The sequence below is a fragment of the Phoca vitulina genome, unplaced genomic scaffold (genome assembly GCF_004348235.1).
Source record: "Phoca vitulina isolate PV1807 unplaced genomic scaffold, GSC_HSeal_1.0 scaffold9, whole genome shotgun sequence".
Classification (NCBI taxonomy): domain Eukaryota; kingdom Metazoa; phylum Chordata; class Mammalia; order Carnivora; family Phocidae; genus Phoca; species Phoca vitulina.
Window position 1 is genome coordinate 44,621,089 of NW_022589712.1, and position 121,896 is coordinate 44,742,984.

Here is a 121,896-nt window from a genome sequence, read left to right on the forward strand (position 1 = left end):
TGCCTCAGAGCTCAAATCCCTCTGAGCTTCCTATACCAGTAAAAGTAGTCTTTGTTGAGTGGCTGATCTTGCCTTGCTTAGGGACTCTATTATGACTTCATCCGAGGTAGCTAGTTTGGAGAGGCTGCTAAGTTTCCACATGATCTATCTTTATTACCCTTCAGTGTCATCAGATAGTGAGAGCTAGAGAGCAGCATATTCCAAGGGGCCAATTATAAACCAACCCAGAAAGAAAAGTCTTACATTCCAAGAGAACTGCAACATTTTTCTAATTTATTTTGGGTAGGACTTGGGAAGTATGGTTTCCAGTATGGAAGTATGAAAGTAATGGCTCCTAAGAATTCTAGACCAGATAGGATAAAACACAATTTTAGAGTTTATTGATATAGTTATAATTAACAGAGATTTTGGGTTTTGTGTTCTAGCTTGAGGAGTTTGGAATTATCTTAATTGTTTGCTTAGTTGGTAAGCCAGAAGTAGACTAAACAGTGGTTTGAATTGAATAAACTTGAGATACCAAACTGTGCCCTAATGCAGAAGATGAAATACAAATGATTAGGGATATAAAGATGAATATAAGGTGGATTTATCATGTATAACCAGTTCACCTTCCAACCCCATCCCCTGAGAGGGCTTAGAAGACATATCCATCATCAAGACATGGAAAAATACATTAAAATACATTAGATAACAGGGACCAATTCCCTAGAAAAGTGCTGCACTGGTTCCCTTTGAGGCTAGAAGGAAGGGTGATACTACCTTTGAAATATGTTTTCAGATTTCAGTTGGAATAATGGGATCCTGGGGTAGTAGAAGCTGGGAATCAACACATAACCTCAAGTATCAAAATGGGTATGAGTACCATAATAGGCATCAGGCCTGGGATTTTTATAGCAGCTAACTGATCACTAAGACTGAATTTCATAGATAGCCCTCCAAAGTGTAAATTAGTCCTCAAAACCAAAAGAACTCTAGATATAATGAACCAAGGCCTGACTTGAGTCATTACCTGAGTCAACTGACAGACAGAGATTTCAGTAAATCCTCCTAGTCTTCCCGAAAGGGATCTGAAACCACTTCCAGAATCAGAAAATACTGATGGTTAGATTAGGATCAGAGGAAATATCCAGAATTTTGGAGGATTACAGACTCCTAGTTTGGAGTTATTTCCTGGGAACCCAGAATGCTACCTGTGCTGGGCTATCTCATTTAGAGTGGAGGCTTATGGAATTCAGGTGATAGATAGAGAATAAATCTCATAGTGAGCTAAGAGAGTCCATGAAGCTATTTGGTGTTTGTTTCATCAGTTCCTAAATGTGTAGTTGGAATATACCTTCTCAGCATCTTTCAGAATCCCCAATTCCTGTCGTTGTCTCTCTAACATGTGGAGTAACACAATAGTACTGATAGAAAGCATGAAGTGGAAGTCCCTGGAGTTCCCATTAATTAACAAAATAGTAGACCAAAGCAGTATTTATCCCTGAGGAAATCAGGTGATATTACCTTGTGAAGTAATTGAGTGATGGATCTTAGAGAATAAGAACAATTATTAACAAGTTTAATCAAGTGTGACTTCAATTCTAGATGCTGTTGCATTGGAGACTCTGGCACATTGATAATCCTCAATAATCTTAGAAGTGGATTGTTTTATGTGGCAAGGGTAGCTATATACTTTTACCAAGTTATTGCAGGGCTATATCAACACTGTGATTCTAGGCATTAGTCTAGACTGAGGGACTTGATAATTTTGCCCTCCCATAAGGCATCATGATGATAGAACCTGATAAACAATAAGAAGGTATCTTTGACCCTCCCTGCTTGAAATGTGGTTCTCAGACCACCAGCAGCAGCAAACACCTGGAACCTCTTTAAAAATGCAGAATTGCAGGATTTCAGACCTCATCCTAGGCCTGCTGAAACTAGAATTTTCATTTTAGCAAGATCCTCAAGTGATTTGTATGTACATCAACATTTTAGAAGCACTGCACTAAATTCTTTAGAAGATGGCTGTATATCTGGGTATCCACTTTTCTTGAAGGGCAGTTGGTCTGAGGTACAAATTTGTATCAATTCATGAACAATAGCTAATAATTTAGGCACATTATGAGGGTGTCAGAAAGGGCAAGATTGGAGGATTGGTGACAAGGAGATCTAGTGAAAAGGTTTGTGGATGGATCTATTTGGATAGATCTAGAACATGGCAGTGTTCACCTTGCATGTGGACCCCCATTACAGAAGAGTCTCTCAGTAATCAGGTGAAAGGTTAATTTACTTGCCCAAGCTCCCACAGTTCCTACATGAGGAAAATGAAATTCGAACCTAAGCATTTTGGCTCCAAAGTCAACATTAGACATGCTGATGCCAAGCACCCTCAAAACCTACCTATAAGAAATTTAGTAGAGCAGTCTACTGTTTGTGATGCAGATTCCTCAGGGAAGGGCATGGTGAAAAGAGATGCCTCAGAAAGGTAGAGGCAGAAAAAAAAAAAAAGAAAGTGGGTAGGGAGACACTCCCTTTTGCTATGTATGCTTTGAGCACTTGGAAAATGTGATTAAAGAGTGTTTAGATATATGAGCTGGAGAATGTTTGGTCATATCACAATCCACATGTTGTTGCCTTTGCACCAAATTCACTTTTTGGACTCTACATCACATGATGCCTAAAAGCCAGAATCAGGTAAGGGTTTGACCAGAGAAGTGGAGCCCATATCTGTACAAGTCACTATTGGGAAGAAAGAAACTAAAGTTCAAGGTTCACTTCCTGTTCTTCTCCTGGTGCTGGATTCAACTCCACGGTTCCTGGAGTTCAGCTAAGTAATTCCTTGCTGGTTTATCATTTGGGAGTCCAGCCCCAGAGTGAATTAAAGATTTAAACACAAAACATGACACTTCCACCACTCACAAAACTACAAAAATATATCAGAAAATATCTAACTACTCTCAGAACTGACAAGGAATTTAAAATCATAAAAGCAATGCAAGAAATAATAAGATGTATGGGATGGTATACATGTCTCATATTTCTAAACATCAAAAACAAACTTCAAAAGAAAATGGAAAACATATAAAATGTATTCATGGCAAATAAGACAGCCAAAATGTCCTTAATAATAATAATAATAATAATAATAATAATAATATTTAATGGCTAAGAAAAACCATGATTCTCCAGAGGGGGAAAAAAAAAGGGAACTAAATCAACAGTTAAATGCTTCACCACAAGAAGACACTTACATGACCAAAAAATGTACTTTAAAGTAATCTCATTCATAAGAAAAGAAATGTGATTAAAACACTGAAACTCTATTTTTAATTCATTAATCTAAGACATAAAATAATTCTCAATGCTGGCCAGGTTTTGGTGAAATAGGCATTCTTATTTCTAGTTGGCACAAGTATAAATTCGTTCTGTTTTTCTGGAAAGCAGCACACCCATGTGCTTCAAGAGACTTACACCTAATTATTTGACCTAGTTATTTCATTTCTAGGATTCCATCCCAAGGACATTATCGTAAATATGGACAAATATTTGAGTACAAGATTATGCGCTGTAGAATTTTTACTGGGAAAATTATAGACAACTCAAATAGTAAACCAGAGGGAAATTGTTTAATAAATTATGGTCTGGCCATGTAATACAAAAATATATGAGACCATTAAAACTTATATTTTTAAATAGCATCAATAACATAGTTTGAATATGCTCATGATAAATTGTTAATTAAAAAACAGTAAATAATCTAAACAGATACAATTTAAGTAAGTCATATAGATAGATAAAAAGGTTGACATGGAACTGCATTTAAAGTTAGCACTGTTTATATCAGATGATGGTGGTATGCTGTGGACAATCTAATTTTTTTATAACTCTCATATTTTTAATACCATAAACATATGCTACTATTATTACCAGGAAACAATATGAATTTTAAAATTACCAGACCTGTTTTATTCGTTGTTGTGATGTTCTTTATTCTTACCTTTTTTCCCCCTTATTCTTACCTTTTCCAGTATTTTAGAGTACTTTAGGGAATACCTATGAGATGAATGAATATGCAGAAGTGCTTTGAAATATCTTTGGAGAGGTCACTGGTGAATTACCTGTTTTTGAAATTTTTAAAAAATAGTTATACTATTTTGACCTGTGCAATCTTTCCATTATTTGATATTTATTTTAAAAAATATGTAGCAACTTCTTTCCTAAAATATTTTAAGGCAATTTATAATAAAGAGTATATGCAATAAGTTATTTTGTAAGTAGATGGAAATGTTATAAGCAAATGGAAACTTAGGGCTAGGAGAAAAAGGAAGAAGCAAATAAGCTATTGATAGGCATTGCCATAAATTTCTGTGATTGAGCATTAGACATGACTCTGTGTGTGTGTGGCTAGGATAAAAGGAAAACCATTGAAAATGTCATAAGTCTTATTATCAGGAAGGAAACGGCATGCTTGGGGAATGGGCTAGGAGTGGGTAGGGAAAGGGTCATTAGAATGTTTGAGGAGTGGAGCATGTGTAGTTTGAAGTCCTCCTTCAAAGGTGATCATGGTTAATTCTTCTCTGCCAGACATTCTCTCCTAATTAATGTCTGGCAGAAATGGGTGTTAGGAGAAGACTCTCCATGGGCCTCTCATGTTTCTGCAAGTCCTCCAACTAGAGGGGCTGATTGCCTTTATCTTTACAAGGATTTTTGTGCAGAAGACAACCTTTAAATAGAGAGATGATGTCTCCCTCGAGAGTAGAAGCCAGGTTTGCTTCCTGTCCAATACGTTAAAGACAGCTTCTTCCTCGAGCAAAAGTCACGTGGATTTGCTTGGTGCCCATTGTAGAAGATTAGGGTTCTCTAAATATGGGGCTTTTCAGCTGTGATTCAAAGTCATTGTGTGTGCAGCATCCACCTGCCGTGGGACTTGGGAGGCGAAGAGGAGTGTGGCGGACAAGGGGCTAACGGTGGCTGCTCTGTGTGGCGCAGTGAGGTTCTTGCATGTTGTCCTAGGGAGCATGTCTTTTGCCAGCATCTGTGAAACCAGAAGACTAACTAACTTATTAGCCTGAAAACAGGGCAAAATTGCAGACTCTCCACAGTTTTTGACAATGATTTGAAGGAAGAGGCTTTTCTTGAAGCCCCAAGGCTCACAGGCCTGGGCAAGTCTGAGAATGGATCCTTCCTGAAGTGAAAAGAAGAGAATGGAGGAAATCCCTGATAGCTCGTGAGGGCCCCCAATAGCTTTACTTAAAGGAAGCTAATTACCGTGACATTATATGAGTTAATCAAACAGGTTAACAAGGTAGGTAATAAACAAACCCTAGCAATTCCCAAAGATCATTTACTACTAGATACTAGTTAATTGTTGAAGCAATGGCTCAAAAACTTAATTATTTTTAAATAACTTCTTATTCATGCTGAAGAAATCAAGCTAAAAAGATGTCTTCTTTTGGTGTAACATTTGTACATAATGACACCAATGCGCGGCATGCTTAAGTCTTCACACTTCAAAGAAATGACCTTTAAGCCACACTTAGGGAAAGTAAGCTAAAATCAGTGGGTATTCCAGTTGCCAAGGACACTTGTAATCATTTCCTTAATTGTCTTTGACAATCTTATCATTAAAGATGTGGGACATTAATTAATGATGGAACATCTATTCCTGGAAAAATAGGCCTTGGAGGCACAATAGAGAGCTTATTCTCCGTACATTCTTTGTGAACGCTGTTTCTACAGTGTGGGTCATCCATGTTGCAAGCGTTGCCCGGATGGCATGTAAACATTTGGAGCACTCGATTGTATGAGAATTGGATTGAATAAAATCAATGCTGATAATGCTGAAAATATGTTCAAAACCAATGTTCCCTAAAGAAGCTTTTATGCTTAGATTAGTATCAGTGTTTAATTGACAGCCTCTTCACTTGGTTAATTACTTGGTCTATTGTGGCAGGGAGAGGGAGAAAAGGACAAAAAGCGTTTGTGTTATGAATAGTTGCCAATAAGGGAATCAAATGAGAGAAAGCTGAACACCCTGCTACAGAATACTGTATTACATAAAGTCTTCCTTGTATACTGTACGAATTTTTTTGAATGACTGTCCTTAGAAAAATGGGAATTGTTGAAATAGGCCCTGTCTTTCAAAACACAAATTAGTGCCTTTGTGTTTTTAAGATACCATGGAGGACAAACTCTGGGGCGAACTTTTTGCCTTCAGGTATCTTCTGCCGTAAATAAAGGGATACAGAAACTGAGATATAAAAACGTACTGAGGATTAATTCTTTGTACCTCTGAACTTCTTTATAAATTAAATGGTTTTTTTTCCACAAAAGGAAACAAAAGAAGTTGAGATACTGTAAAAACATATGCACACACTTATTCTTTATACCTTTAATTTCTAATACTAGAGTTTATAATAGCTGTTTCTTTTCTAGATTTTTTTGAAAGAATTTATGGCAATCCCTATTTATTCTGCAATAGTACAATGATGTTCAAAGGCATTGAAAATATTAATAGATTCAGAAAAGGAGCCAGTTTTAGTTGTCTCCTTTCATGGTACATCCTCATCAGTCTGACCTCCAAATGAAGTTGCTCCCAAGACTGAGTCTAGGGCTTAGCCTATGGTGCTCTGCTCTTCTCTTTTTCCAAGTATTTCTTTGGTGACCTCATTTAGTCTCATGGCTTCAACCATCATCCATATACTGATGATGTCCTTCATTGTATTTCCAGCCTGTGCCTCTTCTCTGAGCTCCACTTGAATGTCTGTTGAGCTGTTGAGTATCTTAAACTTACTGTGTTCAAATCTAAAACCTCCACGGTCCCCTTCTGTTCTGCATCTCCCACTGCCCTCTTGTTTATTGCTCCATTTTCTCTCTACCACCCTATCATCCCTATAACTGGAATAGATCCCAGAAAATTGTGGGTTATTAAAAAAATCTCTCACCACTTTTTAATTTCTTACCTATATATTACTATAGTCCTCTAGCTGAGACCCCTCTCCTATTCTCTTCTCTTTCATACTATTTTCAGTTGCCTTTCTTTAAAACCTAAGCACTTTACATATGCTACCTCATTTTAATGCTCATAAAACATTCTGGCATGAACACAGTTATACCAATTTTATAGATAACCTGAAAATCAGAGAGGTTAAGGCATTTGTAAGGAGCAGAACCTGACTTTAAGCCCAGCCTTCCTGATTCCTATGTTTATGTTCTTTCTATTAAACCACATCGTGTATGATATTCAGGATATTAAACACCTGTTAACTTAATGAAAACATTAGTCAGACCAGTTGTTTCCTGTCATCAGATACTGATGGAATGAATATTTCATTTTCAGGCATTGGTTTTGTTAGGAACAAACCTGTATCTAGACTTTAATAAGCCTCTTGCTTCGTGTGGGCTGGAAGCTGAGCAAGTCACTGTTCTCTGTGGAAAAAGCAATGGGAACATTGGACAGGGAGCCAAGAAAAAGCAGAGGGAAAGAGCATGACTTGGCTCTACCAGTCAAAACTTGATCTGTGCCACGCATACTCATTCAAATGAATTTATGGGCTTTTTAAAAAGATCATCATTAGTGCCAACAGTCGAAGCCAAAGAGTCATGCCATGCTGACGGATGGGAGGGACACTACAGAACTAAGTGGTCAGGCAAGTCCTACAGTTTTATCCCAAGAGGCATCATACTTGGATTAATATTTAGGCAAGATGTTGTTCTTTTTGTTTCAGTTGAAAAAAGAAATAGACCTCACAAGTCATCTAATTTGTCCTCTTTAATTTAGGCCTAGATTGGTCTGTGTCCAAATGAATATCTTCTGTGTGCTTAAAGATTTCTAGACCAGAATTACCCTCCATTGCCTTATTCCACCAGAATGGCAGGGATCATTACACTGATTGTATGCTGATCTATGTACATAAATGTGATATCAGCCCAACAAAAGTCAAGATTAGAAAACATTTGCTGAGTGCTTATTATATGCAAAGTAGGTATTATTATTCCCAGTTTGCAGATGAGAAAATTAAGACTCAGATGGGTTAAATAACTGGCTAAAGTCGCAAACATTCTCTCCAGGCTCTCCACCTGCAGCCTGGTGTTCTTGATATTAAAATGAAAATCTAGAACAACAACAACAACCACAACAACAAAAGTAAACACCCTGCATTTTGATAATGACATTTTATTTATATAGAAATCCAATCATTCTACCTATGTGAACACAGGACCTCATACACAGTTGACATTATATCATAATGCCACTTCTGTGGACTCATGGCTGTGATTTTATCTATAGAGAATATATTATTCAGACAAAATAATAGTTGAATATGCTTAATTTGTTTATTTTCTGTGTATCCCCACTCAGAACATTCTTTTTAATCCATAAAAATGAGTTTATTATTACTGAAAGTGTAGTTTCATATCCATTATGCTTAAAGTCCAGTTTAAGAATTGGAACCACCAGCCACTTTAATAATAGAGACATAGCAGAATGTTATAGGACCAGCCAATTCTCTAAAGAATACATCGATACCATAAGATATCTTCTTAAAACTGGTAGGTGCAAACAAAACTGCCTATCTAATTTGTTTATAATCCCTGCGTAATACATCCAATTTGACTCTAGGATGTACTAGGATTTAAGATTTATTGTGCCAAGATTACAGTGAGATTTCCTAGATATTTATCACCAATGAAAGAAACGCCTGTAATGTTTATCCCAGAAATTCACGCACAGAATTACAGTAACCTGCTGCTCATTACAGGTTAAGAGGCACGTACATGGGAAATTCAACGCCTCAGTGATAGTCAGGGTTTGGACAGGCAGTTTGACAGACATGGCTGTGTTCCTGCCAGAGGCACAGGTCTCTATTTCAAAGCAGGCAAAATGAGAAGACAAAAGTAGAGAAAGAAAAGAGCTAGGTAAGAAGTCAAATGAAAAAATGATTAATGATGTTTTGTGGATAGCAAAACCAATCACATACCAGTTCTATGATTATTCCAAGATATAATATAAATATACTAGTGGGTATCTGACTAATGTGACTATAATTGTCTACATTATTCATTATATAAATCCTTAAGTCTAGAATTTTATTCCATTCCTACACATACATATGTACATAAACACACACGTATTAACAATTAAATAAAATTCTAGATTTTAAATATAGAATTCTCACCTCCTGGTCACTCTTTAAACCTTACAAATGAGCTGATGTTTTCCATCTGAGGAACTGAAACTGTTCATGTCAAGGTCACCAATGTTCTCCATGCTGCCAATCCCAATGGACACCCCATCCTCATCTTAATTTGATTTATTAACAGTGTTCAACACAATTGACTAGTCCCTCTTACCTGAAACATTTTCTTCTCTTAACTTCTGTGAAACATATGCTTCTGATTATGGAGATGTCCTATGACAAGGCAATTGAGACTGTGATGCCAGACTGCCTGGGTTTGAATCTTAGCTCATACACTCACTGACTCCTGTGCAAATTAGCTTTCGCTGCCTATAACAATCCTCATATGCAAAATGGAATGATACTAACGTTTACCTGGTAGGGTTGTTATAAGGATTCAATGAGCTAATATTTATAAAGCATTTAGAAAATTGCCTGGCACATAGTAAGCCCTGTAAGAATGTTAGCTATTATTATTATTAGCTGTTCCTGACTACTTTCTCTTGGTCTTCTTTGCTGATTCAACTTAACCTATAAACATTGGCATTCCCTGATGCAGGATCTCTATCTATGTCCTCTTCTAGTCCCGGAGCTTCACATTTCGTTTATTTGTTGATGACTCTCAAATATAATCTCTCCTCTGGACTCCAGACTCCCATATATAACTGCCTAACTCAAAGTAGCCTAAACTGTAGACAAATATAACAAGAAGTCCTAAGGCAAAGTTGTTATAAGTAACAAGTTGGATTTAGCAGCTGAAAGATACCAGTACAACCTCAGAGTCTTTACATTTTTTTCACTTTTTCATCTTTAGCACATTAGCTAATTTCCTGGTCACAAGATAGCCATCACATTTATATCCAACAATGTCTGATGCAGGGTTTCTCAACCTTGGTGATATTGACATTTGGGTCTGGATAATTCTTTGCTGTGGGTACTGTCATATGCATTGTAGGATGCTTAGCAGTATTCCTGACCTGTAATCACTAGGTATCAGTAGCATCCAGAAGTTGCCCAATGTCCCCTAGGGTACAAAATTGCTCCCAGTTGGGAATCTAGACTAGTTTAATGAAAGAAGAAACTAATTCCTTTGTGAGTCTCTTTTTATAAGTAAGGGAACCCTTCCCAGAAAACTACCCCGTAGGTCTCATTGTGTGGGTCTCTGTCACTGGCCAGATAGATTGGATTGCTATAATTGGTTTATAGAGATTAGCATTTACTCTGGGGGTAAGAGTAGACACTTGAACAGAATTGGCTGGGCCTTCCAGAGAGAAGAGGGTGTTGGTAGGAATGAACAGTGGCCAGTGTTTGTACTGAGATTAAAAGTCAGTCTATGCCTTTCTTATCTTGGCTCCCACACCTGTCCTCATCGCTCTCTATTCCAGCCACACAGTCTTCTTTCTGTTCCTCAGATACACGTTTCCAGTTCCCATTTCAATCCCTATGCTAGTTGCTCTTCTTGGAATTCTCCTTCTCCAGTGCTTTTTATTGGTGGTACTTTCTTGTCATTTAGATCTCAGATCAAGTGTCACCTCCTCAGTGATTCCTAAACCTAAATTAGCATCCTTCTGTCCAGTTACTCTCTATTTATTTTCTACATGGTACTTGTTACTTTTTAAAATGTACTTGTTCATTGTTGGCTTCCCACCAACAAAAGGTAAACTGCTACAAGCAGGAAAATCATTCTTTTTGTCTTTCATCATATCCCAGCACTGACTACAGGACCTAGAATATTATAAGCACTCAATAAATATCTATTGTGTGAATAAGTGAATCAATGAATGAGGAACCTGAGAAATGTGTTCTGGAGCATATGGGAGGAATCACCTGAGAAACTCTCAGAAATAGTTGAGGGACAATTTAGTGTGATAATTTTCAGTACTCAGTTTGCAATGGGCCCATTCTATAGACTTTGGAATATAAAAAATATATATATAAACTGACCTCCACTTTGTGCCAAGAAGGAGTAATAAGGACAAGATTTACTATCCTACCTTAAACAACTAGAAACCAGGCAAAACATAGGAAACAATTGTTTTCAGACATTGGACACCAGGCAGCACAGGACAGCAACTCTTAATAGATGGGAAACAAACCAGAGGAGCCCTACCATGCCCAGCTTAATGCCTGGGGAGTCCCCAGGCCACCTTGCAGAGGAAGGGAGCCCAGGCAGACCCCAGTAGTTTCCCACAGTTTTAGAGACGGAGTTGGGAGTTCAGGGATACCAAGGTCAGTAGAGTTCGCAAAACAAAATACTGGAGAGGAGAATGCTGCATAGAGACAGAATTTGGGAAATCTGCAGAGTGCCTCTGCCCACCATCTATACCTGAGGACTGATCAGCACATGCATGTAAGGAGCCTGAAGCCTGGCGGGGGGCGGGGGGTGGGGAAACACCCTAAAAGAGGCAGGTAGAGCAATCCTAGGAGCTGTCATTCGGAATAGTGTATGTTCCAACAACCACAGTGTAAAACCTTGTAGTATATACGGCATCAGATAGACTACTCTGAAGGGTATTGCTGCAGTAGTGCAGAAAACCTGCTTGAGTCTGAAGGCTGCTCTAACTTGGGATGACAAAGCTCAGTGGCAAGCCTTGAAAGGACAAAATGATTTCCAAGTAACTTAAGTGCCTATCAGAATGGAAACTGAGAATGCTTAATGGAATACAAGAATATCTAACATTCAATAAGGTGAAATTCACATCTAGCATCTAATAAAAAATACTAGGCATGCAAAGAAGTAAAAATGTGACTCATAAGAAAAGCCATCAAAAAGAATGAAATCTTGCCATTTGCAATGCCGTGGATGGAAGTAGACAGTATGCTAAATGAAAAAAGTCAGAGAAAGACAAATACCATATGATTTCACTCATGGGTATAATTTAGGAAACAAAACAGATGAACACAGGGGAAGGGAAGGAAAAATAAGATAAAAACAGAGAGGGAGGCAAGCCATAAGAGACTCTTAACTATAGGGGACAAACTGAGGGTTGCTGGAGGGGAGGTGGGTGGGGTATGGGGTAAATGGGATGGGCATCAAGGAGGGCACTTGTGATGAGTACAGGGTGTTATATGTAAGTGATGAATAACTAAATTCTACTCCTGAAACCATTACTACACTATGTGTTAGTTAACTTGAATTTAAATAAAAACTTGGAGAAAAGAAAAAAGAAAGAAAAGCCAGTGAATACAAATAGATTTAGAAATGTCACAGATGGTAGGATTAATAAGTAAGAGCACTACATTTGTTATTACTATAGTCCACATGTCCCAAAAGGAAGAGGAAAGCTAAGGATGTTAAGAGAGACCTAGAAGATATTTTTTAAAGGCAAAATTGGAATTTTTTAATGAACACTATAATGTCTAAGATGAAAAATACAATGAATGGGACTATTAACAGATTAGAAACTGCATAAGATTAGTAAATTTGAAGAGATAATAAAAAAATAATTATTAAGAAGGGAAAAATTCCTGAAAAAACTCTACAGCTTTAGTGATCTTTGGAGCAACTTTCAACAGCCTTACATACATATAATTAGCATGCCCAAAATGGAGGGGGCGGGGTAACAGGAGAAAAAGTTGTGAGCAAATAATGCATGAAAATTTAAAAATTTGATGATGAAAGTAATAAACCCACATATCCCAGAATTACAATGAAATGTAAACACAGGAAACATGAAAAACTGTACCAAAGTACAATACAATCAGATTGCTTCATACCAACCAAAAAAAAGACAGTCAGCGTTTTCTTAAAAAAAGACACATTTGCATTCAGAAAATAAAAATAAGACAGTGCACTTGTGATGAGCACTGGGTGATGTATGGTACTGTTGAATCACTATATTGTACACCTGAAATAATTAATATAAACTGTATGTTAACTATACTGGAATTAAAATAAAAAATAAAAAAGACAGTGGAACAATATTTTTAAAGAAACTTTAAAAAAATTATGATATAATTCACATACCATAAAATTCATCCTTTTAAATTGTGAAATTCAGCGATTTTTAGTATAGTCACAATTCCTTGCAACCATCACTACTATCTAATTCCAGAACACTATTATCACCCCAAAAACAGTCAGTCTCCGTTCCTCATTAGCAGTCAGTCCCCCATTCTCCACCCCCAGCCATAGCAACTACTAATCAACTTCCTGTCTGTGGATTTGCCTGTTCTGGGCGCTTCATAGGAATGGGAACATACAATATGTGACTTCTTTCACTTAGCATAATGTTTTCACAGTTCACCCATGTTGTAACATTTATTAGTACTTCATTTCTTTTTATGGCTGAATAATATTATTGTATTGATATACCATATTCCGTTTCTCCATTCGTCAGTTGATAGACATTTGGATTGTTTCCACTCTTTGGCCACTATGAATAATTATTCACACTTGGTACTACTTTTTGTGTGGATATATATTTTCATTTCTTTTAGGTAAATACCTAAGAGTGGAATTGTTAGATCATTATGGTAGTTCTGTTTAATTTTTTAAGGAAGTTCCAAATTGTTTTCCACAACGGCTACATCATTTTATGTTCCCACAAACAAGTATGACGGTTCCTATTTCTCCACATCTTTACCAACATGTGTTACTGTTTATCTTACTGATTATAGCCATCCTTATGCTGTGCAATGGTACTTGTGGTTTTGAGTTTCATTTCCCTAATGGTCAGTGATGTATGTGCATATTTGCCATTGCTAGAAATTCTTGGGAAAATTACCTATTCAAATGCTTTGCACAATTTTTAAATTGTGTTGTCTTTTTATTGTTAAGTTGTAAGAGTTCCTTCTATATTCTGGATACAAGTCCCTTATCAGATATATGATTTTCTCTGAATATTTTCTCCCATTCTGTGCTTTATATACAAAATTTTTGATGTTGTCCTTTGAAGCACTAAAGTTTTAAGTTCAATTTATCTATTATTTTTCTTTTGACACTTCTGCTTTAGGTCATATTTAAAAACCATTACCAGGGTGCCTGGGTGGCTCAGTCAGTGTCCGACTCTTGATTTCAGCTCAGGTCATGATCTCCAGGTTGTGGAATTAGGTCCCACATGGGGCTCTGCACTGGGCGTGGAGCCTGCTTAAGATTCTCTTTCTGTCCCTCCCCACCAGCCTGCCACTAAAAAAAAAAAAAAAGGAGAGAGAGAGAGAGAAAACAAAAAACGACAACATCACCTAATCCAAGGTAATGATCATTTACACCTATGTTTTCTTCTAAGAGTTTTAAAATTTTAACCACTATGTTTAAGTCTGATCCATTTTTAAATTGTGGTAAAATACACATAACATAAAATCTACTACCTTAACCACTTTAACTCTACAGTTTAGTGGCATTAAGTACAACATTGTTGTGTAGCTATCACCATCATCCATCTCCAGAATTATTTTCATCTTGCACAATCAAAACTCAGTACCCATTAAACCATAACTCCTCATTTTCCACTCTCCTAGGCCTTGACAATCACTGTTCTACTTTCTGTCTCTATGGATTTGCTTACTCTAGATACCTCATATAAATGGAATCACATAATATTTGTACTTCTTATGACTGGTTTATTTCACTTAGCATAATGTCCTCAAGGTTCCTCCATGTTGTAGCATGTGCCAGAATTTCCTTCCTTTTTAAGGCAGAATGGTAGTGTGTGTGTGTGTGTGTGTGTGTGTGTGTGTGTGTGTGTACCACATTGCATTTGTCCATTCATCTGCTGATGGACACTTGAATTGCTTTCATCTTTTGGCTATTATAAATATTGATGCTATGAACGTGGGTGTACAAATACATACTTTAGTGTCTGGTTTCAATTCTTTTGCTTGCTCATATGGTAATTCAATTAATTTTTTTGAAGAACACCGTACTGTTTTCCATAGCAGCTGTATCATTCTACATTCCCAACAACAGTGCACAAGAGTTCTAATTTCTCCACAACCCTGTCCACGCTTGTTATTTTATTGTTGTTGTTTTTTGTAATACTCTGCACTACATTACCAAGCACGTTCTCCAGGGGAATATCTTCTTTTTTGATTAGGTACTAATGAAAATTGAAAACATGGCTTATAATTTTACACATCAGATAAGAGGAAAAGTTTTCTAAAAACCTAGCTTCTACCTCAATATGGTTAAGACTCCATTTCTCCTCTACTGCACATTCTTTGGGTATTGGGGTTATAGGACACTATCAGAGAATTTTCTCTGCCAGCAGGTTATTTTGTTTAATATTTCCTCTGTTCCTGGTCTTTTGTGTCACAATACTGTGTGAGTTGCCCCAACAGGCAGAAGGAGTATTCCCAGGACTTCGCTACACTCAAAAATGACTTCAAATCCCATAACTGTATCTCAGTAGACCACAGCTAATTGCATCTTCAATTCAACTTTCTGTTAGCCAGGTTCCAAAAAGGATCACATCTACGCTATAATGCCACCCCCAACATGAAGGTCAGAGTGACCGAGGGAAAGTCAGAGTGGAAAAGGATAGTAGTCTTATCTATTGTTGTTAAATTACCTTTCTTTTGATGATTTTACAAAAAGAGATGACACATATACACATTGCTAGGGCCTTCCAGGATCTTGGAAGGAGACCTGCACAAAAGTGAGGGACCTGAAATTTAAGCTTATGTAGCTTGTTGTAAATCCACCTCTGGTCCCAATTCAAGAAGCTTTGTAATAAAAACTGTCATTCACACATAAAAGCCATTCCACTGCTGAATGTTAGTGCTCTTCTTCAAACTACCACCCGAAATTCTTTTCTCTTACACCCTATTTTGTTAACCATATTTACTGAGCACCTACTATACACTATTGTTCTGTACTCAGCCCTGGACATGCAATGATGTGTAAGATATACATGCTGTTTCCACTCAAAGAGCTTAGAATCAAAGGCAATACCTATCCCTCCCTAGCTAGAACACTTCAGGTTTGCAATCAGCCGTCTGCCTTCTTAGGCCTTGTCCCGCTGTGACTAATTCTTTAGGCTACATTCAGGCTAAGCCTGGCCTGGATCACCACACCACAGTCCAGTTCACAGAACCAACGTGGCTTCCCATCACACTGCACTTTAGGGTCAGATTCCTTATCCTCAGTTACAAGGCTCCTATTGCACTCCCCTGAACAATTCAGTGAGCTCATTTCACTGTGTTCCCTATCCCATTACCCCCCTTCAGCTCATGAGAGCTTCCTTCTGCCATTTGCCCTTTCCATCCAGATATTCCTCTTTTGGATCTTCATTGCCTCACTTGCAGAATTACCTCACTCTGTGCAGAATGCTCCTCACACCGGGTGACTATCTCACTCAAAGCTGCCCATCGCATGACCTAAATCCTACTTGGATCAAGTGAGATAGTTTATCTTCATCACTTACCATACACTTTTGGGGAAAAATTATAAATTCACTTTCTACATAAAATCAAATTACTAATTATCATTTAGTCCTGAACAGGAGCATGATACAATGCAATTAGTAATCATTTTTTAAATATGTGGTTTTAGGTAATACTTTCAATGCTCACTTTCAGCAAGAAATCATTCTTTTCTAAGTGGAATTTTGGAGGAAAAAGACTTAGAATGATGAAAACTGGTCGCATTCATACACAACAGCAATCTTTATTCTATGATTCAGAGCTAGAGTTCATTGAGGTGGTGTTTGGCTGGCTTAGTTAGGCTGTCTCCCCAAATTAGCTTTGCTTTCCAATCCAGATGTAGAAGTGTGAAATGGTCACCAGCCCAATGCAGAAGGACACACAATCTGGCTGCAAAACATGGAGACCTATCTAGCAGAAACATGAAACTCAACACAGACCTGGAGATGGGCTCACACTCCACGCCAGGTGCTTAAGAATCTGGTAAGAAGCACCTTTAAACCTTGAGGGGAAATGGTGAACTTGAAAATGTACTAGCTGAAAGGTGCAAAAGGCTCAGCCCAACCTTCTTTGGGAAGGCAGTGTCTGTCCTTGAGGATTTCATAGAGTAGATCTATTATCACTACCATGGCCTTGCTAATGATAATCGGGGCTCATGCAGACTGAGCCAAAATCAATTACACGCAAATCAAATATTCCAAGTGCATAAACAGTCTCTGTGAATCGATGGAGGCATGTGTGGCCCGGAGGATGAGGGGATAACAGGTGTATGGTCGTTGTTTTCTCAGGGCTGGTCACATGAAAGGAGAAAGCAATGATGCGTGCAGCTGTATTTATATCCTGTATTCAATCATGGAAAATGCAGCATTCAATTTCATTGTCCACCCATTGAAAGTAAGTCTGGAATAATTCTTTTAGGAATCTCACAAGTTATCTGGACACAGAATTTAGCCCTTAATTATTCAGCTCTGTTGGCTTTTAAAATGTAATCCTGGTCAGTAAATAAATACTCTGAAATCTGTGAAGTGGAGGAAGTTAAGACACATATATTTTGTGAGAGTCTCTTAGAAATAGTGGCACCATCCCATCTGAGCAGGCACAATGCCTCTCTTAACAGATGGCTGGGAGAGAAGGCAGCCAAAAGACCATGTATGAACAACAAATGTGCTTGCTAAGGGCGGGAGTCCAAGTGGCGAGTGTCGAAATTGTTTTCCATCCTAAGCTTGCAGTCTGTGGCAAAGGGAGTGGGGAGTCAGTTGACTCTTGTACGTTAAAGTAAAATGACCAAACAGCTCCCATGAGTATAGGGAAGGAGACCAGCAGACTTGGGAGTGGCAGAGTGTTTTGAACATGGCATTATAAATGCTTATCGTCTTTGTACCCTTATGTGGAAGTTCCTCTTGCTCTCTGTTAGCATAATATTTTATCTGGTTTTCATTTATATAAGCTAAAATATAAGTGTCACATGTACACAGAAAGGCAATTTGGCATCTCTAGAGATGAAAAGTATTTCCACTAGAGGGATTGGGTACAAAGTTACGTTGCTCAAAAGAGAGAGATTATTCATAGGAGGGGAGTTGTCTTTGAGGGTTTCTACCTTTCTTAATGCGCTCTAAGCAAACTTCCCACCAAATAAATGTGGGTATGACTAGTTTATTATCTTCTGTCTTCTTCGGGTGCTATAAGGATGTAGTGAAACGTCTTAAGTTTTGCTTGCATATGTCAAGACCTCTGGATTAAAAAAGGTGCAATTTATGTGAATTTTAAGGTTATGTTGTTGAATGATAAGTTTTACATGAATGAGAGTTTTTCAATATAGTCTATGGTTGGAACCAAAATTGTAATAGAAACACCACTTTATTGAAGTCCAGTGTCAATGGGTGAAGGGTGTGTAAGATGTACATGTGTATGTATGAGGATGGGCACTATATGCAAATGACTATCTATGTACATATATGAATAGGAGAAAGTGTTAATTTTGCTGAATTTAGTTATGTTAATTCTTCAAACAACTAGATTGATTGATTGATTTTCAGTATTCACCCGAAATGGTACCAAAACGTGACAAAATACAGAGCAATGAGATAGATAACAGGTCCCATTATAAAATGACACCCTTTATTTTTAGGCTTCTGTTGTGAGACTTTTTAGTTCTTAGAAGTGGTCCTGCTTTTTTACATTATTATATATTCACAATGAGTGAAGGTAAAAGGGAAGGAAGATCCATTTGGTGCCATCTGTGTAAGTCTGGTATAAATAAGCCTAGTACTGCTTCTCTTAGAGTAACCCTCCCAGCTGATGCCTACACCCCATCCTCCTCAAGAGCATTTAGGGAATAATCAGTTTCAACCTATTCTTTATCAGATTAAGTACACTCTCTATTATATTGTTATCCATTCATGTTACATACAGTGTAGAGATAAAGGCATTTATAAAATATCGTGAACTTTCCTGTGTTTTAAATAAATGAGAATCTTTACATAATACAGGACTGTTATCAGCTCAAGAATTCTCCCATCTGCTGACTCTAAATAATGCAGCAGACACTTCTTGATTATCCTAAGATACTGGGGCAGTTTTGTGAAATACTTTCACAGGAATTCTTTCCTGATCTTATTGCCGCATTTCGTACTTCTAGGATTGAAAATCAATCATACTGACAACTCATGTTATTTAAAAATATTTGATATAATTTACCCAATCCAGATATTTTCTCTAACTTCTATCAAAACCTAAATGTTATTTATTATGGTAACATTATTGAGCTGCTCGTCTCTGGTTTAAAATAATGTGGCTTTAAACAATGCAGTTTAAAATGACCTCTCAGTCATTGTTGAAATTGCTAACTTCTGTTCAGAATCTAGATTAGAAGTTTACATTTTTAGTTACTTTAAATTTTATAGAACTATAAAATAGAGTTAAAGCTTACGTAGTTCTGGAATAAGAATAGTAGTTTAATAAAAGTAGAATATGTAATTTAAAATGCTGAAAAAATCTGTTTAATACAATGAGACATCAACGACCATAGTTTGAATTATTTAATTATTGAGGCAGTGCTGCCCCCTACTGATAGTATTAGAAAACTTGATTTATTTGTTAGATTATTACGGTCATTACCTAGCACAAAGCCAGTTATATAGGCTCAAGTTCTCAATCCTGCTTGCACATTAGAATCACCTGGGAAGCGTTTTAAACAATCCCCATTCCCAAACCCTAAAAAAATACTCTTATTTATTCACGTATGGCCTGGCATCAGTCACTTTTGGGAGCTCCCCTGAGATTCGAATATGCATCATATTAAGAAATGTTAGTTACGGCACTGAGATCAAGTATTCACAGTTGTACCCCTGCCCCTAGAGCGTTTAACACAGCCATGAGTGCTAGACTCTGTCACCTGTTCTGCACTGTCATTTTCAGAGACATAATTTCTGGTCCCCAAATCTCCTGATGAACCATCGGCCAGGTCAGCACACACGCACAGCAGTATCTGCAAACACACAAGCAGAAACACATCTACATTCACAGTGGCTTATCCTTCAGCTTCTTCTGCACCTCCTCTCACTGCCAACTTCCAACCAGAACACGGCTTTATTACTGCAACTCAGAGGGCTCCAAAACGGATGCCGGTCCTGCTGGGAAGAAGAGGGAACACAAATAGGAGGATGGTATTGAAATTGAAAACAGGAGGAGGTGTTTTTTATCTTGAGGTGTGTGTGTGTGTGTGTGTGTGTGTGTGCATGCCCGCACGCACACATCTGTGTGTGTCCACTTCTGTGTGTGCATTTCTGTGTCTGTGTTTCCTGTTTTCTTCACTGGAAGGTAATTCCAAGAAAAAAGGGATTTTTATCTGTTTTAGGACAAAGCTTGGCTTGCAGTTGTCACTTAACAGGCATTGTTTTATAGTCAAAAAAATAAATGAATGCATGACTGAATAGGCTTATGAGTGAGATGGGGTGAGACACAGTCGGATTATAAATAAATGTCCAAGGTTGTGCAAGAAGGAAGAGGGAAACCCAAGCTGAAGGAAAGAAAACACCTATCCAACTGAAAGATTGAAAATACATATTGCTGTTTGAAGAAAATGATAGAATGAAAAGAACAAATCTATAATTAATTTGTGGAACTCTGTGAATTATGTCAAAACCCAACCATTCCAAGACTGGCCTTAGAGGTTATTTAAGAAAGCATGGCATGGGGCGCCTGGGTGGCTCAGTCGGTTAAGCGTCTGCCTTCGGCTCAGGTCATGATCCCGGGGTCCTGGGATCGAGTCCCACATCAGGCTCCTTGCTCAGCAGGGAGCCTGCTTCTCCCTCTCCCTCTGCCTGCCGCTCCCCCTGTTCATTCTCTCTCTTTCTCTCTGTCAAATAAGTAAATAAATAAATCTTAAAAAAAACCTGCATGAATAGGAAGAAAACTAATGGGTCACCCCTGGAGGATTCTAGAGAACCAACACGTTATTTTGATAACTGGTATTAAGAGAGAAATAATCAGTCATTTATCTTGCCTTTCTTATCCAAACTCTATCACTGGGTAACCAAACACTAGCATACTTCTACAGAACTATCCCAATTAATAAATGAATAAGAAGTTATAGAATTAAAATATCATTATTTTTCTACCCACAATGAATGAATGGTTTAAGCACTAAGCTTCGACAGCTGGTAACAGGACAAAAGCGTGATAATCAGATATTAGATGCCTCTAGATGGAAGAACACACCATTACTTATGAAGCAGTCTTGCTAAAAAGAATTGAGCCTAAGTCTGCCAACCTCTGCATTTTTTTTCCAAAAATGCAGTATTTTATTTTTACCACAGTCACACAATATACAGAAGTACAGAGGAACAAAAGCCCCCCTAAACCTATTAAACTATACCACCAAGATGCAATCAACAAAATCCTATCCTAATTGAAGGAAACTCTGTAGGGCAAAAACCTGGTTTCATAAAAAATAAATTACAAAAGAAAAGGAGAGTCAGTGGAGAAATCTATACATTAAAATCTCTTTAAAAACATATCAGCCAAGCACAAGTGTGTGCACCTTATTTGGAACTTAACTCAAACAAACTGTAAAAAAGTAAGGACATTTATAGGCAATTGGGATTTAAACACTTACTGGATACTTATAGTAAGGAGTTATTAATTTTTAGGTTTAATAATGGTATAGTTATGTTAAAAAATCCTCACCTTTTAAAATAAATACTGAAATATTTATGGCTGAAATAATATGTATGAAAGTTATTTGAAAATAGTACAACTGAGGGAAGCTAGTGGGGGTGTAGACACTTTGGATTGGCCCCAACTGTTGAAGTTGGATGGTGAGTATATGGAAGGGAGTACTATCTTTTAATTTTTGTGCAGGTCTGAAATTATCCATAATAATATTTTAAAAAATTATCTCATGAAAAAAGTGCTTCCTCACGATGATAGGAGAGACTGGGGAGGGATGTTCATCCCAAAACTATTTTAGAAATGGAGAAGAAAGAAAGAAAGAAGGTAGAAAGAAGGAAATATTTTTAATAGATTATACTGTGTCCATGGTGGGCTATTTATTCTTATTGTTTTTCTCTGAAAGTCCATTTAAATAATGTAATATTGCCATTGACGTCAGCATGCCAAGAGCATTTTCATTTGCACTGAGGGAGGAAGAAGCACTATCCTTGCTGGGGGGTCTGGGAAAGAAAAAGAGGAGTGGAAGTTGCAGAAGTGTTGCTTCACTAGCACGTGGAGAATATTTATTCATTCTTTCCGGGAATATTTTGATACGGTTGCTATTTAGAAGGTGTTCCTACTTGAGACCCTTATATTTTTCTTTCCGGGAAAATGACTCAGGCTGTTGTGCTTTTTCGTCCTATCCTGTGACATGAACTGTCAGCAAGATGCAAGAAGGCTCCGCCCTCCACATCGCATCAAAATGCCGATTTGTACTTCAGAGCAGGTGCCTGGTTCATAGAGGACCACATAAAATGGCTGAGCTGCAAATTAGCAAGCCGGTCATCTACTCGGGTGGATCCAGCAGAGGGAGCAGTGAGCATGGATTTGCAGCCTCCGGAGAGGATGCGGCTGCTTCCGTCGGGTGGATTGTAGTTAGACGCACTGTTCCTGCCGGTTTCCTGCCTCATCTCTATTCTGCAGACCCCGGAGCTCGGGCTTGGTAAGTGAGTTATCCACAAGCAGATTCTGTTCCGTCTTTACCCCACAGTCGTGTAAGATTCTTGTGCTAGGGGGAGCCAGGGGTCATAAATCCAAGATTCTCTCTTTGTGTGTGATTTTAATTCTTCTTCAGAGCTAGAAACTTCAATTCTCTCCCTTTATTTAATTCTCCCATACCCTTTTCCTCTTTTCTATTTCCGTTTCCTCACAGCCTGGCCGACAGTGAGGCAGGTACTTATTTTTGTACTGCCCACTTTAGGTTAAGGACAAAGGCTCTGATGGGAAATAGGCTCTGTTGTGTCCAAGCAGGTGTCCCTTTACAGGCCCCCATGATAAAGATTGGGGGTATAAACCTTTCCCAGAGAAGCCCGAGGACAAGTGGGGCAGCTGCTTCTCCATTTACATTCAGTCAGCAAAGGTAAAGCCATAATGGGTGCTTTCTGTGCAAAGCTGTCGGGTGATTAGCTCCGGTGGACAGGCTGAGACACTTGGCACCTTTTCCACTCCCTGCCTTTGAAAATGAACCAAGCCACAGAAAGAAAGGCTTAAAGGGACCATGCTAGCAGCTGATCCACTTTGGCCTCGCTGTAACACTCTAAGAACACACCAGTCCAGCTCTGTCAAATCCTCATTCTATAAAAAGCAAGGGAGACCGGCACCAGCTTAGCTGCTTCGGTGACAATGCATGTGGTTTAACTCCCGGGCATCAGCTGCCTCCTCCATTGACCATTCTTCCCACAGAACCCAGGGAGAAGAAGACTCGAGACAATGTGCCCCATTAAAATCATTTTGTTGTTGTTTAGGGCAATGTAAATTAGTCCTCATAATGTCTCTAAAGAAAGAGTTTTCCCTCTTGCACCAGAAAATCTGTATTCTAGGTTAGTGCTGCTCAGACTTCAGTCAGTGTACACCGGAATCACTTGGCTATCTGGAGGAGGACCCAAGATTCGGAAAGGGTCCTACCTGGCTTCTCACTGTGTGGTCCAGAGACCAGTCCCACTGGCATCATCTAGGAGCTTGTTGGAAATGCAAAAGTGAAGACGTGCAACCATTTTCTCCTCTGTATGTTCAAAGATCTCTGACGCTGAGATGCTGCTGCTGATGATAATGATAAATAATAATAATAATTTAAAAGTAGCTCTCATTGGGTGCATATTGCATGCTAGCAACTATATACATATTTACTCTAATGCAAATAACATTGTCTTTATTTTACATACGAAAAACTAGAGAAACTAGAGTTGGGGTGTCTGGGTGGCTCAGTCTGTTGAGCCTTCGACTCTCGGTTTCCCCTCAGGTCACGATCTCAGGGTCGAGGGATGGAGCCCTGAGTTGGGCGCCATGCTCAGCGCAGAGTCTGCTTGAGAGTTTCTCTCCCTCTGCCCTTCCCCCCACTTGCACACACGTGCACACTCTCTCACAAATAAATAAACCTTAAAAACAACAACAACAACAACTAGAGCTCAAGGAGGATAAATAATTTCTCCAAAGTCACATGGCTGATAAGTGCCCCCATCCAAGTCTATCAGTGCCAAAGCTAGAGCTGTCTTTACCACTCCATTCTGCAATAACTGAGATCCTTTACCTACCCCCACCACTGACCCCCGTAAGATTCCCTGACTGCTTGCCTCCCCAGCCTCACCCATTGCTTGATCTTCCCACTAATGTTTTCTGTTACACTTGCTTTGTCTGCAGCATCTGCCCATGACCTTGTGCACCACAGCTGGTGAAGAGCAGTCATTCATTCTTGGGGCGGTCTTTGTACTTGGTTCAGTTGGGAGAGATCACTGTGTCCCCGTGAGCAGCTGACCAATAGTCTAAGCTTAATTTTAGAGGGAACAAGTTTCTTTCCCTAGAGTTTTACTTTTTTTATTTTATAATTTTATTTCCTTCACATTCTGAGTAATTCCCTCTATATGTATTCTCCCTTATATATGCAAATTCTCATGTTGCAATGTCTGATTCAAGACAATTTTCCTATAATCTATTTGCTGAGGAGGTGTTTTGATTTTCTTGTAAAAATAGAAAATCATTTGCCTGAAGACTTACAGATTCTTATGGGCTAGCTGCAACACTTCTCCCTAGTCTCTCCCCAAATGCCTACATGCATTCATCCAATAAATATTTTTTGAGCGCCCAGTCTATGCCAGACTTTGTGCTAGGCCTGAGGATATAGTTTTTTGTGTGTGTTTTTTTTAAGATTTTATTTATCTATTTGAGAAAGAGAGAGTGAGAGAGCACAAGAGGGGGGAGGGAGAAGCAGTGAGAGAGAGAGCACAAGAGGGTCAGAGGGAGAAGCAGACTCTCCGCTGAGCAGGGAGCCCGACATGGGGCTTAATGTGGGGCTCGATCCTGGGACTCCAGGATCATGACCCCAGCCGAAGGCAGACGCTTAACTGACTGAGCCACCCAGGCGCCCCCGAGGATATAGTTTTAGTAAAATATACATGGTCTTTGCCTCCATGGAGTTTTGTTCAGTTATGATTTCCTGGTAAGTTGGCTTCTATTCTGGTGGGTCTTTCTGTATGACAGTGAAATTAAAATCTCAAGTGTAAAACCTGAAAAAAATGGGACATTTTAAGTTTTGGATGGAGTATAGTATAGTAACAAGAATAGAATCATGGAACACTACATCAAAAACTAATGAGGTAATGTATGGTGACTAACATAACAATAAAAAAATTTTAAAAAAAAGAATAGATTGGGAGTTTACCCACCTGACCTCTCTCTCTTTTCTTCTCTTCCTTTCCTCCTTCTCTCCTCCCTCCTTCCTTTCTCCTTCCTTCTTTCTATTCATCTCATTCTTCTGCCCTTCCCTTACGCCTCCTCTCTTTATCATTAAATATGTGCCCAGCACTGTGGATACAGCAGGAATCAGGTATAAGGGATTCCGGTCTTCACAAAGCTCTGAGCCCAGTGGGGAAGGCAGACATGGCCCTGGGCTGGATAAAGGAGAAGCATAAGATGCTATAGGCACAGGTCGTAAGCAGAGCTGACTTAGTTTGGGTCTCATATGTAGGAAAGGTAGGTCCTGATTAAGCTACCAGAAAGTTGTGACAAGTCATTCAATTTCTCTAAGGCCTTGTTTGTCTGTCTGTTTTTAATTGTAAACAGTGTGTGTGTGTGATGGAGTTGAATTTAACAGTCCTTTTAACCCTTAAAGTTCTAATATTCTATACAAAAGCTTTACCACAAAATAGATATATTGTTCATTATAGAGAAAAATTGTGTTTTTCATTCATATATAAAAATTCAATTAATGTATAACATTATAAATAGGAATGCTTGTAGTTTAGAACTCTTCAGAGTTGAGAGAAGACACAATGACCCAAGATAATCTCCCCTTCAAATTCAGAAATTTTATTTTTTTTTTATTTGAGAGAGAGATTGAGAGCAGGGGGAAGGGCAGAGGAGGAGGAAGAGAGAATCTCAAACAGACTCCTTGCTGAGCACAGAGCCCAATTCAGAACTCGATCTCACAACCCTGAGATCATGACCTGAGCTGAGACCAAGAGTCAGAGACTCAACAGACTGAGCAGCCCAGGCGCCCCCAGCAATGTTTTGATACCACAATTTTCTAAGTAGTCCCACTTTCCCTTCCTTCTCACTTACATGACTAGAATGTAATCACCTGTGTGATGAGGATAGCAGTCAAATAAAACAGTAGAGTTGCCCTTCTGAAACTTGAATTATAAATAAAAGTTATTCTTAGGGACTCCCTCCCCAGTGCTAACTTAAATCGATTTTTTATATCATAACATGAGTTATGCGTGTCAAGCCACAATACTAGATAGAAATCTTAATAAACAAAATGAAATTTCAAATCATATATAAATAAAATTACAAAACCAACATGATTCACAGTAACATTTAATTTAATGCGACAGATGGTTTTGTTTTGCTGAAACCTAGTGTCTACTTGACAAATGAAATGACGCTGGCGGCTGGGCCGTGGGTTCTTGCCCTGGGCTTGCTGCCACTGCTGAGCGCAATGGGAAGACTCGGTTCCCCACGGCTTTTGGATTTTGATCAACTGTGATACTGTCATTCATACAGCAGGCACATCGTTTGGCCTTCACTTGGCATGAATGAATCATTTAGGCCTCCTTTTATTCTTTTCTCATTAAGACATAAACCATGGAATCATATGCATAAACTCAGCCATAGGCACCAAAATCCAATGACTATTAGATTAGACAATCTTGGTTAGAAAGTGAGTATCCAGATGACTCAATAATTTTCTATTATATTTGAAAGATATTTATAAAATCATATAATTTTATTATATATTATGTATTTAAAATTTCATATAGTATAGTTACATATATGTATACATATACATATAATTAATATGTATGATTTATAATTTATATAATTATGTTTGTAGATGTATTATTTTTATATATAACATGGTATGATTTTATATACGTGAACATAAATAGTATGTATTATAGTATATATGTATAGATTACATGTGTTTAACTTATATGTGTATATAATTATGTCTATATGTGTATACTGTATGTGTTTATAATTATATTATGATTTTAAATATGTAAATATGAATATAGAAGTATATATAAATTTTATATTTATGCATTTATATAAAACAGAGAGCTTATTGATACTTGAACCCATGTCTGAAATTGTCAGTGTAAAAATAAGCAGCAATAGAAAGCACTGGAAGATGTTAGTCAGTGAGTGGTTCATAAAAGCCAACCTGAAGAGTGAGATCAAATTTACAAATTTTATCTTTGGAAAAATTAGAAAAATGAGGACCATGAAGATAGATTTCTGTTGAAATGATTTGCTATACTTTCTGGGCAGGGAAGGCCTTTTATTCTGAAATCATTTGCTTCCTAACTTTTTTGGCAATGACACATCCTTTCAGTTGTAAGATGGGAGCACAGAGTAGTTTCTTTAAAGAAGCATCATCACTGCTTTAAAGAGTTTGAAGCCCACTCTGAATTGTTCCAGTTCAGCCTGACAGCTCGGTCTCACTTCAGTGAAGTTAAAGAACCTGGACAACTGTAGGATTTTCACCAAATCTAACATTGATTCCTAGCGCGCTGCTGCCAATCCTAAATTACTTCCTCTCCCTAGGTCTGGGGTTCCTTACCGGTAAAGTGGAACCCCTTGAGCAACCTCGTGGGATTGCGGTAGGATTCAGTGAGAGGGCATGTGGTATTAACGTCTCTACATGGAGCAGCAACTCAAAGAGTTTGGGCGGTCCTCCTCTCCATGTTTTTAAATAAGCACAAAAAAAAAATCTGGTTAAAAATTGGTCACTGAACTTCACCTTGACAAATCCCGGATCTAGAAGATTGTATCTGTGACTGTACTGGAACTCTCACCTTCTGGTCCAAGTTCAAGTACGCTCAGGTTCCCCATCTGAACACCTCAATGCTTCTGCCACCCTCCCCCTTTCTTCCACCTACATTCCAGATGCTTTCTGAAATGTGATTACTCTTTTCAGTTCTGGTGATTTTCTTAGCTGATCTAAGTCAAGAATTGTGTTAAGAAGGTCAGTTGGTAGTACTAATTTACAGGTGTGAATGGTTACTCCACAGTACTTAGTGCTTGATAGAGTAGATTTTCAACATTATTTTTGTTAAATGAATTACCAATTTAATGAATTGAGCCATTATGAGAGGGAGAGCTGTTTAAAAAAAAAAAGAAGAAGGAAGAATTTTAATCAATGTTGATCTCTATCTTGGGACATTTTGGACATTAAAATTAAATACAGATCTTCAGACATAGGTGAGTGAAATAATTTGAAGTCGAGGATTCTCTCACGGTCCCTACCAAGAAGTAGGGAATCAGAGAACCTGAGTCTCCCCCGGGTACCTGGGACATTTTTCACACATTTCTGCACAGCCACTTCCTCTTCCTCACTTGTTGGATCACAGAAGTGTTCATACATGGGTTTCTGTACAAGTTCCTCTGTTCTTGCAACAAACCTAGCCCTTGTCTTGATTGCTCTTCTCCACAAATCCCATCATGACCTCCAGGCTCAGAATCCCTTGGTGGCTCTTGATTGTTCTTGTGATGAAGTCTGAGCCCCTCCGTGTGGTACATAAGACCCTTCAACATCTAGTTTTCTGCCCATCTCTCTATCCCCTGTCTTGTTCCACACCCTTCCCACACATAAGGACGTCCCAGTATTCCAGCTATCTGGAATGAATGGCAAGAATTTTGTAATTCTCTGACTGGTTTTCTTTTCCCCCTTGCCAGCAATGTCCTTCACACTTTGTCTAATGAACTCCCAATTAATCTGAAAGACTTAGCTTAGGCACCTCCTCCACCATAGGCAGAGGAAGTGCCTAAACTCTTCCCTCAAAGATGTCCATGCCCTAAACCCTGGTACCTGTGAATATGTTACCTGCCAAGAGGGACTTTGCAGATATAATTTACATTACAGACTGTAAAATAGGGGTATTGACCAGCATTATCCGGGGGGGGGGGCCCACTGTAATCACAAGGACTCTTAAAAGCAGATAACTTTCTCTGACTGGAGGCAGAAGAGAGATGCAGCAGAGGGGAGTTGCGGAGACTCCAAGCATGAGAGAGACTTGAGCTCCCAATCCTGCTGGCAGGCTACAGGAAATCTTGAGAAGAAATGGAGTACTGTCTGGAAACAAAGACCAGATCCTGGTTGCCAGCCAGCAAAAGAGGGCCATCTTCAGTCTGATAACCACAAAAAACTGAATTTGGCCAACAATTGGATTGAATTTAAAAGCGATTCATCCCCAAAACTTCCAGAAAAGAACACTGCCCTGCTGACACCTTGATTTTGGCCTCTGAGACTCTAAGATGAGAACCAGCTGAGCCCAGGGGGACTTTCAAGCTACAGAACTGGAAGATAATAAATGGATGTTGTTTTAAGATGATAAATTTGAGGTAATCTGTGATGACAGCAATAAAAACATAATAAATCTTCTTCCAGAAAGTCTTTCCCCAAATCTCCTATAGCTACCCCAAGTCTATGTTACATGTCTCACCTAGGTTTCTGTGGTTTCCATGTGTTCCTCTTCAAGAACCTGGCCCACCCTGCTGCATTTTTCTGTTTACTTGGTTGTCTCTTCCACTACATTTTTGAGTGGCCTGAAAGCAGGGGCCATATTTTTCAGATTTACATCATTAGCACATACACAATGGCTGCTCAATGATTGTTTGCCAAGTGAATAAATAAAGTAGATGTTCAATTCGTTCAACAGATATTTGTTGAGCACCTACTATGGGCCAGGAATTATTTAAATGCCAGAGTTACAAAAACAAACAAGAAAAGAAAAATCAAAGAGTGATTAGAGGAGGCAAACAATAAATGTGAAAATGAAGAAATGAATAATTCCTGACAGTGATCATTTCTAATAAGAATATAAAATAAAATAATGGGATAGAGTTATAGGGTGGGAGACAGGCTACCTTAGCTAGAATGATCAGGGAAGGTCTCTATGAAGGGACCTTGTGCTGAGGTATGAGTGACAAGGAAGCAGCATGTGATGGTCTGAAGGAAGGAGTGTCCCAGGCAGCTAATACTGAGAACACCCTGTGGGAGCAAAGTCTTTCAGGAAGAAAGCACAGAAGATGAGCCAAGAGACTTAGATGGAGTCCAGAGCTTTGCAAACCATAAGGGAAAGGTTTTAGACCATATTCTAATCCAATGGGAAGCCTTTGGAGGAGTTTAATTTACATGATCAAACTTATGATTTTAATATGAAGAGTGTGGGGAAAGGCGGGAGCTAGAAGACCCCTCCATCCAAGTAAGAGCTTGAGGAGGCTTGGGCTAGCATTGTAGCCATGGGGATGGAGAGAAGGGGTCAGACAGGAAGTATGTTTGCTGATGGATTAAATGAGGATATGAAGATTGAGAAGTACGAAAGATGACCTCTAGATTTTTGGCCTAATCAACCAGGGGCGGGGGGTAGGGACGGGGAGACTAACCAGATTTGGGAAGGAATGGAAGAGAATCAAGAATTTTTCACCGGACATGGTTGAGAATGACAATTGGTCATCCTAGGGGAAATCTCAAAGACGAATGGATATATTAGTCCAGAATTCATTGGTCAGAATTCACTTTGAGCTGGAGATATAAACATGGGATTAATAGCATATCCATGGTGTTTAATGCCATCAGATAGGAGGATATCATCTAGGCAGTGTTAGTAGAGGGGGTAGGAGTTAAGGACTGAGGTCTGGGATGTTATAGCATCTAGAAGAGAAGAAGGGGAGAAATGTAGACATAAGATGGAGAAATAATAAAGTGAAAGGAAAGGGAGAGCGTGATGTCCCCAAAACCTACAGAAAAAAAGTGCTTCACAAAATAAAGTGATCAGTTGTATTATATACTGTACCATCAAGAAGTCCTAAATATGAAAAATTAAAGAGAATCGGCCACAGAACTTGGGAAGAGATAAAAAAGTATCTTTTGATTTTAATGTAATAATGTTCTGATCCAGGTCTCTTCACTAGCCCCATTCAATTAATTCAGTTCAATTCAAGAAACTTTAGTTTTTTAAAATACTGTGCTAGGCAGTGTGGGGGATGAAAAGGTGACCAAAACAGAACTTTTTTCCTCAAAGAACTTACAGATCAATTGAAGTACAGACTTATCAGAAGCTAACAGTGTGATATAAAACATGGTAATTAAGCAATTAATTCTGAAAGAGAGGAAGAGAGAGAATAGGGAAGTCTTTAGGGAGAAAAAACATTTCAGCTGAGTCTTAATTAGTAGTATTTCAGCCAGCTGAAAGAAAGGAGAGGGTTTTTGTTGGGGTTTTTTGGTTTTTTTGCTTGTTTGTTTGTTTTGTGTTTTCTAATCGACAAAATAGAGATAATGTAGATAAGGCATAAAAGTTTCTAAGCTAGAGTGATGACATTGGGAACAGGAAGGAGGAAGAACGTGAGAGATGATGCCATCGATGGCCGTTGTTTATATCCACACTTCGATGGGGCATCATCTTCCCCATTTTACAGAGAAGGAAACTAAAGCACAAATTATCCAAGAAAAACAGTCTGAAAATGAACACAGTAACTAGATTGAATTGTCAAAGAATGTCAAAGACTTCAACATCACCACAATACACACCATCAGTGCACACTAAGAATGGAAAGTAGATGCCTCTGATATGATTGCAACTGGGAAACTCTTCCAACTACCTCAAACTGAGGTCCAAGACACTTCTTTGAGTCATAATATTGAAGCTGTTGTTCAACCAGAGCTCTACAGTATCTAATGGATAATATTGAGGACCTCCATAAGGAACAGGTGGAAGACTTTTTTTTTTTTTTTGGAGTTGAGGAGAACAATTTCAAGGCACATCGCGTATCTATGGCATGTGGTATTACAGAAGTAGTTGCACAAAACAATTTAGCCTGAGTGAGGATGGCCCAGGGTGATCTCTTTTAAAACTCAAGTGCATCACTGACCATCCATTCCATAAACATGGATAGACTGAGGCCTTGAATTTCAAATGGCCATGCTGGGAGATGAGGCATTTAATAGAGGAGCTAGAAAATGAAAGTCTGGTCTCTTATGTCCCTGGAGGCACCTCTGCAAACGGTAAATCTCTTTGTTAGAGAACAACATGGTAATATTTGGAAGGAGTTGAGATAGCAGCAAACAGGAAGCCTGGTTCAGCCTCACAGGGGCCTTATAGACCTTATTTTATAGAAGATTAGGGATGAGTGGTTTTAAATCAGGCAAGTCAATGGTCCTTTTAGCAGAGAATTTTTATGCCATTTTTGGACTTCATAAATGATGAGACTTCAAAACAAGCATTTGTTCACATGCCTTTTCCAAATAAGAACAATCAGTTTAGGCTTAACATCTGGGGAAGATGGAGACTTCTTTGTGTGTGTGTGTGAGATCCTATTTAATTTAACTCTCTGTCCGTGATAAATCTGACGTTGTGCTTGAAAATAACCCATAGAAGTGATAGAGGAAGGAGCTGAAATTCTCCTACCTGAATAACATGATTATACAACGCTATCTCCATCACCTCCATGTGCTGTTTTAAAGACTTCCTCTTGTACAGACAGCAACACAGCCAGCTTGAGATGCTAAGTGATATTTAACCCTTGGCATTTTCTTATTGGTATTTGATTTTTGTGATAAGTAGGTCTTTTTTCTCTCAACGAGAACTGATTGACACTTATGTTCCCCCTAATGCAGTAGTAAAAGATTTAATAGAAGTGGAACATGGTTGCTACAGTATATTTTCAGGCACTAAAGTTCAAGCAAAATGGAATAAGGGCCAGGTGGTGGTGTCTACAAACTGTGCCGATATCTCCATCAACAGATGTTTAATGTACTTAGAGTTATTCTCCACATCCTACTGTTGCTAATACATTTCCTCCCATACCTCCTCTCAACACAAAAATTTTGAGAGGAAAGGAAACATTAATAACCCCAAAGTGTTTAATTTTAAGGGATATTTAAATCTTAATACTGGTCATAAGGTGACCTATTTGACCACCGGATGGCTTATTGCAGGCTCCAATAATTTTGTTGCCATCATTAGTAGAAGTTGTTAACCAAGGGAAAGCTTAAAAATGTATAGGTCTTCTCCTTTATTTACCCTTGGGTTGCACACTGCTTTGAAGTTATTTTTTGATGGATCAGAAATGTAGAGGTGATACAGAGTGATGTTTTAGCCTCGGATGCAGGTGAGGCCAGCCACCTGCTTCACCATGTGTGAGGAGGGTGCTGGCCTGCCAGGGAGAACCCCTGCTTTTTGTCCGGAGTTTTCAGTTCTATGATCAGTCCATCAAGTCAGGTAACCAAGATGGAGTAGACAATTTTAGAGAGTCCCAAGTCAATTATCAGGGCATGCATTTATTCTTTTACTACAGTGGGAAAAAAAGAATGAAGAGGTGACTCCCAGCTGGTGCAGCACCATCCGTGAATACCTTGGGAGGTTTATTTATGTGATTATCCAGGCTCCAGGTTGCTAGACACAGAGAACAGGGGCCTGCAGGGACGGGAGAGGAGGGGGCTGATGAGCTAAAGGACAGAAGAGATGCTGTGAGAGAGGAAGGTAAGCAGGCAGGATAGTTTGGGAGCATGTGGGGGTGGCCTTATAAAAGCTTCCTAGAGCAATTTGAAGGGAATGTGGCAAGGGAGGGAGTGGACAAATGTGAGCCAGCCCACAGAGGAGTCCTCTACCCAGGCAGATCTGCGTGGACAGATCCTCGTTGTCATGTACCCCATCCTTGTTTCTCCATTTCATCTCCTTTATTTCTTTTCCTCACCTGATCAGATTGTCAAGATTTTCCATTTTTAGTATTTTTATATGGAGGAAGAGGCCTAAACATAATACCTCAGGCTCATGAAAGTCATGGTGCAGCCGTGCTTGAGCATTCCCATTTGACAAATTTTAATCTGTTCTATAATTTAAAGTCTTCTCAAGGTAGGTTAGATATAATTTGGTTCATTGGTAAGTGAGCACAAGAAGAGAAAAGGCATCTTAAAACAAAATGATAGCATCTGGGTTTTCTATAACATTTGTTTTAAGTTAGATGTCAACAACAATAGAAAGAATAACTTCCTCTCTAAAATTAGACTGAAAAGGAAGCACCATAGTGTGGTTGAAAGAGCTTTGGAAAGGAAGCCAAGATGCCATCTCTGGTTTGTTACTGATGAGGCCTTAAACAGTTATGAAAGATTGGGAAGGTCACCCCAACCTATGTGGTCATCGGTGCAATTCAATGACCACTGCTGTCCTTTCTAAAGTGGAAAATGTCTCCCGATCCTAATCATTAGGTTTTGTTTCTGCTTGAAGGAATGCCCACTGACATTTCTGCTTATAACCAAGAACAAAGGACAGGTTAAAGTAGAAGCAAAATTGAGTAACATGAATTCTTGTTCTAATGCAGATTAAAATTGTAGAAGGGCTCTGTTTTATGTGAGATCCTATTTCTATTTAGTAACAACATTAGCAATTATAATTTAAAATATTTTCAATGTAGTGTAGACATGATTTGTCTAATTAAGGCATGAACTTGAGAAAAGACATCTTAAAATGAAGCAACAGGATTTGGTCTTTCCATAATAATTTAATTCCACAATATGAAAAATATCAACAATTGGCTTGGCAGGAGAGGCTGTTCCCTTGAGAAGCGAGGGATGTGCTGACTCCGAATAATGAATTTTTCTAATGACGAAAGGCGCAGAGCAGAAGTAGAAGACCAAACAGAGTGGAAGACAAAGATATTAAAACAAAATAGTATTTGAAGAGATTACAATATGATTTAGCTCAAACCATATATAATAGTTCTAAAACCAGTGATGTGGCAATAGCCAAAGTGTGGAAGGAGCCAAGATGTCCATCGATAGATGAATGGATAAAGAAGATGTGATATATATATACAATGGAATATTATGCAGCCATCAAAAGGAATGAGATCTTGCCATTTGCAATGACGTGGTTGGAACTGGAGGGTGTTATGCTGAGCGAAATAAGTCAATCAGAGAAAGACATGTATCATATGACCTCACTGATATGAGGAATTCTTAATCTCAGGAAACAAACTGAGGGTTGCTGGAGTGGGGTGTGGGGTGGGAGGGAGGGGGTGGCTGGGTGATAGACACTGGGGAGGGTATGTGCTATGGTGAGCGCTGTGAATTGTGCAAGACTGTTGAATCACAGATCTGTACCTCTGAAACAAATAATGCAATGTATGTTAAGAAAAAAAAAAAAGAAGAAGAAGAAGATAGCAGGAGGGGAAGAATGAAGGGGGGGAAACCAGAGGGGGAGACGAACCATGAGAGACGATGGACTCTGAAAAACCAACTGAAGGTTCTAGAGGTGAGGGGGGTGGGGGGATGGGTTAGCCTGGTGATGTGTATTAAAGAGGGCACGTTCTGCATGGAGCACTGGGTGTTATGCACAAACAATGAATCATGGAACATTCCTACATCAAAAACTAATGGTGTAATGTATGGTGATTAACATAACAATAAAAAAATAAAAAAAATAAAAACAGTGATGTGAAATATAATGGGAAAACACGATTGAAATATAAAAAAAGAATCTTTTCTAACACTTTTAACTCATGTCAATGAGACAGAATTCATAGGTTACCTATTCTCTTTTTTCACTTACCTTTTTCTGATTGTAATATCCTTGAAAAATACAGAAAATATAAAGAAAAAACACCCTAAACCCAAATCATAGTAACAGTATTTACATCTGGTGTATTTCTTTTCAGATATAACATTTAAAAATAAAATTTGGGTCATGCTTTATAAATGGTTTTATATACTTCTTTTCCTTATTGGTTTTCATGACTATTTCCCCACAAGATCAAATAGTATTTAAAAACCTGGTTTTAAGTGGGCCTACAGCATTTGTTGTCTGGATGAAATCATTCCCCTATTGTTGTAAAAATGTCACTATTTGGGGCACCTGGCTGGCTCGGTCACGGTCACGGTCTCCGGGTTGTGAGATCGAGCCCCGTATCAGGCTCCATGCTCAGCATGAAGTCTGCTTGAGACTGTCTCTCCCTCTCTCTCTGCCCCCCTCCCCAGCTCGTGTGCTCCCTCTCTCTCTAAAATAAATTAATAAATCTTTAAAAAATAAAAGTCACTACTCATCACCACATGGTATTGGGCAGTTAGAAGCAACAGACTCAATATTCACATAGCAGCATGAACAGATCTTAATCCTAAGTGGGAAAAAAGTAGGAAACACAATAAGGTATACAACATAAAACCATTCATATAAGTAAAAACATGTGCATTCAAAACAACAGTTCACGGTGTACAAGATCAGGGCTCAGCACACACACTCATTCTGTAATACAGCCTCAGCCGCATTGACTAACGGTGAACATATTGTACCCACTGTGACTTACGGTTCCACTCCTGGGCAAAGACCTGACAGAGCTGCGGACATATGTTCACCAAAAGATGAACCAGAAGGTTCTCAGCAACACTATCAGCAAGTGCAAAACCAGAACCTACACAAATCCCAACAACAGAATGGAAATGACCAGTGAATAGTCACAAACTGGGATGTTATACAGCAGTAAAAATAAACAACCTTCACTTGCACACAAAAACATGAATGAATCTTAAAAACACAATGTTGAGCTAAAGAAGCCAGATATGCAGGAGTGCAAATGGTATGGTCCTGTTTATAGAATGTACAAAACAAGCAAAAGTAATCTCTCCTGCTATGTCGGGAGAGAGGCTCCCCTTAGCCGACAGTGACTAGGAGGTGCCCAAGAAATGCTTGTGGGGTGCTGGCCACATCTGCCCCTTGATCCCGGGGCCGATGGCACAGCTGTGTTCAGACTGTGAAAAATCGACAAGCTACACACTGAGGATAAGTGGAACTGTCTATACTTTCATGATATTGCAGTACAGAAGTTTTTTTTTTAAGTTCTACATTAAATACATTAGAGTGGTTGCCTATCGAGGAGGAAACGAAAGAATGAATGAATCAACTTTTTTTTTAATCAACTTTAAATGTATGGTTTTCAAGAACTTATTGCTGAGGAATAACAAAGAATTTCTTAGTTTTATTATGGGTTTTAGAAGAGTAGGTTGTTCACTTTTTGCTTCAGGGCTTTTTAGAAAACAAAGTCTTGTTACTAATAATTTGGGTAATTAAATCTTAACACTTCTCCAAAAGTGAAATTAAAAGTGGTAATTATGATTCAGAAAGCAACTTCCTTTGCCTTAATGTAGTGTTTTAAAAATTGCACCTTTTTAGTCATTTTCATTTTTAGAACATAGTATTTATTTCCCTTTACCTTTTCTTTTCTCCACATTTTAACCTCAACACCAACCTTTCCAAATGTTATTGAACATCATCACAGGCACTTCCTGCTGGAATGGGGCATTTTTCCTTCCCGAACAACCTAAACAGATTGGAAATCACAAAATGCTTCTGATTTTAATTCCCTGAAGAGAGTTGCTAGAAGAGTTGTTTCAGGTTATCCTGGTGACATTTATTAAAATCAGAAGGTGCAGAGATAAGACCATCAGAAATGTTTATCTTATTTAACTATTTAGATCCTCCCACACCTGCTTAGCTCAGTGACCCTAACTATCCTATAACTGCCTATATTAAATGTTTAGTGGGTATGAGGCAAGAACATATCAGCTGAAGCAAAATGCATGTGGTTTTCTTTTACATCAGTTTTTTGTGGATGGTTCTAATTCCGTTTCATGGATAAAATGAAAAGAATTTCACTAATTGAGTCACTTATTATATGAGTGTATTGCTAGGCATGTAGGAAAGCTTTCGCCAGGCACTCTAATTTTTTTTTTCAGTAGTATAACTGTAATTGGAATCAAAATTTAATCCACAAGTAATTTTTTGTCTCCTCCAACTCTTTCAGTTTTGGAAAAAAGATGATAACTTTTATAAAGAAGGTCAACTTAAATTTTGCCCTCTCATGTGACTTTTTTAAAAAGCAACTTTATAAAATTTATCTAGCAATTGAATCATTTCTTAGCATGTGATTGCTTTTTCTTTTAGTTTTAAGCAAAACTGACCATTTAATGTTGGACATGTGACTTACGAACATATAATTTCAGAATGACGTCCTTTTTTAATGAACTGCAAACTCATCCCTGCTACAAACTCCTTCGCTGCATCCTTATTTTTTTCTAATTGCTCATTTTTGCTAAAATTGCACACTGTGTCATGACACTGGGTTGCAGTAGACCTCCTCAGGCTTGTGTATGTGCATCTATCGCATAGGGAAATAGACACACATGTATATAACTCTTCGTTCTTGAGGACATGCAAGGAGTAGGAACACAGAATCATGTGCTGTGTGGTTTACTGAAGCCCCATGGAAAACCCTACTGCAGTAGCTATGCAAAGTTCTGGTTAAACATTGTCCTAGCGTTTGCACTGCTCCGTCTGTTGTTTTTACGCCAGACTCAGCCCAGGTCGGAGGCAGTATTGACTTTGTAATTAAACCATTTTACCTTCAGAATTTTGTAATCACTGCATTTAAAGCCATCTGTTGTGGTAAGAGGGTAAACTCTTTTTCCTTTCTACCTTGAAAGAAAAAAATCTACAGTCGCCTTTTTTTTTTAACTTTCAGAGTCCTGATTTTAGGGCCTTAATCTGGTAACATATCCTTAGAAAAAAATGGAAGAAATCCTCTCTGAGTGATAGAAAAGGAAGCCTGTCCTAGAATTCACAGTAAATACAGACAAAATACCTGCTCATTTTTTCCAGGGGTCTATTGTTTCCTCCTGTATAGGCAGAGCTATTGTAAATTTATTAGAGGGGCCATGGGGTGATATTAAAGACAGGTTTTGACATATTTCATGGTGTTGGAACTTTTCTTCGCTAACTTGCCATGATATTGTCAGGACGGTAAGAGTGTGCCTTTGCTGTGGGTAGCGTGGTTCTTATTACAGTGAGGAAGGAGGGCTCATGACACAAGCAGAATGTTCAGGGAAGGGGAAAATACTTTTTAAGTAAGTGGCTTATGAAATGTATTGTCTTTGTAGCAATGTAGAAGCTCCAGGCCTGGCCTTTCTCTTCCCCCAAAGAAGAGGCAGAAGCGTGGCCTAGTATGCGCCTCTGTTAAACCTCTTTTTAAAGGGCCTGAAATGAATCCCATCCCTCACACCCACACGTGCGTAGTGTCTGAACTACCATAAATCGCACCTTTTGCATTGAGGAAATGTAGCAAAAAGGGTTTGAAAGTACGACCTTTAGAGTTGGAACAGGGCCCAAGTCATGGCCGTATCACTTTTTAGCTTGTGGTCGTGGGGAAGTCACTCAACCTCCCTAACCTGAGGTCCCGTCATCTATAAAATAGTGAAAATAGAAGTATTTCTGTCACGGGGTTGCTGTGGGGTTTTTATAAGACAATGTGGTAAAATGCCTCGCACAGTGCCGGCCGTGGGGAAAGCACAGAGAAAATCTGTCTGTCTCAATCAATTTCACCTCTAAGTTGCAGTGTAGCTCATCAGTCAAAATACCTGGATTTGTGGTTTAATAGTGGACCGTAAAAGCAATTTCATAGTTCTCTTTGGCTGACATCTATTATGTATGTCCACCTGGGGAGAGAAACAAAACAGGGAAATAACTGCCAACTATCATAATTCATTATTAATTGAATAGTTCTTCCCCGCCCCCAAATAATTTGGAGACTGAGCAAAAAGTCCAATTCAGAGATTCCCCTTAACTGGCCCACGGCAAGCCAGCAATTGTTGACTATCACTTGGGACTGGGGTGCGATGGGGGAAGGAACAGGGCACAGTGTCAATCCCAGGCAGAACGGTATTGTCTCAGATAAGCTTTAACCTCATGATGCCTGGCTTTAACTCAACCCTGTTGCGTACTAGATACGTGACTTTGGGGAACCCACCTAATGTCTCCAGTGTCTAGTTTCCTCATTTGTAAAGTGGAGAGAACAGAAGTACCTATCTCAAAGAGCTAATGCGCAGATTTACTAAGGTAATGCCTATAACCGGTTTAGCACCATGCGTGCCACACGGCAGACACTCAGTAGATTTATTTTGTATTTATTTTTATTACAAGAGCACCATAATAAATATGTGATGACTGCCTACTGAACATCAGTTCCTACTGACGTCATGAAGGTTTAGAAATAGTTAAGAGTATCCAATTTCTCTTATAAATTTACTCATCCTCTGCCAAACTCAAGGATTATTTTTTTCCTTTATAGAGTTATCGTGACCATATTAATAAGAGCTATTATTAAAACCATGCTGGGGCTCCTGGGTGGCTCAGTTGTTAAGTGTCTGCCTTCGGTTCAGGTCATGATCCAGGGTCCTGGGATCGAGCCCCGCATCGGGCTCCCTGCTCAGCGGGAAGCCTGCTTCTCCCTCTCCCACTCCCCCTGCTTGTGTTCCCTCTCTCGCTGTGCCTCTCTCTGTCAAATAAATAAATAAAATCTTAAAAAAAAAAAAATGCTTATGTCAGACAACCAATAGGTCAATGATCCTTTTTACCCTGGAATGGAAGATGAGTAATTTACCTTTAGCAACACATAAAAATTACTAGGCACATAAAAAGTACTTAAGGAGTGTGCATTCAGTTGAGTGTATCAATAACATAGTTGACCCTTGAAACCATGGATGTGAGAAAATGTTTATAGGATGGTTCTGATTACAAATGATATAAAAAGACAAGCAAAAACTTCATAAAAATGTATCCTATTGATGTTTAGGAAAACAAGATATGCATAATTTTATGATGCTCATAATACAAAACAATTCTGGTACCTATAAAAAGTACTATATAAACTGATAATCCAGTGGTACATTAGGATATGTAACTGTTCTAATTGGTAGAAAACTTTAGAAAATTTATGAAAAAAAATAAAAGTATGTACACTTCAAAAGAAACTAAAGCTAAGATGAGGAAAAGTATTTCTAAGAAATGGGAATTATTTTGGCAACTGCCGGGATTTCTAGCTGTTTGAACATTCCGTGGATTAAAAAAAAACCCTGACATTCCACAATCAGTTCATAAAGCAATAACTTCTAGAACTCTGAACATCAAAGAATTTCTATCTTCCTTAAAACTCAATCTGGTTTACAATCCCCACGAAGTAGGAAATTTCTCCTGGTTGAGAAATAGGTGCTTTCACGAACCAGTCACAGCTTAGCAACAGATCAGTGGTGCCCCCTTGAGCTGCGGACAAACTCCTTCTCTCTGAGCACAGGAGGTAGGGAGAGGTGGGATGGAAAACCTTGAAGTCTTTTGGAGGGAAAACTGTGTGTCCAACACAAATCACAGCTAAAGGATCGATTTGGCACTGCTTGGGGGAGTTACAAGTATTCCTTCAGGCGTGTATGTGAATATATTAATAACATGCTATCATTAGCCTTTGTCCAGTTCAAATACTTTTCTTATTCTTATCAGCACAGATAAAATGAGGTAAACCAGATGTGAGAGAAAGCTCGGGAACCCATCAGCTGTGCATCAGCCACCCAATTGTTCTTCCGTGGCTGTGCTCTTCCTGCCAGTCAACCAGTCCCAAAGTCCACTGCTTTGATCTCAATCGGACTCTATTTGACAAAGCCAGTTGCAGATGCTCTTCATGGAGACAGCAGATTACAGACAATACCATGTGAAAGAAAAGCTATCTTCTAGCAGTGGATACACTGACAGCTATCTCTTTAATCAGGGATATGCTTGTTTCAAGGAGTCAGAGTAACGAAGCGGCCGTGGAATGGAAGGCATCTATTTAACCCAATTACAAAATCTCTCTGAGAAAGACCAAAGTCAGCAGCAACAACTAAGTAAAAATTGTATATGCCATAAAATCGTGGAGATTCATTTTCAAAAAGTGTCTAGAAAGACTGATGATCCCCCCAGACAGCTAAATATGCCCTACTTTGCCCCAAAACACATCCATTTTCAGCTGTTGCAAGTGAGCAACAGTAATAGAAGCAGATGATGGGGAGTTAACTTGCAGGCATGAGATATAAATCTTAAAAATCCATTTTGACCTTTACTATCCCCATGACTTAAGAGAGAGATCTTGATTTCACTTTGGCCAACAACTACGGAAGGAAGAGTGTCACTTTAACAATTTAGTTCAAAGTAATCCTTACTACAGAATATAAGGCTTCAAGTTGTCAGAAAGTGCAAAGCCCTTTTCTTTGTAATTTGAAATTATACTATCAGAATTGAGCAAATGACTTTGTGGATGTCAAAAGAATGACCTTTGAGTTTAATCCTCCTGTTGAGGTGGGCACGTTGCACACTGCTCAAGTCCCTCCCCACCTCAGCAACGCTAGAATGTCAGATAAAATGGCATTGTGTTCATGCTAGACTTCAAAATCTTTGTCATTTTTAAGATTTTATTTATTTATTTGGCAGAGAGAGAGAGACAGCAAGAGAGGGAACACAAGCAGGGGGAGTGGGAGAAGGAAAAGCAGGCTTCCCACTGAGCAAGGTGCCCGATGTGGGGCTCCATCCCAGGACCCGGGGATCATGACCTTAGCCAAAGGCAGACGCTTAACCCACCGAGCCACCCAGGCGCCCCCAAAATCTTACTCTTTAATCTTTTAAAGTTAATGAATAAAACTGAAGCCCTTTCTCGGTTTCACTTCCCTTTAAAAACTGAAAGAAGATACACTTATCTTCAAGACACGAAATCTCATGCTCTGAGTGACGTCACTCTAGAGCTGACTTGATGCTTCTCCCCCACTCTTATCATTCCACTGAACACATTCTCCAAAAACTTTTACTTGTCCAAATTAAGCAGTTACTGTTTTAATTCTGGTTTCAGCTGGAAAGGTACAAATAGTATGCTATATTTTCGTTTTCGTCTTGCCTTGGGCAATTGCAACAATATCTCTAAAATTTATTTTGTGCATATCTGTCATCAACCAATTATTCCTCTTGACTTGGGACCAATACAATGGGATAATGCAAAGAGTTTCTTTAAGAACAAGGCAAGTATTCAGGGTTTTTCTGTCTACCTATCTGGTTCATCAGGTTCAAACAGGGCTGCTCAGAGGCAGAATTGTCCAGAAAACATACTTTAGCCCCAGGCCACTAGCAAAATATTCAACATTTTTTATGAAAGCCACTGTAACTACACTTTAATTACCAACTCCTACATCTTGATAGTGTATACATTACAATACAAGATGTTTTATATTTTTTCTAATTACAAAGTAATCAACAAAATTTAATAAATATAAGAAATCATGAAACAGAAAGTCTCATATAATTTCCCCCACTCTGGAAAATCACTATCAACGAATTGAGGCCTAATTCCCTCCCCAACGTTTTCTACTTATGGTTATACCCCCTGCCAAATGTATGCTTTCAAGAAAAGTGTGATATCGTGTATCCTAATTTGCAATCTGCTTCCCCACCCCCTACCACATGGAAAGGTTTTCATGAAGAGCACTAGGTTTTAAAACTCATTTTGGAGGGGAGGGAAAAACATCTCATTTTGTAGAGTCTTTGCTTTCAGAAATATCTAATGTCTCCAAATATCTACCAAAGGTGTTAAGCTCAAATGGACAGCAAGAAGATATTGCTCAGTGAATAGATTATCCTCCTTAAATGATAGCATTTCCAAAGGCTCAAAGAATATGGAGAATTCTAAGCATGACTTCTCATCCTTATTGCAGATGGGCAGACCGCAGCGGTGGTTGCGTGGATCCCCAGGAGAATCCGTACCCTACCAGGGATCCCTGTGAAGTCATGAGGAGTAACTGTTCTCTGGCTCTTTCCCTATTCTTTCTTTTCACCCTTCACCCTTTTCTTCTTTTTTCTATGTACATATAAGATGACATTTCTAATTTGAATTTGTTGCAGGATATTATCATTTCCATGACAGCAAGAGTAAAGGATTTATTGGGAGCCACTCTCATCCCATTTTCATGCTCTTTTTAAAAAGTGAAGAATTTGAATGCATGGAACGTGTCCTCAGAGACGATATGCAAATTCATATAAGAATATCTATCTTGTCTTACGTCTTCTTTCTGTTTCCCTTTTTTTCTTTCCTTTCTTTCTCTCACTGTGGTAACCAGGGCCTAAGGGCAACTGGAACATGTGGCCTTTTATTTGATCAAGGGTAATGATCAACCAGGCCCAGAGGAAGGTAGCCCCGCTTTCCTAGCTCACCTGTGAAATAGAATCTTCTTACGTGATCTCCAATTGTGAGTCCATCTGTGCCACCATTAAGAAGGAAAAATGTACAGAAATAAAGGGGCCCGAACACAACAGGAATGAATATTTAGAGTTTATTTGAATATGCATATGTAGGGGCTGCCACTTGATGAATGGAAACGTGTCCTTTATCCCTTTCTGTGAATTAAAAGAGCCACAGATGGGTTGCTTTTGTTGTTTTCTTGCTTATTTTCATTTTCTTCTCTTGTATCATCATTTTTGTCTTGAATTTCATTTGTCTTTTTTTTTCTTTTTTAGATTTTAAGCTGAGGGCACAATTCTCAGGATTATTCCAAGAAACATTGAACCATGCAGTTATATGTTTGCTAATCATAGTTTCCAGAACAAATGGTCTTCATTTGTGAAGAAAGACAAAGTAGGGGAATTCATTCCTGGGCTTTCACAATATATGCTACCCTAATATGTTTCTTCCAGCACTTGAGGGAAATTTATACAGTATCTTGGAGTTCCTATGAATCCTATTTTTCAAATACAAGTCATTCAAAATTATGTTAATACATCAGGTTTCCCAAGTTTCTGATGGAACAGCTTATTAAAATCATTAAAATGATTTCTTATATTTCCCAAGTTTCTGATGGAACAGCTTATTAAACACCACTGGGCTTCTAGGCCATTCTGATGCTACAAGCACCTTTCTTGCCCGTGTCTGATTCTAGATGCTATTTCTGGGGTGTAAGATTCAGATTTTAATTATTAGTACTGCTCTCTGTGCAGACAAGAACCAGAAAATAAAACGAAGCATACCTGCCAACGGGTGTTGGCTCTGGAAACCTCAGGTTACCACACCTCAGGGCAATAGTGCTTGGTGCTTAACAAGACTTGTTGATTGACATACCAATGACTTCAGAAAAGGCTTCTAGAGCTGCTAGTGGAAGGAAGTGATAGTTGGCTGTGGGATGAGGGCAGTGAATAAAGAACTGTCTTATCAGCTATGAGCTTCAGAAGGGAAAGATAGGGAAACAGAAACAAGAGAGGGTCATCGATAGAAAGTGAGATGATTAGGAATGAGAAGAAGACAAAACAAAGACATCGAGAAAAGTCATATGTCATCCTAACAAGACTGTTTTGATGGCACTATTTTCACATTATGACTATTCTAAATTTTATGTGCATTCATGAAATTAAAAAAACAAACCATTAAATTTCCAGGTTAAAAGAACAACCACATTACAAGCATAGCAGGACACCTTCACCACACTTCTAACCCTCACTCTGTCCTCCAGGTCGCGCGTGGAGATGGAGGAGTGAGTCCGGAAGCTGGGCTGGGGGTCAGGAATGGTGTAAGGATATCTACTGTGTACTTTATAAAAAGCTGAAAGTTTAATATCCACCTCTAGATGAGCTTAAGTATGTCGATGGCATGTTATTCCTATATCAGAATTTCCTACTCCACCTAGGTACCAGGAGAACAATATATCTCTGCGTGGTCTCTATACCTGTGTGTGTAATGCATTAGCTTAAAACCTACCCTAATTTAATTCAGGAAGTCAGAGAATCCTATGAGATGTGCCCATTAACTTGGATTTTGCAGAAATCTCCACCTCATCATAAAGCTTTGTGTCTGTGTTGCTTTGATAACTGAGCTTGTCTTTTAGATGAGGAAAACCAGATCATGTGGTCATTTTATTACTGATGTAGCAATTAAGAAAGAAAACAGAATCCAGTAGAGAAATCTTTCTGGCTAGATCCTGCTTTTCCTCACCAATCACTAGGTCCAACCCATTTTTCTTCTGCCAGGATTTTGCAGGAGAGCTTGGAAGAACAAGACTCACAAATGGCTGGGTCCTGTTGCCGGTACTGCCGATGCATGGGAATAGATAAGGAACAGCATGTGAATAGAGAATGTTATGGCACGGTAGTGAGAAGACAAACGATAACCATCAGTGCATCCTAGTGATGCAGCTAAGCCCGGATGAGAACATCTCTTCCAGTACGTCACTCCTTTGGACGTATCCACCTCTCCTATACCTTCAATGCCTTCCACTCTGCCAGTGGCTTCTCTATAATCCACTCAAAAAGAAGAAAACCAAACAGCCCTCTTTTAACTCTATAGGAAAAGTTTTTAAAGAATGTTCCATACTCACAATCTTCCGTTGCTCACTTCCCATTTACAGCTCAGTCCAAACCCATACAAGCTGACTTTTGCTCAGAACCCTCCACTCGAACTGCCCTCAAACAGTCCACCGACTTCCATCTTCCCAAACCCAACAGATATTTTCCAAACCTTTTCTTATGGGGCATCTACACTACATTTGTCCCTGCTGACCATCACGTATTCTTGAAACTCTCCCACTTTCTTGACCTCAGGTCACAGCTTTCCCCTTTCTCTGCTTCCAGCTCTGACCATCAGTCTCCTTCATGAACGTTCTCTGTATCTTCTCTTTAAACACAGGACTTTTTTCAGTCTCATAAACACAGGACTTTTCTCAGGGATCTTCTTTTAGCCCACTATTCTGCCTACCTATGATTCTCCTTGGGCAATAACTTTGTCACTTATAGTTTTAACTAACACGTTATCTTAATGACCAACAAGTGCAAATTTCCAGCCTTTGTCGTTCCCCCCGAGTTTTAGAGCAGAAACAGGCCCATCCAGGCATACCTCAAAAGCACCTCAGAATTAATCTGCATAAAATGATTATGTTTCTTGTGACCCTTCACCCATATATCCCTCACGGAAACACCACACTTGCTCATATTTCCTAATTCCTTGTTGGCGTCACCACAAACCAAGTCTCAGATCAGCTCTTCTCTTTCTCATCATCCTGCCCTTCAAATCCATCCCCCACAACCAATTAGTCAAGTCTGTTTTCTCTTGTTTTGAAACCTGTTGAATTCATCACAAGAGTTGAGGCCCAAACCACCTTTTACCTGGAATATTGTAGTATCTTCCTCACTGATTATACAGGTTGTAGAAGCCCAAAGAATTCCACGTACAGCTTTTATATGACACACAGGGCTTTGTCCCATGGATTATTTGTACTCCAACAGAAGCACAGGCCCATAGACCTGCCTCAGGAAGTCCAGCTCAAGCATGAGTTGGTTTCCTCAATATAACTTAGAAAAGTCCTTAATTGTTGCATGCTATTGTTTGCACTGACCTTGGGTGGAAAATTAGATTTTATTCCTTCATGGGGATGTGTGGAAGATTTGTCCGAATCATTCCTTTTATCCAAGGGAATGTGTGATACATCTAGCCTTGAGAGCAGAAGGCAGATGAGTTGCTAGGCTAGTGAGAGGTGTGTTTGCATGGATAAATACTTTCAAGGGAGGGAGCCATGTGTTTATAACCTCATCAATGTTAACCGAACTTGAAAGAATGAATTGTGACATTGACATCGATAGGGGATCAAATCATGACTGCCTGAATTTCACTCAGCATTGTTGCTTGATTTACCCTGCTTCACTCTACTTGCTTGTGTTCTCCTTTGGGAATTGTGTTCATCATCTCTTGCCTAGACCACTAGCATATCCTCAGGGATATGTGAACATGGATATTCACGTGTTAGAAGGTCTTTTTTGACAATGAGACCAACAAGACTATTTTGTGATTGTCTATTCTAAAGGAATCATAAAGCAGTTTCTCTTTACCTTCAGCATGAATGTTAACAAAATTTGTTTAAAAAATGATTAGAGAAGACAATTTCGGTAGTACAAACAAGCTTTATTTAACACTTCATGAAACGAGAGTTTCCATTCAGAGAACTGCAAAATGGGACACAAGGCAGGAAGCTTTTATAGGATAAAGAAAAAAGAACAAAGAAGGAAGCAATAAAAGCCAGAGCTGGCCTGGCGTTTAAGGATTGGCTGACTGGTTATACTACGTTATTGGTCAAGCGTAGCATTTACAGAAACACTTAGTAATCCAAGTTTCTGTTTGCTGATGTGGCACCCTGGGCAGGAGCAGCTCCATCTTGGACCCAGAAATTTATTTCAACAAATACTTTACATAAGGTTGTTGTGAGGCTAAAAGTTCATCTCCACTATCAGGATGGAAATAATTCCCATTTAAGAATATTTAAATAATGTAGTCATCCCCTAAGAATTTTATTTTAAACACTTCCAGTGTGTCATCCCTTTTCCCCACTCCCAAAGTAGGCAGGTAAAAATCATTATGAGGATATAGTCATAGCCTAGGCATGCCAACTCCCAGACTTGCTAATAGCTGACCGAGATGTCACAGGGTCTCTTGGACATCAGACATGCCAAAACCATGGGAAATTTAGTTCATCATCTGGATGATTTCGTGTGTTTAAAACAAAAATCGAGTATATGTGTTTTCATGGTGGGATTCAGTGAAAACAATGCTGAGTTAGAAAATATTCTAAACCATATTATTCCCAGTGAATCAGAAAATTACTGTTTCTTCTCTTAAGTCTAGATGTCTTTTTTCAGTCTAAATATTCATCTGTAGGAAATTGGTTAAGTAAATTATAATATATCCATCTGAAGAAATTCTAACAGCTACTAAGAATCTTCTGGCAAGGGAAACTAAAGAACAGAAAAAATGTTCATCATCTAATACTAAGTGTAAACCAAGTATGCACAGAGAGATGCTCTTAGGTTGTATATGCATAGAGGCATGGGCATGTGTGTAAAAATTACGTTTATAGATTTTATTTGTAAGAATAAGATTATATGTGGATTTTCCCTGTTATTTTGCATTTCTGAGCATCTTTTGCTTTTCGAATTAGGAAAAATATTTAAATTTCTGTAAGGAAAAACATTCTCCCCATCTTATCTAACAAACCCATTTATTACTACCTAACTGCCTCCCCCGAGATAGGAACATTTGCTAATGAGGCTTAAACTGCCAATAAGATATGGTTTATTCCACTCGCTGCTGCATTGCTGAACTAACATCTCTGGGTAAAATGGTAGTTTTTTAAACCAAATAGGCTCTCCCCATTTAAAGCTCACTTTTCTCCATTGTAATTTAAGAAATAATTATGAAATATTTAAATCGATTAAAAAGTACACAGAATAACATAACACCAATGTATCCATCACCACACTTTAACAAATATATGGCATTTTGCCACATTTGCTTCACATCTTTTTTAAGAAATAAAGTGTATAAGGTAAAATTGAACCTTTACTCAGTCTTCTTATCTTGCCTCCCTCCCCAAGGTAATCCTTATACTGAAGATAACATACAGTGGACCTTTTGAACAACACAGGGGTTAGGGGCACCAGCACCTACCCCCATGCAGTAAAAAATCCACATGTAAAAAAAAAAAATCCACAAGTAAGTTTTGACTCCCCTCAAACTTAACTAGCCTACTATTGAATAGCCTACTGTTGACCAGAAGCCTTACTGAGAACATAAATAGTCATTTAATACTATTTTGTATCTTATATGTATTATATACTATATTCTTACAATAAAGTAAGCTAGAAAAAAGAAAATATTAAGAAAATCATAAGGAAGAAAAAATACATATATAATGCCATGCTGTATTTATAGAAAAAAATCTGCACGTAAGTGACCGGGGCAGTTCAAACCTGTATTGTTCAAGGGTTAACCATACACACCTCCCAACCATATATTTATACTTCTACCACATATGTATATCCATAAACAAGAAATACTTTGTTTTATGGTTTTTTAATTTACATAAATCTTAGATTTTTACCTATTCTCTCAAACTTGCTTTTTCTACTCAACATGATTATGTAATGATTTAGTCTTGTTAATATGTGTAGATTTAATTCATTAATTTTGCCTAAAGTATAGTATTACATTGCATGAATTTTTTTTTCTTATCCATCTATTGATGGTCATTTAAGTTCATTCTAATTTTTTTTTCTGTTACAAATAATGTTGTTAACACCCTACCATCTGTCTTGTTAAACAAAAGTGCAAGCATTTATTTAGGATGTTTAAGTGGATCTCATGACTTACAAAGGCATTTTCCAGTCAACCAATCAACCAATCAGTGAGTTAATCAATATTTACTGAGGGCCTAGACTACTAAAATAAGTAAATAGATCTTAGTTTTTAGAACCGAATTGCATTTCACCTCTATGATTCAAAATCAAATCTAAAGACAAAAAAAGTAGCACAACTTTCTTCTCCGAGGAATGTTTCAGATTGGTGACTATAGCAGGGCAAGCCCAGTCTCGATCAATGTTCCTACTTTGTGCAGTTCTGGGCCCCTGTTAGATGACAGTGATTGTTGGTTCACCCTGCCTCTGGCTTCATTGTGTTGTTTGGTACACAGCATCATGAGCAATGAACCCAAAGGTGATTATTCATTCCATGTTCAAAAGTGTTCCTTAACAAGCAATTTTAATAAAACATGTGTTTATTGTAGAAATGCGTCAGTAAACCTAACAATCACCTCAGCCATCCCAGAATTTATAGTCACGTTCAAAAGACAGAAAAATAATATGTTAAGTGTCACATTGGAGTATACTAGTCTAGGATCTAAAGGGAGCTTATAGGAGGGACACTAACCTGGACTTCGGGGTTTCCAAGGAAACTTCTCAGACAATGCAACATCTATACTGGGAGGCTGAGTAAGAATCATCCAAATACAGGAGAGGCAGACGAAGAGGAATAGAGTTTATTGTGTTTATTGAATTCCTGTGTATTAACTTGTTTTAAATCTCAACCTTGGCCTCAATTAAGCTTCTATCTGCCATACTTCATTGAGGTCTATCAAGGTCTATTTCCTCAGCCTTTCAATATCACTTTGTCACACATTAGAAAGATGGAGGATTGAGCCAAAATTTTCCATTAAATAAGGTTGCCTTCAATGTTGTTTGTGTCAAGTGCTAATGTCCTGAAGTATTTTAAAGCCATTAAAGCTATTGATTTTTATAAGCATTTTCTCTCTAGTGACCATTTATCATTCATATTCCTACACTTTCTACTCTGACCATAAAACATAAAGGAAATCCCAGGACCTACACAGTGATTACTTTTGACATCTAAAAATCCTATGAACCTTCCATCTGCAGACAAAGTCCCAAAGAGCATATGCATTATATTGATTAATATGGGTTCAAGCAGGAAGAGTGAAAAAGCTAGGCCCATGCTAATGAGTTTGGGCCTTGTTCTGAGACCTAAGAAGAGCCAGAGAATGGTCTTGAGCAGCAGTATTTAAGGAATATCTTTCTGGAAGTGATGGAGGAATGGACTGAGTTGGGGCTAATACCATCATCCTGATAAGAGATGAGAGTTTGCATTGGGATGTTGTCTATGAGTACGAGGAGGATGAGAGCTCAGAAAGATAATTAGAAGGAACAAAACGACCAGAAAAGGGGGAAAGGAGGGAGAAGTGAGGATAACTTTCTGGTTTCTGGCTTCCGGAGCACTGTAATGACAAGAGGGAAAACACTGGAAGAACACAATCTGAGAATGAAGCAAATAGCTACTACTCTGTGCATGCTGAGCCCTAGGTGCCCACACAATATCTTGGAGAAGATGCTCAATAACCAACTGTTGATATTCAGCTTAGTGGCTTGGGAGAGTGTTTTTGGCTAAGCTAAAGTTTTTCCTGATAATAATAATAAAGAGAACAGAAAGTACCTTGTCCCCAACCTTGCGGTTATGAAGGCATTAGAAATGTCCAACACTTGATAATTTTTTATTATGAATGCAAACATTTATATTTTTTTGAAATACTAATTTAATTGATTTTTAAGGGGGAATAAAATTAATCAATGAAAAATATTTTCTTCCTAATAGAAATTTCCACAGAAAAATCACAAATTTTCTTAAAGATTTTAATTTATTTATTTGAGAGAGAGAGTGGGAGAGAGCGAGAGCACAAGTGGGAGGAGGGACAGAGGGACAAGCAGACTCCCTGCTGAGCAGCAGCCTGAGTATGGAGCCCAACAGGGGGCTCAATTAAGGGTCGATTCCAGGACCCTGCGATCATGACCTGAGCCAAAGTCAGATGCTCAACTGACTGAGCCACCCAGGTGCCCCAAAATATCACATATTTTTATAGCTGTTTATTACAGGTCTGTGAAAGCAAAGACAATCAGACTGAAATAAACATTGACAACTCACTCCTAGAATTATTGATTAATCGAGAAAGAATTTACATCATTGAATGAAACCAGTAAAATACATATAAACACAAATTATTTTTCAATATTGCTTGTAATAATGTTTTCATATCTAACAATCAGACCATATTGTATCCTGTGAGTGTCACTTCTATGTAACCATATTGGAATAGTTAATGATTTACTACATTTTGCTTTTTTCCTTTACTTTTACATAATAAATTCTTATTTAATTACACCAGCTTAGGTTATCTTGCTAGACAACTCTAGCAATATAGTAGTCTACATTACACATAAAGGCACACAAGAACAGTTTGCATTGCATTCAATAACATTACTGATTCCATTGGGATTTGAAGAATAATGATAATAACAGTTACCGTTTGTTTAGCCTGTGCAATATGACAGAAACTATCTTGCTAAATATATTTTAAGCAGTAGCTCAGTTAACCCTCATAAAAACCTTTTGTGGTAGATAGTATTATTAAGCCCATTTTACAGATGAGAAAAATGAGTCTCAGGGAAGTTAATTGTCACACAACTAGTGTGGTTTCAAACACAGATTTGTCTGACTTTGTAGTAAGCATTTTCAATTGCTTCATATTTTGTCTCTACTTTGAACTCATACTTTATGTTAATCCTATCTTCATATTTTAACAGAAACTTGAAAAACCACTTCAAATAAAGGCAAATCCGTGGTTCTTGGGATGGTGCCTTTCTTAGAACTCAAGATTAGGATACTTCTTAGTCCTTACTGCACCCTATATGAATCTTTAATGCTCTTATCTTTTCAAATGCAGGGAGCCCAGGAAAAACCATACAGGAGTTTCACTAGGGCAAACCACTTAGTATTGAAGCCTGTGACAAAGACAAACTATTCTTTTTGGTTTCCCTAATTCCCTTGTCCATTCTTGGCCATTCTTCCCTTATATTCCCTGGGGAGCATTAGGATGCGAGAGAACTGCTAATATGCCAAGGGGTTATCTTTCATCAAAGGATCAATGAACTCTTGGAGGGTTTTCTTTGCTAGTTTGTTGTCGAAATGCCCCAACCCTCCAGGCAACAGAAAACTCAGCTTCCTGTGAGAATACATCCGGTTCCATCTTCAGGCACATGTTCTAGGTGAAGTTTCTTTGAGGAGCAGAGCATTGAAATGAATATTATAAATTGTAGAAGTACCCAGACAATGAGTGATAAGTGAAAAACAGCATATGTGTGGGAAAAGGGAATGGCAAATAGTACAAAAATATTACCCCCAAAATTCAAAGGCAAGGAATCTTGCCTTTTTGCAATATAAAATATAGAAACAGTTTTATTTTCCACAGGGATCATGTGTAAAGCATTAATAAGCTAAAGCACACAAAGCTAAATGACAAATCTTGATTAACAAACTGCCCACGAAGCTCCTATTTGCCTCGCTGTGTTTAAAGATGCTTGAAGGCTGTAAATCTCTGACCCTCATTCTGACTATTGATTGGTAAGAACACCACCCTTGTTTTTAACTAATAAAAACAATGGTTTCTCTTTACTTTAGAACAAGTATCATATTGAGTAGTTAATTTTTCACTTTTGTAAACATGTTCCTCACCCAATTCTCACTTAAAGACACTATGACATCTATTTTAAGAGGTAAAGTCACCACATCACACTGAGAAATCTTGGTTTTGACCTTCTCTTCACCTTTAGTTCCCTTCAACTTTAGGGTCAAAATTAATCACATAGGCAATACAGAAAAATGCCATTTAAAAGCAATAAAATATTTTTTTCTTACCTGATATTTAAATACATTTTTCAAGGGAGGAAGTCTGGGATGGAATTTGTGGAAAAGGAATAGAGAATTCCATTAAACCTAGTTTTATTGGCTGAAATCATCATTTTTGAAAAGAGAACCAAATTAAGACCTTCATGAAGAAAAGCAACACCTAACACTAATACAATGTTAAATGTCAATTATATCTTAATAAAAAAAGAAAACCATGAGATTAATTTCCTTAATTATGTGTTGTCACAGAACACATAAAAGAGGCTTAAAGGCTATTTTTAGTAGTAGATTATAGGAAAGCAATGGTGTTCGTTGAAAATATTTTAGCATTTCAGAGTTTATAAAAATCTCAGCTTGACATTCTTACCAGCCTCATCTAATACTTTATATATCTTCACAATCATGTTTCTTATGTTTCATCACTAAATCACTATGATCATCATTAAAGTCTGAAAGCCTCAGGATTATCTCTCTAGATTCATTTGGGCCGCTCTTCCAAACTCTCCAGCGTCTGCCACATCTTTTTTTTTTTTTTTTTTAAGATTTTATTTATTTTTTTGAGATAGAGTGAGTGAGTGAGAGAGCAGGAACAGGGGAGGAGAGGGAGAGGAAGAAGCAGGCTCCCCGCTGAGCAGGGAGCCCCATGCAGGGCTTGATCCCAGCACTCCAGGATCATGACCTGAGCCAAAGGCAGACACTTAACTGATTGAGCCACCCAGGTGCCCTCTGCTACAAATTTTTATCTTTTACTTCCAGTCATAGGTTCCTTATAGGCTGCATTCCTGTCCTGCTCAACCCTTCCCCGTCCAGCACCTCGTTTCCCAACCTCACCTGCTTCCCACTTATTCTTCCATTCTCAGTATGTCACTTCTTGCAAGCTCTCCCCACCCCATCCCTGCCCTGAACACATCTCCATGGGCTCAACTCTCATTGTTTCTCTGAGCAGCTTTTACTTCTTTTCACAATGTCAATAAATTATTTCTTGGTTGTAACCAGTTGTGTAAATGCTTAGCTTAATGTCTGCCTTATCTCATAAAATGTAAGATCTATGAAGGGAGGGGCCTTGTTCTTGTTATCAATGGGAGCAGACATCATTTGTTAAAATGTGGGGTGAAACTGAGTATCTCTTGGAACCTTCAGCATACTAACTTCTTAACAAAATTTAACTGAGCCTAAGAACATGATCAAGACATTTCATTAAAATATTCAAGCTACAAATAAATTTTAAGTCTTGACATTAAATGAAATATTTATAAATAATGAGATAAATTTTTTAATAGGAACAGGAATCTAGAAGTATTCTATATTTATATATATGTCCGAAGCTTCCCGTGCTGTTGAATGGATAGAGAGAATTAGAACCTTCTAGTTATGATAGAACTTTTGGATATGACAAGTAAAATGGTCAAACTAATGAGTGGTCACTTTTATCCCCATAAACACCTGCAAGAATATGATTGAAATTATAGATAATAGAAGACAATTTTGAGGAAAAAAATCAGAGATCTCTCCAACTGGATTAGATTCTACAAAAAAACCCACAAAAACCTAAATAAATTACTTTGCTTATTCTGGACTATTCTTATAATGAGAAACATTTCTACCATAATACTATATGCCCAAGATCAATAAAAATTAGCACTATTTATAAGATTTTGATACCAGAAAACTGAAAACTTTTTTACCAGTCAGAACAGAGATAGGACCTTATTTTGTAATGAAATATCTCAAAATTAATGAATAGATTACTCATTGCAACTACCAATCTTTTCCAGCGATTGCTAACACCTATAATCAAAGAGTAACTGAAATTTATTTTCTTTTCATTTAATCGGTGTGCTTTTGGAACAGACAAGTTGTGTTCTCTGCCATTTACAAACTTGAGGATTTAATTTAGAATTCAATAATTGAATGAGATAGAACAATAACCTTTTATATAAACTCATCATTTCTTATCTTTCTCAAAGCACAAAATGTTCTGTATGCCATAATCATTACTGTTTACTTTTCTGGAAGGTTTTTGTTTAAATTTCTATAACTCACCTGGGATTATAAATCTGCCTTCAAAATATAGTACAACCAGTTTGCTACTCCAGGTCTTAGAAGAGCTCATAGCTGTTAACGTGAGACTTGTATGACAATTAATTTTGCTCCCTGTTATATAGAAATCTTAGTGCCTGTAATATCCCTTTCCAGGGAGTTCAGATATCACTCTCATTTGTCTCCTGCTTTTTTGAAAAGTTGGAACTCTGGGTTTGGGTTTCAGAAATCATTTATCTCAAAGGGTTTTTCTTTCTTTCTTTTTTTCTTCTTTCTTTCTTTCTCTCTTTTTCTTTTCTTTCTTTATTTTGGGGGGAGGGGGGAGGGTGGATGGGTGGGTGGGGGAGATGCACTACCTGGGCTCACTTTCAAGAATTGGCAGTCTTCTTTGTCCCATTTTTGTGGACTGCATTTGTATGAGCATAAATTCAGTAGTTGAAAAACATCACCAGTGAGCCTCTAATTTACTGTTTATCAGGTTTTTCTGAAGAAGCGGAAGCACATGCTGCTGTGGACTGGTGGTGTAGGCAGAGCAGGTGCACCTTGAATGGCTACATGGAGACCCTGCCAATAAGGGCTCTGAGGGTAAATTTGAGAGGACAGAGGAGTACTGGGCATTATGCCTCTCTGCTCAGGACGGCACAGTGTCAGCTCTGGTGTTCTAGAGATCGAGCTCTGGGCACCTGTTGTCTTGGTGTCCTGTTAGAGGGACCTACCCATTGCTGCCTGCTGGAACCCTCTCACAACTCGGCTTCTCTCTAGCTCTCCTTCTCTCTCTTTCCCCCTGCTTTTAGTCGTACTCTACTGCCTGTTTGCTTCTCTAGGCTGTGTGTACGAGTTCCATAGTCACAGTTCCTGAAGAAATCATCCAATTAGGTTAGATAGATACCATTTAATATAGAGCACCACTACTGGACAAAGTTTGGGGACATTCGCCCCACAGCCCACTGGCCTACCGCCATTTCTCCCTAGAAGTGTTATTGGCTTTTGAAGTGGGACAGTTCTTCATTGTGCAAACCTGTTCCACACATTACAGGATACTCACAACCCTAGTCGTGACACTAAATGCCAGTGCATCTGCTCTCTTTAGGCAATATGGCAATAAAAAATATTCCCCTTCCCATTTCCAAAATGGGCTCTTGACCTGGGCGACCTTGAGGGTCTCATGGACTTTTCTCTTTCAAAGTGGAAACAAAGAGAAAGATTTTACATCACAACTGTAATTGGAATTTAGCTTAAATAATTAAAAAAATCCTTTCTAAGCTGAAAGTATACTTGGGAACATATAACTAAGGAGAGCTCTAACTTTTCTGAGTGTAGCGCTACCTGGAGAGAGGAAACCAGATCTCTCCTGACCTGTAATTCTATATTAATGATATACCTGGGTTTTCGTTTTTTTTCAAGCTATTATAAAACAGGCTCTTGGTGCCTGAATTATATTAAGAATCCACTGAATTATTTGAAACATTCATTTTTCATTATACCATTTATCTATAGTAACCACTATAACACAAGACTTGAAAGGTAGTATCCCAAGAACTGAATTTATAAACCTCTAGCTTTTTTATTTCTAACCTTAATTTTGGACTTCCCATAAGCATTAGCTTGAACAGGTCACTTCTTTATAACTGATACTCCACAACTTCTAAAAATTACTTGAAGAATCATTTATTTACTTTTAAAAACAGAAACACTAAAAAGTTAGGCAAGATTCTTTAACTATATTAAAATTAACCTGAAGAATAGCAGAAAGTGCCTTGAGCCTCCAAGCTTTAGATTCATGAAAGAAACAATTCTCAAATGATCAATGTAGCTGAAGGGCAGAAAGGTATTAAATGTCTCAAGCTGCTTCTAGGTAAAATTAAAGATGCTGTCACTTTTAATTCATGCAGGACTTGTACCGCCTCTCCAGTGGCATTTGGAAATATGGAAGATGTTTTTAGTTGTCACAAGGCTGGGTGAGGGGAGTGCTTTTGTATTTAGTGTTTGAGGGCTGGAGATACTCAATCTTATGCAATATGCAGAATAGTCCTGCAAAACAGAGAACTGTCCTGCTTGAAAGCCAATAGTGGCCACACTGAGAAAATTATTATATGTCCAATAAAGATAAACTCAAGTACCACTGCTGGGGGAAAAGAGAAAATTAGTCTTCTTGATGTCAAAATTTAGCACCTTGTCATCAGCCAGATGCACATGAAGCCCAGAGACAATGTTCACTTGTCTTCTGCACTTCTCCCTGCTCCAGATCGTTTTCCCTCATCTACAAAGGGGCTATCAATCTACGGTCAGCTATTTACACTGAAATGCTCTGCAAATAGGGTTAAGGAAAACTTTAGAGCCACTACTAACATATTCTTTTCAATCCCTTATATCTAGTCAGTCGCCAATCCTTCGTACTAAATGATGCTCATGCCTCTTTGAAATGATGCTTGACCTTCTTTCTCTTGTTCCTTTCACTAGGCTTCCATGTAGTCTCTGAGCTTATCTGCTGGACATCTGGATGAGAGAAACAGCTTCCAAAATAGCTATTCTTGGGCTAGTTCCTCTTCTGTCTGGTCTACCTCCCTTTCCAGCTGCTGCTGGCTGTTCCCTAAACATCACTTCTCCCATATTGCTTTTTACTCAAAAATCTTCAGTGAGCTTCTATTTCCTATCATCTCACCCCTTCATCATTACATCAGAATTTAGTAAAGGTATTGGCAGAGCTTTTTTACAGTCTTTGTATTTTCATTTTCGTCTTTTTCAACTTGTATTTTCCAATGTGTCTCCACAAAACAGATGCTGAATATATATATTTAATTACTATACAGTGGAAATTTGGTTCTTAATTTTCAAGACTTCTGTCCAAACATTTTTTAAAGCTGTTTTGTTTTTTACTTCAGTCCAAGCCCTTATTAATTTCACTCCCCTTTGTACTCTTACAATATTACTACAGCAAATAATAGAACATTTATTGCTATTTCTCATGATTTGTTACTGTTGCAAAATTTTTCTGCTCAATTAATTAGCTCATAAACTACATGCTACTAAGCATGCTACTGAGCAAATGGTAGCAACACTCTGACAAGTCCACAATTCATTGTTTATTACTTGCTGAAAACAAGTCCACAGTTTGTCTTCACCAAATTACATCATGATGTATAATGGGTATTTGGGGCTTACAAATCCTTTAAAAATGTACCTGGAGGTCACAGTATAACCCAATCTGTAATACAAATAATCTAAGGTCTGTGGTGAGACTATAGGAAAAGCCTGTGAAGTTAATGGAGGTTTGCCATTACAGGCCATGAGTCTTACAACAGACCTCTCAGCTAAGACATATGATAAAGAAAAAGAAACAGAGCTAGATAGATGGTGTATCAAATTCTATTAACTCATATGGAATGAATTCCTCACTTCTGAATTCAGATGATCCCTGAACACTCATTCATTCTCAGTTTCTAAGCCAAGTACTTGATGAAAGACTGCTTCCAAATCTGTAGAAGTTCCAACAGTCTATCAGCCACAATTTCCTTATATTTAAATGCAGGGATATGATATGCAAATATTCTTGAATTATGATGTTTTGACCAACCAGCTTTAGTCTTTAATTCAATATCCAAAGGAGCTTTGCCTGCAAATCCCAAGCATTCTTCAGAAATATTAACAGCTCTGAGAGCAATCAAGCCTTTAAAAATATTCATACTTTATTTCTTTCATTTCTTCTTATCTTTCTTAAATAAAGAGGGAAAGCATTTATAATCTCCGTTCAGTTACATAGAATTGGAATACTGCTATGTAACAGAAATCATCACACTAATGCACAGGATTGAAAGTCAAGCAACTTTGGTCTAGGCTGAACTGAATTAAGTCTTAACCCTGTAAACATTTCCATAGGAGGTAGAACATACACATTTGACTTTTGGTCAAACAAGGGATAGTAAACAATGATTCTGAGACCCTAATAAATTAAATTAAAGTTATTTTAAGGCATTAAATATTTTTTCCTTTTATAGACCAAAGATGAAACAGCACACAGATCTTCAATAAATTAGGAAGCAAAATATTAAATCTTCATAGTTGAAATGTTTGCATCTCCAAAGCTCCACTGGTTCCACTTGATAATGTTTGAAACTATAATTGATAATGAGATCACATTTCAAACAATTTGTGTGCAAGGCAAAGTCTGCAAGTATCTCCATTCATTATGGAGTTGTCCATGGTTTTGTATCAGTGACTTGAAAACACAATGTCCTGTCACTGTGTATTCCATTTTCTTTACCCTGATGGCAATCTGAGTGAATAATATTTGAGCAGTAGAGATTGTTGGTTTCATTCCCCACCCAACACTGTTGGTTTAAGTGCCTCCGGCTGCTGTTCCCATGAACACAGTGTTAATGGGTGGTAAAGAGGACACCATTTCTCTACCATTCGCTCCGTGGGAATCCAGGGTCTCTTGAGCTGGATACTGATTGGAAGTTCCATACATACACTGAGATGCGGAGGAAGGAATTGGTGTTTGCAAGCTGGATGCTGTAAGGGAAAATATAATCAGCAATTGAATATTGACTGAAATGTTTTTTTTCTTTACAAGTGCCACTCACATTAAGCCTCTGTATTTATTTTTTGCATTTATCACACATATCTGTGCTATTTTCCTAGACATTGTTTTTTCTTCTACACATTTCACAAAGAAAACTCAATTTCAAACTTAAATTAAGAGACAACCTTATCACCCAAATATATCCCAAATCTACCTCCTCGTTCCATCTACACTTCTTCCATTGTTCAAACCACCATCTTCATCACTTTCTTACACCACACACAAAAACAAACTCAAAATTAACGAAAGACCTAAATGTGAGACAGGAGTCCATCAAAATCCCAGAGGAGAACACAGACAGCAACCTCTGTGACCTCGGCCACAGCAACTTGTTGCTAGACATGTCTCCAAAGGCGAGGGAAACAAAAGCAAAAATGAACTATTAAGATTTTATCAAGACGAAAAACTTTTCAACAGCAAAGGAAACAGTCCACAAAACTAAAAGACAACAGACAGAATGGCAGAAGATATTTGCAAATGACATATCAGATAAATGGCTAGTATCCAAAATCTATAAAGAACTTATCAAACTCAACACCCAAAGAACAAAAATAATCCAGTCAAGAAATGGGCAGAAGACATGAACAGACATTTCTCCAAAGAAGACACCCAAATGGCCAACAGACACATGAAAAAATGCTCAACATCACTCAGCATCAGGGAAATACAAATCAAAACCACAATGAGATACCACCTCATACCAGTCAGAATGGCTAAAACTAACAACTCAGGAAACAACCGATGTTGGAGAGGATGTGGAGAAAAGGGATCTCCCTTACACTGTTGGTGGGAATGCAAGCTGGTACAGCCACTTTGGAAAACACTATGGAAGTTCCTCTAAAAGTTAAAAATAGAGCTACCCTATGACCCAGCAATTACACTACTAGATATTTATCCAAAGGATACAAACATAGTGATTCAAAGGGGCACCTGCACCCCAATGTTTATAGCAACAATGTCCACAAGAGCTAAACTATGGAAAGAGCCCAGAGATCCATTAACGAATGGAATAAGAAGATGTGGTACACACACACACACACACACACACACACACACACACACACACACACAGGAATATTACTCAGCCATCAAAAAGAATGAAATCTTGCCATTTGTGAAAACGTGGATGGAACTAGAGGGTATTAGGCTAAGCAAAATAAGTCAGTCAGAGAAAGACAAATATCATGATTTCACTCCCATTTGGAATTTAAGAAACAAAACAGATGAACAGAGGGGAAAAGATGAAAAAATAAAATAAGACAAAATCACAGAGGGAGATAAACCATAAGAGACTCTTAACAATAGGAAACAAACTGAGGGTTGCTGGAGGGGAGGTGGGGGGGGATGGGATTACTGGGTGATGGACATTAAGGAGGGCACTTGTAATGAGCACTGGGTGTTATATGCAACTGATGAATCACTAAAATCTACCGCTGAAACTAATAATACACTATATGTTAATCAGTTTATTTTAAATACAAAAACTTAAAAAACTAAAACAAAAAACCACCATCTTCTCCTACCTGGACCAACACAGTGGTCCTCCTCACTGGTCTCATGACCCTCACCTTTGCCGTACCCTCTCATTCTGCAGGGAGCCGCCAGGATAATGTTGCTGAAGTGTACAGTACATTGTCACTCTTCTCAAATGCTACAATGACTTCCCATTATTCTTAGAACAGAATCCAAGCTCCTTGCCCTGGTTCACAGCACCTTCTGTGAACTGGTCTCTGTCCACTGATTTATTTTACTCTACTGTCTTCATTCACTATGCTCAAAACACACTGGCCTTCTTTCTGCCCACTGAATTTTCCTTGTTCCCATTTCAGAAACTATGCACTTATCATTTCTTCTGCCTAGAACTCCACCATCAGACCTCATGTCAATGCTTCCTCATCACTTTCAACTCCAATATCTCTGTCTCAGGATTCCTTTCCCAACTATCTTACCAAAAGCAGTTTCTCCATAACTATTTGTCATTTTACCCTATTTAACAGATTTCAGAGTACCCAACATTATCTTTTTAATGCATTTGTCTATTTATCTATTGCCTTATCTCTCCTTACTAGAATGTAAACTTCTTATAGGCAAGAACTCCATCCCAATCACCACTATAACCTCACGCCTAGAATGAAGTTTGGCACATAGTAGTAGGTTCTCAAGAATTTGACCAACTGGCTCTCTGACACTACTTTTCCTGCATGTATGGTTGCTGACTTCTCATTGCTGTTTTTCTCATTTTTCTAACTACCTACTCTGTCCCTGAAAACCAGTCTTTATAACTAAGGAAACAGACAGTGGGTCCTACCTTCCCTTGCACTCCTTACCCACCTACTCTAGTCCCTCTTTTCACTCAGAAGCCCTCTTTGCTATTTGCTTGTAAGCCAGCTCTGACAACTAGAGCTTAGAATCCCTCCTACACCCAAGCTATGTTCCAGCAAAGCTTCCACTATCTCTACGAGTAAACAGAACTAATAGTTAACAATAGCAGCAAGGTACATTTTAGTCTCACGGTGAGGAAACTTCCTGAAGTGGAATTTTCTGCTTCATTAGAGTAACCTAGAAGCAATGACCATCTGCAGATAGCATGAGATGAGCTGCTAGACTCTGCTCAAGGAGCATCTGTGATGGTCACGGGAAGGGAAGAAGTGCTTCCTATTGAGTTATTGGAAAAGCACACTGAGAGGAGAGATGGAATTTATCTCATTTTCCCTATGCTCCAGTTGGGTGTCCATGCCCTTGACGTATGCTACCTTGAAATCTATTCCACTGGAAGATTTCAACCATCGCATAAAAGCATTAACACTCTGCCTTGATATTTACATGCATCTATACTTGTCCTGTGATACCTTATTAGTAATATGGGAAACTAAATCTATCCATATATTTTTGCCCCTTTTTTTCAACTCACTGATGTATGGAGTTCCTACTATGTGGCAGACACTTGGCTGGGTAGCTGCTGATGTATCTAGTACATCACAGGATTTTCCCAGGGAGAGCAACCTGGTTGCAAGAAGATGCTAGGGGACTTCCTGGCAAACACACAGTTTTGCTAATTTTTACTTAAACTGTATGTAGCAGAACAATAAAAACAGCAACATTTTCTACAGAGCTGTCTAATTACATTTTACATATAATTGAGAAAATGACAGTAAAGTCACCACTGTTTTAAACCTGGAGTGGTTTTAGGGTACTGCTGGAGAATACGGGGTCCAAAGACACCTCTTGGCACTGCCCCCGGGGCCAACAGTGAACAAGAGAGTGTGAGAAAAAGACATCATTCCTGCCCTCGTAAAACTTAGTCTTTTAGACTGCATCTGACGGGTTATATTTATTTTTTGCAAACATAAAAGATGCCAGCTATTCTTTTTGAAAGAATAACAGATTTAGCATTAGGATGCACAGTGACATATATAATGGGAACTGGGAAGACCGTTACTAATACAAAAATAAGACTTGAGATCCAAAGTGATGAATCACCCGTGGGAACGAGTGCCCCGTTCACCTCAACAGTCACCCTCCAAAGTAAAACCACGTACTTGAGGTTAATAGCTTCTGAAAATGTTTTTAAGAACTACTAAAATAATTTACCTACTACTGGAGTTCGACACGCAACTGAAGGTGATGTGTCTGTGTAAAACGAGCTGGTCTGCTTTCTACTACCGTCATCTAAAATGTTAAGTGGGTCGTGGATGTCACTGTAAGGAGGCAGTGAGCGAACACTGCTGATGACGGAAACATGTTGATTCACCATCGATCCAAGTCTATGAGACTCTGGGTAGTTTATGTTGCTTCCATAGTATCCTATAACAGAAAATGTCAAGAATGTACCATTCACTTACTACAAAGAATATTCCAGGAAGGAAAAAAGGACAAGGTAATAGGGTACAGCCCTAAAGATCCCATGTTATAAATATGACATTCACATCTCCATTTACTATAGATTTGGATTCGTACTTGTATATGGATATGGTTCACTAGGCTGGTTTTTTGTTTTTAAAAATACAAAGCCGTTATCCTATTGTTAAGTTTCAGATATAAGACTACACCTCTCTCATGTTTTCCTCACTTAATTAACAAGATCTTCCTATAAAGAAAAAAAGCACTAAAAACCTCTCACAAAGACTACACTATTTGTCAAATACCAATTTTATCTACAGATTTATGTTTCTGGAAGAAGTCCTGGCCTACACTTAGGAGAGAGGACACAGCCTGCTTTGGAGGCTGAAGAAGTCCACAGATCTTTCCAATTCCCTAAACTTTAAGTGTTTTATCAGACTAACAGGGGGCACTGTTTGGGTCCTAAACTGTAAGATCCGCTGCTAGTTCTCCAGAAGAAACATTATTCACTAGAAATATTTTCAAAGGACAAAACATTCTTCTTTTGGGCTTATTCAGGGAGATCTCAAACATAGTTTGACATAAAATATTTTTTCATCATTTGTGGCATTTAGAAGGGCAACTTTAAAAAACCACAAGAATTAGGGACATGTTTGTATGTGGAAGAAATGAGCTCCAAGTGTCTAAGATTCCATGAGCTTTAGAAACTTTACATGGGATGACATGCTGCTCAGCAGATCTGGAGCTCAATGTCTGATTTTGCCTTATTACCATCTCAAAAACCGGGAAAAATTCTTTAAAAATTTCGATACCATTAGGTGAACTAGGAGGCAATGCTGCTCCTTGACAGTTGGTCGCCCCTGTGTTGCTCAGGAAATTGAAGCTTCCTGTATTTAAAAACTGCATACTGTGTGAATCTTGGCTGTGTGGGGATGGTCCATAGCTGGAAGGTGGTCGAGAATTATATGGAGACCCAGCACAGCTGCCAGTGAAGAAGTCTCTAGAAAGCTGCTGTTCACTCCAGGCCATGCATCGACCATGCTCGGGGCGATGAGGATAGAGTCCTGATGGGGGGTGAGGTTGTGCCCTAAACACAGTCTGATAGTTAGAGTTGGTCCCATAAAAGTCATGATTGCCTTGAGGATGGGTAGGATAAATGGACTCTGGGAATGATGAGCAGTGTGATGGCACTGACAGGACCGGGCCCACACTTGGAGGTCTCCCCGCCATTGGCCCCTGGTTAATGACGCTTCCTCGGCTTGCCATGGCTGGAGAAATGGGTGGTGTCATCAGATGACCAGTACTCTGGGAAAGCTCCATTTGACCTGGAAACAAATTCACAGAGCATTCACCAGTGGCAAATTAAAATAAATGGGCACACATCTTTAAAAATTATCCAAAAGATGTATTAATATACTTTTTTCCAATTTGGTTCATTCTCACTCTCTAAAAATAACAGAACTGGGGAACACTGAAAACCTAGGTTTAAAAGATACCATCACAATAAGTAAATAAATAAATAAATAACACGATTGCAATATATGTATATTTCACAACAGGGAAGACTTTTGGTGTCAGTAACTGTGGAAAAAAGTCTGGGATGTCTTCATGTTTCCATGGCTATGAAGATAGTTAGAGCTCAAGCTTGGGAAGGTCAAGGGATCTGCTCTTCACATTTCTCCATAATTAAAAACCAAGCTGAATGCTAAATGGTTTGATTTTTAGGGTAAAAGGAAAAGGCAATAAAGTCAAAATGACCACAGCTTCAAAGCAGCTGATTCAAACCATCATGCAAACACCACTGATGAACAATGAGTTATGAATGCCACCAACTCCCTGGATGTCTGATTTTCCATTGGTAGAATTAGGCCCCTGAACTCAAAGGCCCTTTCAGATTTAAAATTCTGTGTGTCCAATGAAGTTATATCTATGAATTTCAGAAAAGACATAAGGCAAAAGCAGACTTAAAATATTATCTAGTAGTGAGTTCTAGCCACTAAACATTCAGATTGATACAAAGGGGACTCTAGACCAGAGAGGAAAATTATTGTAATGGTTATCCTAAAGTGACCAAATCTACTTTTTAATGGAGGAGAAATAAAGTCTCCTCAAGAGCCAAAAATAAACAAGAAGCCCATTTTTTGACTCTCAAAACATCTTCAAGATTTCATATATACCAAATCTAATTTTTTCTTCCACCAAATGAAAATAACTTATTATTTGTATTTCCAACATAACTAAGCGAGCACATCACAGTGTGGTACCTATGTTAATAATGGTATTGACAAAAGTGTGAATGACAAATGCTGAAAGTCACAAAAAATATAAAGCTTTAATAAAAGTTAGTAAAGACCAGCCTTTTTTATCCTTGGAATGGCTGGATGTTACCAGGTTTGAAGAAAACAAAGGAACAGGCTCCTGAGAGTCGGCGTGAAGCCCAAGTGTTTCACAGCGTACCTGTGAGTGGCATGGTGTCCGTATTCCCAGCAGGGAATGGGTGCAGAGCAGAGGGTAAGCCTCCAGGATGACTGGATGACAGAGGAAGATAGGCTGTTTCCACATGGCTTTCATTCTTCACAGTGTCACTGGAAACAGTGCTCCCTTTATTACGGTTGGCCAGAAAGCATGAACTTGGAGAAGCAGTGAAGGCAGCTTTACTTGCATCTGGAAAGATTTTTTTTAATGGGAAAGCTAACATCATTCCCATATTCCTAATAAATAAGCCCAAGAAAATGAAACTGAAAATGTTTTAGGGTTGTGTCACAAATCTGGAAACTCCAGAGAAATATCTTCCATGGGAAACAAGGCCGGCAGATCTTTGGTCGTGGCAGTGGTGCTGGGGATTTTGTGGTCATGGTTATCTGTACATTTGTGAGTGTCACGTGTGTTCTGGGGGGGGCACTAAGGAATCCACACTGGAGTGGACAGTCTTCAAAATGCAAGTCATCACATCCCAAATAGACATGTTCTCTTCCTTCTCCAAATTCCTATAGAACTTATTTCTACACCATTTACAAGGTGGTAATACCACAGGTGTTGTCTTCAATTATGGTTATTTTTTATTACAATCACCTCTCCACCTTCATTTCAATTCTCACAAGAACATTGATTTTATATCCTCCAGAGCTTCCAGCAAAGTCCCTTGACTACTCTATGTGCAAATGGTGGAGAGAAAAAAATAGTGCTCCGATAGTGTTCATATCCTGAGTTAGTTGTGACATGCCTGGGAAAAAACCTCTGAGACTATTACAGACCCACTACACATGTACTTACAAATATGCAAAGCAAGATATACATTTTAAATTACCTGAATTCTTCATATACTTGTCCAATAAATTCTGTAACTCCTGCTCTTTGTCGTTATTGAACTGGGTCTCCATGGCGAGGAGAATGTATTCATCAAGAAGCATTCGGATCAAATGGAAAGAACCTTGTTGTGGATGGGAACGGGGAGAGGACGATGTCAGATGAAAGGAGGGAGAGAAGGAGAAGGAAAGAGAGAGAGAGAAGTCGAGTTATCTTTGTGACCATCTCACAACACTTTACAAGGAGCAACTGAAATCAACAAATACTTGTTGGACTTTAAATGACCTGCTAAGACCAACATGCTTAACTTGAGTCTCTAATCTTTCTGTGTACCGCCTGCTCAGCTTACTGTGTGTACTGTCCTGCCAGCTCTTTGGCCACTAATTACATCAAAGGAAAATACGGATGAAAGTGAGACATGCTTTATGCTTTAAGAGGGCACACACTGGAGTGTGATAAGCTTTAACCTGGGGAGAATGAGCTCTACTCTGCTCTATTTCTGTTTGCTTTGTACTAAATAATTAGACAATGGCCACCATGGTCTGAAAAAAGTATCAAGTAAGATGTCTTTCTAGCCTGAAACAAAGTTCTCTTTGGTTTGGACAAAAGCAAAGAGTCATTTTCATTTGGAAGTTGTCCTGGAAAACCTTAAACTTCTTTGAACTATTCCACAGACTTCCCAACAAAAGTCTGGTTTCATCACAAAGTCAGGCTTCAATGTTGTATATGTTAAGAAACCTTACATATAAGTAAGAGATTTCAAATAAAAGGCTCAACATTTTGTTCATCCTCCAATGCAAGTTCACTGATTTTATCTAGTTCCACTGAGAATTAAATAAAAACAACCTAGTTAACCATAACCTATTTATAACGTGAAGATTTCTTGCAAAGCAACTACTAAATGCAGAAGTACTGTCCACGAGCTAGCATTATAGCTGCAAAACTAAGAATCCCAGAAATTTTAAGAAAACGAAGGTATTCAATTTTTGAAAGAGCTAACTTGACTCAGTTTATCATTTCACAAGTCAAATCGATCAGGAAAGATGTTTCAGAAACATATGAGAGCATGTCTTCTCAGCTGCTCTTTGATTCTCGCAGTGCAGCTATGTGGTTCCTGGAAAAGATGCAAAAATTTGCCATACTGCAATGAGTAGTGCCTCTTGAAAATAATGTACTAATTATTGTTTACTTGCTTAACAAAAAAATTATCCAAGTACTGATGGCATGTAATGATAATAGCTGCTATTCATAAAATGTTCACCAGGTACTAGACTGTGCTTTTATAAATATCATCTCACTAAAGTGCCTACACAACCCAATAAGAGCAATATTCGTCCTCTTTTTTTAAGTGCTTCAAGTTTTTATTTAAACTCTAGTTAGTTAACATACAGCATAATATTGGTTTCCAGAGTAGAATTTAGTGATTCATCACTTACATATAACACCCAGGGCTCAACACAACTAGTGCCCTCCTTAATATCCATCCCCCAGTTAGCCCACTGCCACCCACCTCCCCCCCCACCCCCGCCGGCAACCCTCAGTTGCTCTATAGTTAAGAGTCTCTTATGGTTTGCTTCCCTCTCTCTCTTTTTTTCTTCCTTCCCCTATGTTCATCTGTTTTGGTTCTTAAATTCCACATATGAGTGGAATCATATGGTATTTGTCTTTCTCTGACTGACATTTCACTTAGCATAATACACTCTAGCTCCATCCACATCGTTGCAGATGGCAAAATTTCATTCTCTTTTATGGCTGAGCAATATTCCATTGTATATATACCACATCTTCCCTATCCATGCATCAGTCAATAGACATTTGGGCTCTTTCCATAGTTTGGCGATTGTTGATAATACTGTTATAAATATTCATCCTCTTCACAGTGAGCAGAACAGCTTGGGTTAAAACCAAGCCAGAGGGAAGCAGTGTTAGGATTTAACTGCATGTGGTCTGACTCCAAAACCCAGGTTCATAACTACCATTCTCTACTGGCTCAATAGTCAGATTTGAGAAGTGACAGTCCCCCATGTTTAAAAACTGACAGGAACTATGACTGGAGAGTGAATAATGTATTCAGGGAGGAAGAGCTTTATAAAGCACATGAGATACCAAAACTGGATGCATTGTTCAAGGTGAGGTTATGCATTACTCGAGCACCAAAAAAGCTCCACTTAAGCAGAAAGTCTTGAGCCCTCTTCTTTAATGATCTTCCATTTTGTTTGCTGGTCTACAAGCAAAGGAACAAAGCGAAACTATAAAATCTGTCATCTCATTACTACATGCATCCTACATAAAATCAAGAGGTTGATAAGCTGTCTGACAAATGGACAGATGGCATGACATGCAATTTATTTTATCAGATATAATGATCTGTCCAGGGATTTTAATGTTCATCTGTCTTTGTTATCATTTTTAAGGTTAATAGATCTTTATTCCGTATGGTTTTGTTACCTAACAGAATTGGACAACAAAATAAAATAATTCACAAAATAGTTTATCTCATTTTCCTTTGACAGAACTTTAAAAAGAACAGAAGGTGAAGTGTCAAAGAAGGGTTATATATTTCTGTGAATGATTAACTCTGACTTCTCTGGTCCTGAATGATAATCTGTTTTCCTTCCAGGAGAAAAAAAAGTCCCTACACTACAACTAGTTTCCTTGATATGGAATGGCTAACACCAACTAGTGATGGATCTATTTGCTCTTATTGCCTTGTTTCATGAGGGATGACTTGCATGTTAACAGAAGGAGTTGAAAAAACATAGAAAACACAAAATACTGCGCTCTCAGAAATTAAAAATGGAAATACGCAAAGCCACATTTTCTGTCAGCATTTATGAAAATTTACTGTTTAGAAAAGGGCCAAATCTTTCCAGTTTTTATCTTTCACTATTGATGTTACTCTGCTGTAACTTCATTGACCGACAGGGAAGGCACAGTGCCTTGTAGTCCTTTGTCAAGAAATGACAAATAGAACTGAATCTATGGCCAGCACTCTCGAATCTGGCCTATTCCTCATTTGGATCTTTGGGCCACCTTAGTTGCAAGTCTTCAAAAGCTTTTCAAAGCATTGCTACACACAATCACCCCTCCTCCACCATTCAAGAAACTACAGCCAGTTTAACATTTACTATTAACAAAAATTCTATTTGGGAATCTGTCACTGAAAAATACCTTAATAACCCTCTGCTCTACCACGGTATCCAACCATTCAATAAAAGCCTCCACTGTGGCATTCTTCTTAAGAAGATCTTTCAGTTCTTGGAACACTGTGATAGAGTCATCTACCATATTAAAACAAAACAAAACAAAACACAATATTACTCTACTTTGAGCCCAAGAGAAAACCTAAAACTAGAAATCATTAAGAATTTTATAGCATAAAAGGGAAAGACAGATGAAATTAAATATGTTAAAGGAATTATTTCATATCCTAAGAATAAATAACAAAAAATCTTTAACTTTTTACTCTTCAAAATTTTAATAATGATTGTACATATCTTGGTACATATTGAAATATAGACTTATGTATTATATAAGTATGTATATACTGGGGAAGAGTAAGTTGTCATTTATAGTTGATTATTCATTCTGAATCCAAAGCTTTCATTAAATGCAACAGATTCACTGAAAACTGATGAATGAATGCTGATTTCCTGCTTTCTGACCTATCCCTTACCTTTAGCAAAAATTAAATTCTGCACTGTGAAACTGAGCCACTTACATGAATAATCTTTTATCTTGTAAAAGTTAAAGGGACCATTTAAGGCTATCATTTATTAAAGAGTTTAAAGTTTCCTGAATCCCAAAGGGTAATATAATTTTTGCTAGGGAACAGAAAACAAGGCTGAAGTTGGACCACCCCAGGGAGCAGCCCATCATTTGTTCAACAGTCTATCGGAGGCTGCACTTGTCTTTTCAGAGAGAGGTTGGGGAAAGAGTGGGTTGCTATCCCTTGAAAACAGAGCCTGGTTGTCTAGTCATGCATATTGCCTTGGTAAATTCTGTCAGATTGTCCAAACCTGGGCAGGGAATTTCTGCTTGGAAAACAGTATCATGTTGAGATATCATTTTGATATGCATCATATACCATATGAGGCTAAGAGTGTAAAACTCAGGAAAATGTGTATGCATGTGATGTAAAATTGGAAGAAAACTGGGACGCCTCAGTGGTTCAGCCGGTTAAGCGTCTGCCTTCAGCTCAGGTCATGATCTCAGGATCCTGGGATGGAGTCCCACATCAGGCTCCCTGTTCAGTGGGGAGTCTGCTTACTCCCTCTGCCTGCCGCTCCCCCTGCTTGTGCTCTCTCTCTCTCTCTCTCTGACAAATAAATAAATAAAATCAAAAAAAATTTAAACAAACAAACAAACAAAAAACCTGGAAGAAAACTCACAACACTCAAAAACATTTCCATTATTCCCAGGTTATTTCTAGGTAATGAGATTATGAATGGCTTTTATTTTCCTCTTGATATTTTCTATATTTTCCAGGTTTTCCACAATCTATAGCTACAATTGTTTTTAAGTAGAGGACAATTTTTTAATTAAAAAAGTTTCTATAAACCAAGGTTTCTCAAACAGATATTTTGTAGTCTAAGGGGACTCCCAGCCCCATCCCCAACAAAGAGTTATCCAGCCCAAAACGTCAAACAGTGCCAAGGTTGGGAGACCCAGCTCTAAACACAGAGAAGACTTACGTTCCGTGTAGATATCAGATTCAGTGTCTGTGCTGCCAGAAATGGTGAGAAGGGCCTGTGATCCAATACTATTCAAGTCAACCTTTTCAATATCAGATACCATGGAATTCACAACATGCTGGTCAAAGAGAGCTGGTCTGGCAATCTGCATGAAGAAAGTAAAAAGACACTAAACCATATTATTGATGGTCTATCTAAAGGAAAGCTTTGGCTACTAGAGAAATAGTTCCTTGAGAGAAGAGTATCATAAATGTTTTTTTTTTATTTTAAAACTAAAAGCAATAGCTGAGACTCATGATCATTGTTAAAGCTTTGAAACTATTTTTGAAATTAGAAAATGAATTTTTTAATCCATGTTCATACAATAAGGATTTCACAATGTTATATTTCTTATCTGGAACTATCCCAACCAAGTCTTTTAAAATTTAGGGGACTAGAAACTTTCACAAAGCAAACAATCATTTGAGAGGAGGGGAAATATATTTTAACAATATACAAACATACAAACAGTAATTTAAGAATTACTTTTTTTCTCCCTATTTAGGAAGACCAAATTAGTAGGTAGTTTAACATGTGTTGTTTGTGGATTTTACAACATCAAATATCACATGGGTGCAGTCCCCACATGTTAATTTTTATTAACTGGGTTCATGTAGCAAATAACAGTTTTGCATTTTACATTGCATTCAGAAGTTTTGTGGTTTTTTTACTTTTCATCCTGAAATAATATTAAATTTACAAAAAAGCTGCAAAGATAGTGCAGAATATTTCCATATACTCCCTATTCATCTTCTCCTAATATCCTCATCATACCTAACCATTGTTTATTGCCCAAATCAGGAAATTAACATTGCTATAATACTGATAGTAATTCAAATTTCCATCAATTTTCCCACTAATGTCCTTTTTCTGTTCTAGCATTCACTCTGGGGTCTCAGATTGCATTTAATTGTTGCCTACTTGGTCTCCAATCTCTGCAAATTTCTTACTCTGCTACCAGATAATTCATTTTTTATATTGGTGATTCAAATACCAACGTACCTGAGCAAGGTGTAAGAAAGATGTTTGTCGTTTCAGGGAAGATACAAATCTTCGCACAACAGGTATTTTCTTATCGGTTAGAGCTTCTGGCAAGTTCTCCAAGGATGAAACAACCCACTGTTCCCAATTTTTAGCAAAATTCCTTATATCTGCTAATAAGCTACACACACACACACATACACAAAAAAAACCTATGTATTAAATGCTAAATTGCTCAAAATGCATTACATAAATGTAGTTTAATGGAGATATACTGTTATTCTATGATTCCAAGAACATGACTTTGAAGTCATATAGATTCAGCCTAGGTCTGCCATTTATCTCCTTGGTCAACATACTCAATCTCCTCAAGCTCTGGCTTCATTTATTAAATAGGAATAAGATTAGTATCTATGTCACAGGATTATTATGAGGACTATATAAAATAATTCATGGAAATTTCTCTGGTCAAACCTGGTGTGCAGAGGGTAATCAATAAATAATACCTTATTATTAACATTAGCTCATGGTTCTGTCATTTTCTATAAAATATTTCTGGGGAAATGTAAGTATGCACTTCATTTCACTTATCTTGGCTTCTTGAGAGACATCACAGAGGGATCATAGTGTCATTTCAAGTATTTACTATTAGTTTCTAGTAACTGATTTTTATAGTCCAAATATAACTGTGGGATACATTATCAAAAAGGTACTATAGGACCCTATTTAGAAAATTGCAAATGTTCATTGTGCATACACACAAACATTTATATATAAACACAAAAATTTAAAAAGTAGTCAACAATCTACACACTATATCTCAACAAAACAGATCTAAATTTACATTTGGGATGGCGCATACGCTGGTGAGCAGTAACATAATAGAGGAAAAAGAATAGAAGTGGAGTTCAACAGCCCTCAATTAAAATCCTGGCTATGCTTCTTACTAATTAACTGACTCTGGGCAAATAAATTAATTCCTTCTGCTGCCGGGTTCCTCATTTGTGAATATGCGATCATAATTGTTACTGGGGAATAGTCTGACAGGTTGTGTTTTTAAAAAATCTAATTGTTCAATGATAAGGAATTGGTTAAATAAAGTATAGGGCGCCTGGGTGGCTCAGTTGGTTAAGCGACTGCCTTCGGCTCAGGTCATGATCCTGGAGTCCCGGGATCGAGTCCCACATTGGGCTCCCTGCTTGGCAGGGAGTCTGCTTCTCCCTCTGACCCTCCCCCCTCTCATGCTCTCTCTCTCTCATTCTCTCTCTCAAATAAATAAATAAAATCTTTAAAAAAAATAAAATAAAGTATAATATTTTTCAGGTGCTGGAAATCTATGCAGCCATTTAAAAAGATAATGTTGATCTGTATTTGTTGATATGAAAGATTTTCACAGTATATCGCACTAATATATATACTATGGTCCCGTTTTTTTAAAAATGTGTATATTTACAGGTATTCTTAGAAAAAGTCTATGAAATACTAACCTAACACATTAAGAATGTGGAGAAATTATGAGTTTTTAATGCATTTATGCATGTTTTTCATTTTCTACAAAGAACCAGTGGCATACTTAAGAGATAAATACATAAATAGTCACTTTCAGGTGGTTGTAGGAGTTAAGTGAAACAATTCATGTGGTCTCAAAGCCCATGATGTGTTTAATAAAGGCCAGCTATAATTACATCAGTTGCATGGCCAGATATCTGCCACTAACTAAGTGCAGCCATTCTGTGACGTAGAAGTGTTTTGTTTTGTTTTTTAAGATTTTATTTATTTATTTGAAAGCAAGAGAGAACATGAGCAGGACGGAGGGAGAGGCAGACTCTCCGCTGAGGAGGGAGCCCAATGCGGGACTCGATCCCAGGACCCTGAGATCATTACCTGAGCCGAAGACAGATGCTTAACCGACTGAGCCACCCAGGCACCCTTGTGACATAGAGTGTTAAGAGTACTTATTCCTTCATTAAAAGAAGGTGGTAATTCTGTTACCCTACCTTCTGATTTTGCAATTAAGACCAAAGTTAGTAATAAAGATAAAATAGTTCTTTAATTTTTATCATTGTGGTTATTTTCCATCAATTATCCCCATTTATATTCTTCTAGCCAGTTTCCACAAGGTCAATGAACCCTAAATATTTATTTTTCACTTGGGCATCTCTCATATTAAAAGGATTTCAGGATGGTTCCATCAATTTTGTTCATTGCGGTTTGACTATAAGGATTGAGGCACATCATATAGCTATTACAAAGGGACAGGAGCAGGCAAATAATCTTGATAAACAAATGAATTTCTATTTAATGTTTTCCTTTAATATAATGGATAGGGTTAAACCCTACCCTAAGAAATTATCACATTTTATTGACTGAACCTACCTTTCAGGCATTTCTTGCATTGTTGCAGGAATGAGTACATCTGTAAGAACCTTAATCACAGCAAAAGAGAGTTAACATATATCCTTACTTAGTATTTTTGTAGAAAGACACTTATTTGTCAATTACTTTTTAATTCCTAGCTTTCTAGAGAATAATATGTTAATTCATTTCTGGAAGTTATATTTTTATCTCTAAAATTAATGTACATGTAAGGGGTGTGTGTGTGTGTGTGTAAAAGGCGGGGGTGGGGATCCAGAAACATTGCAATACTAGGTTAAGCAAGCAACACTAATACACTGGGTCCAGAGAGTTAATTATCAGAACAGAAAGAATACTGAAAGAAAGGGCTAAACTGAGACCGAAACATTGATGAGATGGGTAGGACCCTGAATAAGAACTGGTAGAAAGAAGAAATTAGGTAGTGCTGACTGATCCCAGCTCAGGAAAAACTAGACTAAGTAAAGGAAGTGGGGACCAAATAGGATATGAACAACGCAGATCCACGGGGCTGGCTGATAAACTGAGTGGTCCAGCCTGACAAAGAGGACCAAGAGGTCTGGAGGAGAAGATATTTCAAAATGTGGGTAGACACTAATCTACAAAGGCCTGTGTATCCTACCAGCAAAATGCACATGTATTCCATGTGTATGAGACAGTAATGTATATACCCAGTACGTTAGTTACCAACGAATTGACCTTGGTAATCATGTGCTGTTTTATAGACTAAAAGCTGACCATTCTTTAGAGATGGAATGAAGATCTTGCAGAAACTCATTCTACTGCTCCTCCCTGGGTCCGCTACGAGGAAGGAAACAGTTCATTTAAAGGTACTTAAACTCAGGACTTTTGTGTTGGACTAAAAATAAACAGACCATTTGTAAAAAAATAAATAAATAACATGTTTTAAAGAATATTTCTGGGAGGTACTGAATGACAGTCCAAACAGATTTATCCAGATTGCAATGCAGTTTTCTCCCTCAGCTTGGACCTTACTGCTGCTCTAAGTAGAGGTCAGACTACCAAGGAATTAGTGTCCCCTCTTCCCAGATAAATGTTTGGCTAGAAGGCCAACCAGCTCATCTTTGTTCGTGGTGTCTTCAGGAACCTTCTGTAGACACTTGAGGACTCTTACTTGGTTTGAGAACAGAAATTGACGTTAATACATTAAAGCTAGAGGTTTCCAGTATTTTTAAGTTGTTAATCCGATAAGAGTGGTTAATTCTGCTTTTCCCCCAGAACACGGATAGTGAAAAAGCCATTCTGTTATTCACTCTGAAAACACCTTAAACAGTTAATAAAAATTAACTAAGTTTTCATGTATTATTAGTGAGTATGGGACGTTTAGAATCATTCTTAACTGTAAGAAATTTTGTTTTCATGTAAATGTACATTAAAATACACACCTATTAAATATTGCTTTCTCATCAGAAAAAAATAACATTTTATCTCCAGCCAGAAATAACAAATTTATTGAAAATATAATGGAAAAATGTAGACGGAATGCTCATTAAAACAATACATGGTTCGTGTTTAAGATACCCCAAAGAGCTTACCTTATAAAGAATTGAGTCACAAACACAGAAAATGTCAATGATAACAGGGTTTTCAAGCAGGGGAAGAAGATGATCAGGCATTCCTTGCCAAAAGTGTAATAAGAAATGCTGGATCTAGTTATAAAGCAAAAAGTATGTACATTAAGATTCTTCCTTAACACGAACTCATAAAGAACAGGACGAGAAATTACACATAATATGATCAGCAAAGCATTCTTTGTCACCCTTACCTCTTCAAAGTTTCCATTAATTGCATTGTCCAGGATGCACTGGCAGTGAGTTTTATACATCATTATGAGGGTATCAACCTATTTCAAGGAAGAAAACGCTTAACCAAAGAGTCCTTTCAACCCTGCCTTCATTTGTTTATGCATTCATTTGTTCATTCATTTATTCAGCATGCATTTTTTAAGCTCCTGTTATGTACCAGGCATGGTGCTCAATGTCGAGGAATCAAAACCAAAGGCACAGTTCTTATTTCCAGGAGCTTACTGCCTTGTGAAGGGAGAAAGGCAAGCAAATAGACGATTACAATATAGTGTCATATGAACAATGAAAAAGGTGACTGTGCAGGGAGATGTGGGCCAAAGCAACGTTGAATTTTTCTACCTAATAAGCAGATTACCTTTGATTGCGGAAATAAACGTAAAATGGTAAAATATATCAGCTCTTCATACAGTAGAAATAAGTGAGTGCTTGGGCAGTGTGGCATAGTGGTGTGAAGTCAGCTAAAATCCAGCGCCCGGTTCCCCTGCACTACAGTGCACAGGATGCTTGGTCTCTGAACCCTAAGCTTTTTCTCTTTAAGTAGGGTATGAATAATATATTACCCAGATTGAATAAGATGTGATGCACATAGAGCAGTGCCTGGTACACAGTAAGATCTTACTAAATATTACCTGAAATTAGTAATATCAAATGACTCGAAAATTTACCCAAAGAAGATTTGAACGGTGAGTGTCTGTTATGAAGAGTCTCTGTTTCCATGTTACCACAGACATTTGGATAGCATAGATAAAAAGTTGTAAACATATTCTAAAATGGACTAGAACTAAATAGTATTTTAACAAACCAATAATATTCAAATTCAAATCTCTTTATTTTATCAGCTAGAAATATGGCTACTTGTTGCTGGTTGTGTAGTCTAAGTGAACGAGAAGTTGGGCTTAGACGTTACAGGTGTGTGCTTTGCCCATGGACTACCTGGGTTTGAAAACCAGCTCTGATCTGCCACTTACTAGCTATATGATGTCAAGCAAGCCACGTAACATTTGCGTGTTTTAAATTCCTCATCTGGAAAACGGAAGTGATAATAACAGTAAATTTCTAATAGGGCTGTTATGAGGACTAAACAAATTAACACAAGCAAAGTGGTTAGAATAATCCATAATACATGTTAAGAGATTGACCGCTGGAGCTAATTTTATCCCAACAGTATCTAGGGTGATGATGGTGACGGGAGTGTCCTACTCTAACCCTCTCCTCTCCAGCCTTTATCCCAACAGACTAGTGACAGCGCACATCTTGTAGTTTAGCTCAAGGCTATATCACAGTGACGTGCAAATTACTAATCTCCCTGCAAGGAGGTAGGTATGCTGATTACAGGACACCTCTAGCGGAATATGTCACCACTGATGCAACTGAGACATGCTCCATACTTTAGGCAATGATATCATATTTTTAGATAGGTTGCCAAGACATATTTTTAAAACTAAGGATAAGGACCATATGAAAGATAGAAAGGAATTCATAACTGCTGTCAAAAATTAACCCTTTGATCCCTGAAACCTACTGAAGTACAAATAAGCTTTTATCCTCACAAGTATTTCCATTTATGTGTGTCAAAATGCCTTTATACACAAATCAGCAAGAGTTTTTAATCTTACTATTGGTACTACATTTGCTTATTTAATATTTACATAGTTTCAGGACAATAAATTTTTATTGTGGCATACTCTTATTTCTAAACTTAATTTTGCTCAATTTTCTGAGAATAGACACCACATTTATAGAGCGGGCAGGAGCAGAGGCAAGGTTTAGCTTGAGAAAAGTTAGTGAGGGGGGTGGGGGGTGGCAACTGTCTTGAGTGACACCATGATGAGGCAGAAAGTGGCCCAACCAATCCCCACCTCACTGGGATCAACTTCTCCCTGGAAAGTCCCATCCTTTCTGCTTCAAGAAAGGAGGTGAATAAAGTGCTTGGCTCCAGCCCCACCCCTCTTGCTAGAAACTGACAAGTTACCTGGGGAACTTGGCTTCTGGCTAAGAGGGTGAACAGCAAGGTCCAGCTGTCTTCAAGGGACAAAGAGGAGTGTTAGTCCCTGGTGCTCATGATGAGGACCACTGGGAATGAACTTAGAAACCAGGGGTTTTTTAAGCATCCTGATACCTGGGTGAGAAATGATCTACAGACCAGTTTTTCAAGTTGACAAGTAAGGAATTCCTTGGACACTAGCAGAGAAACTGAAATAAACTATTGGAACATGTCCTCACTTCTCTTTTTTTCTTTGTTGCTCTCCCCATCCCCCTCTCTCTCACCAGGAATATTTACACAGCAAACATCTTCATGATATGTTTGCATGTAAGCCATTCTCTCCACAAAGGGGACCCAACAATACCCTCCCCAAAGAACCATGTTCCCTGGACTGTCACTGATTTCCACAGGTTCCCCCACAGACTGCCACATGTTAACATGTACTGGAGATGTCTCAAATCTGAAGTCATAATATCACATAATATCTATAAGGTTTAAAAGAAAAAGGAGACTTGCTTGGAATCAACATCTGAGAATTATCTTCAATATTTTGCCTATTTTTTTTTTAAGATTTTATTCATTTTTAGAGAGAGAGACAGAGAGAGCATAAGCAGAGGGAGAAACAGAGGGAGAGGAAGAAGCAGACTCCCCGCTGAGCCGGGAGCCTGACGTGGGGCTCCACGTGGAGCTCGACGTGGGGCTCGTCGTGGGGCTCGTCGTGGGGCTCCATCCCAGGACCAGGAGATCATGACCTGAGCCAAAGGCAGATGCTTAACCATCTGAGCCACCCAGGCGCCCCTATTTTGCCTATTCTTAACAGGAAGAGTAAGTCATCAGAATGGGCCCTGGAAGTTACTGTGTATCTCTACTTATCTGTCAATAGATCTTTCTATCAATGTGTTATTTTATTGCCAGTTTCCACAGAAAGCCCACTACTAAAGTAATCAGTTGGACGTTAGTTACTCATATTCCTCTTGAGGTGCTGTCTTTGCACCTCAAGAATATGCACTGACTTAAAAATATATTAAAGATATTTTCCTGGGGCACCTGGGTGGCTCAGTCGTTAAGCGTCTGCCTTTGGCTCAGGTCATGATCCCAGGGTCCTGGGATCAAGCCCCACATCGGGCTCCCTGCTCCACAGGAAGCCTGCTTTTCCCTCTCCCATTCCCCCTGCTTGTGTTCCCTCTCTCCCTGTGTCTCTCTCTGTCAAATAAATAAATAAAATCTTTTTTAAAAAAAAGATATTTTCCTTAAGGGGCACCTGGGTGGCACAGTTGGTTAAATGTCCGACTCTTGGATTCCTCTCAGGTCATGATCTCAGGGTTGTGAGATCAGCCCTGGGGCAGGCCCCACCCCCAGCTCCCCACTCAGTGCATAGTCTGCTTGAGATTTTCTCTCCCTCTCCTTTTGTCCCTTCCCCCTGCTCATGTGCTTTCTCTCTCTCTAAAATAAGTAAATAAATCTTTTTTAAAAAGGTATTTTCCTTAAGTACTAATGAAAAATTAACTTTGGTTTAAGAAGAATGTAGAAATCATTATACCCTGATTTAATACTACTAGCAGGAGCTATCAGTCATTCAGTAGATACTTAGCAAATGACTTTAGAAGTTCAGAAATAGAGGAGGATTTGCTCTTAGATTTTATTATATAAGCATTGAAAAGTCACATTGAAGATTATTTATAAGCTGAATCCTATGAAAGTGTTTCTTCTTTAACTTTCAAAAAAATTGCAAATACATAAGGGAACACAGAATTTTCGAATGGAAAGGAAACTTTGTCAACCTCTATACAGTCCTTGCATTCATTTAGGTATCTCCCCCTCAATGCTTGGAAAAAATTCTGTCCCAGAGAAGTGTCTGATGACTATTTACTGAAATTATATGAAGCTAATTAAAAACATAAAGCTTATAATTAAAGAAATTGCATGTGATAGACACATTCTAGTATTTTCTTCCTTGATATTGAGTTTTAAATAAAAAATAATCTTTACTCTTTTGAGGTTTATTTTACAAACTTCTGATTACATACTATCATGGAGATGGTAAATAATTAATTGGAAAGTGTTTAATCAATGTTAGTAAACATTTGTCCCTCCTATAAATCAGTCAATTATGTGTGATTATGCAGATTTCTGACTGCTTCCTGCAAGTGCCATGAGATTCCCAGCAAATTGAGATATGGAAACAACATATCAGAAAATCAATAGAGAAGTATCTTTAATTGATACCTTGTCTTTAGAAATGCATCCTTGGTACACAAGGTGTTGAGCACTGGGGAATTCTGGAAGAAGCGTTCCAGTTTTTGAACTTAGTGAATATTTACGAGTGAAGCCACCCTATATTTGGAAAAATGAAAAGAAATAAGTCATGATCAACTATTTGGCTCCAAAATACAATTCTAATAAAATAGAAACCCACAATTTAAACAATTTTGCCTATTACTTTGGATTTTAGTTTTGAATATTTGTCAGTTTGCACAACTTTTAGAAATTTAATTTTAGTTCACATTCGTTAATGGCATAAATTTTGAAAGATCCACTTTTAAAACTGTTGAAATTATTTTAACTATAAGAGGATCAAGGATTGCCAAATCCATTTATGGATTACTAAATCCTTTATGGATTAAGTAAACAAGATGATGAGAAGTTAACTAATTTATGTAGTCTCAGAAATAATTAGTGGTAGAATTGTGAATGGAGTCTAAGTCTTCTGATTCCCAAATTAGTACCATGGACTTTCTCACCTCAACCTTCCCCCACCCTAAATTTAGTTATGTGTTCTTCTTTTGAATCCCTTTTGGGGGAAAGTACACCTTTGGTAGTCTTCAGAAAATTAGAAAAAATGACAAATGACAAAAATATATAATGTTGCAGGATTGACATACCTACAAAAAATCCACACAGAAAGGGAGAATGCATATTTATGACAGAACCAGAGCCTCAGCAAATCAGTCTCCCCAGGTCATAACTACTCGTTCCTGCTCCTCAAATAAAGTTTTAACAAACTGATCTCTAATCAAATGTTTGGGCAAAGAATGAAATTGTGACTATGGTAAAGGAAGTAAGGTATTCCTGGCAAGGACAAAATTTCATTCCTTCTCATAGTTTTCCTATATTTTCTTCTAGAGTTTTTGTGTTTCTTTGTCTCTGTCATATTGAACATTTAATACTTATATAAGTTGGGTTCCTACCCTGCCTTATCATTCCCAACCTTTGTAGACTTGCAGACTTACATGCTAAATCAGGAAGAAGTTGGGAGGACTTCTCAGTCCTTAAAGCAGATATTTTAGATATTTTGATTTCTTATTGACTGATTTGATATAAACTTTCCAAAGATTTTATATTAAAAGTGCAGTAGAAATATATTTCTTTCAGGTTAGGTTTTAGTTTTCATCCTTGCTACTCTCCGTTTTCAAGTATAGATAGAGAAGGCTTATCCTGATTAAATAATTTTTAAGAAATTAATAAAGAACATATACATGATTAACTATCATGAACTGATATATTAGCACAGTTTATCCCAATCCATTCTATTTAATCAGTCTTAATTATTCAAGATATGCACTCAAATTCTAATTTCAGGAAAGTTTACACTTTTTTCTTATACCTTTTCTCATGGATGGAAAATCATGTTTATTTGTCCCAAGAAAGTAATTTAGTGAAATTGGAAGAGAGAGAGAAACAGAAACAAAAAAATGTCAATACATAGTGTTGTGTTAAATCTAAGTTAGGAATAAGAGAATATTCTCATTTCCATTAGCAAATATAATTAATAATCAAAATCTTACTGCAAAGGGGGGAAAAACAGGTTCAGAAGATTTTTAATAGGTGAGTTTTATCAAGCATTCAGGAGACAGATATTTTCAAACTTAAAAGATTTTTTTCAGATAGTGAAAAAGAAGAACCTTGTCCCAGTTCATTTGAAAACTTTTATGACAAAGGTAGACAAGGACAGAAAAAGAAAGAAAAATCATAGGCCAATCTTGGTTATTATCATACTTGAAACAGTACCAAATGAAACATTAGCAAACCAAACCTAGCAGTCTATAAGAATGATCATAACCAAGTTAGGCTTTAACTCACCACATTGACAGAAGAAAAAAAGGGGAGTGGAGAATACCATATATAATCATCTCAATTGATAACAGAAAAAGCATTTGTTAAAAATCCAACTACCAGGGACGCCTGGGTGGCTCAGTCGGTTAAGCAGCTGCCTTTGGCCCAGGTCATGATCCCAGGGTCCTGGGATCGAGTCCCACATCAGGCTCCTTGCCCAGCAGGGAGCCTGCTTCTCCCTCTCTCTCCTTCTGCTTGTGCTGTCAAATAAATAAAATCTTTAAAAAAAAAAAAAAAATCCAACTACCATTCACTTCTCTCTCTCTCTCTCTCTCTCTGCCTATCAATGCTAGAAAAGAAGAAAATTTCCTTAATCATTTAATAATCAAAATATTAAAAAAATCAAAATAATCTATCAAAAATCCATAGCAAATATCATACTCAATAGTAAGATACTATAAATGTTCTCTTAAAAATCACAAATGAGATAAAGTTGCCTACTCTAGCCTCTTTTGTTCAACAGTTAATAGCCAGAGCAGTAAGGCCAGAAAAAGTAATGAAAGAGTAAGTTTATTAAAAGGGAAGAAAAAAAACTATCATTATTTGCAACTGATGCAGTTGATTACATTAAAAACTAAAACAAACTGCACAGAAATTTTTAGAATTAACAACAGGGGTTTTTTTAAGCAACAATGCTGGATACAAGATCAATGAAAAAATCAGTTGAATTTCTAAAACCAAAGAACAAACATTGAAAACATGCAATAAAAGAGACACTGAATAAAGTAACAACAAATATTAGAAGATGCCTAGGAATAAGTCTAACAAAAGAAGAGCAAAATATTTATAAGAAAATGATTAAACTGGGGCACCTGGGTGGCTCAGTCAGTTTAGTGTCTGACTCTTGATTTCAACTTGGGTCATGATCTCAGGCTTGTGAGATCAAGCCCCATATTGGGCTCCATGCTGGGCATGGAGTCTACTTGAGATTCTCTCTCTCCCTCTTCCTCTGTCCCTCCCCCCTGCTCACCCTCTCTCTCTTTTTCTAAAAAAAGAAAAGAAAATGATTAAACTTTATCAAAAGATATTAAATTATGAATAATAAGATTCAATGTTGTAGAAATGTCACAGATTGATCTATTTCTTCAGTGCAATTCCAATCAAATCCCATCAGGGTTTTCTGTGGAAATTAATAAGCTGATTCTAAAATGTGTGTAGAAATGCAAAAGACCAAGAACACACAACACTCGTGATAAAGATGAACCAGCAAAAAGAAAACAGGAAAAATTCATAAATTTGTGGAATTTAAATATACTCTTAAACAACCAATAGATCAAAGGAGAAATCACAAGAGAAAAGAGATAATGCTTAGAGATGAATGGAAGTAGAAATATGACACATCAAAATTACAGGATGCAGTAAAAGTGGTGCTACAGGGGAAATTTATAGCTATAAATGCTTACATTAAAACACAAGAAAGATCTCAAGTCAATAATCTAAAGGAACAACTTAAGGAACTATGAAAAGAACAAATTAAACCCAAAGTGGGCAGAAGAAAGGAAATAATAAAGATCAGAGCAGAGATAAATGAAATAGAGAATACACAAACAATAAAGAAAATCAGTGAAACCAAAGGTTAGTTCTTTAAGGTCAAAATTGACAAAGCCATAAGTAGATTGACTTAAAAAAATAATAAAGAAGATTCAAAGGACTAAAGTAAAAAATAAAAAACTACTGATTCCACTGAGAAAGGACTTTAAGAGAGTACATGAACAAACTGTACATCAACAAGTTGGATAACCTAGATGAAATGGATAAATTCCTAGAAACACAAATTCAACCAAGGTGGAATCATAAAGAAAGAGAATATCTGAATCAGTCTATAACCAGTAAGGAAATTGAATCAGTAATCAAAAATCTGACAAAGAAAGGCTCTGATCCTCATGACTTCACTAGTGAATTATACCAAACATATAAAGAAGAAATAACATCAGTCTTTCTTGAAGTTTTCCCAAAAATTGAGGAAGAGGGAACACTTTCTAACTCATTCTATGAGGCCAGCATTATCTTGATACCAAAGTCAGACAAAGACACCACAAGGAGAAAAAAAAAATAAATCTCATGAACATTCATGCATAAATCCTCAGCAAAATACTAAGTGAACTCAGCAACATATTAAAAAGACTATACCCTATGACCAAGTGAGATTTACTCCTTGAATGCAAAGATGGTTTGACACACAAAAATCAGTGTCATATACCACCTTAACAGATTAAAGGGGAAAAAACACATGATTATTTCAATTGATGAATTTGACAAAGTTTGACACACTTTTATAGTAATAATAAACAAACTAGGAATACAAGTAAAGTACTCAATGTAATAAAAGGCATATGAAAAGCCCATAGCAAACATCATATTCAATGGTGAAAGACTGAAAGTATTTCCTTTAAGATCAGAAACAAAGCAATGCCCATTTTCAGCACTTCTATTCAACATAGTGCTTCAAGTCCTAGCCAGAGCAGTTAGGCAAGAAAAAGAAATAAAATGCAACCAAACTGGAAAGAAAGAAGTAAAATTATCTCTGTTTTCAGATGATATGATCTTATATGTAGGAAACCATAGGGATTCCAAAAAAAAAAAACCAACCCTATTACCCTATTAGAAATAATAAATGAATTTAGCAAAGTAACAGGATACAGTTAAAATGAAAAAATCTGAAAAGAATGAAGAAAACAATTTTATTTATAATAGCATAAAAAAGAATAAAATACATGGGAATTCACTTAACCAAGAAGGTGAAAGACTTATATAATGGAAATTATAAAACAATGTTCAAAGAAATTAAAACATAAGTGGAAAGACATCTTATGTTCATGAATTGGAAAATTTATTGTTAAGATGTCAATAGTACCCAAAGCAACCCATTGATTCAATGCAAAATCCCAATGATGGTTTTTGCAGAAATAGAAAAATATATCCTAAAATTCACAGGGAATCCAAGAGACCCCAAATAGTAAAAATAATCCTGAAAAAAAAAGAACTAAGTTGGATGGGTGCCTGGGTGGCTCAGTCATTAAGCGTCTGCCTTCGGCTCAGGTCATGATCCCAGGGTCCTGGGATCAAGTCCCACATCGGGCTCACTGCTCAGCGGGAAGCCTGCTTCTCCCTCTCCCACTCCCCCTGCTTGTGTTCCTGCTCTCGCTGTCTCTCTCTGTCAAATAAATAAATAAATAAATAAACAAAAGAACTAAGTTGGAGAATTAACACTTCCTGATTTCAAAACTTACTACAAAGCTACAATAATCAGAAGAAACTAGAGCTGACACAAAGACAGACATATAGGTCAGTAGAACAAAATAGAACACCCAGAAATAAACCCTCACAAAAACTGCCAAATGATTTTTGACAAGGGTGCCAACAACATTCAATAAGGAAAGGACAGTCTTTTCAACAAACGGTGCTAGAAAAACTGGATATTCACATGTAAAAGAATGGAGATAGGCCTTTACTTAATACCATGTAAAAAATTAACTCAAAGTGAATCAAATACCTGAAATATCAGACCTAAACTATACAACTCTTAGAAGAAAAGACAGGGCAAAATCTTCATAACACTAGATTTGGCAATATTTCTTAGATATGACAAGAAAAACAAAAATAGACAAACTGGACTTCATAAAATTAAAAACTTCATAAAATTAAAAACTTTTGTGCATCAGAGAACATTCAACAGAGTAAAAAAGGCAATCAATGCAATAGGAGAAGGTATTCTCAAATCATATATCTGATATGGGATTAATATGCAGGACATATAAAGAACTTGTAAAACTTAACAACAAAACAAGCAACCTGCTTCAAAAATGGACAAAGGACTTAAATTGACATTTCTTTAAAGAAGATATATATTAATCAACAAGCGCATGAAATGGTATTCAACATTACTAATCATTAGGGAAATGTAAATCAAAGCCACAAGGAGATACCTCTTCACCCTCATTAGGACTACCAGTATTAAAAAAAAAAAAAACAGAAAATAAAAAATGTTGATGAGGACAGGTATGATTATATACTGTTGGTAGGAATGTAAAATGGTATAGTTGTTGTGTAAAGCAATATGGTGGTTCCTCAGGAAATTAAATAAGGAATTAGTATATGATGCAGCCATTCTTCTTTTGAGTATACATCCAAAATAACTGAAAGTAGGGTCTCAAAGAGATATTAGTAAGCTATGTTCATAGCAGCATTATTCAATCCAAGTGTCCATTGACAGATGAATAAATAAGCAAAATGTTGTATATACATGCAATGGAATATTACTCAGCCTTCAAAAAGAGGGAGATTCTGACTTATGCTACAACATGAATGAACCTTGAGGACATGATGTCAGTCCCAAAAAGACAAACACTATGTGATTACACATATATGAGGTACCTAGAGTAGTCACAATCATAGAGACAGAAAGTAGAATGGTAGTTTTCAGGGGCTAGGCGGAAGGGGGAGGGAGGAGTTATTGTTTAATGAGCATAGTGTTTCAGTTTTGCAAGATTAAAAGTTCTGGAGATGGATGGTGGTGATGATTACACAACAATATAAATGTATTTAATACCACTGAACTGTGTACTTAAAAATGATTAAGATAGTCAATTTTGTTATGTATATTTTACCACAACAAAAAAAAATTGAAAACATTGCAGATGAAATAGGGACTTAAGTGTTAAGAGTAACTTTCTACTTTTAGAAGAATATATAGAAAATATTTTAGGATCTGGAATATACACAGATTTTTTAAAACAAGATACAAAAAAACACTAATCATAAAATTAAAAATTATCTTCATTGAAAGACACTATAGAATGTTGAGCCATGCCACCAACAGGGTGAAGTTATTTACAACACATAACCTACAGAGTATTAGTAACTAGAATATTAAAGAACTCCTAAGAATCGAATTTTTAAAATAGAAAAATTATGTGATCTGAGCAAATATTTCATAGAAGAGAATTGACCATTAAAAATCAAAAAAAATGCAAGCTTATTTTTTGATGTAGTTATTAAAACAATTTTTAAATGAAAATCACAGGCCATTTTACACCCATTGGATTGGCAAGAACTAAAATATCATTCAAGGCCAAGGATCAGTGAGAATGTGGAACAAAAGGAACGCTTACACACAGTTGGACAGACATAAATTAATACAATAATTTTGGAAAACAACTTAATCTTAACCAGTAAAGTTACACATTAAGCATATCCTAGAACCTAGAATTCCATTTCTGTACCTGTTCATAGAATGTTCATAGCAATATTGTTTTTCAGCCAAAAAAAAAAAAATTCACCAACAATGGAATAAATAAATGCACTGTGATATTTTCATACAGTGGAATATTATACAGCAGTACAAATAAAGGTATTAAAACTACATGTACATCAACATTGATGAATCACAAAATCTAATGCTGAATGAAACCAGAAAGTCACAAAAAAATGAATCCATTCTATGTAGGGCAAATAAATACATTGGCAATAATAAACAATACATAGAACTATCCACCACTTTTAAGTATACAGTTCAGTGGTATTAAGTACATTAATATTGTTGTGTAGCCATGGACCACACTGTTTAGGTATATATTCATAAGTGATCAACTTTAAGGAAATACAAAGGAGTGATTAACACCAAATTGTGGAAACAGTAACTTTTTGTAGGGAGGGAGGGAGAAGTGATTGGGGTGGGAGCACAGAGAGGACTTCTCTCTGTTCAACTATGGGGTAGGTCTTGAGTTTTTATCTTATGGCTATTTTAAAAGTGTGTGTGTGTGTGTGTGTGTGTGTGTGTGTGTGTGTGTGTGTGATAAACAATACACTTCCCAATAAAAAATATTAGAGTGCTAAGGAAATACATATTAAAGAACAAAGTATATTATATGTCTTTTATTTAAATATCTATTTAAAACTCTCATCTTGATAAAGAGTAGTTTTGTGTCCTAGCAGCTAGCAACATGTGGAACATCAACATGAGGCAAAAGTGCCCAAGGAAGAATTTTAAAAATTAAATATGTTGGATATGTTAACAATGGTGTGCAAAATTGGTATAAATCAAATAATAATATGCTGTCTAGAACATGTAGCACAAAAAGAAAGGAACGATTGATAAGCTGGGAAAAAAAGTAAAACATGATCATTTTAATTACACTAATATGTTTGCTATTTTAATTGCACTAAAATTAGTGCCAGGTCATAGGCCAGCTACAGAGGTCTGGGGTGTGTGTTGAGTGGGGGAGGGTTCCCCTCATCTGATGACTTCAGTACTCTTGGGTAAACTATTAAAAATCTTATGTCCAAAAGAAAACAAGAAGAAACCTACAGAAAAGAAACAATATGATTAGAAGGCAAGAGGGTCTGATTTATGAGGAAAGATTAAAGGCTTTAAGCAGCACAGTTTGACTAAGTGATGACTAAAAGAGAGCATGATAACACTCTGCAAATATTTGCAAAGCATATACCAAGGAGGGAGGATTTGTTATTTATCTTGGTGCAAAGTTGTTAAACTGGCCATGAATGGTCGATGTTAAGGAGAAGGAAATTCAGGCTATCAGGGAAACTTCCTGGTTGAAATGTACGAAGTCAAGGGGCTGACTCCCTAAGAAATAACAGCAACTTCACTACTGGAGCTTAGTTAAAACAAAATTTGGCTCACACTAAGAGATTCACAGGGAAAAAAAAGGCTTTCTTTGATCAGGGCAAAGTTTTGAGACTAGGCTTTGTTAGTTTTATTCCTGAGGATTAAAAGAAACATTCTCTAAGACATTTCTGAAATTTGAACCACTGCATTTGTGAATAAAAATTAAAAATAATTTAAAATAATCAAAATTCATACCACTAACTGATAATTACTCTTACAATCCTCTTCCTGTCTTTCTGTTTTGCTTTTCTCGTGTTTTCATTGTTTGCTTTTATATTATGAACGATCTAAAACTTTAAAAAGCTGTAGATAAAAAGTAATAAATAGCCATGTACTAACCAACCTGATTGAGACATTACACATTTGAAATATGAAATCAGCCTCTGTAGCCTTCCCTAATCTTATTCCCTTCATTCCCCACAAGAAATAATGTTCTTCGTTTAGTTTATATCATTCCTATTTAAACCTCTAAAACTTTACTTCATCTGTAAATACTCTTAAGCAATATCGACTATTGCTTTAAAACCGGTACCATACAGTATGTATCCTACATTCAATGAGGTTTTTTTCTTTTCACCCAACTATAGAGGTTTTTGAGATGAGTCTAATTTGATTCTTATAGCTATAGTACATTCATTTCCAAAGCCCTGTAGTATCACCTTGTATAAATATACTAAAATTTATTCTCTCACTACATCATAATGGACATTTATTTACGAGCCTTCTGAGATCGCAAACACCACTCCGGTTTGCCTGCCTGTGCAGTGTGAAGGTTTCTGTAGGAATGCAGTCATAAGGTGCGTGCATCTTCACCTTTACTAGTGACACTCCCTCCTGCTGTTCCTGAGCCTTCCTTTGCTCCACACTTGTAGCAACACTTATTTTCAGACTTTTTAACTGCTGTTACTCCAATAATAGTGAAATGATTATTCATTATGGTTTTAATTTGCATTTCCCTGATTAAAATTTCCCTGATTAAGTTGAGCCCTCTTCATATGTTTATGGGCAAGAATGGTATTCAAAATATTTGTTGACCATATGTTAGGAAACCTGGTCAGTCAGAAGGGGCGGCATGAACACCAATACTATTTCTGGTTATTCTTTCTCATCTTGTGTGAATTGCATGTTCATATAGCATGTTATATTTCTATTGGGTTGTCTTTTTATCATGGAGTTGAATATTTTACATGTTCTAAAACAGTGCTGTCTGACAGAACTTTCTGTGATGATGAAAATGTTCTATGTCTGCACCATCCAATACCATATGTGGTTATTATGGACTTGAAATGTGGCTAATGTGACAGAGAAACTGAATATTTTATGTAATTAATAGCTACATGGGGCTAGTAGCTACTATATTGCACAGCATAGTTATACATATTAATCCTGTCACCCATCTATGACATACAAATATCCAATTTTCTTTACATATTTGAAGCCATATATACATATATTTGCTTTGTGTCCTCTTTTCTTCCTAATTAATATTTTTCCATGTCATTAAAAGAGACTCTTAATAAATGAAATCATATTCAGTCCCATAAAAGTCCTATAAATGATGTAACCATTCCTTTATTAGTAGTAATTTAGGTTGCACAATTTTTCACAATAGCCAATTACAATTTTTGCATAATATTTTGTAAGCATTTTCTGTTACTTCTTTATGTGAGATTCATACAAAAGTGAACCTGTGGGAGAAAGAGTATGATCACTTTAAAGACTTCATACAGACCTTCCAACTATTTTCCAGGGAGTTTGTTCAGTGGTCACCAGAAGGATACAAAAGAGCTTATCTCACCAGACCTTCACCACCATCATAATAATTTCCTAATATTTGATAATTATATAATTTTAAATGTTATTTATTTTTTGCTTATTTGGCAATCCATCTTTTCATGCATGTATTGGCCTTATCTTCCTTATGTGTATTTTCTATTCATGTCTTTTATTCTTTCTTGTTGTCTTCGTATTTTACTATAAATTGATAAGATTTCCTTATTAGTAGAAATATTATCCCATTGTCATATTTGCTGACAATATTTTCTCCAGTTTTTCTTTTGACTTCAAATTTTATATATGATGCTTCTGCTACAAAGTAGTTTTCAATTTCTCCCTTCTATATTTTTCCTTTGAAATTTCTTGTTTTCATCTTAGAAAATCATTCCTTATCCAGAAATGAAGTAGATACAAATGTTCCCTTCTAAGTATTGTTTTTATATTCAATAATTTATATGAAATTCATACAAGGCATGAGTTATAAACTTTTTTCCAAAATAGTCCATTTTTCTAACATTATGCGATGAAGAATTTTATTTATTTATTTGGTACTATATCTTCCTCCAAAAAGGACTTAAGACAATTCACTGAAAAAAAATTTTGTTTTCCTTCATTGGTTGTAATGTCTCTTTGGTCATACATTAAATTCTTATGTATACTAGGGTCTTTTTTCGGGGATCTAATTTCTGTTGTAGATTTGTTCCACCTACAGTTGAGTCTGTATCATAGTGTCATAATATTTTGATATTTGCCAGACAGGTCCCTTTTGGCTACTCTTGTTTACATTTCTCTTAACTATTACTTTCTGTATATTGTTCTAGATCGAGTCTACAGCCATTTTAATCATTTCCAAAAATTAATTACCCACGCAAAATTTTACTGGGATATTTTATGTCAAAATTAATATAGGAAGAATCGGTACATTTGTAATAGCTAGCATAACTATCCAGGTATGCGGTATGTCTTTTCACTTAAAATTTCCATTTAAAATAAAAAGTTTCTGCACAGTGAAGAAAACAATCAACAAAACTAAACATTAACCTACTGAATGGGAGAAGATATTTGCAAATAACATATCCGATAAAGGGTTAGTATCCAAAATATATAAAGAACTGATACAATTCAATATCCAAAAAACAAATAATCCAATTTAAAAATGGGAGAAGACATGAACGGTCATTTCTCCAAAGAAGACATACAGATGGCCAACAGACACATGAAAAGATGCTCAACATCTCTCATCCTCAGGGAAATGCAAATCAAAACTACAATGAGATACCACCTCAGACCTATCGGAATGGCTAAAAATCAACAACACAAGAAACAACAAGTATTGGCGAGGATCTGGAGGAAAAAAAACCCTTTGCATTGTTGGTAGCAAAGCAAACTGGTGCCGCCACTGGAAAACTGTATGGAGGTTCCTCAAAAAATTACAAATAGAGCTACCTTACTATCCAGGAATTGCAGTACTGAGTATTTACCCAAAAATACAAAAACAGTAATTCAAAGGGATACATGCACCTTTATTTACAATAGCCAAATTATGAAAACAACCAGTGTCCATCAATAGATGAATGGATAAAGAAGATGTGATATATATATTCTTATATATATATATATGTATATATATAAGAATATTATTCAGCCATTAAAAAAGAATGAAGTCTTGCCATTTACAACAGCATGGATAGAGCTAGAGAGCATAATGCTGAGTGAAATAAGGCAGTCAGAGAAAGACAAATACCATGTGATCTCACTCTTCTGTGGAATTTAACAAAACAAACGAACAAAGGAACAAAAAGGAGAGAGAGACAAACCAAGAAACAGACTCTTAACTATAGAGAGCAAACTGATGGTTACCAGCCGGGAGGTAGATGGGAGGATGGGGGAACTAGGGGATAGGGATTAAAGAGTACACTTACCATGATAAAAAAAATAGTTTTAAAAAAATAAGTAAAATTTTCTTCTATGCCTGCATTTTTTTTCAAATAGGTAATATGCTTCTCTTATTATGGTTGCTCCTAAATATTTTGCATTTCTGCTGGTTCCTGAAATTTAGTATTATAATGCCCTACGTTTCTGGTTTTTCAGGGACTGTTCTCACCTCTCTAGTTGGGAATCCGTGAGAAAATTAAGTCCTACAGAAAAAGATTTGAATGACCACTTTCAGAATTTTCCAAAGGATAGCACTTAGCCAGTACCATTCTATATGCCTAAAAGAGCTTGTTCCTTACAAACCTACAATCCTTACATACAATGAGTCCCTTGGGCTACATCTCTGTGGGCATCCTGATTGAGAAGAACTGGTACTTTCTTTAAGCTCTTCAAACTCTTTTCTTCCCCCATGATTTTTACTCACTGCAGATGACTTAACTGACTAATAATACCACAGAGAGAAATATAAAACCACTGAACTACCTTAATTTCCTGCCACAAAATCTACAAATCTACTTGCAACTGAACTTAACCCTCTCCTCTTTCCTGTTTTAAGGAGAGAAGTGTTCCTTCTCTCTAGAGCCACTTCCTCCACTCTGAAGCTCTTCCCTGTGTACCCCTTTGGTGACTCTGTGCTCTCAGCTTTCCCCTCTCTTTTATATCTTCAGTCTCTACTCTTTACTGGATCTGTTTTACCAACATTAGAACGATAGTCTAATCATCCTTCAAAACTAAATTTCAAGTCCTCCCCCAACTATCACCCTCAACTTGACTAAATTTTCTACATTCACTGACACTTCCCACTCACTTCACAAACCAATCAAACCCCAGCTCTCCACTGAAAAGTTTCTTCCTAAAGTCATTAATTCTCTCCACTTAACTAATTCCATAGACCTTTTTCAGCCTTTATCTTGATGACCTTTTAGTGCCATTTTATAGCAGTAACCATTCCCTTTTTTTTGAAAGCATTCTTTTCCATTGCTTCTGTGCCACCAAATTCCCTTCCCTCTCTTCTTACCTCTTTGGGTTCTCCTCAATTATCTCACTGATCCTTATCTTTCTTCCCCACTTTTCACAACTCTTTTCTCATAGCTTCTGTTATCATTTAGTTTTTTTCCCTAGACAATTTTATCCATTACCATGGCTTCAATGCCCATCAAAGTAAATGTCTAGCTAAGTCCTCTGTTCCAGTCACATATATCCAGCTGCTCACTTCAAGTCTATACAGGATATTTCACAAGCACATCAAATATGATGAGTCCCAAATTGACCCCATTATCTTTCGATTCTTTCTACCTGCTTCTTTTCCAATGTTTCCTAGCTAAAATTCTCTCCATCCCTAGAGCTATTATCCTAGTCCAGAAATTCTCTCATCCAAACTTATCCATATACCTATAACATGACGCTCCTCTTGCTTGCCTTCCCCATGCCAGTGGTTGACATCTGGGAACCTCAGAGACATTTTTGGTTGTCACAAGGGGGAGGGTGTGGAATCTGGTGAATAGAAACCAGAGACCCTGTGATGTGGCTAAACATCCACAGGACATCCCCCACAACACAGAATTACATTGCCCAAAATGTCAGTAATACCAAGTCTGAGAAACCTTAACCTATACACGGCTACATCTATTTCATCCACTGTTCCTCTCTTTCCCAACTCCACTCCTCCAAACTCCCACTTATGCTCAGTTCTTTCCTTAAATGTCACTTCCTATGAGAAATGTCCTTAACCACTTCAACTAGGTTAACACCCATGACACCCTTCATAATTACATATGATTACTTTTACAGACATATTTTCCTGCTACACTGTAAAAGAGCAAATCCATCCATTCACTATTTGTCCCCTAGTACCTGTTACTCCATATACCTATTGATTAATATCTTGCCCATGAGTTTTAAAAAATAGAACTTTATTCAGAATTTTTAAAAAAGCAAATACAACTCTTGTAAATTAGCAATGTTAACACCTATTTTCCCCACCTCACAGTTATTAATGTTCAAATGAACTGAAGTATATGTAGGTTTACACTGAAAGTCTCGCGTCCTGAGCAAACTGATGGTTGATCACCTCAGGTACAAAATAATTTTTTAAAATTTCAACTTTGTTAAACAAAATTCTATTATTGTTTTTAAAAGTATTTAGAGTAGTTCTGAGCCTTTAGAAAGCCCTCGTGTTCATTTCTGTAATCATCACAATAACGATACTCTAAAATTGTTTCTGGTGTCTTCGGAAATATAGGCTGTGTAGCCTAACAAAAATACTTTATTTTAAATTTATTAACAAAATCTATACCTGAATTTGTAGTGGACTCTTCTAAGGAGGAAACAGTACACTTGAGAAACGTTTTTTCTTTTATTCGGTGAAGTGAGCCCTGCCGTACACGTGTTGTAACAGCTGATGGGTCACCCGTACCACCAGCCTCATCAAAGTGGTGGAAAGAACACCTGAGAGAAATTACTGAAATTCCCTATTGACATAAACTTCAGTCAACTGAAGTGTATTTCTAAGTCAATATTTTTGCACTTTCGCAATTGTTTATCTAATAAAGAGCTATTATTTCATTGATAAAAAGAGCAATCTAGAGGATTTTATTATGTAATTAGCCATTAACTGTATTAAAAGCACTGGTGGGAAGAAATTGGTCATTTCAAAGGGTTGGGGGCTTTATATTATTTCTTAAGATAATATGCTTGCATCATTTCACCAAACTAATGGGGTTACAATTTACCCCAGGTCCAGATTTACCACACAACACATTGTCCTGTGCCCTTAGTTCTGTGGCACCTCTTTTTAATGATTAGATAACTTGAGGATAATGAAGGCCTTATCGTGTGCCTAATTAGCCATGCAGTCCCTAATGGTAGTCTAACTCATTTAGATAAAGGCAGTTTGCTGATCTGTTCCTTGGTTGGGGGTGGAGAGGGGAGTCTAGGGAGAAAGTGTGTGAGTGTGTGTGTGCTAGAGACACGTACCCTTTCTCCCTAGCTCCCACCTCCGCCATCCACCCCAACTCCACATTGCAGAAGAGATCAGCAAACTGACTACACACACACACACACACACACACACACACACACACACACACACACAATGGTTAAAACAAAAACAAACCACAGCATAACATTTGGGCTTGCTGATAACTATTAAAGGTTTTGTCTAAATGGGTATATTCCAAATACCAATTCCTTCCATATCCTCAGCTTTAGGCTTTCTGTTTATATTTAATGGAAATTTCTTAGATCAGCAATGGTCTTTTTTTGCCACCTTCTAAGTATCTGATATTAGGTAAGAATAATCGAAAAATTACCCTTCCTAGGCTAATCGGAAATTGTTCAGTAGGTCCATGTAAAGAAACATCAGTTGCCCCAAATCTAACTTAGCTCTGTCTGAAGTTCTCAATCATTCACCAGGCTCCTCATAAATTAACATGGATTTGTATATTTGCCAATGAGGATGGTTAGCACTTATTGTCCAGTTTGTAGTACATATTACGGCAGACACAAAATAGAAATGAAAACAATTCTTACCTCATTCTTCAGCTTGCTTCCAGAAAACCTTAAAAATCAGTACATTTTCCATTAGTTAAAATATAAATACATAGTTACAGCAATCAAGGAAATGCAGAGGACCCACAAAGGTGGTGACTTCATATCATGATTAATGAAATAAACCTGGAGAAATCGATTTGATTTTCAGAGACCCACACATCCTTCTCAACTTACTTAAAAAACAAGCTATTAAGGGCAAGTAAAATGAAGAATATTTAAGGAAGTCACATAGGATCTGAGGCAAGCAAAGCACACTTGACAAGAAATATTCGTTTTTGTTCCAGCCTGTACGTTCACTTTACAGTGAGTAGCCAGTAAGCTACTAGTATGTTCTTTACCATTTCTGAGTTCATCTTCGTATGACTCAGGTGACTAAAATGATTTTTTTATACAAGTTACTTTACTTTTCAAATTAATTTATTCCTTTGCGAGCTCAGAGCGGATTACCATAAGGCAACCTCAGATGCAGATTTAATTATTCAGAGCTCCAGTATTTAAAAAATAATAATTGTATAGTATCAATGGTTTTGTTGGATGTCACCCCACTTATTCATGACCTCCCCTTGATAGCTAAGGGTAGATTAGAGAAGTGTGTTCTTTACATTCATTTGTGTTTTTCCTTTCATAAAGACTCAACCAGGTCAGTAGCTTTAACTCACTTAAGGTAAGCTGGTATTCAAAGTATGCATCATTAGAGATGATTTATAATAAACTTTTCATCTCTGTAAGGTGCTGATCAAGCACATAGATTTTTATTTTATTTTATTTTTAGTAGGCTCCACCCCCAATGTGGGGCTTGAACTCAGGACCCTGAGACAAAGAGTCGCATGCTCTACTGACTGAGCCAGCTAGGCACCCCAAGCACATAGATTTTTAAAACAGCTTATCTCTTGGAAAAAAATACATTTTCTGCCTTTATTTTATTGAATCCAGCCAGAAAACAGACTCCAGTCTTATGAGTAAATACTAATTTAAAAGCAATTCTGCTTCCTTGATTTCTCCTTTTCATCTCTCTGGGATACCTTGTTCACTATTAATTTTTCATTAATGATTGCAAATTATGTAAACTGCCCAGTAATCTAGACCACATCATTGTAAATGTCCATACAAAGTTGAAACTAAGGTCTGATGCTTTAAAGAAAACATTTCAATAAGCAAAATGAGAAAGTCTTTTACTCAATTGCTATTATGCATAGTTAAAGAAATACAGAGAACTTATCTTGAAGAAAATAGAACTCTACCTTGTCAGGCCCTTTCCAGAATAAACGGAGTGGTAATATGCACTGCTCTCTTTGATGCCAATCCCATAATAATGATACCTGGAGCAAGGACAGGAACCAGCTCTGTGTTAATGAAGGAGTTTTTTGAAGGGGAAAAGGAAACGAAAGTATAGTTGAGGGGAAAGTGCAAGCAAGAACTGCAACCCCTTGATCACCTCCTTTTCCTGATTTCTTTTTTCAAGTAGCACCTTAATGTGCTAAATTCCTTTGATGGTCATTAGTCCTACTTATGGTCATATTTCTGGCTCTGAGATTAAAAAAGGAGAGCCTCCTACCACCAATCCCCTACTGCCCCCTAAGATATTAGGTTTCAAAAACCAAAACATTTGTCAATGTAGGCATTTAAATGTAACCACTTAAATTTGTAAATGTCAGCACCGGCTCCAAGTATACAAGCATCTATCTGCAAATTGCTGGTTCAATTTGCATATAGTCAATTGAACAAGAAAATGATAGTTTTCCTTTATGGTATATTTATTGGATGGAGAAAACAGTATGACACTGTATGAAGGAAGATATCAATATCATACATAGGAATATGTATGAAGCATGTGATCTTCCAAAAATCACTTTCCTCATGAAGAATGAGAAGCCCAATTTACTGTCATCTTCACTTCAAACTTTTGTGCAACAATGAGGGAAAAATTATGTCATGAATCAATAGAAATATGAAACATGGAAAGTAACAGTGTTACAAATAATTTGTTATAAATTTGTCTATGGATCTTGAGCCACAGACAAGCATAGCATTTCATCAATTCTCAGGCTGTAGCTCATTCTCCTAAGATGCAGACTTCTGATTTATGACAAACCCAAGTACAAATGCTACAACTATGATACAAAAGCTCATCAAATAGTGGGGATTTAGGAAGAGTGGCCAACGCCCGCTAACTTCTGCCTCCCCTCTCCTTCCCCACCCCTAACACATGCAGCCCCACCTGCTTGGTTACCCATTGTTTCCATTTGCATTCATCTAAAACCAGGCAAGGAATGAAATAAAAGTGAATAAGGGGGTTTCCAGTGAAGTTCAGTGTAACCATATTTAAAATTTCATTACTTAGCATCATCATCTGAGTTTAAAGTGGACAAGACAGTGCAGGATCTGTTTTAAGGCCCCTTTTCTGATCTAGCAATAAAGAAAAAGACTTGGCAGAGCAAGTTCACCCCTAAACATTTTCAAGGTCCAGGACAAGAGTACAAATGAAAGCCCACATACCATATATCTAAATATTTAAGTATAAATCAAGCTAACAAACTGCTCAATACAATACCCCTGTTCTATCTTGACAATTTACCTCTGTAATGATCTGGTAGGTGGGTTTGAATTTAGAATTCTTCCACGTGTGAACATGGCAGTGGGAGAAAAGCCACCCTCAACCCTTCTCTTCCCAGGCCCTGCCCTTTTGTTCACTGTGAGGAGCCTCTTGTGAACACACAGCCTCCATGTCCAAGATCAATCCAACCCCCCAACCATCACCACCAAAGAGCTACGACCTCCTGGTCACCTCTCAAATCTATGTATACTGGTGGAACCCAGAACCCTTCTCAGGATGGACAGGGGAAGAGTCCCACATAGGAGGGAGAAGGCAGGCCTGGGGCTACTTGGACAGAGAATTCTGGGGCCCCAGGGACCAGCAATGTGGGCTAGAAGGAGAACATGGTCTTTCATTGGACACATTTACTCAGGCTATGAACTTGTCTCCTGGGGAAGAGAATAGCAGGAGGAGGGCCACTTTAAAGTGTGAGGCCCAGAGATGGGTTCTTTCCCATTAAGTTCTAAGGGCAAAGAAGTCACTTCTAATGACCCTCTTTGAGATGGAGAAGAAAAAGTGTTTAAATATGAAAACAAAAAATAAAATATATTATAATAAATGTTTTCAGAAAGAGCTGTTATATTTGAGAAACAATAAGGAAGGATGATCAAGGTAAATGCAGTTGTTTTATGATTGCTTCAGATTGGGGACAAGTTTTCAATACAAGGACAATGAGTAGTCTGTTAACCTGAACAGAGTAGGTTTATAACTGCTCCTGTTTTATAGTATAGAAAATACTCCTATAGTGGATGTGGAATAAAAAACCCCTAAGGTATATTGGAACAAAGGGGGAAATGAAGGAAAGATGTAAGTGATGGAAACTCCAAAATATGGATGTGACATAAGTCTCCAATGAGAAACTAAAAGAAGGAAGCTTATTTAAGTCACAAAGAAGTTAACAAAAGCAGCTATATTAACAGAAATAGATAAGGGAAACACCTAAAAACCATGAAAAAAATGAGCAGATTCAGATGTTATTGGGCCAAGTGTATTAGAATTAGTTAATGAGTCTAAGAGTCTGAAATAATATTTTCTTTTTTTTTTTAACATTTTATTTATTTATTTGACAGAGAGACAGAGCGCACAAGTAGGCAGAGTGGCAGGCAGAGGGAGAGGGAGAAGCAGGCTCTCACTGAGCAGGGAGCCCGACGCGGGACTTGATCCCAGGACCCTGGGATTGTGACCTAAGCCAAAGGCAGATGCTTAATGGACTGAGCCACCCAGGTGTCCCAGTATTAATATTTTCTTGATTAAATTTTGGAACAAAGATATCAGAGGGAATGTCTTTGTATTAGAAGAAATAAAGCAAGGGATGTTTGAGAACAAGGGGAATGATTACAATGGAAATATATTGTAATTTCATGTTCTCTGGCAAAGTTTTCCATTTATTCTATAGATGCTAGAGTTTAATTATATTTTAGCCACTTGCTGAAGTAATATATGTTAAACATTGCTTTAAAAGTTGATCATTTTCTTTTATTAGAACTTTGATCCTCTTGTTTCTCATCTATAATCCTTTTTTCAACATGCAGATAATATTATACCATGGTAAGGTGGTTTGTCATGCAGATTGGAGAAGAAATTACATTGTTTGGTGGTGGACAAAAATCACAGGACCAGTCAAAAGGATGAGCAGGAGTTCAACAAACATTAGAAGACATACTGCATCCTGACGACTATGCTAGATGTCAGTACAATGACAAAACAGACATGGAAGATCAGGTCAGGAATGTGCCTCTGAATTACACCGTTGTTCATGGCATCCCGAGCCAGACCACTTGCCAGACACGGAACACTGACCACACTGACCAATACGAAGGCACATTTTACTTCCATTTTTTAAAATCACCTTATGGTCACTTTTTAAAAAAAAACTACAACATCCTTTAGGACTCAGTAATACCGACTAATATGAATTTGTAAATTTTTTTCGTACTTATGACTTTAAGGAAAGGGTATTCTCATGACACAATTCATTTGTTCCTTATTTTTCTAAAATGACTGTATTACTTTGCCCCCTCCTTTCCAATCATTAGGGAAAAACATCTTTAAAAATGGAAGTATGTAATGCTTCCAACTACATTCAGACTCAAGATTTTACATTTTACTGCCCCCCACCGCCCCAACCCCAGCAAAAGAAAATCCTTTTAATTAACAAAAATCGTGCCTCGGAAAAACTTCATTGGCTATGATACCGCCACTGTGCAAAGCTAGAAAATCCTTTTAAAATAGTGTATTTTAAAGATTTTATTTATTTATTTTTGCGAGAGAGAGCACGCACACAGGAGCCTGAGAGCATGAGAGTGGGGGAGGAGCAGAGGGAGAAGCAGACTCCCCACTGAGCAGGGAGCTCACCATGGGACTTGATCCCAGGACTCTGGGATCATGACCTGAGCCGAGGGCAGACGCTTAACTGACTGCGCCACCCAGGTGCCCTAAAATAGTGTATTTTATTCACAGGCCAAACGTAAATGACACTATCAACCCAGACACAACTGAGCCCTCTTTGTTTCAACTGGCCATGTTGCCTCCATACTCAAGAAACAAAAGATATATATATCTTTTATATAATTTTGTATCCTAATTCTGTTTGTAATTAGAAATTCTTAAGTGAAAATGTTTTGAATACGTTTGCGCTCAGCAGAAACACTCCTTCTTCTAACTCAGCATGAATCATATTAAGCAAGCATTGATAACTAACAGGAACCTCTAAGATTTATACCACTGATCTGGATTTTTCATATTTGATGATCCATGTATAAACAAAGACTCCTTCTAGAATGTAAACTCCCTATAACAGAAAATCAATAAATATTTGTTGAATAAATAAATAACATGAAAAAAGTTAGAAATAACAATGTGTCATAAAGAAAACTTTATAAACAGGAATTTTTCAATTAAGGCCACACATCTAGTATCATATACTTAAATATGTTAGCATAATTTTAAATTTGGTAAAGATTAAAGAATTCCTTGTCTAACATGATATAAGGAAATATACTAACTCCTTTAACCCTACCATGAGCACTGTATAAACTTATCTATTACTGTCACAATTACTTGCACTCCATAAATAACGTGTTTTCTCACCTCGGCACCCTTACTTGGTTGAATTCTTCATTGGGAACGCCCTTCTTCCTTTCTGTCCTCGTTTCTTACGCCTCAGGGCATAGCTTTAATGCATGAAGCTTGCCTGGTTTCTCAGACAAATCTAATCTCTCTGTCCTTTAAACTCCTCTCTTGGTCATTTATGCTCTATAGCTTTATACCTCATACCACTGGTGTGTGTATACTTGACTTACCTCTCCCACTAAACTATAAGGTTTAGAGGAAAGGAACGGATCTTTTCCTTCATTGATTTCCTCCATAGAAATTACTGTAGAAAAATCCTCACTTATTGGAGGATGAATCAATGTCTCCTGTTAGAAATTTAGACACTTATAAAACAAAAATTCCCTTAAGGCCAACAGTTTCAATAACTGCCTCGTAGCACTATGCATTCCCAGGTCACCAGTAAAATATTGGGGTCGAACAAGAGTTATATAGCTAAACAATGTATACAAGGGGCATGAAATCAGTGTATTTAAGTAGAAAGACTGTTGCCAGGAATATAAATTTTAATATTCTGTAATGACTATTGTAATGCTTTAGCACTTACATATCTACTTTCTTCTGGAACCAATAAAATTAATAATCTTTCCCCCTTAAACTTCCTTTTAGTCTACGCGATACATGTTATCACTTGAGTGATGATTTAATGTCTTTGAGAACAGAGAAGAGATAATAAATGAGCAGCTCTGTCTTCCTAACAGCTAAAGGTAAACCTCATAAAACTAGGGAGAGTAATTTCATGCAAAGTATACATGGATTTTTCATCTCAAGCCCAACATTTTACAACATTATTTTACTGTTAATATATTCCCCTAAAATAAATCTTGCTAGGAAATATTTGCCAGAAATATTCTAGTACAACAAAGACATATGGTTGGTGCATGTCAAATAAAAACGTGTCTGCATAAGTGTGAGCTAGCTAGTTATTTTCATTTATATACCACTACCCAATGCTGATTCTGTGGGTTACTCTGAATAAAGATTCCCAAACATTTCACAGTTCTTTCTGTCTATATGATTCTTATCCATTTTTATTTTAAAATGATGTGATAAGTGCTTAAAAATCCTGGGTATAACTAGCTAATTTCTCTCAGAAAATGTTTGCATAATAACAAGGATCTTTGTGATTATCTAACAAATTGTGTTCATTCATTAGTGTCAATTATCCTCAGCCTTACATCAAATGACAGCTATCATTTACATTTTAGCACTAAAGAAGATTAATTCATTAGTTTTTATGTCCACATTTTAAAGTGAACATATTATAAAATATAAAAGATTTTTAACAGGACAAAGGAAATTATTGCTGCTCTTACTACTAAAATATTTACATTGTGTAAATACTTTTCTTCACTTGTTGATAAACTTCTACTTGCCCCTATAGTTCTTCCTTTCTAGTTCAGTCCTTATATAGAATTCCTGAAACATATGTTTCCACTGAGCTAGTAGCCCTGATGTTAGTTTACACTGCACAAATGATCACTGATAAGGAAATGATGGGATTAAGCTGTTCAGGGACTTGCAATAACTTTACTATGATAAGAGCAGCTGCCGTATCAGTTTTATTAACCCACTAAATCACTACTAATAAATAAGATAATAGCTTTTGTCCATCATGTCTGAAAACCAAGATTCGACTGATCAAAGTCTACAAGAAATTAAAATGTAACTTCAAATCAAACAGTCTACCCTGTCTATGAAATCTACATGGTGGGTCTCCAACAGTGTTCTCCCTTATTCTTCTGAGCTATTCTGAGCAAGGGTGAGAAGCAGGTGCTTTTTCTTCACCACTCTATCCCCAGGGCCTCGTCAGCACCAGGACACTCAATAAAATGCTCATTAAATAAATGAATATTAATAGTGAAACTTTTTTGATAGCACGTACCCTATCCCCACTACTTGCACCTTAAAAACTCTTTAGCACCATGCTTTGTACGTTGATAAAAATATGAATGGATTGATTACTGATATAATCCATTCATAACATGAAACAGGCAAAAACTACTTTTCATTAGATACTCTTTTGTGCCTATCTGATTTTGTTTCACTGTTACTTTTTCAAAATCCAAATTTGAAAATACTGCACAGAAAAAAAAATCAGGTGTATATTTTGGCATTGGTAATAAATCAAAGAGAAGACAACAAAAACCTCAAAAGCCAAGTCAGTTTTTATCTTGGTATTGAGAATGTGCAGAGTCCACCGCTGGGGCTTCTTGGCAGAGAGGGGATGGTGACAGTGAAGGAAGGGATAGAGAGTGAAGCAACAGAGCGCAGAGCTTTGTCCCTGTAAACTCACTGGCTTTGTCCCCAAGGCTCACTCAGGTTAGATGTTCTAGAGCCAGGCTTTCTGACACCAGATGTTAACCTTTAAAGACCTTTTTCCGGAACCACTGGCAGCAATGGTTTCTCATGTAGAACATGAGACGGGCCCGTGGAAACAAATTATTCAATTTTTAATTGTTTCTAATTTTGACAGTGTGTGATATCTGGTGATTTGTGATATCTACCTAGTGATTCTGTCCATCTGGATTTTTTGTTTGTTTTTAATGTATCTATTTTATATATTTTCTCTCTTCCTTTTGGTTGAATAAATTTTTGCTTCATTTTATTCAGTTACTTTTTCATCTTTCACTTTAATGAGGGAAAGAAGTAGCACCTGCACAAAGGTGAGGACGAATCCTTTTAATACCCAGTGATGTCAGAACTTAGAGAAACAGAACCTGAAAATAGACACAAAATTCACTCCTATTTTTTAGATCCTACTAATCAATCTCTTCCTCACAAAGATCAGTGCTTCCCAACTATCAGATTTTATACAGGGAGTAAAATTTGAAGAGGTTCCATGAACCCTAAAGGCATCCAAGGACAGTTTTAGAAACAGTGATGCTATCTTGTGCCCAGAATACAGAAGAATCTTTTGAGTTAATCATGATCTAAAATAAATTCTGTCTGAAGGACTCAAATGAAATGACTGGACATACTTTCGATATTCTATGACATCTGGGCAAAAATTGAGAGCTTCTGTTTTTAAATAACCATCATTAAGCAGTTATAAAGTATTAATATATTTTAATATATGATCCACAGAAGTCAAAATAAATTAATATTAAGTTTATTTATATTTTTGAAATAATTCAATAAATATTTAGTGACAGTATGTTTAAGGCACTAGAATAAACACCACTGCAGTAAAATACGTTTTGCAAAATTAATGGTAAAATTCACAGAAATTATAAGTTTCTCTTTCTCCAAGATATTCTTACTTCTTCATTTATATTTCTGTGTTTCACCAATTGTTCATATTTCCATAGACATAAAAATATTTTTCATAAGATGTAAATTTTTGAAATATTAACTAGCCATTAGAAATGATGATTGTAAAGATAATATACCAACACAGAAAAATGTTTAGGACAAAAATTAAAAGCAAAAAGCAAATGTGTGGTTGTGCCACACATTTGCTTTTATATAAAACATAAATATCTCTAAATAAATATAAAATAGTTTAAAATGCCTTATGATTGAGGCTTCAGAAAACATTAGCTCTTTAGGAGTGCCTGGGTGGCTCAGTCAGTTAAGTTTCTGCCTTCGGCTCAGGTCAGGGTCCAGGATCCTGGGGTCCTGGGATCAAGCCCTGCATCAGGCTCCCTGCTCAGTGGGGAATTTGCTTCTTCCTCTCCCTCTGCCCCCCCACTTGTGCTCTTTCTCTCTCTCTCTCTCCTTCAAATAAATAAATAAAATCTTTAAGAAAAACAGAAAATGTTTGCTCTTTGAAGAATTTATTAATAAGTTTTTAAAACAGATTAGGCAAAAAATGAAATTTATACCTCAAAAAATCAAAAGTTCAATTAAATAATTATTTTGTTGATATGACTGATATCAGAAAAAAAGTAGGATTTACTAGTTGACAAAGCACAAACTTTAGAGTCAGATAAACTTTGATTTAAATGCCAACATTGTTATTTTACAGCATGCGTGTGGCTTTGGGCAAGTCAATAATCTTTGAACTGCAGTCTCCTCATTTGTAAAACACAGTAATTCTTTTTTTTAAAAAGATTTTATTTATTTATTTATCAGAGAGAGAGAGAGAGAGCACAAGCAGGGGGGAGCGGCAGGCAGAGGGAGAAGCAGGTTCCCTCCTGAGCAGAGAGCCTGATGTGGGACTTGATCCCAGGACCCTGAGATCATGACCTGAGCCGAAGGCAGAGGCTTAACCAACTGAGCCACCCAGGCGTCCCTAAAACACAGTAATTCTAATCTTGCATTGTCTTTGTGAGGATTTGAGAGTGTGTGGTTGTGCATGTGCTTGTGTGTGTGTGTGTGTGTGTGTGTGCAGTGCTCAATAAATAATAACTTTTAATTGCATTGCTGATGTTTGGATGAACTGAGAGATTAATTTCATATTATTAAGGACAGTCAGGTTGAAAGTATATTCATTTCTCCATCCATTCCTATACTTTAACTCATTTAATTCTCACAACAAACCTGTGAGACAGATACCGTGTACCCTCTTTACTGATGAAAAACCGAACAATTCATCTGGTGTCACACAGCAACTCCATATGGGAGTAATGGGATTAAAGCTTAGAATTGCCCAACTCTAAACTTCATGCTCCTAACTCTAGGCAACTCTTAGAAATAAATAAAGATGGGAAAACTGTCTGGCTAAGAATAAGTACATCAAAACATTGCCAGTTGCAAGATACACAAACTCTACATCTCGCCGTTATCTTTCAACTTACGTAGTTTCCCTATGGAAAATATCTTTTTCCCCAAGATATCGAAATACCATGAATATAACAGGCAAGTTATAAAAAGCAAATGGCATATCAGGAAGGTAGAAAAAAATTCAAATTATTAATGCTTTGCTCTTGGGCACATCTGTTCTTAGATATCAAACACATTGCCTGAAGTTACCACATGTTGTTACATAAACCTAAACACTGGAGCCTCACAGTGTCACAATGGACAGGGTTAATGATTCATCCCTAATCCTAAAGGCTCCTTCTAGGATTAATTGACTTTCTCTGCAGCCTGCCTGCCTGCCCTCTTGCAGATCCTGTGAAGAGGATTTCTCTGCATTGCTTTGCCTTTTTTTCTACTATCTACGTCAAACACCATCTGATCTTTCCTCCACCTACACAATTCAGTAGGAATCAAATTCAGTAGAAATCAGCCAGTTAAACTGATTCAACTTTGAAAAACAAGTCCTCACTTGGTTAGAAGGGAATTCAGTCGTTTTCAATCTGGCATTTCATTCCTCCTTCTCAGACCACAGGTTATTAACATTAATAGGAATCAATTAAATAAGTTTTAATTGATCATCGATTATGTAGTCGACAACAGAAAGGATATGAAAATGAATGAGACAAAGTCTCTATCCTCAAAATATTATCTTCTGGGGCACCTGGGTGGCTCAGTTGGTTAAGCGTCTGCCTTCAGCTTGGGTCATGATCTCAGGGTCCTGGGGTCGAGCCCCGCATTAAGCTCCCTGCTCCACGGGAAGCCTGCTTCTCCCTCTCCCACTCCCCCTGCTTGTGTTCTCTCTCTTGCTGTGTCTCGCTCTGTCAAATAAATAAATAAAATCTTTTAAAAAAATATTATCTTTTGAGGGGAAAAGTTAAGTTGATTTCATATTAAGATAGGTACCAATGAACTGCTGTGAGGGTATAAAGAAAGAGCCTACAAGAAATCAAGAGGTAAGTAAAAATTCAAAAGAAGAGGGGGTTCATGAGGCATTTTTTTCAATGGATAAGCTTTCAACATACCTGTAGGGGAAAGGGCATTTTCCATGGAGGAAGACAGCATAAACAAACGAATGACATTTGAGGGTGAAGCAGAGGGTACTGGGCCCTAATTTGGTGGGAACACAGGCTACAAGCCGAGAAATGAGAAGCAGATGATAAGGTAGGCAAATGGTTTGCCACTAAATCATAATGGACCTTGAATGTCAAAGTGAGAAATATTCGCCATGAGCTGCTAAAACTTTCTGAGCACGACAGACATATGATTGAATGGAAACTTTAGAAGGTCGATTTGGAAGAGTCATACTGACTGGACTGGAAAGACAGAGTGAAGGCCAGATTATGAAAGTGAGAATGGAGAGAGACCAATTCAAGAGAATTCATAGAGTAAGATTTATTCTTTTTGGCAAGTGACTAAGGCTGAGCTATCCACTAGGGTGGTTCCTAGTCACATGTGGGTACTGACCACTGGAAACGTGACTAATCTGAATTGAGATGTGCGATCAGTATAAAATACACCCTGGAGCTCAAACACTTAGCAGGGGAAAAAAGAATGTAAAATATCTCAATAATTTTCATTTTGATTATTTGGTGAAATGACAACATTTTGGATATATTGGATTAAATAAAACATTAAAATCAAATAACATCTGTTCCTTTTTACTTTTTTAAGAGTGGCTACTAGAAACGTTTGAATTAAATATGTGGCTGCATTATATTCCATTGGGCAATGCTGAACTAGATGTTAGGGCAAAGAAGACACTGGATAAGCTAGCAAACGAATGGTAGAAGAGGGAAGAGGACTTAGCAGGTTCTGTGACAGAGAAACCAGGGGAGACACTTCACACATTGATTTATCTTCAGAGGGCTCTGTCAGCAGGTTCACACACTAGACGGGTGCCAAGGAAGATGACTAATGGTAACAATGAGCCAAGGAGTTTCTGTCCAGGTTAAGACATGGGCTAGGACATAAGCATGTGAACAATGGTAAGGGAAGTGAGCAGAGCTACTCTTTCAAGGAACAGCAACGAGAAGCAAAATAACAGAGCAACTGTGAAGAGTAGAGCAGGTTTGAGAGGATTTTATTTTTATCAACCTGAAATAGACCTGAATAGGTTTGTAGGCAGAAGGAAAGGAAACACTGAAAACGCCGCGGACAGAGGCAATCATGGATGAATCAGAACCTGTGCCTGGGGTCCTACAGAGATTGCCACAAGAGAAAAGAAAAGCTGAAGCTATCAAGAGAGAGAACTTACTTTATGTTTCTATGTACATGAAGAGATGACCAAAGAAGTCATTTGTGCAGGTGACTCGTCTTAAAGGGAAAGGAAGAGGATATTAAGAAATCATCACCTGGGAAAGAAACGCAGAGGAAGAACCTGAATCGTACTTCACCTCCTGGCTTTGGCCTTGCCTTTGGGAGTGCTGTGGGCTCCATCTGACCCCCTACTTAGCCATAGACATGTCCCTTTCGTGACACTGGTGCCTTCGTTAGTGGCTTGAGGATTATGACAATGATTCACTTAAATTATTTTATCGGAAGAAATAACATATTATGATTTTTCAGTATAAGTTGTGTTTTTTAAACATCATTCTAAAATTCACTTTCTTTTTCTTCTTAGTTCTTACAGATGGTAAAAATCTGCTTCGTCAAGAAGAGAATACCTGCTTCCACTCACTGATAAAGACAATCCTTATTTTACATGCGTCAGTCCTCACGTACAGTGTATCGTATGTACAGATCTGATATATGCTCATCAGTGGGTCTTACTTTGAATGGCCTCTTGTTCCAAGTCGCCGAGTTGTCAAGAGGGGAAATTTCTGGCGAATTGTCTAAAAGGAAAGTCAATTACTTTAGTTTTTAGGAAGTGTGTGGTTCTATTGCAAGCAACTTGTAACCAATTAATTGGAGAAAGTAAATGTTAAACTTTGAGTAAATATTTAGTCTGGAAGAAGTAACATCATACATGTACCATATTGATAAGCAATAATACATCAGCAGAGGCAGGAAGATACTTTTTTGATGAGATGATCCTACTGCTCTTGTCTCAATTTCTAAAGCGGATCATACCAGTATCTGCTTTCACTTAATGTGACTACGAAAGCAATTATTTATTACATACTTAAAGGAAAAATTTGAGTATCTTTATAATAATTTTATCCAGAGATTTGCCACAACTAAATCTCCATCTCCAACCCTGAGAGAACACAGGAAACTTTCTCTGCCTTACCAGATCTCCACAGCAGTGTTTTAAAGTTTTTCTTTTCTATGTTCTTTTCTCTAAAATTTGCTAAAAATTAGCATTAGTGATTAAAGAACGAAATCTTTTCTACATGAAACAGGAAACTGTATGATCTCCTAAGGGCTCCATGGCAAACTTCTTGTATATGTTCATTTCTTGGGGACTGGTTCTATAGTTTTAATCAGATTCTCAAGGTGCCCCATGACTCCCCAAACAGTTAGGATGATTGCCATAGGTGGACTCATTAAATAGCAACGCTAAAGTGGACATTAGAAATTGCCTTACACAACTTCCTCATTTTAGAGAGTGAGTGAACTGAGTTTTTAAAAAGGTGAAGTGCTTTCAGAAGATCTCACAACAAATTAGTCACTGTCTAGGCCAGAACCTAAAAAATGAGACTACCATGCAGCATATCACACTGACTCCCGTAAGCAGATACGTTTTCAAAATAAATTTATAGATTATTTTATTTTCAAAAACTGAGAAGCCAGACTATACTATTCATTATTTTCTAGACAACGAGTCCCTCTACAGGTTAGAATTTGGATTTCAGTTTACATGCGATGCAATGTTTGAGACTTAAGCTTCCTATAGTTTTTCTTTTTTTTTTTCCATGCAGAACGTGCCCTCTTTAATACCCATCACCAGGCAAACCCATCCCCCCACTCCCCTCCTCCCCTCTAGAACCCTCAGTTTGTTTTTCAGAGTCCATTGTCTCTCATGGTTCATCTCCCCCTCTGATTTCCCCCCTTCATTCTTCCCCTCCTGCTATAGTTTTTCTACGCGATCCTAGGTTCTTAAGACGGCAGAGCATGAGACGAATCTCAAAGAACAAGCCTTTCCCAAGAGACTGATATTGTTTCCTGATTCTCAAAATAAGATCAACATACGTAAATATAGTAATGCCAATTCTATAGATTCCCATCCTAACCATACAGGTTGGGCAGAAAGGAATGTTTTTAAATGAGCAATATTTAATCAATCCTCTCACAACATCTTGGAGTTTGCGGTGTAAACATACCCAGAGTGAAATGGAGAATCAAGGGAACTATTTATGAAAGAAAGTAAAAATCTATTAAAAACCCATATGCTTGGACTAGCTAGACTATAAGCATAGTCACCAATTGCATCAACAAGATACTTGTCACCTCCACTTAATTTTGCTTCTCAATACAGGCCATACCATACTCTTTAACATATTCCTCTTTGAAGGAAAATGTATGTCACTGCTCAAAGGGAGCTTCCTTTAATGTCACATGAACTCTTCTGATAGCCAGGGTTCTAATATTCAAAACATAAAGTAGTTCAAGGTAAAACCTATAGTAGGTAAAATCAAGACAACACATACAGTAGTTCCAAATACACCCGTAAGAATTTCATTTATGCTTGTGAAACAAGTTTCCTAATACTCTGTAAGAAAACTTGCCCAGATGAATGTGTTTCCACACCGTCTACCTGACGTGAGTCGAGTTGTAAAGTAGCGTGGCCAATATGTGTCATTTACCTTGCCAAAGGTGGCTGCGCAGGCTGGCTCCAGTTTCTCTTTCCTGCAGAAATCTAAGTAGTGTGCATAAAGGATGCACCGCGGTAAGCAGACTCCTTCACATACGATGTAATTCTCTTCAAGCCTAAAAAAAAGGCAAAAATTTGGGTCAAACCTTTTCTTTTTTTCTCCTTTCCTTTCCCCTTTCACATTGGTCTAATGACAGCTCTGAATACAAACTCTGTATAAATGGGTTCATGAGCAGACATGAGTAGACTTGCTCTATTCCGGATATTATTAAAAGTCAGATCACAAGAACTAATGTTAGAAGAGCGACAGGCCCAATGCACCCCTGTTAGTGCATTTAAAATACCGTGGTGAACATAATACCTCTCCTGCCTGGTCTATATCCCAAAGAACAAGGTCTTACTTCTATGGAAATCCTCACTATTCATTACGGTTTGCCCCGTGAGATAAAATGGGAATGGTGAAATTGAAGATGATGTTTTTTTTAAAGGATATTCTCAACCCTGAAGGGCTGCCCAGTTTTAGGCCAGCAAATGTTTACAATCTCTAACTTTCATTCACAAACTAGTTCTGAACCCTAAATGGTTAGGGAAGCATGATGATGCATTTATTTGCAAAATACCTAAGAGTAAACTCACTTGCTTAAGTCTGAAATGGTACTGATCTATTTCTCCTCCTACGCCTTGTGCTGTGATCAGTACTGTAACTACCTAATCCATACCATACACTTGAAACACAATGTATGTCTTCAGAGACATTTCCAAATATGACATATATAAATTCAACTCTGTTATAAATATAATTATGTAAATTTTGAAAATTTAGACATAATTCTATTTAACTTGAATGTCTACAATCTCAATTAAACACGATTTACATAAATGTGATAATATATAAGTATTATAAATATCTGAACAACAATCAAGAACTCAGATCTTGTAGATTGTATTCCCAGTTTTTCTAACAATTCAGTAGGTGATTTTGACTAAAATTTATGTATACTAAAATTATAATTATTCCTATATAGGAACAATGCAATATAGAGTATGCATTCAGATTAAAATTGAGTGCAACTATCCAAGATCTCTGATTTAACCTATTCCCAAGACACAGGAGATAAAAGCTAAAAGAGATGTTCATCAGATGTAAAGCATCAGATGTCCATTTTTCTATGAAGAAAGAAAAAAAAGAACCAAAACCCAGTAAGATTTGCATCCATAAAACCAAACACCTAGCTGACAGTTGAAAACTGGAATTACTCAGCCAGATTTTTCACTTTAATTTTCAGCTCTAATTTTTAACATCCCTAATAATCTACACAACCTTAAGGGAAAATTCTCAAAATACAGATAACTCACATCATTTTTTAAAAATATATACATAAGACTCTTTTTTAGGAAAGGCTGTGGAAAATTCAAACAAAAATTACAGCATTTTATAGCTTCAAAAAATATGAAAATCACTAAGAAAACATTCAACTATTTAAAAATTATATTTTAATGGCATGCATAAAATGTCAACTGTTCCCCTGCTGTTTTGAAGTTCTTGTAGGCATTGTCATTACCTTCAAAATACTGAATAATTCCAGCCATGAGTACCATATTAATTTGGGGTATGACATTTTTTTCCTTTAATTATAATGCAATCATATTTACAAAATAAAAAAAAAAAAAGTTTGTTTCCACTCACTTGATTTGAACTGAAAAACTGGAAGTGATCATTTAACAGCTCTCCATAATATATCTTTAATCAACACTTCTGCCCCAATTATCCTAATAAAGTAGTTGTATCCTAAATATTCCAGATAATTAACTCAAATATTTACTGCTTCAGTGTATTTTTAACCAGTAAGTGTGACATCAACTTCCATAGTTAAACCATAACCTTAGAATATTTGATTTATATTTCAAATATTTGAAAAGGTTTAAGTATATAATCACAAAAATTTAGTATATGCAAATTGTAACTCAACTGAAAATAAAATTTACTAGGTTTTTCTGGTAATTTTTTTAGATATTATTTTTTCTATTGTATTTTTCTAAGGTTTAGATCATACTTTACATATAAACATCTTATACAACTAATCAGTAAATAGACCTTTTTAATTATTTGCTTGTTATTTGTAATTTGGGAGGAAATTTATACCCCTATTTCTTCATAGTACATAGGAAAGCTTAGAGTTTTTACTTTAGATCCCTCTTCCTTTTAGATAATATTACAAAATGCTCTCTATATGTAGAAAGCCTACTGATAAACTCTTGGTTTTAAAAGGTTTTCCTCAAAATCCAATTCATGATATTTCATTATAATAAATCATATATGACAGGTGCTATAAAAATAGTTGAACACTTATTTAAGATAATAGTAATATTTTAACTGATTTTTCTATGTCTTCTCATTCACACATATTTCACCTAATGACCAATACACAATTGTTAATTTGCCCTCACATGGATAAAGACAGTATTAAGGTACTTCCTCCTTATAAGTTGTTTTAAAGAATCATGTTTTATAAACACAAAACTACCACATAACAAATATATAATAAGGACCAAATTGATTTTATGTTAAGAAAGCAAGTCATAAAAACATTTGTCATTGCTGACATTTGACAAAATTATAGTTTGGGTCAATAATGAACAAAGTGATGGGGTTTTGCATTGCAGATCATTTTTTATCAATACCAGAATATGTCTCCATACCAAATATTCAGTGAAAAAAAATGGATAAATTTCCTATTGGTATTTTAAACTTCCCCCAAAAAGTTTGAGGGAGAAGCAAACTGAGAAAAGCAGATTCTGAAGATACTTTTTTTTTTTTTTAAATACTGACTTTTAAGACTCAACAGGTGCTGAAGTGTACCCCTGTGGGAGTCTTACCATTGCAGGGTGAGCTGAGTCTGCTTCTTTTTATCCTTCATCATCTGCGTGATGGTTTTTTTCTGAGAGAGGTGTAGATCGGCTGCTTTGGTTTTGTTGTCGTGACTCTCTCCATCCTCTTCTTCAGAGGAAAAGTTACCATTGCTTAAATGCATTTCTGATTGCAAGTTGAAAGAATGATAAAGAAAATCAGAATGTGAAATCAATTAAATAGTCTCTAAAAGTACCCTGGCGTCAAACGCGGTGGTCTAAGGGGGGGTGGGGGCGGTGAGAGGAGAACTATGTAAAATCCCTTAGAGTTCATTTCCAGTTGACAAATATTTTCCTGGGGAAAATACAAAGATCTGGACTGAACATTCTACATACATGTTACGTTTGCGATGTGTTTACTTTTATTATTGGATGCCCTTCTTAGAATTCACCCGCTCCCCAGTCACCTCCCCCGCGAGGGCAGAGCACTCACCTGATTTAACTCCCACCGGCAGCTCCGGGTCTTCCCCTCTCTCCGCGCTGCCCAGCGCGCCCCCGGGCTGCGCTTCAGCCTCCAGGTACACCCTTTCCTCGGGGTAAATGAGCAAGCCCTTGCCCAAGAGCTGCACACAGCACTCCCCCTGGGCCTCAGGGGAAACTTGGGGCGAAGGCTGCGCCCGCAGGAAGGCGTCTTCCAGCACCGGGACCTTGGCCATCCTCCTGGCCGCGGGAGACCTGCGCACCCGCCGCTCGGCCGGCGCCCCGCGGAGCCCGGATCCCAGAGCCCGGGGCGGGGCGGGGCGGGGCGGGGCTGGGGACCTGCGGCCGCAGGGGCGGGGGCGGAGGCCGCAGGCTCCCCGGCCCCCGGGCGTCGCGGAGAAGGAAGGCAGTGCACAGGTACAGCTCAGACCTGGGAACCGGGTGGGCCGAGGCGGGACTGCCTTTCTCCACCTGTCTGAGGTCTGGGCAGATGCTCAACTAGGAACTCACTTCCCCACCTGCGCCCGTCTCGCCGGGAGTCCCATTCCCATCTTACCCCTTCTTTCCTCCCTTTCTTACATCTTGCGCTGGACCGGAGGACACTTTTCACACCCAAAGCTCCCAGAAAGATCTGAGAAAACCCCACTCTCTTGTCCGAGGGAAGAGTGGCTGCAGCTGTCCCCATCCCTAGTCTCTTCAGACACAAACGACGCCCTGGCCGGGCAGCCTTGATTCTGCGAAGCGGGGCAGAGGTGGACCCTAGAGCACCGCTCAGTCTTTGCACCCCTGAGCCTGGTTTGTTTTTTCTCGGATTAATCTTAGGGGTTGGTGAAGGTTCTTCTCAGAGACTTGGGGACAGACGCCATCGCATCACCCGCGTGTCCGGACTGCCCCGCTCGCGGATGCACAAGGGCTCAGAATCCCAGGCCTCGCCTCTTTTGAGGATTCATTTGCTCCCTGCAGTATTTTGTGACTTCAAGCATCCCTGACAATTCCTCATCTATTATACCTAGGGGTAGTCCAATGGACGTTTGTTGAGATGAAGAATGAAATCGCCGTATTTCATTTCCAATCCAAAATGACAAGAGAGTCATGCAGGGTGCAAAAAATGATAACTTGTGCTCTTTTGAAGAAGGAGAAATCAGTTTAGAGTTGGGGTGTGTGTTGCCTGACTGCCACATAATCTTTCATTCCTTCCATCTTCTGTTCTTTTGACAAATATGTCCTGTGCTTACTGTATGCCTAGCCCCCCCCCCCCAAAAAGCAAGGAATATGCTTTGGTTCACCTTGCCTCACCACAACCAACAACCTGCCATCCTCTCCTGGAGCATTAGAAAGAGAAATCACCCCTGAACTTGAATTTAATATTAATCTACATTACATCAAAATTTTACTTAGGAAAAACAAAATGGGACTCACGGTGGTGGATGGCTGAATGGGTGAATTATTGAGAGGGGTAATATAATCTAAGAGCATTACCCTGCTTAAGCAGCCGAGATTATGGACGTGTTTGAACCTTTCCCTGTTTTTAGCACCACTTGTTGGGAAAGGCATCACTTTGCCGTCAAAGATTTTCTTCCTACCTGGTACTTCCAGCAGCAGGTCCAGGCTGGGGCCACCCACCCATCCGTACATCCAAAGGTTGGAGGCTATTACCCACCCCTCCCTCAGGGAGAACTTTGTCTATCAGTCTTCTCCACCCAGTTCCGCAAAAGCCCCAGAACTTTCTCAGTCCATGGAGCTTAGCTCTTCAAGTTTAGAATGTTTCCTCTTTATAGAGATACCCTCAGATTCATCCTATAAAAATTCTAGTGATTAACTATGTGTACACAAAAAGATTCTACTACTTATATCACATAAACAGAAAAAACATATTCAGGAATATTATTGGGAATTCTTTTTGAATTTTTAAAAATGCTGACCACTTGCTATCCAGGCTAATTGTGTGTGTGTGTGTGTGTGTGTGTGTGTGTGTGTGTGTGTGAGTCATACAAACACTAAATGAGTATCTGGCACGGGGCGCCTGGGTGGCTCAGCTGGTTAAGCGACTGCCTTCAGCTCAGGTCATGATCCCAGGGTTCTGGGATCGAGCCCCGCATCGGGCTCCCTGCTCAGCCGGAAGCCTGCTTCTTCCTCTCCCACTCCCCCTGCTTGTGTTCCCTCTCACGCTGTATCTCTCTCTCTCTCTCCCTGTCAATTAAATAAATAAATAAAATCTTTAAAAAAAAAAATAAATGAGTATCTGGCAATTACCCAGTTGAATTATCAATGGAAACACAAACCAAGCTCATTTAATGCCCTTAGTGAAATTTTTGCCTTAATTTTAAGTAAACCATCTGCCTAACAAAATAACATTTAAGTTCTTTGTGCTTCTAGTTAAAAATATAAATTAAATAGAACCATAACAAGTAAAGAAATTGAATCAGTAATCAAAAACTTCCACATAGGGGCCCCTGGGTGGGCCAGTCTGTTAAGCGTCTGCCTTTGGCTTAGGTTGTGATCCCAGGGTCCTGGGATCCAGCCCCTTAAGCCCTGTGTTGGGTTCCCTGCTCAGTGGAGAGTCTGCTTCTCCCTCTGGGCACCGCCCCCCACTTGTGCCCTCTCTTTCTCTCTCTCTCAAATAAATAAATAAAATCTTAAAAAAAAAAAAAAAAACCTTCCACATAAAAATCCTAGGACAAAAGGCTTCACTGGTGAGCTACACTAAATCTTAAAAAATAATTAATGCCAATTCTTCTCAAACTTATAAGAACAAGTGAAAACAGTGCTCAAAAGGGGGAAGGGGAAGTGTCATTATCCTAAATTTTTATTTGTAATTATTATAATTAATTTGAGCTCATGAGACCAATGTTTTAAAGAAGTAATAATGATAAAGAAGTCATAATATCTTAGGGAGGAAAATAGGTAAATATGGAGAATGATCTCTTAAATAGTGATTCTTAACATTTTGTTTTTTAAATTCCCTTTAAGAAATTTATGTAAGCCATAAACTCTCTCCCTGGAGGGGGAAATATATATATATATATATATATATATATATATATATATATACACACACACACAAAATTCCGCATGCAATTTGACAGATCCCAAGTTAAAAAAAAATCTAAAAAGGTTTATTCAGTTTTAAGAAAAGGGCATAATGATATCTGGAACAGGAGATTCTTGGAAGTTCCCAATGACAGTGTCTTTGTGACTGGAAGCCCCACATTAAAGGGGAAATAAAAGGAATTTGGAGTCACACACATTTGCACTCATTCTCTTTGTGACTCTGGGGACTTAACCTTTGTTTCCTTCTCTCTCAATTTTCTGAGCACCCTTTCCCCAGCTTCCAACTCATTTGGTTATCAGTCACCATCTCCACCACCACCACCTGAGCACAGGGACCGCCCTTGGTTACCAGACCGCCATTGCCCATAGTCAGAGAGCCCAAGAGCCTCAGTGTCTGCACACTCCATGGGTTTCCCTTAACCAATGACTGGTGATTAGGGAGAATAAAAGCCTAGTTCTTTGACCTCATGGTAGATAAATCAGAGTTGCAATTTACAACTCAGAGCTCCTTTGTGGAATTGGACTAAAGCATCCTCAGCTGGACAATTCCTGAAATCCCATCCTTGCTTGTTTTTTCCTCCTTCACTGTCCTGCTATCTCTACTCCCTTACCTGGTTCTCCTGGAAATATTTCCTTAAAAATCACTTGTAGATGACTACTTCACTCAAGTTCTACTGACAAAGACATCACATTATAGGGCTTATGTAAGAATTAAATGAAATATTATAAAGACAAAATACAATACCTGGAACAGTAAGCTCTCTGAAACTTTAGATCTCTTTTAGTGCTCATGGGCAAGGAAAGAAATTTTTCTCTTTCATTGCAAAATGATTCTGAAAAACATCTTTCTCCTTTCCTAGACTATTCCTGGGCTTAGTATGATCTGGAGGGATCATATACTATGAAACTTTCTTCTGTGAAAACACATGTCTCCTCTAATTTTTCTTCTTTTCACCAAGATTACTTTTTAAATATGGAAAATACTTCTTATTCTGCCTTCAGGTAATAAATTTCACATAGTTGCTGATTTCAAATAAAAAGTAAGGACAGTTATGAACTAACAACAGAGCCCAAAAATACATGAAGCAAATACTGATTTTGACAAAGGCACCAAAACCCTTCAATGGAGAAAGGATAAACTTCAACAAATGTTGCTGAAACAATCAGATATCCACATGCAAGAGAAACCCTTTTCCACATGAATTTGAAACTCTCCTTCATGCTACATACAAAAATGACCACAAAACAGATCAATGACTTAAATATAAAAGCTAAAACTGTACAACTCTTAGAAGAAAACCTAGGTATAAATCTTCATTGCCCTGGATTAAGCAAATATTTCTTAAATATGACACCAAAAGCACAGGCAACAAATGAAAAAATAGACACACTGAACTCCATTAAAATGTGCGCATCAAAGGACCCTGTCAAGAAAGTGAAAAGACAGCATACAGATTGGCAGAATAGTTGAAAATCATCTATCTAATAAGAGTGTAGTACCCAGAATATACAAAGAATTCTTATAATTTGATAGTCAAAAGGTAATAGCCCAATTTAAAAATGGGTAAAATATTTGCATAGACATTTCTCCAAAGAAGATATACAAACAACCAATAAGTACATGAAAAGATGCTCAATATCATTTGCATTAGGGAAATGCAAATCAAACCCACAGTTGGATAATACTTCACTCCCACTAGGATTAGAATAGCTATAATTTTTTAAGAAAGAAAGTAAATGTTGGTGAGGATGTGGAGGAAAAAGGAACCCTCATGCACTGCTGGTGGGAATGTAAACTGGTGCAGCCACTGTGGAAAAGAGTTTGGCAGTTCCTCAAAATTTAAACAGCATTCCCAGATAACCCAGGAATTCCATTACTAGGTTTATGCTCAAGAGAACTAAAAACATATGTTCACACAAAAGCTTGCATGCAAATGTTTGTAGAAGGGTTATGCATCATAGTCAAGGTAGATACAACCCAAATGCCCATCAGCTGTGGAACAGAGCAATACAATTTGATATATCCATAAAAAGGAATATTATTCAGCCATAAAAAATGAGGCACTGAAACATGCCATAATATGGACGAAGCTTGAAAACATGCTACGTGAATGAAGTCAAATATAAAAGGTCACATATTATATGGTTCTGTTTATGTGAAATGTCCAGAATAAGCAAATCCATAGAGACAGAAAGTAGATCAGTGATTTCCAGGGGTTGGAGGGAGAGGGTGATGGGAAGTGACTGCTTAATGAATATGGAGTTTCTTTTTTGGGTAATGAAAATGTTCTGGAATGAAAGGTGACAGTTGCATAACATTGTGAGGATGCTAAAAACCACTGGCGTGTACCCTTCATAATGGTCAAAATGGTGAATTTTATCTCAATAAAGAAAAAATTTTTTAAATAAGCAAAGTCAGGTTATAAAGAAACTACTTAAGAATCTGATAGATTCTGGGGCGCCTGGGTGGCTCAGTTGGTTAGGCGACTGCCCTCGGCTCAGGTCATGATCCTGGAGTCCCGGGATC

General features: G+C 37.5%; 1 protein-coding gene across 1 annotated transcript; it reads right to left on the minus strand.

Moving 5' to 3' along the window:
- Positions 1-60,498: 60,498 nt before the first annotated feature.
- On the minus strand, positions 60,499-116,554 carry RFX6 (regulatory factor X6). Its single transcript, XM_032407425.1, has 19 exons — positions 116,332-116,554; positions 115,869-116,025; positions 112,984-113,107; positions 111,008-111,069; positions 99,030-99,107; positions 97,768-97,795; positions 82,014-82,121; positions 77,764-77,841; positions 77,534-77,647; positions 75,981-76,030; positions 73,626-73,785; positions 72,585-72,729; positions 71,062-71,171; positions 69,997-70,114; positions 67,892-68,014; positions 67,042-67,248; positions 65,397-65,909; positions 64,336-64,548; positions 60,499-60,674 (listed from the first exon to the last, which is right to left on the minus strand). Exons 1-19 carry the CDS (start codon positions 116,552-116,554, stop codon positions 60,499-60,501), a joined length of 2,787 nt encoding a protein of 928 aa, XP_032263316.1.
- Between the last annotated feature and the right edge of the window lie 5,342 nt (positions 116,555-121,896).

Bases quoted from the DNA above. Each gene is read 5' to 3' on its own strand.
- RFX6 (XM_032407425.1), bottom strand. From the start codon at position 116,554: ATGGCCAAGGTCCCGGTGCTGGAAGACGCCTTCCTGCGGGCGCAGCCT. The intron at 97,796-99,029 runs GTAGAGTTCTAT...CTGATTTTTAAG, and splicing joins TCTGGAAAGGGCCTGACAAG to GTTTTCTGGAAGCAAGCTGA. The intron at 77,648-77,763 runs GTAAGGGTGACA...CTTTATAACTAG, and splicing joins TTAATGGAAACTTTGAAGAG to ATCCAGCATTTCTTATTACA.